Source organism: Rhyacophila brunnea, unplaced genomic scaffold, assembly GCF_057557595.1.
Source record: "Rhyacophila brunnea isolate RB1 unplaced genomic scaffold, BYU_Rbru_1.0 scaffold_7, whole genome shotgun sequence".
In the NCBI taxonomy this organism is placed as follows: domain Eukaryota; kingdom Metazoa; phylum Arthropoda; class Insecta; order Trichoptera; family Rhyacophilidae; genus Rhyacophila; species Rhyacophila brunnea.
Genome location: NW_028233339.1, coordinates 26,577,942 through 26,696,618, shown reverse-complemented (window position 1 = coordinate 26,696,618; position 118,677 = coordinate 26,577,942). Strand labels below are relative to the sequence as shown.

The 118,677-nt window shown below is 35.7% G+C and overlaps 1 protein-coding gene across 1 annotated transcript; it reads right to left on the bottom strand.

Moving 5' to 3' along the window:
* Window positions 1-5,985: 5,985 nt before the first annotated feature.
* Pc (chromodomain protein polycomb) lies at window positions 5,986-63,771 on the bottom strand. Its single transcript, XM_085958133.1, has 2 exons — window positions 63,463-63,771; window positions 5,986-7,310 (listed from the first exon to the last, which is right to left on the bottom strand). The coding sequence occupies exons 1-2, from the start codon at window positions 63,529-63,531 to the stop codon at window positions 6,333-6,335; spliced, it is 1,047 nt and encodes a 348-aa protein (XP_085814259.1). The 5' UTR covers window positions 63,532-63,771; the 3' UTR covers window positions 5,986-6,332.
* Window positions 63,772-118,677: the final 54,906 nt, after the last annotated feature.

Here is a 118,677-nt window from a genome sequence, read left to right as displayed (position 1 = left end):
GGTTGAAAATGGACTCTACCTGCAATGCATTATTGCAAAATATGCATTCATATCTTTACAGCTTTGTTCTATTCTGCATCAGCTCAGCAAATGTCCACATATTTATTAATTAAACTTGAATACAATTGCAATATTGGTGATTATCACAAATTTTCGTTATGTCTTTGACCTATTCTGCTGTGGTGGCCACTTTAATATTGAGATTTTGTATGCAAGAGTGTCCTGGTACTAGAGACTGACCGCCGTAAGAACGGGGAAAAGCGTGGCAGTGGTTGACTGGGAAGGTGCACGCCAAGTGGTGACCAACTGGATTGCATTGCTATACATGAATAGACCCTCTCCGCCTCCCCTGTACCCACCGCCACACTTCCTTTCAGAAACTCTCTTACGGCTTATGCGTTCTCTAGTTCAAGTGATATTTTCGAGAAACAGATATTATTGTGGATTTCTGTAATACACATTCAATCAATACACTCCCATGGTTCTAGATTTTTGACTTGAAATTTTTATTGCCATATTTAATGATTTTCCTTGTAGTTTTCAGTCATAGCTCACTTTTCTATCTTGTCGCATGTTTTATTTATGTTTTTACCTTGGGCATCACATATTAAGAATATTAAATTTCCATTTTGTGATGGATAGATAATGGCTAGTGAGAAATAATCTAACATCTGTTAAAACTGTTTTTCGACTGATAGAGGTTAGCAATATGTGTGTTTATGATGTGCTTACACCATAATGTAACCCAGTACAAACCTTTTTGGATTTGACCCTTAATTCTTTTTTATTTAAATATAATATTCCCTATCACATGAAGCACTATTTAGTAATGAATGATGTTCAAAAAAATATTTAATATTGATAAAACCATCTTTAAAATTTATTATTGTTATTATTTAGCTAAATTACAAGCAAATAATTTTAAAGAGCTTTAAAGTTTGATATTGCATTTATTAAGAAACAAAAATTTGTCTTAATACTTTTTTGAAACCAATTTGACATACTTAATGCATTTGTAATTAAAAGCTATTTTTGTGAGTATGAGTGAATTAGTTTGGTACCAAAATAAATTGTTTGTGCCATATTTCGAAAATAATTAGAAAGTAACTTATTGTGTTGGAATTTTTTAAAAAAATGGCACTTTTCTCAATGAATTTTAAATTCTGTATGTATATAATATAGATTCGTAATTGTACCTGTCACATTTTTAAAATATCTCGCTTACCTAATCAATTAATTAACAAGGCCGGAAAAAAAATAATTCAAAAATCAGCTTTTGCAGGGTGATATTGTGATGATGCCTTTCTCATTTTGATTTTGCATCTTTTGAGTAGTAAATATTCCTTTTATGTAAATAATATAAGCTAAAAATGTTATTTTTATCATTATGGAAACTATTATTTTAAATCTATAGTGTTCCTAGGCACTATATGTAAAGAAATATGTCTAGAAAATATTACTAATATATTATTTGAAAGATCTTTTAAACAACCATGATGAAAAAAATGTAACCAGTTAGTGATAAATACAAAACTATTTTACAGAACATTGTTTTATTAACTAATCTTTAAAGAGGTCATCGTAACAGAACATCAAATATCCCAAACAGCTCAACTCTTTGGGACATTTGGTGCCTTCATCATCAAGTGTTTTTTTTTTATGTATGTCAAGATCCTGAAATAAACTGCACTGGAACTATTGACAGAAAGTCCCATCTGTCCAATCGCTGATGGCCTATGGTAGGTTTGGCAAACCGTTTTATGTGTGCGTGCCAAAAATTCCCAAATATTATTTTTCAACTATCTGATGTGCTGAGCAATTTTTCATGCGGAGAATTAAAAATTTTATTGAAAAAGTTACAATCGAGTTCTTGAGATTCTATCTCTCACCGTGTTTCTAGTAGTTCCTTGTTATCAAAATTGTCAAAGAGATCGTGGGAGCATTTTAACCATGCTTCTTTCACATACATTAGGCGTTCACCAATCCGGCACGTCCGATAATCCAGCATTTTGCAACTCAACTGCTCTATAATCCGGCATGTTTCACATTAAACTGCCGGATTACAGAGCAGGGCCGTTGGCTCGGCAGTTCAGTGCCCAACCTTGACAGATAAACAAGTGTTATAGAATTATCTCCTATAGAAATCCAATAAGCTGGCATAGGTGAAAAAATATGGGTGCCGGATTACCGAGCACCTACTGTATTCCCAATCACTGAATTATTTTTCATTTTTAGCGAATATATTTGAGGCAAAATAACAAGCAGCTATTATATTTGAATGACTGCTGATAAATTCCATTAGGTTTCTTGAATGAATATTTTTATTTTAAATTGCTCTTGATTTCCTCAAGGAATGATTTATGGTTTGTCTCATAATGGCGTTTTACTGACTAGATTCTGCATACAATTGTCCCTGAATACAAAATACATAGTGCTTATATTGCCTTTGTCATGGCCATACTCCTCAGTCCACTGACTTGGAAAGACTCCGCCACTTGATTCTAATATTTTTTGTTTTTTCTATTTCCACTAGCCATGTTAAAAATAGGAAGGATCTTCCAGTTCCCGACATTAGTAATTAGCTTAACAAAGCGCAGAGTAGAGAGTGCTGGAGGAGTTTACTAGGGCTCATCCTGGGCAGCAGAGCTACAATGATAATAGTGATAGGTGAGTAAATTCAATAAAAATCAAAAATTTTCTACTTGTTTTACATTTTTTATTTATGTTAGGTTTATAATAATTTACATAGTGGAATAAATTGGTCTCAATAAAATCGTGAGATTTACAGCATATACGCAGATATTCCCTGACTTTATTAACATTACAGACTGCATAAAATATTACATTTATTATCATTCTTAAGTCAGGTAATACCCATGTACCTATACAAATTTAAATAATTGTGAATTATTATCGATTAGTTATTAAATAATAAACCTTATTAGGTACTCGCACAATTATTAGATCCACTCTAGAGATATAGACTATAAAAAAAACTAAGGTACAGAGGCTTTTTATTTTACTGACTGAGCCGCTCTAATGATTTGCTCACTCACAAAACACTGAACAGGTAAATTCTAGGAACAAAACAATTTATTATAATATTAAATACCTACTATTTACACTAACAATGATTATTCTGAGATATTTACAATTTTATAGAATCAATTCACAATAATAATACCTATAACTATTTCAATAAATAAAGATGGAACAGTTAAGAAATAAATAATACACTATCTTAACAACATCATAACAAATTATAATAAGTTTTTAAAAATGTACAAGTTTTGTTCACAATATTCTGTATTATAAACTCAATAGAGATAGCTATCTACAGACAAACAAAATATCAGTTTTATTTTACAGTTCTCGGTTCAAGTTTAAATAGGTACAAGAAACAAAAAAATATGTATAAACTGCAGTTGGGGCAAAGCAACATAATATGTAGTTTCAAAAGTAGGTAGGCATATCTTTATAATCAAGATGAAACTTTGATTTAGTATGAAGATTATTTTGAGCTGTTTTGAAAATAGAAAATATAATATGTTATCCAAACTGCCGCACTTGCGTAAGTAAGTATGCAAATGCGATAGCAACACTGATTTGCACTAACAATGCAAATGCAAAATTGAAGAAAAATCTTTACATTTCTGCTTTATACCTACTAGTCTAGTACTTTAACCATATTATGTATTATGACAATTAGATCTTATAACATGTAATATAATTTTCATTAATGTGGGTAAGTAGGTACCTACCTACATATTTTTTAAGCGTTACCCCATATTTGCCCCAAAATCAGACTGGCCCATCCCAAAAATTCTTGTAATAATAATTTCACTAAAACAATATTCAGATTACAGTGATAAAATTTTGCAACCTGATTCCATATTTTTATTAAAACATTATAATTAATCATTCTTTTTTTTTCCGAAATAACTAGCAAACCCCACTACATTACGCCACTGTACTGAGTAGAAATATTATCAGACATACTTTATTCCAAAAGATTCATTGATCATATTATAAAATATGAACAAATATCGATTTTTTCACATTTTACGCAGGCGTATTTTTGCATGAATGGTTATCAACACAAATCATAGTTATTCAAAGTATAATAACATCAATGGGTAACAACAAATTGAAAAAGATAACATTGAATCGAAGAACTAAGGACTTCACTTATTTAAAAAAAAAATTCAATCACATCACATGACCATACAAATATAAGTAATTAATATAAATAATATTAATAGTAATATTAAACATGTAATGTTATAGTAACAACTTTATAAATATTTTATGGTACAATATAGTACAAAGTAACAGCCTGACTGAATTCAACTGCTTGAGATTCTGATAAAGAAAATATCATCATTGTAGATTGTGCAATGATACCTAATACATTTCGTAACCTCGTTTCTATCTCCGAAGGTGTATTTTTTATTTAAATTTTGCGTAGGTAACCCAAGATTCAAGTCTAAGATAATCCGTAAGTTAAAATATAGGTATGCGATGTTATACAAGGGAGGTGGGGTCCTCGCTAAGTCCTAAATTATTTAGGCGAATTGAACATTACTTCAGTACCTATCTACCATGGTAATATTATTTTAATATATTACCATGCGACATGTCTAAAAGACGACACAGGCGGCCGCCAGAGCACCTTTTGTGGCTGCAAAAAGTCGTAGTGACTAATATGTGAGCATCCCACCAGTCGTTATGACTGTGAACTATGGTTCCTTGGTGAAAACAAATTACGGGTCTGGGTATGGGGAACGTAGGTAGGAAAGTGTCCACGATGAAAGGTGTGAACAAATTCCGTACTCCTATCCTATACAGTTTATATCTATATTATAAGCCCCGTCCTATAGGTATATTATATATTACGGACTTTTTTTAATGGACCCCCCCCCCCTCAACTAATGTTCTGTGTGCATGCCTGTTAGACGTACCTATCTACTGTAAGAGCAGGCAGAAAATGCAGCACATTCGAAGGGACGGAAAATTAAGGAAATAATTCGAATAATACTTTTAGTTTTGTGGGAATGAGAACTCAGAAGATAATAAATGATGTATGAATGCTCTAAACGTCAATGGATTCATGCGTTTTACAGAAATTTTCAATTCAAAGATCTGCATTGCATTTTTCTATACAGGATAGGCACCCAAGAAGAAATAATAAAATATCATCGGTAGGTAGGTACCTAAATGTAATACTAAATTAAAATAGCATCTTAGACAGAAGTGTAGTGGGGTCAGAGCTCACGGGACGGTGCTCCGGCACTACCCCAGACAGTTTTCAATGTTTTCATCAATATTAAATGTTATTTTTAACTGGGTGCAAAAATGCAAGGGGCGCGATTGGTCAGTCCAATTCCTACGGGAAAATATAAGTATGGATATTTAGTATCTTGTCGCTTCGATTTTTTTTACCCAAACGGTATGTCGGTACCTACGCTTAATCTTATGGTTTAGAAAAAGTGGAGAATTGGAGGAGGGTTTGGATGTATAAAACCTGCACCACTAATCATAGACTAAAATAGGTATGCTAGTGGGGGCATTTTACGTAGGTATATCATTGCAGTTTTACGTAGGTATGGCTGAGTTAAAATAGCAGTAGCGAAAATCTAAATGAACGCTGTAATTGTATATACCTAGGTAGGAATTGTAATAATGCCTATTGCAGAACATTCACAAAACTCTTGTTATTAATTGCCTTACGACAAGATAGAAATGAGGTGACGATTTATTATGAGTTTTAGACAGTATTTCGTATTACCGTATGTATGTATGTAAGTTTATTGAATTAATAATGCGATTTAAAATGAAATGTTTTGGCACGATTAGGTCAAATGCGCTAGATAAGCGAATGAAATCCACACAGGCAGAGTTGCGAGTGAAGTCATAGTGACGACACTCTCTGCACGCTAATAATAAAACTTTCACAGATTTTCTTTCTATTGTCTGTTTTTCTTTACATATTCACTGTTCATTCATACAACCAAACATCTTCTTTCTTGGCTTGCTACACCTATTTATATTTACACGCTGATGGGACAATTTTATTTTACACAATCCGTCGGCCACTGCATTTCAGACATTCTGGTCTAGAAGTTGAACGATTACTTTCTTCACTGACTTGTATTTTTTTTTGGTGATTATGCATCTACTATATTGATCAATATATTATGTAGATACGATACGAACAGTCGGTAAGTAAATTGCTCCGTTTAACGCAAGGCGTCAGAAAATTTGAAAACAGACTGCGAGGATTACCAGAGCGATGTAGGCGATGACGAAGGCGTGCCGGCGACGGAGAACGGTCACGAGATGTCGGCGAGCCTCTGCCGGTGATCCCGCGATCTGAAGAATCCTCGCTCCGTTTTGCACTCCCTGATGGTGACCGTCTCCAGGTTGACGGTGACGTCAGTGATGAAGATCTGACTGGCGAGGCCGCTGCGCGCTAACCAGAAAGCTGCCGGTCGGCGGATAGGCGCGGGCGGGAGATGTCGCGGGGGCGCGGGGGCGGGAGCGACCGCGGTTTGTGTGATCTGCGGCACGGCCGATATCGCGGAGGGCGCGGTGGTCGGGGGGGGAGCGGGCTGCAGCGCGGGTGGCGGGTCGGCGGGGGTGGAGGACTGCGGCCGCGACGCCGGCGTCTGCGTCTCGGTCTCGGGGGAATGGGGTGGACGGCGTCCGGGGGCACCCGACCGCGGGGCGGCCCCGCCCGGCGGACAGTCTGCTCCCCCGCGAGCGCCCCCCAGAGGTGAAGGATTGACGGAAACCGTCATCGGTGTCGTGTGATTGTTCAACTTTGACGACATAGAAGATTCGATTTCGATCTTGAGTATCGGGGCGTGAGGCAAGCCGTTCGTCTGCGTGGCTCCATTGGAGACGCTGACGGGCGTCTGCGGTAGATGATGTCTGCCGTTCACTTTGGGCGGGTAGTTGTTGTTAAGAGGCGGGGGGGTGGAGAGACGGGGTATCTTAGGCGCCGGAGTTGTCGGGCTGGTCGTGATGGTGACGCCGATCTTTCCGGACTCCTTGGAGAGCACTTCCGCTTTGCGCTTGGTGCCCACCGGCAAGATCGGCCTGTCCTCCGAAGACGAGCTGGAAGGGGAAGGCGGCGACCTCCTTCTCGGTCCTCGCCTCGGTCCTCCGGCGTTCGCCCCGGTTCCGTCACCGCGTGCGCTGTGCTCGAAGCTGTAAATGAGGCGAGCGTCCAGTATGTTCTCCTCCGGTTCCCAAGTATTGTGCTTCGGGCTCCATCCTTTCCACTTCACGAAGTACTCTACTTTATTCTGAAACAGAAATGAAAAAGAAATGGTCAGATTCACACGTCAAGAGTATACCTATACATCGGGGACAAATAAGAAAAAACGGACGATATCAATCTTCTCAATAAGTTGTTCAGAATAAAAAATACAACACAAGTTCCTACAGAGTAAAGTATCTACGTACTTGCTGTTTGTTGACTACATTAAATTGACAAACTGTCCTTGATAGACGAAGTCTGTCCGCATATAAAAAAATGCGAAAATATGATACTTGTCCACCAGTAAAAAAAACTACTCATTATTATTTGTTTGTTTATATTTTATAATAAATTCTATGTTTTAGGATAATAATTACTGATCCAATTATTGTGTTAAGCTTTATACGAAATTTGGCATTGTCAGTATCTAGCAAACAGCGATGAATAGTTTAAATTGAATCGTAGCCATGTACCTACCTACCTACCTACATACCTTCTACGCATGGGCCTACCCGCTACAATCTCCTTCAGAAAGAAAAAAACGTATTATTATTTTGTTATTGTGGGGAGACAATTTATGCCAGCGTATGCCAAGCCCGTCTCAACACCGCAACACGTCGAATTATGTGAATGTGATTTTGTTTCAATTTTGTAATTCAAGTATGAATGAAAAAGTGTGCACAAGTTATGGCGGATCTTAACAGCCTACCTCCACCCTTCGCCTCTGCTAGGCAGGTGTATCCCGGTCGTGACGATTTCAATGTGCACTTATTACCTTCCAACAACGTTTTCCCTAACGGTGGTTCGTACGATGTGAACACGTTACAAAAATATGTAAGAATAGATACCTAATACAATTTGAATTCCTCACCACCTTCCATTATGTTTAATTCATTATAAGTAGGTACATAGATATCAGTGGCGAAAGGTGGAGGTAGGTTGTGAAGATCTGACATAAATAGTGCACATTAAACTTTGTCAGTCAAATGTACCTACCTATTTTTTTCACCATAATGTAAAAACACCTACCTACTAACATGTAAGATATTTTATAGATATAAGAATATTTTTTATCGATTATCGTTTGATATAGGCAGAGCTTATTGAATTTAAAAAAAATGTGTAGGTACTATTTTTGTCGGATCACCATAGCATACCTACTTAAACTATTATGGTTTGGTTCAGGCAGGGTTTAATTGAATTTTAAAAACTAACTAATCATCTGCAAAAAGTAAATAGGTATCTACATATTCTTAGTTATATCTATATCAAATGGAAAAAAATTAAATCTTTTATTAGATAGTTATAAAAAAAATAGAATACGATATTTTTATTTGAATACCCCTGAGACGCACAATGCACTCACTGCTCGTTTGCGCGTTCCAATGCAGCTGTCGCTCAATAATATCCGACTACCGACCTAAAACTGACAAGGCTGCCGTTTCCTTGTTTTCTATAGGTACATAATAATTATGTAAAACTTCTTACAATATATAGGTAACTATGTACATCAGTGGCGAGGGCTGGAGGTAAGCTGTTAATATACGACATAAATATTGCACACTAAACTTTGTCGTACTTCATACTTCACTAGCCAACACCATCTATCTGTACCTAAATTGTAGTCTTATTTCAATGAAAACAAATACGTTTGACTGTCAAGTTTAGTGTACACTATTTATGTCGGATCTTAACAGCCTACCGTCACCCTTCGCCACTGATGTACGACGTACCTACTAGTTTCCATACTCAAACTTCCATAAAATAGGTAGGTATGTCATATTGATAGTTATAGCGACAGAACAGAGAAGGTAGGAAGCATAGATTTAATATAACTGTAGGAAGAGAGTTTTTTTCTATTCTGTTGATATATGTTTAATCTACATAGTTATATTCTATATTTAACGGCTTACGCCATTGTGAAATGACACATTTATAGGTACAGACCTACAAACTTATCTGTAGAATGGCCAAAAATGGAACTACGAATTACCATAGGACGCTATTTTGAAAATGTCATTCAAATGTCAGATTTTGTCCAGTTACGGGTCTTGATTGGGTAGTTTTTGACAGTTGCTCTCCCATCCCATTCTTCAGATAAGTTTGTAGGTCTGTTTTGGCTGTGTTCCCTGATCCCAAGACCGACTATGGACAGGCCGGGGTACTGAATTGCAAATTACGATTGTAGTGCTAGTTATCGAATGTACATAATGTGGTAACGTCATGTTCACAGTAAATGAGACTTTTATATTTAATTCAAAACAATGAACGTAGGTAGGTACATATTACCCTTTCTTTCGATATTAAACAATCATCATTTTCTACAAACAGTTTACCATATTATTATACCTACTTACCTTGGACTAGATCCTAGATCGAATAGTTACCTACCTATCATGACGGAATTAGCCATCTGTTAGTAGCTTACTAATTTGTTAGTCTGAGCTAACCAAGGAATACCAAATTTGTGCCCTTTGTTTCCATTTGTACCCCACCGAGTGGAAGCAGTTTTGAGGCAGGGTTGGCATTATAGACCCAAAAACCTGCGCGCCGACTGTCATAAAATAATGAATGCGCGTTTTGCTTACGTGAAAAACTTTAATGCATAGGTATTATGAGACATGCGTAACTATAGAAAATAACATATTCTATAACACGTGTTTATACCATATTTTTATACACCTACGTATAAGCAGGTTGGCAGGTACCACACCCGGTAAGTTAAGCCAGTTCCCATTAATTTTGTGTTCACTGTGTCGATGATCACTAAATGCAAGAAACGTAAGAAGTGAGTAAATAAAAAAAGCCTTTGGAAGGTAGGTACCTACCTACCAGTGGCGAAGGGTGGAGGTAGGCTGTTAAGATCCGCCATAAATAGTGGACACTAAACTTTTTCAGTCATTCGTATTTGTTTTCATTTAAATGATTACACTTTACAGATGGTGTTGGTTAGTTTTTAAAATGCAATTAAACCCTGCGAAAACCAAGCCATAAGACATAAGTAGTAGAGAATAATCAAAAAATACTGGTCGATCTATAAAATATCTAAAATTATGCAGTTAAATCATACATAACTTTGGATATTTTATAAATAGAATAATATATTTAATTTATTATAGTTTGGTGTAGGCAGGGCTTAATGAATTTTATAAAAATAACCAACAATATGTGTAATATATGTACTTACGTAATAAACAAATAAGTATGAATGAAAAAAATATACCAAAACTATTATGGTTTGGTTAGGCAGGATTTAATTGATTTTGTAAAAACTAACCAATACTTTCTGTAAATTGTAGTATATGTTCAATAAAAACAAATGCGTATGACTGACAAAGTTTAATCTGCACTATTTATGGCGGATCTTAACAGCCTACCTCCACCCTTCGATACTGTTACCTACCTAGTACCCAGATACTTAGATAAATCTGGAAAGTTTACGTCATTATACAATAGTTTACACGGAAAAAAATGTACACTTTGTAGGTTCCAACATATTAATAATAAGCTCTCAACCTTTGTAAAACATTGTACCTACATATAGATATCGAGCGACGGACGATAATCCATTCCCAGCCGATCCCATATCATAAATTAATATTAAAGTATTGCAAGAAGTAACAGGAATCAAGCACGTTGAAAGGATAAGCAATCCAGCGCAGAGACCGTCTGGTAAGGCCGGTAAGGGGAGATAGAATCGCTGGAGATGAAATTCCGCCGGAATTTATGCCACGGAGGGGAAGGGACCGAAAAAGCGTGATAATTGCCTTCGCGCTGGGGGCAGCGCTGTGTCACGGCAGGACCGCAATAAGTATTTCTTGAGCCACGCGTAAACAATAACTAAGAATAATGTAATACGAATAAAATACCCATCAAGCGTAAAACCACGACATGGCTTATACCAGGGGGGGGCAAACTTTTTGGATGGAGGGCCAAATTCAAGAATTCAAAATGAGCGGCGGGCCGCAAGTAAAATACCATTTTTAGATATACACTATTTATTAACACTACAAAAAAAATAATGAGAAGAATGAAACTGTTGTACATTTTTTTAATTTTTTTTAAAATTCAGGTGTTAATTTTGTAGTTGATATTCTCAAAACTGCTTGTAAATGGACATCGGAGATATTTGATCGTAAAGAATTTTTATTGAGGTTCATGATCGAATATGTTTGTTCACATAATAGAATATAGGTTGATCCAAAAATAACGAACATTTTTCTTGCATAATCTTTAAGTTGGTCGAATTTGACTGAATTAAGGGCATTGTAAAATTTGGAGATTTCTTCACGACGATGCAATTCTCTTAAATCAGTGTCACACTGCAGATCAATAATCTCAAGTTGTAGCTCTATCGGTACACTATCAATATCTATTGAAAATGGATCGCGTACTATTGCTAAACAAATTTTAATCTATGTCAATATGTTTTTTATAAAATTATAAAAAAGTTATTCGTAATCAGAAGTACAATTAATGATGGCGGGCCGCAAAAAATATCCGGCGGGCCGCAGTTTGCCCCCCTCTGGCTTATACGAATAAAGCCGGATAGTTTCTATATATTACTTAAAGGTACCTTTATAATTTTTTTAATGAAGTTGAAGGCAGCCAGATGCAGAGATATTCGCCGTTAAATTAACCAGATGCTTAGTCATACTTATTTTATTTTATTTATTTATTATTGTTATGCACATAAAGTGGGCTCGTCACTAAATAATGGCAGAATTGAGAAACACAAGTGATAGCTATCAAATTAATCAACAATAGCATACCAACATAGAATTTAAGCAAATGTAGGTAGGTATTACCTATATAGGTACCTAACTACTTATTTCATTTGTATTCAAACGAAATGTCGGTAGGTAGATACCTATTTTATTTCATTAAATTCTGTAATTGAAGATTATGACAGCCCAATTCTGGCACGATTTAGTAATGTAGCTAAGCAAAAATTGTATGAATGCTAAATCTTATAAAACAATAGACGGCAATTTTACTCGGGAAACACAAAATAATGAGAAGTGGATTGCCTTTTAGGTGAGACTGAAACAAGGTTTAATTTTCGAGTGAGGATAAGCATGTGTTGAAGAATATTGTATTATTTTCAATAAGTATTAGGTAGGTATGCATTAAAGTTTATCACGTAAACGAAACGCGCATTTAATATTAGTAATATTTGAGGAAATTCTAGAGGCTTCGTATATCATGGGTTTTGTGGCCTGACCTGACATTTCTTCGTCTATAGTGACTGGTCTCACATTTGCTTATATGTACCTACCTACCTAAGTATTATCTAATCTGTTGTGTGGTTGTGGGCTCAATCCCGGTGTTGTAGGTACAAATGTTTCTAAAAATCCTAAAAAGGTGGGTGTTTCGAATTGTTAAATAGGATGGTGCCGAAAGTAAAGTGCCTACTTACTTAAGGCTGGCTATACCTCAGCTGAGGCATGGTCTAAAAAGATCGTGACTAGGCGATGCGCGGAATGTGCAAATGACGCGAGCCGAACGAAATATAATTTGTCATAAAAATCCAACATGTGTCCATTTAATGTTACGTTTATTGTTATATTACTAATAATAATAGTAAGTATATTCATTGACATGTTTTTTTTTCAAGTACCTACATGCGGAACGTTTTTTAGTCATCTTTACACGATTTAAGAATATATTCCTCCGACACCATCACAAAACAAATTGACGTGCTTACAAGTCGCTCACTATCGCTCTCCGAACGGCAACGCGGCCGAAATTACGTCCCACATAGTGTTGAAAGTTAATTGGACACAGTTATGCAGAAAGTAGCCAGTCCACAAAAAATAAAAAATAAATGAGATATGATATAGATCAGATGCGAGGTTTTCTCTACATTCTGCTGAAAATAGCCAAGCCGCAAAAATATTATTCTCGAAATAAAATACTATTTACAATTTTACATTTTACATACATTTTAAACAATCATGTTGTTACTAAAGTGCCATTATCTCAGCTCGACATTATTGTGGACTGGCTACATTCTGCATAACTACGTGCAATTGCCGTTTCACTGATGTATGCTCTTAACGTTTGTCTGTTATCTTACGAAGACATGTTCCCACCCCACCCGCAGTGTGTAGAGAATAATTATTAATTAAAAAATATTTCTTTTTTGAATTTTGGTACCCAGATATAACACAAGCTGCCACACACGCCTAGGGTAGGGTGGTACAAGAGTGCGCAGTGTGCAAGAGTACGCATTCGATTTAAACTTATCGCATTTGACGTTAGCTGATAAATTCAATCGCTAGATGCTAGCGTGAACTTGTGACATGTCGCCGTCACGAGCTGTGTGTACCTAGGCGATTATTTACGATTTCAGGTAACAAAATCGTTTTTTTGCTTGTTCGTTATAATATTTAACTGTTCTGGAAACTCTCTCACATGGAGGTTCATTGCAATAGAGTGTTCTTGTATTATTATTTCTATTACAAATCTACTTAATTAGCAGTCACGAGAGAAAAGTTTGACAGTTTGCCCTAGATGGGGGTAGTAGTATGTTTTTGACGAAATGTTCACCTGCTGTGCAAGAGTGCGCTGGGACGAAATGTGCAAGAGTACGCGCGCGCTCTTGCACGATACGTTGTTATTGCTTACTGTTTTGAATTCAAAATGTCCAGAAGATCAAGCAATTAGAAATACTACACCGAAGAAGAACCCTGCATCTTTAAAAAGAATGTTTAAAAAATCTCAGCATGCTTCAAAGAAGAAGATCTGGATATGCCCAGCTTGCGGAAAAATATTTAAGGAGCCAATGGTGAAGGACTGGATTCAGTGCAAAATATGCCAAGAATTGTGGCACGAGAGATGCACTGGTTATTTGGGATCTGGAGATATTATATTTGTGATCTTTGCCTCTGATTATCCCATCATATAGTGTGCGCGCACTGGTGTACACCCTCCTGCGCACTCTTGGGCTGCAGGGTGCACACGAGTGCGCACATAAAGTTTTTCTACTTTTTTTATTATATGTTTTAATAGGTGAGAGTAAGACGGTTCATATTTTTTCTTGTAACAGCTAGATAAACAAGAGATAAAATAAATTTATTTTTGTTTTCCTAAAATGTATAGTTTTATTTGCACAAATTCTGAAACCCAAAACTGCGCGCTCTTGTACCACCCTACCCTACATATCAGAATGGAGATGCCTCCTATGAAATAAAACGTAGGTACTTTTAAAATTACTGAAAAAAATCTATTGAAATCAGAAAAAACACAATAGTGATACCAATACCATTGGAATAAATTAAGAAAATTAATACATTTCGTCTTCGCCTTTAGGCAATAAAATTAAGATTACCGCTTCTCATATTAAGTATCCTGTTATTTATATTTTACAAAATCAACAGATTTTTTCTGACAATCACTACGCCAATCCTTAATTCAGTTCTGTCAACCACCCCTTTCCCCTACCCGTGTAGTCCCAAGAGGGTGTTGGAGACGCCTTCTACTCCTCGCGGAAGCTGAGGAGCGGAGAGGGGTGCCGCAACATGATGCGCACGCGCTGGCACGAGTGTGCAACGGGGAGGGGGCGGGGGCGAGGGTGACTGCGGAGAATCACACGATCTCGCGCCTGGCAGGATCAAAAGCAGCAATATGAGCGCCAGCTTCGAGCTTGCAGAATACATAGCAGCTTATTTCGTTGACGAATGAATCATACTTTTCTACGTTCAAGGGGCAGTTGAGAATGTCCTAAGTACTAGGTTCACCTACCTAACTAAAAACGAATGACCCAATAAAAATGTAGGTAAAGTACCTACATGTAGGTTCACATTGGATATAAATGCGTGGTGACAAATCGTCGCTGTAGGATTGGTTTGTCGAATAGACCAAATGTTCAGGAGACGAAAAACAAATTTCATATTCCTATATTTAAATACATGGAGATATTTAAATTGTTATTTTTACAGCATATGAATGATGTATTCATTACCATTACAAAGTAATTTAAAGAAAATGATGGTTCTAGTCCATTTAGACACAAAAATACATTCTGCATTAAAAGGTCGATTTCGACAAAAACGGATATTCCACAAACCAATCTATAGCGACGAAATTATAATAAATACAATGTTAGTTTAGTTAGTTACAGTTTTACTAAGTTTTTTGTCCAGCGTTCAAAACTATTTAATAACGACACATTTTGATGGTGAGCCCTGTACTTAATACTTATAAGTATCTACTTAATTTATCAGTGCAGTTTATTTTCTCAATTTACATGGAGATGTCTAACTACCTAACTATCTATAAAAAATATCAGTTTTGCACTTGTTTATAATAAATTGAACAAATTTAATTTACCACATCCATAATTATAAGGCCAAGTATAAATATTTCGAATGGGGTAACTACTTTTTCAAAGGTCGCGTTTCATCGTGCCCAGATAAGTAGGTACCCACATGAAGTTATTTCTACAAATGGCATCGCTTGTTCCAAACTACAAACTCGATGCCTTCACAACTATCCCACAAAGTGGGACGTTATAGTTATATGTACCTAGATACATTCATAAGATAGATTGTGGCACAGCCTCAAGGGTTCCGTCGCCGTGGCCGGCCCTCCCTCACCCTGCAGCGGTGCTACAAAAGCGACCTACGTGCTGCATGTCTCACATGGCGGGAGGCGCAAAAGTTGGCAATGGACCGAGGGAAGTGGCGCGAACTTGTACTTGCCCTATGTCCCAATGCTGGGTCGTGACAGGGTGGAAGAAGAAGAGGAAAAAGATACATTAAAAAACATTAGGTACTTTCTTAAGTATAAGACAAGTAGGTACTTATACCTACTTACCTACATACTTTTACTTGACGTATCAAGTTGACACGTCTATTTTAGTATTCCGTAGATATCTGCAGATGCATAGGTTGCATCGTATGTGGAAAGTCAAAAGTGCCTTCATATCTACTTAATATGGACAGAGTTATGTAGATTACCTGAGTTGTGCAGGTACCGCAATAAAAAATATCCAACATCCAGTTTGATGATCTGCATCAAAAAACACGCTAGTAAAAATAAAGAAGTTTGTTGTCATCTTTTTAGAAGGACAGTTTCAAAAACATCATTAACCTATAATGAACCCCAATGAACGACAAAGACACGATAAAAGTAGAAAGAGGCTGGAAGTAGGTAGGTACTATATGAAATGTCGTGCTGGATGTTGAGTCTCGTGGTTGGCCAAACGATTCTATATCAGCGATTTACACTACATAGGTACACTGCATGTGTAAAAATATGTAACAACGTAGTTGATATTTAGCCAGATCGAACGACGGAGAAGACGAGAAAGACCTCCCTCCAGATGGTAGGACTTAATCAAGAATGTCACAGGTTATCCACTGACACAGGTCTTGCATACCGCTGAATGCCGAACGCGATGGAGCCAAGCCGCGGAGAACGCTGTCAGATGGCCAAATTATTCAGGTCACGATCATCAGTCACAAGACCGAAGAATTTGAAATATCCCATTAGGTGAAACAGTGGCGAAGGGTGGGAATAGGCTGTTAAATAGTGCACTCTAAACCTTGTCAGTCAAACGTAAGTATTTGTTTTCATAGAAATAAGACTACAATTAATTACATAATATGGTGTTGATTAGTTTTTAAAATTCAATTGAACCCTGCGAAACCAACCCAAACCTACCTAATAGATAACAGTCAAAAAATACTCGTAGGATATCAATAAAATATCTAGAATTGTGCAATTAAATCATACATAACTTTGGATATTTCATAGATATAAATATAATATTTTTATCTAAATATTAGATATACTTTTTTTGATTCAGGCAGGATTCATTTTAAAAAAATGAACCAACAATATGTGTACCTAATATTATGTAAGTATTCTTAATCCAACGAAAACAAATGAGAATTAATGAAAAAGTGTGCTCAATTTTGTCGTATCGCCCAATATATATCAAAGCTATTAGGTATGGTTTGGTTTAGGCAGAGTTTAATTGATTTTTAAAAACTAATAATTATCTTAGTTCAATAAAAACAAATTCGTATAACAAACAAATTTTAATGTGCACTATTTATGGCGGATCTTAACAGCCTGCCTCCACCCTTCGCTACTGGGGTGAAATCATATCCCACTATTAATTGTCAAAACACCAAAGTAAATTGAATAAATAATTATTTCGGTATTAGGTAGATGGTATGTTATACAACTACAATTTATACGAAACAAATTATTAGGTACTGAATAGTTAGTTAAATATGTAGGTAAGTAGGTAGGTCATGGCCCCCACATCCTGAAGCTGGCCCCCAGGTCAGAATCATTGGCGGCCCCCCTATCGCTAAGGTTCAAGGCAGTCTGATTATCTACAGTGGCGTTTTCCAAATGGTTTTCGAGGTCAAATAAAATTTAGTGCAGATTTTTTAACACACAACCAAAAATTGCGTCGCACAACCATATATTTTAAAATGTGAATAAACCTGAAGTAAAATAGCGCCGCAGGCGACTTTTTTACTACTTATTAGAGCAAATTTAAGATGTGTGTTTATCTTATTTATCTGGTCGACCGCCACGCCGGGCCCCTAGACTAGAGCCCTGTCAGCCCCCCCTTGTGTAGGTATATAGTTAACATCATAGTAACCATGGGTATGTATTATGGCGTGCACACTGGCAACAAGTTGATAGCAACCTCATTAAATTAATATTAATATACTTATAATAAAATAATAATTATCGTAAAATCTAACGAGGTTGCCAGTGTGGACCCGGCATAAGGTATATTAAATAGATAATCGATTGGCGGCAGACTAGAATGAAAATTAAAAAGAAGCACTGTGAAGTTAGTAAAGATCTTCGAAGATAAAAAAAAACCTGTTGAAAAAGAACGACAATAAAGAAACGGCGGATGAAACTCAACACTGAATGGACGGTGAAGTGCGCATAAAAGAATAAAAGGAGATACCTACCTATTTCAAGAACTGGAATAGGATGCCTGAATGAAAAAAACTAAGAAATGCTTAGTACAGGTTTGATAAAAACAGCGATACATGAATGACGAGGCATGATTGGACTTTAAAATTGTAGGCGCTCGGATTATTTTTTATATTTCATTCATAAATCATAACTAAAGAAATACCTACATAGGGAAAGGAGCAATAAGCAAATACAACAGATGTTTATTATAATGTTGAGTCCAGATCAACATACCTAACTACATCTGTCCGTAAACGGCGTAAACAAATATCTAAACATTGTGTAGGTACCTATAAGGATTTGCATAAGTAGGTAGGTACATCATAGATATAGTAATAAACATATGGAGCTCGAAGAAAGGACAATCGCTGGATAAATATAGTCATCCAGTGGTACCCAAGAGGAACAAAACGTCCGCAAGGTAACCTAGAGGCCGCTGGATTGATAAATCGTTCTGCAGAAGTACCTACGTGGCAACGCAACGCACAGGACCGAAAGAAGTGGAATCATCGTGCAAATAAGTCCTACCAAGAATCGATAGCGCTGAACACGCGGTGCCATATTCATTTATATTTTTTCATGAGGAACCAATCGTCGAATGGCGCATACTAAAAGTTAAGTACCTACATACCTACTTTTTAATCGATCTATACTTCGAAATACGTTTTAAAAAAATCCGTACAAATGACCGTTAGGTTTTTTTTTAATTCCCCAGCAGATGGAAAACACATGCAAATGCACTGACAAGCCAGGAATATAATTATTTGGTGATATATTTTTAATGTTTTATCGGAAGTAGTAACCCGATGTCTCGTTGATTTTTTTTTTTTTTGATTAAAGAATAAGTACAAATTTGTAGGATGTGGACTGTCTGCAATCTAAAACTAGGTACCTACATTCTATTTGAAAGCAATGTTTGCAGGTGCATTGGTATAGTGGCAAAAGTTTACAAACATTCTATATTTTGTATGCGGATATGTTTATTGGTCTACAGGTAGTAGGTACTACCTACTACGAATAAGAAATACATATTATTTGAAACCAATGTTTGCAGGTGCATTGGTATAGTGGCAAAAGTTTACAAACATTCTATATTTTGTATGCGGACATGTTTATTGGTCTACAGGTAGTAGGTACTACCTACTACGAATAAGAAATACATATAATTTGATACAAAAATGACAATACTTGACTGGACTTAAAAATTTTAGGCACTCAGATTATTATTGTCAACACTGGCGGCTCCCTGCTTAGGTCATTCGGTCATTGACCTGCCAAAATAAATACCTTACAATCGACATAATAATATTAATAATATGTGCAATGTCATATATAATAATATTAATAATAATCGGTGGATTTGAAATTATAGGGCGCGCGATATTGTGCCAACCCTGTCTATTGGGCTTTTTTTGTTTGGGCGATAATTCCCCGAACAAAAATATTGTGTTCGCCGGCAGTCTGAAAATTGACCCAAATTGAATATTTTTATAAAATTTTCTCTCTCGTTTCTCATACATAAGACAGAGATCAATATAACACAAAATACGAGATCGAAGCTTGTAACGGTGCGTGAATTACTGTAATATCGGCAATGCCCGAGTGTGAGACAAAAGATTTTTTCACCTAATTAAATGAAACAGAATGATAACACTGACTAGATAATTGGTCTCAAGACGCAACTGTGTATACCTCGGAGCCAGACCAAATCAATGAAGCGCTGATGGCGCTCAAGAATGCCATCGATATCGCCAACGAACTCATGAAAAGACTAACCAGCAAAAGGACCTAGATCCAGACCAAGATCCAGACCAAGATAGATAGAAACGAACGAGCGCCGACAAGAGTGAAGAAAGAAGAAAGAAGAAAAAGAAACACTATTTTAATTCAAACCAACAATCCATGATGCAGACATTACAGAAAAACCCGCAAGGGAGGAGACTTCCATCACACGCCATCATACAGATGAAAGGGATATGGGGCTTGCCCCGGTGCCCTACACGCCAAACATACCACAACAACAACAACTGTGTATGCGGTTCGGATTCGTTGACAGGTTTTGACGAATGCCTTTGGTTATTTTAATCATATGTAAGGAGTTTTTGGTGCAGTTATTGCATATACACACAACGTTTGGTTTTTAGTGATTTATAACATTTTTGTGAAGCAGTTAGTACGCACGCAGTAGCATTTGAAGTCTGTGATACAATTATAATGGAAATGGAAGCACGATTCGCATCCAACGATCATCTCATTATATCCGATTTGTTCAATAAAGACAATTACACTGATTTTAAAAATAATTTTCCCACACGTCAAGTAAATTTGGTAAAACTGTTAGAAGAAATAAACATAATCAAGTTAAAAAATGAATTATTGGTGTTTTATCAACGAGATGATTTGCATGGCGTTAATAGTGCAGTTTCTCTTCTACATTTTTTACTCAGCAATAATTTCAACGAAACATTTTCCGAGTCGATCAAAGTTCTCCAATTTATTTGCGTCATACCAATGACAACAGTTGAAAGTGAAAGATGTTTTTCCACTCTCAAAAGAATAAAAACCTTTCTACGCAATAGGGCCAGGATAGACTGACCGCTCTTGCAATGCTCAGTATTGAAAAAAAATATGTGGGAAAAATAGACAATTTTTATAATCGTGTGATTGATGATTTTTCAAAAAGCAAAGAAAGAAAAGTGGACCTAATTTACAAAAAATTATAACGCGTTGTGTGCAATTTCGGTTAACGATGGGTTGGCGTTATGAAAAACGGACATTTTTTGAAGGGTAAGTAGGTATCTACCTATAACAATTTCTAGCTCTTATTCTATAATGTATAAAAAGTCAATTTGCAATACGTCTTTTCAGTATATAACGAAAAGGAAAATTAAAATAATATATTCAAAAATGACCTGCTAGTTTTTTCCGGATTAAGCCGCCAATGATTGTCAATATTCATGACTAAAGAGATGCGTCGTAAAACGTACGTGGTGTCTACGTACTGACAACACTTTAGCAAATAAACCATAAGCAGCAAACTGACATTATAAGTACATAGGTATATTTTTTTGATCATGTCCGATCCGAAGAAGATCATATATGGGCCTCCAGAGTGAAGGTTTTGTATTAACAGATCGTTTTTTACGAAAAACGAATGTTAGCCACTTGCTCAACCTATAAGGTTCATACTCAGAGTCCAAACAATATGCGTATTTGCTAGACCCAGAATCATAACCTGGGACCCACGACATTATACGTCGACGCGTTAGCCACTCGGCCATCGAGTGCGTTTATTTATATATGTGGATAATAATAGTAATCTGCAATGGTATCTAGTTAGGCACCTACCTCTACTGTAAACCAATGTGGGTTTTTTTTATCGACACAAACAAAAATACGTTGTAATTCTTTTGAAAGGTTGTAAAGCTCTATTTATTCAAAGTTATAGAGGGTACTACAACTGAGTTCCATATTTTCAAATGTCATTTGTAGTGAAACACGGTGATTACTGATTAGTGATTATTGATGTTCTTCAATACCAGAATAGCTTATTATGAATCTAACTGTGCTTGTAATTAATAATAAATTCGTGTGGTAAATAAAATAATTGTCCGGCTACAATTTATTCGTGTGTAACGGCGAGATTTCAAGTTTAACTTATGAATGCTGTACCTACCAGCTTATGTAATCCGGCACCTATCTAATAGTTAGGTAGGTACCTACACATGCCCCCCATATCCTGACGTAGGCCCCCAGGCAATGATCTTTGACGCCCCCCCCCCTACCTATCGCTATGGGTAAAGTCACTGTGATACTCTATAGTAGTGTTTCCCAAATGATGTTCAAGGTAAAATTGAGGGTATTCTCTTTAGCGATTTTTGGTATTTTTAATACTTACTTATCCACTTAAATTATGGAGTTGTCGAGTATTGATATATAATAATCAAAAAATTGCATCACTTGACAAATTTTTAATGATTATAGTCTTGAAGGAAAATAGCACCACAGGCGAGTTTTTTTTTACTATTAGACCAAATTTAAGATGTGTGTTTATTGCACTTATCTGATCAACCCGCCTCACCGGGCCCCCAGGCCAGAGCCCTATCAGCCCCCCCCCCCCTTGTGGGGGCCATGATGTGCATATTGCATGATTGGTCTGAACTTACTGTTTCGAGGTCTCTTTTGAATTGATTGTGAGGCTCACACTTTGAAACCGCTGCATAAATGGAGACTTATTAGGTATATTGAAAACATACATACATATTCATTCAAGATTGTTTTACAATTTTTCATAGTAAAAAATATGATTCTATTAAATTATGGTTAGAAACATTTGCATTGAAAAGAAACGAAAATCGTGAGCAATAGAAATGAATCGCAGGCCTCGCTCGCTGATTACGAAATGAACTTTCACAAAAATAATAATATATATTGGCAGATTATCTATTCAACGGATCGTGTGATAGTTTTTGTTGATATTTACCGGAGTCTATAGTACCCACCTATATGTAGGTATGTATTCTATACATAGGTACCTATCCATACTTTTAGATTTATATGTAAGTAACTAATAATTACAAGATAAAAAGAACATTTTATATGCCACGTTTTTAAATTTTCTGTTGAATCATTTTTTTGCCATTTTGTAACAAACAAACAAATATAGAATACTGAAATGTCATTTTGATTTCGCCGATCGTCTTTCTAAACGAGACATGACAATTTGAAAATTAAAACACTTCAATGATGATGTTTGTACTAAGTTCGTGATTAGGTACCTACATACTTATCAGTATCACTAATCCTTATCCCACTAATTATTTGAAAAACAAAATTTTAATAGGTACAGTATAATCACTCTAATTGTCTCTGTTCTCTGATGAACAGGGAAATTATCAAATGTGTGTTAAATTTTCTTCCGGGTTAGCCGGTAGATCCTTCTGTGGTTTCTCTATAAAATCTTTAAATCAAATAAGTAAGCATAATATTATCATTGTATACAAATTAGTGGTCCCATTGCTTATTTTTTGCCATCACGTCCATGCATTCTTCAACATCTTTGGAAATTACGCTGTTTTTACCCAGCATAGTAGCGAAATAAAGGGAAAAGAATCTTGCTTGCCTGTAAGGAAAAAAACTTTCAGTATATCCATAATGCGTAGGCAGCTTTGGACGTTATGGTATTATTTTTAATCAATCTACCTTTCTTCTTGATTGTGCGACATCGGATTATTATTTGAACTAAAACACAGAGCATACGGGAGACTAATAACGACAACTTGCGGTAGGCGGAATTGAGTAGAGGATTGCCCGAAAATTTTCCAATTGAGGGTAAATAAATCTACATTCCCAGTTCAAACATAATATGCTGATTTTTTTATAAATTGTCACACACGCAAACCAAACATAATAAAAACCACTTTGATAATAGCGTAGTACGAAGTTCCCAAAATAATTTAGCGTTTTAACCCTTAGAATGCTACGCAACGATATACTTATCGTTGTTTTTGATAATGGCCAGAAATGCTAACAACTATCGTCGTTTTGCTTTTGATGCCTGAAATGTTAAGTTAATTTGGGAACATACTACTGCACCAGTGGTACGAAACATTGTTTTATCTATTTAGTTTAATTGTTGTGTAATATAACCCGATTCATATAATTATGTTTTGTGACTGGGTAGGTTTAGAACCTATAACTATTGTATATTTTTTTCATGGTCACCCTTTTTATAATAAAAACAATTCCAAATACAAATTTCAGTTTACAATATAAAAATTTGTTTACAGTCAAATTCTTGGTGGAAGGACAATGTTTTATTAATGTTCGAATAACAAACACCATAAAGACCTTTTTCACAAATCACGCATATTGTACGAGATCTTTTAACGAGGCCACCATGCAATTTTTTTTTTTCAGCCGGGTAGTTTCCTAATTCCACTACTTTGTACCTATTATCCCTCGTGTGGGATAACCGATTGTTTCCAATAACTGGTAAAAATCAAAACTCTGTGCGCGGATCGTGCATTTCGCTCGCTCTCGCGATCGCCCGTATGATGGAGCGAGAAAGAGATATGTCAATTACTTTTAATCAAAACTCTGTGCGCGGATCGTGCATTTCGCTCGCTCTCGCGATCGCCCGTATGATGGAGCGAGAAAGAGATATGTCAATTACTTTTAACAGTAGATGTAGCTCGGGATATCTAATCGCCTCATTATCTATTCAAAACGATAAATTAATTACGAAACGTGTTTTCATAATATTCCGATTTCGCAGATTCAATTAGAGTGGTAAGGTGTCTAAAAATAATACAATACTTTAATTTATCGACAATTATTGGTAGCAATCCTCGACCCGGATTTTGCACAACATCGTAGCAGCCAAAGGGTTATTAAGCATTGTGAAGTCAACAACGATCGTGGTTAGCATTTCTCACTGGTATTATGAATTGTTTATTTAGCTTTCAAATAGACAGGTACAGCGTTTCACATTTTTTACTGCATCCCATAGATGTACCTAGATATTTTTTTTTTTTAGAATTATTAATAACCATGTCCTTGCTTTTTCGTACAAGGTGGTTGTTAGTAATTTTGAACCATCACAAACACCCAGGCTTTGAGAAAAACACATTAATGTTTTTGTCATGACCGGGAATCGAACCCAGAACTCTCGGGTGGAAGGCCAGCGCCTTACCCACTGCACCACGAGAGCCGCCTGTACCTAGATATTATAATATTATGGTATTACGGGAAAGCTAACTAAAAATATTGGGGTAGGTATAAGTAGTACCTGAACTGTAGACAGCTTAGACTATAGATATATCCGGTAGACAGCCTTGTCTTTCTTGAAATTCAAAGAACATAAAAAGATGCACTATGATGGCAGGTTCCTACTAAGTTTAGTAATTGAATTAGCATAACTGCTAACGACGACCAGATAAATTGCCGATGGCGAATTGTTATTGTGTGAATAACAAATAGCTGAGATGTTCGTCGCTAGCGGCTAGCACCCCGCTGTGAAATGTGAACACGTGATGATCCAATTGCAACTTGGAACAAACATCGCGAAATAGGCAATATTTATTTTGAAACAGCTAGAACCAGCTACTTATTTTAAAGCGTTTCGGTAGATTGCTAGGTAGGTACTACTATTGGTCTATTTTCGATTTGATTATATCCTTACCAAATATAGTTTTGTGTCTAATTATCTGCCGATATGAGTGCTATTGATACAATATAAATATGTATCTACCTCTCGAATTTTTCTGAAAAAAACATAGTAGGTAGGTATATCTACCTATTAAGTACTGTGGTTAAATGTTAAATGCTTACTATATCTACTAGTATAAATATTATTATAATAGGCCTATATACCTAGCTTGTATATAAGTACGTGTTGGATTTAGAAAGATTCCAATATTCTATTATATTCAAATGTAGGTAGATAGGTAACAAGGTACGTATTGTTTATCGAAAAAGGCAAACTTGAATAACGCCGGACTAGCATAGACAGTTTTATGTAAATTTGCAAACAAAAACAGCGACACGTCGAACTGTGAGACGGGCACAAAATTCATACGAAATGCAAGTTGTTCACAAACAGATCAGTTCATTTTAGATGTCACTTCAGCACGAGATAAAATTTATTGAAAATAAAATTGTTCAAGTAAGATTTGTAAGTAAGTAGGTAGGTACCTACCTAATTACCTACTTTATTTTTTCATCACGGAATTGTAATAGGGAGCGGTATAAAATAGTATTTTATTATCAAATAAAATTCTTCTTACGTTCTGTCGATCCTATGATATAGACAGAATATGATAGGTATAGAATGTCAAAATGGGCGAAAGTTCACCCGGTCAAAACTTTGATCTCCTCCATCTTTCTGTATATTGGACATGGACCACCAAGGAAGGAAAACAAGTGGTAGTATGATCAGTGGTGAGTGGTTCGGAGCGCGCGGAGTGCCTAGATACCTACCTACGCAAATAAAGACAGTTATATGATAACTTATATCGCTGTTATTTATAACCAGATCGAAAACCAGTAAACCGGGCAAAAAAATGCGAGAAAATGATTAGGCAGTTGAATTCTTAAGGGATTAGGTAGGTACACCGCTTCGCTTTTTTGTATCTATAAGTATTACCTAATTACGAATTTTTTGGTATGTAGGTAGGTACCTACCTACCTAGGTAACAGTCAAAATATTAAAACATGTGCTTTAGAAAAAGTGACAGATGTAAGAAATAAGGGGTGGGGGAAGATGTTTAAAAACTGCATGACTTTGAGATATTCTGTACGTAGGAGGCGACTGACAAAAATTCGGTGGGCGGCAAAGAGGACCTGAAAGAAATTACCGAGAAACACCGACTTCCAATATGTCTCCCAAGATTTCTGGAGTTATTTAGCCACATACCCAGAAGGGAAGAAGACAGTTTGGAAGGGCTTCTTGTTAGCGGAAACTTCAAGAGTCGTAATAGAGAGCCCATCTAGACGTGATCCGACCATGTGAAGGATGGCTACAAACAGACCCGAATTTACTATATGGCTAAAGGGGCTATATCCGAGGGTACGTCAAATTGACAGGGACCCCGAGGTCCAAAAACTATTAAATATATTAAACATTTTAAGTAGATGGGTACCTACTTAATTTCAGCTATGCGAACAGCGGAATGCATGGATCATTGGAAAGACATAACTATAAAGAACATTTGAAAGGAATCATAGGTAGATATCCTTCTTAATAGTGAGGGAAACGATTTAAATAATTTAAAAATATGTATGGCAGTGAGTTGTAAAGGAAAGAAAACAACGTGGTGGATATCTTACGTATCGCAAGCCACATAATGGAAGCCCCTGATCTATTTGCTACACGTACGATGCAGACGTAAAAAATAATGGCTCAACTTTGCCAAAGAAGAAAGTTTCAAAGTTAGCGCGTCTATGTAAGTAGATACCTACTTGAAGAAACCTGCAGAATCTCGCTACCACCTACATACACACAGGTAGGAACCTATCTAACGAACCAGGCAGGTTGTGTCTAGTGCTCTGTGAAATGGGTAGGTGGTTCCTACATGTAAATTGTACGTAAACTCTTTACGTATACATTATGGCCGTGAACATTTCTTGAAAAATAACAAATGACAGAATATTAAATGTATTTTTAAATAAATCTTGAATTAACATAATATTATGGTTTAAATAATAATTTAATACAGAGTGTGCACCGGGAAGGTTTACTACTTTGTTTTTGTATAACTTTTTGGAAAATTAAAACAAAATGGTTTAATGCTAATAAACGTTTTATTGAATGTTGGGAATTACGTACCTATGAAAGACAATTTCAGCTAAATGTCCGCCTCTGTTAGCCTCATAAATGCGGGCTCTTTGTACAACATTTTTCATCATATTTTCATGCATTTCAACCGGTATTTCATTAATTTTCTAGTGGAAATCCTGTGGAAGATGCTCTTGTGTAAACAGAATTTTAAATGAATTCAGATGCAAACCTTTATGCATAATTTCCCTCAAATTTCTTCAGCACGGTGTCGAATTGAGCTTGATGGATTGTTTTAAACCCTTTCTAGGATAGCAGCAATGTTACTCTCTGTACATTGTAGCCCAGATCTGTAATCATGTGTTACAGAGCCTCTTTCTTCAAAATCATTCACTAATGACTAAACGATACATAGGCACATTAATTCTACTCAAATTTTCATGTAATTTTCTAGTAGTCACAATAATAATTGATGATTGATTTAGATAAAATGTTTTTACGACTAAAACACGTTGGTTTATCGAATATTTTTCCATAATAAATTTGCCACGTCTGTAATTATTACACGACTTCCAAATATGAATTGTCAAAATTCATGTTTACCAAAATGGCGACCAAACAAAGTAGTACTTAGGTAAACCTTTCCGGCGTACACTCTGTATAAATCCAACCTATAATATGGAAGAGCAACAATGTTGCCAAAGCGAGTAAAATGCATAGTAGGATCTCTGGACTTCCCAATCTGTAAAAGTACCTATGTACAAGTAGATACCACCTAGATACCTTCTGTGAAGGTTCATATGTTTCCAAATCTTCCAAATCAAGAGAAAGACAGAGATTCGATGCTTTTGACATGCGGTGTTGAGAGTTTCGTGGATGGATAGATAAAAGAATGAACAATTGCATCATCGAGTCAGACATTCGAGACGTACCTACTGCTTATCGATTCTCCATGCCGAACTCTAGTTTTTTGACCACGCAGTAGAAATAATCTAGATTCTAAAATAACGTGATAATCTGTCGACTTTCGTAGGGCGTGAGAAAGAGCTCCCACCTGATGAAGGATTTAGAATTTAGATATATCTATGTAGTCAGGCACGGGTTTATCACTGACAAAGGTCATATGCTGTTGTGGAGGCCAGTCGTGGAGAAGATTGGACAACGAACCAAATAATCATTATCACATCCACAGTTATAAGGTCTCGCCGAAGAAAAAGAATCCATATGTAATTCAAACTAGGTAATTATTATTTTACTCCTATAGAATATAACTAGGTATATACAAATCACGGCTAATTTAGACGATTAGGATGAATGCTCAGCCTATCCCAGAGGCACCTATCGGAAAAATACGAAGCTTCGATTTGAGACGATTTATAGATAATTTACATTTTAAAGTGTTGCAATCAATCAATAAGTAGGTATGTATCTAATCTCTTCTAATAATAGATAGGTATCTACGTAGGTATATATTATTGACTTTTAGTCCGAAAACCATTGCTTGGATAAACAATAAATATTATATTATCTACCATAGATTAAATAAAATAACTTGTAAACTCTACCTTGTAAAAGCAGAATAAATAGGTACTACCTATCCGCAATCCGCTATTTTATTACTTTGTCCTGAGCTCTCGAAATAAAAAAGGCTGTTGCTACTGAACTCGCGCCGCTAGATGGCAGCAGTAGTTCAACGGGAAGACGAAAACATCGGATTAACCGAAAACCACAAGCGCGGTGCGTCGAGACATTTGAATGAAACAAAATTACTGAAAGAGTGGACACGGAATATTCCTGAGTAAGTAGATTAGGTAACTGTTTCTACTCAAGCTGACGAAAAATATTTTGAATAATTAAATTTCTATTTAATAGAAATTGTGTTTTCGATACCTAGGTGGTAAGATAAATAATCCATTGGCAATCGTACTCACAATACGTGTGCTGTGCTGCATTGCATCCCGTCAATCCCGTAGATACAAGATACAATACGGACACGCAGCAATACATTATCGTTAATTGTTGTCGCTACCAAGTGCATAAGTGAGCTTAGGAGTTTCAGGTAACCTCACAGATAGATTAGCTACCTACATTTTACTAGGTGTTGACGAGGTCGTTTCAGTGGGTAAGGCTGGTACTAGACTAAGAATAAAAGATTTTTGACAAAGATCTATTATAGTATTTTTCAGAGATTTTTTGGTAGAACACTGTAGGTAACCAGACCAGAACAGCGACAATTTTCATAGCTGATTTAGGAAAAAATCATGAATTCAAGAACGATAACCAAACCTAATAAATAATCCAGCATATCGGCTATTTTTAAAATTTGCTTGCCGCTGGCTTCAAATAAATAGACAAGAACCGCATATTTTTTTTATAAAAGTCATATTTCAAAAATGGGCGACGAATGTCCTATCTACTAGGCTGGTTCACTTCTAATTTTGTAATCTGGATGGCGAGAATCATTCATGTTATTCGTGTTCGACAATCAACAATTTTGTTGGCTAATTTCATGCTGTCTCCCATTTTAAAAGGAGCTGTCAAATCAGTGACCCAGTGATGCCATGTTTACTGAAATGTCAGTCGATCTATTGGTATTTAATATTGGATTAAAGCTCACATTTACGTGATTTTATGAAGATATTATACCTACTTATGAGATTATAATTGAAAGACCTGAAATCCTTGATTTTTGTCACACACACACATTTTTGCCAATCACGCAGCACATTTTTTTAAATTTCATCTAGAAACACTGCATAATACGATAGGGATAGAGCAGTGTTTCCCAAAATGTGGTACGCGTACCCCCTGGGGTACGGGAAGAGTTTGGTGGGGGTACGCGCTGCACCGGGCTTTGGCTGCGCCTGGTGCAACAAGCATTAAAACGACATCAATACAACATCCATGCTAGAAGGTTTATCGCATGCGGAAGAAGAGCAATAATTGTTGTCTGTTCTGAACGAAAGTCGTGAGCTGTATGCTCTTTCGGTCAAAAAAATTACTCATAAATTTAAGAAATTCCGTTCGAGGCCATTGTTAGTGAGAAATCGAATTAAAAAAACGATTAAGTTTTTTAAATTCCGGTTGCGGTCGATATCTTAGTCTAGTGACAATATCTGGATCTCGAGATTCTCATGAATGATTTCTCGAGGAATGAGAATTCTTTAAATTTTGGAAAATTATTTTCTCGAAATTGGAGATTGGCTTTTTCTGGATATTTCTCGATCAAAACCTCTAGTTCTAGTTATTAGATTAGATTTAGAATTTTTAAGATACTCGTACGTAAGACTCCCAATAAGTTGATTTGTATTAATTAGCCCATAGTCCCTTCAAGCGTAAATCCAACCCTATGTCTAGGAATTAACGATTCATCATTATCTAATGATTAGATATTGACAATCAATACAATTAGGTATAATATAATATAGAAGGTATCATCTACTATCTTTGAAACCGCTGATTTGGCGCTGAAGAAAATATTATTTTCCACTAGGATCGCTCTCCTCGGGAAGCCAATATATTCTACTCGGTTTGAAAACTCTACTGGAAAAACTTTTACAGTTCGTAGGTAAGTAACGAAACTAATATCAGCTATTTATACAAGTAAACTAAATTACCAAAGCAAAGCATTAAAGACATCCTTCCGTACCTACTTTAGTGATTATAGTTGCGTAGTTTGAAAGTTTCCAGACATCCTCAATTTCCACCCCACCTTTTAGCTCTCATACCAGATTCAACCATCGTGATATTTATCGGTTATACCTATTTTACGGATAGGTACCTACTTAGTACCGTCATTTTGGAGAATAGAGTAGTAATTAGATTAGATATTCATGTAAAAAAAACATAATTAACACGAAAGTGTAATTTTAACATAATGAGTTTTGTATTTTACTATTTTTCCTAATATACCTATAGGTATCTAAGTAGATAAGTAGGTTTTATTAATTTCAATTATTTCAAATAAAAAAAATATTGAATTAGGTACCTACGTAGGTATGTAATGTTGATTTGAATGGGCGATTACTGAATGCGATTATAATTTTATCATTTTCTATCAATCAGTTATCATTTAATTATAATTTATAATTAATATTAAATTTAGGATAATCAATGAGTTATCAACCGTCTTTTGTTAACTGAACTTTTTTCACAGAAGTTAATGTAGGTAGATAAGTACACCGATGGTAAACCTTCATAATTTTGTATGGTTTTAAAAAAATGTGTAATAATGATCGACATGGCACGTCCGTAACCTTCAACATTCAGGAACATGTTGGACTACAATCCCAACTGCAGGTCAATTGGCATCCGGGGAAAAATAAATATAAGGAGTGTAGGTACCTATCTACTTTAACATCATTCAAAACATGAAAATACAATCAATATTAGATATTCTTTAAAATACATACTTAGGTACCTACTATAGGTAATATTTTATGCAGATTGTAGACAATTAACAAAAAGAATACGTTCAAAATTTAAAAAAAATCTCATCGATTTAAATACCTACTGGCTAAATCTCAATCTGAAGCTAACTTCAAGTCATAATCGAGTTTGGGGAAATGAAATGCCATGCAGTCAGTAATTCAAGCCGTGCGAAAACCGCCCGCTTCGAGAGTTTTGAGTGTTTTGACTAGGCCAATATCGCTAATAATAAATGATCATAATGAGATCAAAACTTCAAACAGAACATTCCGTTTAACAAAGGATAAACTTATGTTTGTTGGACCCATAAGGGCAATATTCGGAAGAGAATTTTTCTTAACTGTTTTCTCCCGAAAGACTTCTTTGAAAGGCGAAGGAAAATGTAAATTCAACAGCTCAGTGAGTAGGTATTTAGTTAAATCACGTGCTGGAAAATGCATTAATAGCATATTCCTACTTACAAGATCCAACCCTAGAAATATAATTAACCAGGAAACCGAGGTCTGCTACTCAGACCTCGCAAGGTTTCAGCTAGCAGGAAAAAAAGAGCTTTGACTTTTGAGATACAACAACGTATTTTAATTCAAAACATCGATCGAATTGTAGGGAGATTGATAGATTGTTGAAAATGGATTGTCGGCGGTGAATGATAAAAAAATACCTTATCAAATACATACTTAGATATATATAATTTAGAAAAAACACTTTCTGAGAGAGTATATTATAACCCAGGGGGGGGGGGCAAACTTTTTGGATGGAGGGCCAAATTCAAGAATTCAAAATGAGCGGCGGGCCACAAGTAAAATATCATTTTTAGATATACACTATTTATTATCACGAAAAATAAACATTACAAAAAAATTAATGAGAAGAATGAAACTGTTGTACATTTTTTTAAATTCAGGTGTTAATTTTGTAGTTGATATTCTCAAAACTGCTTGTAAATGGGCATCGGAGATATTTGATCGTAAAGAATTTTTATTGAGGTTCATGATCGAAAATGTTTGTTCTTATAGGTTGATCCAAAAATAACGAACATTTTTCTTGCATAATTTTTAAGTTGGTCGAATTTATCTGAATTAAGGGGATTGTAAAATTTGGAGATTTCTTCACGGCGATGCAATTCTCTTAAATCAGTATCACACTGCAGATCAATAATCTCAAGTTGTAGCTCTGTCGGACACTAATAATATCTATTGAACATGGATCGCGTACTATTGCTAAACAAATTTCAATCTATTGTCAATATATTTTTTTTTAAATACTTATAAAAAAGTTATTCGTAATCAGAAGTACAGTTAATGATGGCGGGCCGCAAAAAAATACCCGGCGGGCCGCAGTTTGCCCCCCTCTGTTATAACCAATAGAAAAAATCTTTTTGAAAAAAGTAAGCCACCTCTACATCTCTGTACCTCTACGGGTTTACGCTCCATTCCGTCGCATTTAACCTATATGCTACGGCGTGACATACTAATTGCGACAAATTTTAACTATTGGTCACTTTTAATACCTACTCATCAGCGCTCTTCGAAATCAAGTTACTTTGGCAATCGATTTTATCAACATACTTAGACATACTTAGATACCTAGCTGGTATGTAAACGAAGTATCATCTTATTGTGGAAACCATAATATGCTCCACCTGGAAGCGTACACAATATTTGACAACAATACCTACCTATTAAGTTGAAGATTAAACGTGTCAAGAAACATAGCGTTTTAAAATAATCACACAGTTAAATCGCACCGTCTCGGGTCCTAGGGCGTGTAAACAATGCGATCTTTCCCATGAGGCAACCCCACGCGAGAAACCCTGCGCCAAGACTCCCCTGCCGCCGCTCCCTACCCAATCCCCTCCCGCAAATGCATGAATCGAGTTACAAATCACGCTGGGGTGGCCGATAAAGGTGGAGAGAAGAAAGTGAAACGTAAAGCAGACAGATTTGCTCCAATTTTACTTTAACCCTTTTCAGACTGACACAACAAGCAACCACTGGAATACTAAATCGCACGGAAGTAAATCCGCAACTTTTGAAAGCATGTACCTAGGTACCAATCTACCTTATGGCACAGCTGGTAGTTGGGTACTTAGATCACGTGACCAATTCAGTGTGCAAGTCTAGTGATAACTATCGGCGTGCATTTTTGAAGCAAGTATTAATAGACAATTTTGAAAAGTTTTTAAATAACAACTGTCAGAATTTTAAATGAATGGTAAGTATTTATTTCAAAGTATCGGTATAAGTCCGCCAGTTTTAATGTTGAATGTAAAATATTAGTACAGCAAGAAATAATATTCAAAAATCAGTAGTAAAAATAAATAATCATTATTTAAATGACATGGGCCAATAGATAAAACCAACATCCATTATTATTTTGATAGTATGAAAAGTAAAAAACATTCAATGGGGCGTACGGTATTTTAGGGTTACCATTATCGCATATAAAGTATATTAGTCTATGCATTCATGAATATCGGTAAGAACAAACTATTTATGATTACATTATTATTAAAAGAAGATCAACTAAGAAGTCGCACAAGTGCAGAAAAAAGAGCTAGATAGACATTTCACACAATAAATGTGAATAACCTCAAAGCTTAAATTAATAATTGATCAAAAATATAGGTAATCTAGGTAGGTACTACAAATATTACAGAAATCATATTAATAATTGTTTTTAAACTAAGTACCTACATTTTTATTACATATTATTGTCTAATTTTATAAAAAAATGAATCTCAGTTTGGGAACAACAATAATTGATAGTATGATATTAAATTTATCTCAATTAAAATTGTATGCTAAATTAATTAGTTAGGGTTCGTGGATTTTTTATAATTTCACATGTTTTGGACTCATCACTACAAAAAAGGTTTTTTTGACGTCTTTTAAAATTACTAATTTTAAGTACCTAAGTATATTAATTATTTATATATGTATATTATTATTTTTACTATTAGTGTAAATGCAGAATCAGATAATATTTTAATATTGTCAATTTATTATAGTATGTAATGTAAACAAGACCATGAAATGTATTGCCAGCGCTCCATTAGCGAGCCAAAAGTCCGAGGACAATAAATCGTCCGATTTGTCTTTTCTCTGATACTGATCAACGAACGAATAAAAAAGTCGAGCTGTCAAAAGTCAAATGTTGCGATTATCGGAATGTCTTCCAATAATTCTAAAATTTTGTGTTATTTATATGTAGACTTGCATAAAATAATATAACAGTAAAAACAACACAAATGTTTTCTTTTATGAATTTCATTTTCTAATGTGTGAATTAACAAATTAATCAATAAAAATGTTTAAAACAATAACAATTTTTTTTTGTTCCGAATGATTGCGTATTAATGACAAATCGAATTTACGTAGTGATTGACGGACGAATTCTGGCAACTCGGAGAGTAAAATATCAAACATGTTTGAAATCCAACGAGAATTTTCAATAGCCTGGCGACACTGTTTGTTTGTTTACAAGCAAACCGTTCTTGTCCTGCGCACTCCTTTCAATTTCAAATTCTTTCTTTCTTTTACCATCCTGCTAGCGACGTGTCGTGTTGTCAATTATTTTGATTGCTGAGTAAAATACTTAGATATACTATTATATATATTCACATTGATCGATAGTGGTCGTTTTTAGTAATATGTTGTATGTAATTGATACGTAATTGAAGGAAACGTCTTATTCTGTCATATGTTTGTTAGGTACCATTGATTATTTTTGTGAATTTATGAACATAAGAAATGTATTTATTGTAAACAACTGAAGTCTGTCTTATTATTTAATTCTGGTATTAAAAATAATATGTAATAAACACTATACAAGTCTGAAGTATGTCTTGTTATTATTGCAAAGTTGAAAATATATATAATAGACACTACAATTATCTCACAAGGTAAGGTTACATATATCTTCTAAGTGCGATTTGATCAAGAACAGCTACCTACAACTGATGGTTCGGAATGTGCAGTTAAGTTACAGCTGATAGTTAAAATGAAATAGTATCTTAAAAGCACTAGAAGCTTGCTCAGGAGACTGACATTGCATCATTGAGCCATTTTATAGATACACAAATGCTGCTACACTGAATGGGCGTAAGGCATGAAATAATAGAGAAATACTATTCTAATAGTACAATCTGTTCTGGAGAGCCAGATAGAAAGAACAATACTATCCTGCTAAATTTATCATAATAAGGAAGCTACTAAATAAGTTATTTCAGTAAAAGAAAAAATCTGTCCAAAATAGATTTTATTCTGACAAATTGATATTAATACTTACCATTAATTATTTAAATAATTCCCTATAATAATTTAAATACTTCCATTGTTATATTATAATACTTACCAATAATCATTTTTTACTTGCTGTTCATATTAAATAGTTCCCACTTTTTTAATAAAATACTTGTTTGTTTTTTTATTAAAATACTTGCTCTTAATGCATATATATACTTACCCAATAATTTGAAGCCATAACTATCTTTTGAAACTTTAGTAATGTACTTACACAAACCACCTTTGTAGATCTGGTAGGTAGGTAGGTACAAACTATTGATACCTACCTATATTTAAGTTAAAAAGGTATAGGTATCAATGGTAGGTAGAAACTATGAAAAGTTAGCAACATAAAGAAACTTCTTCACATGCTCATATGTTGCAATATTAATAATAATTCGTATCTAGGGTTGGAATTAAAACACCGACGAAATATTGAAAGAAAGCCAATATTTTGTATGTACCTATTCAAAGAATAGACACTGGCTTCATCGAGCATGTTAGTTCATATAAGCACTTAGGTATTTTTGTTTGATCATTGTATTTTGGATTATCGATTAATTTAATAAAACGCAATTTTTATGTACTTATTCCACTTTTTTATTTGATACATTTGGACCGGTTTCGTCCGTCTCAAAGAGACATTTTCAAGTTGTAATCAATTTTGCGTTTTATTAAATTAATCAATAATACAATTCAGTTCCCCCACATACCTACCTAATTGACAGTTAACACAATAAAATAAATTGTATTTTGGGTTAAGTTCCAATAGATATAGGTACCTATCAGTAAGTCATTTACTTTATAAAACCAATAGTCAGGTAGGTAGGTAGGCCTACTTTGTCTCAAAGGTTCAAAACATTGTTTTTTTACTCTTTCAGCTCCAGTGGCGGTTTCCATGAGGCAGGTTCATCAGAAAGTATGAATATCTTGAAATGATGAAAAAATTTTAAAAAAATAGGTAGGTCCTGCCTATCTAAAAAGCAATCACTGACATTGTAAAAAAAAAACAAGGCACCATTTATTTAAGTATTTACCATACCCATTTGTAAGACGATGCTGATTTATCGCATAGGTACCTACCAACCTAGTTTTAAATTCTTAAATCATCGTAAGAGGGCTTGTAATTTCTTGAGAAATAAAATAATCGAATTTTAGAAAAAACAAATAACTAGGTATTCTTTGTTTCGAGAATTCTCAAGATACCAAGAAATCGACATTAGGTAGGTGCTATGAAATTACCCTTTCTTGTGGGATAGTTTTTTTTTTAAATTTTATTATTGTTTTCAGTCAATTTTTATTCTATTCCTGAAACTCCATACTGAACCAAGCTTGAAAAAACATAGAATCACTGCTTTTCTATAAACTGTTTTGCCATTGATTTTTAAAATTCCGGTTGCGATCGGATGAAGATTTTTCGAGATTGACATTTTCCAATTATTTTCAGAGAATTCTCGATTATAATCTCTACAGTCGTATCTAAACGATCAGTGTCCAGATCATAAACTAGGTAGGTAGGCACTTTCATGTTTAACTGCGATGAGTAGGTTCATACGTAGGTAAGTAGATTCTCTATAGGTAGTCTATAGAATAAACCACACCTGTATGGGCGATTATAAAGCGTTTCTTTCGCTTTCCTGAGTTCAAATTATATGTTAAGGTAGCGTCAATACAATGTGTGGCATACGCCTAATATAACTTAGGTATAGGATGATTTGATAATTTCCGACATTATTAAATTTAATAACTTTCTCGTAAGCAAGTTTGAAGTTAGGTAGGTAGGTATAATATGATAAAGTCGTGATAAGATTGTGATGTGTGCTGACTGCTGTAGAAGAAAAAAATTAGTGGATAACTGTGCTAACTACACGATATTAGATGAGCATCTAGTCTAGTACCTATTCGAAATTCGATCTCTTAAATTCCGTTCACACATCGGACGGTAGCAACGATACTGTCAAGTAAAGGGAACCCTTCGAGCGTGTCACCGCGTGAAATTACTTCACTAACATAACTCTGCGTTCCAACATTGGTAAGTAGTGTAGGTACCATAATATCAAACTTCTTTATTGACGGTTAGTAGGCATATCTATCTATAGGTACTTATAATTATTTTGGTATTTACCAACATAGGTACCCATACCTACCTATACCGCTATCACAGTAGGTACCTACCACTCTACCAGATAAGGTAAGTACCTACCTATCTAGTAGGTATACCTATATGCAATAGATAGGTACCTACTTACCACTTTCTCACTTTTTTATTTTAACATATGGACAAGTAAGTAGGTACTTAGGTAGGTAGTGGAGGCCTCCGACTTCCTGACTAGCTCAGGCACTTGGAAGTGGAGGTTCATTAATGTGGAGGAACAGGCAGGAATCTCATAGACGTGGAGTAACCAAGAAGTTACGGTAGAGAAAGAAAGTCGATAACTCAAGAAAACACTGGTTAAACTTCATAACTGGTATATTATCAATGTTGTTACACAATTTAACTTATGGTCACCCTTTATTCAAAAGTTTATAATCAAATGTCAGTGAAATAATGTTTATATGTAACTAAATTCTCGTTAAACAATCACGATAAGTCGAATGTCAAAATTATTTAACGTCTACAAGCCACAATTATCCAAAAGGAAAAGGTCTGAATTGTTCGCATCCGAAATTCACAAGTAAATTATGAAAAGTCATTTATTTAAATCTCGAAATTCAAAAAAAAACATTTGAAAACGTCTGATTTATTTATATCTCGAAGTCCACAAAAATAACCACATTTATTACTAATTAAGTAAAAATTAATTCGAATATTATTAATTAATTATTTTAAAATTAACTTGATTATTATTAACTAATTATTTAACATTAACTTAATTATTTCTAATTAGTTATGCAGACGAGATCGTGAGGGTCCCGGGGCAACAAAGCGTCGCCGAGGCGACCCCCGGAATCCACAAAACAGACTGATATCGGATTTTAGAATCTTGCCTTTTTATCCGTTAGGGGTGGTCGTATTTCTTACCCATTCACACCGATACCGCCATATGCTAAACATTTATATAAGGTTGACGGATGTCAGTCTATCAACCATACATATAGTGATATCGATGTACATAATATGATTAATATTAATATTACTTTAATTACATTAATTACCATATACTATTAACGCCCGTCCATATGTCCCACTTTATTATTTCGCTAACCCATTGCATATTACATTTCATTAACCATTATATTACAATTATACATTACCAATTATCTTACAACCAAATCATATTTTATATTTAATCTATCTTAATTAACCCTTTACCTAAGCATATTATATTTAGTCAAAATGTAATCCTATTATCTTATTACCTATATGTACATGGTCTGTGACCGACTTATCTCTTCCACAGTTCACCCTGAGAAGTGGTGGGACCTGCCAGAGCAAACTGCGGGACTTCTACATATATTAAATATTGTTCTGCTTTTTCGAGGGTCGTAATCATCTAACCGGTGGTACATTGACTACCAGGATCAGACCGAGCGGCTGGGAGGCACTACTCCTTATGGGAGCGCCCCCCACAGGGGCGGAAAATTAAGTGTGCGTCAGTAGGTATATGATAAATCGGTAGAGTTGCACTCGTAACTATTTATTTTTCTCCACGTGCCATCCCCTATCGGAGGTCGGCCACCATCAGGGCAATAACCTACTGCTGCATTCGTACAAATCACGGAAATTGTTAAGACATTATTTTATCATCCTGTCAGTCCTGGGAATTTTGAAGTTTCGTCTATACAGCTATGTAGGTAGGTACCTACATCTCGAAATACCTAAGGAGGCGTTTCATTTTCAGAAAGGCAATATACTTTCGCTCTCCCATTTCTTGTTTTTATTTCCGGAGACTGGTCCCATTTCTCATTGACTCGTGTTCCTAAAGTTCCACTAAACCCGATGTTACGTTTTCTCTATCAATGGTGCCATATATCGTCCAATACAGTGGTGATGGGTTTATCTCTCTGGCATTGCTGCACTATTGACCCCTGATCGTGCCAATGGATGTGTTGAACTAGATAACGGCTAGCATACCTATCTCTAAAATACTTACACAAAATAGTTGGACAAGGGTCTAACTAAACTTACACACCAAAGTTAATTTCGAAGCTAACTTTTCTAGGCTTTGAACTAAGTGGGTCTGGTGTTAAGAGTCTAGGTAGCTAATTACTATACTTAGTTAAAAGTGTTAAAACAATCTTCACTGTACGTACAACTCCATAGATTATGCCTAACTAATAAATACGTATAAAAATACCTAAAGACTATTCATAAAGTAGTTTAGATGGGGAAATTATTCTTAAAGGCATCAATAGCCACGCGGGGAACATCTCCCGAAGACCTGAAGTCTTCGAAGTAATATACCTACAAAGGGCCGCGAAGCTTACTTTAATAATATGTACCTAGGTAGTCCTACACAGATATACTTATCTAGCTAGTGGCAAAGGGTGGAGGTGTGCTATTAAGATCCTATATAACCAGTGCAAACTAAACTTTGTCAGTCAAACGTAGGTATTTGTTTTCATTGAACTAAGACTATATTATAATGTGTAGAAGTGTAGATAGTGCTGTTAGTTTTTAAATTCAATTAAATCCTGCCTTATCCAAGCCATAGTAGATAATAGTCAAGTAATATTATTGTATATATAAATTATGCCATAACTTTGGATATTTTATAGATAGAAGAATATTTATTATCGATTATGGTTCGCTATTAGAAAGGGATTAATGAATTAAAAAAAACTAACCACCACCATTTCGACTACTTAATCTGCAAACCGGCTTACTCCCTTGGGCAAGTTCAGGAAGGGGAAAATTGTTTACCTACCTAACTACATATCGAACGGAATTTAACAATTCCAAAAATACACTCGGAGTTTTTTTTACAAATAAGCTGCACTATGAATTAATACACTATTTTAGTTTCCCTTTTGGATATTATAAAGAAAGTTAATATAAAGTGCCGAGTTATTCCATTTAGGTACCTACCATGGAGCAATTTGGCACCTCCAAATGGCTGTTTTATGTGAAGGACGATAACGCATTCAGGTATAGGTATATAGATTTAGGAGTTTGATATTTTGTGTGAGTAGGTAGGTACCTCTACCTATAGAAAACATGCTTTATAACAAAATGCCATCACTATTTCATTTTTGGTCAAAAGTGCAGTTAGCTGGTTTGCAGATTAAGCAGTCGATTTGTAAATTGTATTCCTAGTTCAATGAAAACAGATAGATATATATACGTCGGACAAAGTTTAGCGTGCACTATTTATGTCGAATCCATACGGCCTACCTCACCGTCCTCACCCTTCGCCAGTGGTTGGTACCACAGCATCTATGCTGACTGATGTCTTCCATATAAAAGCGATAAAAGGACTGAATAGCCGGCACAATACCTAGGTATCATAAGACATAAGATACAAGAATTCACAAAAATACAGTTAAAGAAACCACATGTTCGTTTGACAAATAGATAGGTAGGTACCTACCATACAGAACAAAATGCACTACACAAGACGTCCACATCCTGGTAGTAAACATCTAGATAAGAAACGATCATAGAAGACACCAAAACAAAACATCACCTGAGGTCCCATCGCAAAAGGTTCAAGCTGAGAGACGGTGTACCTAGCAGTAACACCCCATAGTGTGGCATGTCATTATCGACTATCCAATACTGGAAGATGGGCGATGCCGATGGGAACTCGTAAGTATTTACTCACTACGACTTTATCGTAAAATAGTTTTCATCTGGCAACTTTGTGCGTCATGTAGGCCTTCCATTCACACAAAAAAGACGAGACTAACCAAAATTCCAGCCAGTATCTAGCTAATGAATTTCAATGGCAGCTCACTCAGTTTCAAAACGTTCGCGACTAAACTGAAGAGATGCGATACGCTAGTCTCTCGGACTCTCAGTTTCCAGTTCACCATCAAATAAACTACAAATTTATTACCAAAATTGGTAGCGCTGAACTGAACTGAACAAACAAGTCAAGACGTCAAAAGTTGAAGATGGGCGATTTTTAATTTAACATTTGTGGCAGAAGTTGAGAAACACCCCTGCCTGTATAATTTCAGGCTGCCAGAATATTCCCATTTGGAAATATTTTGTATATTTACCTACTTACTTATATCAGGTACCTACTTAAAATATTTTATACCTACCTATCTTATATTTTGACAGTTTGAGGTTATGATTATTATTATTTCAAGTGGTTTTCAGTAGCGCCGTGTGCGAAGCATCAGTCATTGGTAGAGTTGGGTTTCGGGAATTTCCCGACGGGAATTCTCGAGAAATTTTACAGATTTTCCATCCCGAACCTGGAGAATTGAAATTTTTAACATTTCGGGAAATCCCGGATCTCGAGAATCTTTTCTCGGGATTCGGGATTTCTTTATTATCAAATATTAATTGAAAACGATTTTTTTAAATTGAAATAAATAACAAAATTTGAGTTCGAGTGTGCGAACGTGTGATTTTAGTTCCTTAAATAGATATACGATTACGTCTTTTCTTATAAGACGATATTAAGAAGAAGATATAACGAAAGCAAGATACAAGCGAAACAACTTAAAAAATATGTCCAGCAATGCTCAAAACAGTCAAAACCAAACGCACACATTGCACAACATGCGACAAACGAACTTTTTTCGTCGTCTGAAAACGAACTAAATGTACCTACCTACCTATATGAAAAAAGTGGATAGAAAACACAAAACGTAGATTCAAAATCGATTGTCAGACGCAGTCAGTCTGTGTTTTTTAAAATTCTATTTTAATAAGTACTACCTATCTAATGTTTTGAATTATTTGTGTTTTTCTACTTGTATTTGTTTGTATTTTCTTTCTATTTTTTTGGAATTTGTCTGTTTTTACACTAATTTTAGGATTTTTTACTGGTTTTATTAAAATTTCCCGATATCTCGAGAATTTTTTCCTGGAAATCCCGAATCACGAGAATTCAAAATATCATTATTTCGGGAAATACCCAACTCTAGTCATTGGCCAGTTTATGAGTTCCATCAGCAACTAGTTCGTCGGATGTTAGTTTCTGCATGAGCGAAAGGCCTTAGTACTAACGTTCAAATTTAGCAGGGGACTGCGTTGTGCCCTAAGGCCCGATATAGGTAGGTATCCCGTGACGCCATGACTAGTTCTCGTCATTTTAAGACGAAATGTTAACTGTTTACCCGTTCAGCTAACAGGTAGGTACATACATATGTGGGTAGTAGGCACATAGGTACGTTATCGATCATTTTAAAAGTAAGTACCTAACTAATGATCCATAGGTGCACAATAATCACCATCGTCAACAAGTCGATGACTCATGAAACTAACGAGGATAGATGAGGTCCAAATAACAGAATAATATGATAGAAATATAAAAGCCAGTCGCCATGGACCAAGGTTTTGAATCAGGACTCAATTTATTGCGTTAAAACGGTCAGACAATACATCGCAAGAAACACAAAACGTGCAGTGTCCTAAAATATTATGAATATTGAATGCAAGTTTCTTTTACGTGACATAAATACTTACCTACGTGTTGAAGTTTGTCCATAATTTCTCCACACTCAAGATTTAAAACGTGTTAGGAACCTCACCCAGAAGGCAACCCATTATTTTTGGTTCCCAGGTACCTATGGCAATTTAGATAGGCACCTACTAGATACATACCTACAAGCTAATTTAGTAGGCGATTATAATAGTAGATAGATATAAAATTGGTAGGTACCTATCTAGGCTTAGGTAGGTACATATAACAGAAGAACAACTACTTAGGTACACTACTTTAGGAAACCCTATTGCTACATAAACCTAGATACCTTATACCTAGTTACAATTAAATAATGTACCTATAGGTTCCTACATACCTCGCTTTAGTTAAGTGCATATTAGAGGCAAGCTTTTATTGATACAAATTGAAGCAAACCACTGCACTGCAACGCCGATTATGCTCTTCAGTACCGCAGTTTGAGTGAATTTTCAGTGCCGTGCGGTTGGATATTGACTTGACATTTGAACGGAGAACTTTGGGAAGAAAATTCGTTATTGATACTTGTACCTACCTATTCATTTTTTTTTATTTTAGAAATATTTCACACCTGAATCTGAAAAAGGTTTAAACATTAAGTATTATTTTGTCCTTTTTGAAAAACATATAATATGGTTTAAGTTTAATATCTAAAAGATAAGGTTCCACGAGAGTTACAAAGTATTAATTACCTACTAGATATCCAATTGTTTGTGTTATATGTAATATATTGGTAGGTACCTAACTACCTAGTTTATAATAACATTTAGGCTCACTTATTGGTTGAAATAACCTATTAGGTATAAGGTGATGAAAGAGAAAGATCCAAAATACTGAATAATATGCTAAATCGATATAAATAAACCAAAGTATGTAGATAGTAAAAGACTTCAGTAATCCTTCAAAGAGTGGTGTAGCGAGGAGCAACGGGCGGGGGGAGGGACGAGGATGGGGCGGCCTTGCTTCGGAGCGGTCTCGCGGAGCACAAAGCCAGTAACACAGCGACACAAACGGCCGCGGCCCTTGCCCCCCGCGAGCCCCGCGGATCGTGATACGACACCGCTCGCACAACGACCGACCGATGCTCCGTGCGAAGCTATCAAAAACGGTTGTAGACTCGCATTTTGAGAGACGTATTACGTCATTACGGAAGCCGTGACTACTGAATTTGTCGAGAGATCTTCGAAGCTGGAGCGGCAAAGGGATGACTAGTAGTTTTATAAATTATAACTGAGTAAGGAAATAGAACAATTTTGTATCAAGACACCCCCCACTAGGTCCACTAAAAATGCACTAATAAGTAAGAGCGTACTTCAGTGAAACGGCAAATAATTTTCAACAGTACGCGGTGGGACGGCGTTCCGGCACATTTTTAACGTTTCAAAAGCAATTAGATGAAACAATGTTCGCGCTTAGATAATAGTAGGTAGGTAGGTACAAGTTAATTTTCCTGAATCATATCATATGAAAAAGCAAAGGTATCTGAAAAACTATCGCGTTTGATAAATGCACTGAATTCTATTACCATTTCTGCAAGTGAATGTGAACGCGAATTTTCGCAAATGAATCTAATTATTACTCCAATAAGAGCTTCGTCGAAGACCAAAACAGTTTCGGGAATTTTGTTCATCAAACTCGTCGGACCACCTTTGACACTTTCTGGTCGTTCAAAATACGTTGATCGGTGGTTACTCAGTGGAAGACATTCGGCCAAAAACTCTTACACTAAGAAAAGGACTCGAGACGATTTGCCAGACGAGAATTGGACAAAACTTTGGAGATTTGAATATATCACTATAAACTTTTATTCAACAAATAGGTAGGTACACTATGTTTCTACAATTTTATTTTCGACAACTTTAATTGCATACTATTTGAATTTCTTTGTTTGTTTAATTTTATATGCGCTTTGTGGCATAGGAAAAGCTGCCTGAAATTTCATTTAAATGATATTTGAATATATTAATTTTCTTTAGTAAAAAGCTTGACGAGGAGTGAGTTCCTGCACCTTTTTCCTTTAAAAAAAAGGCCTGCCTATACCTGCACCTCTTATACGTATAGGAAACTATATTATTTCTAACACTACATCATGCGGCGACCACACTTCGACGTCGCCCATACAGACTACAGCGCCATCGGGCCCTGCCCTAGGTTGTTTCGGGCGTCAAAAAAAACGTAAAATTAAGAAACTACAAGAACTAGGTACCTACCTACTTGCTTTTAAATGTTTATCAAACTTTTTATTAGAACGTTTAAAACGTGGGGGGCATGTGCAGTAGATTGTGCAATATAACCATGCACTTATTGATGTAAACAAAAACGTTGCAGTGAGTTATAAGTACCTACATACCTACTAATTTAAAAGTTAAGCTAATTACTCCACCTCTTCGTCCTTCGCGTATCAAACCGACCGGGCTCAAATTGTTTACATCTATCTATAGATCCACCAGTAGTCGCTGCGCAGTGAGGGCGCCACATGCTAACATTTAACATAGCATTCAATACTTTTTACCACGTTTTTATTAGCTCGTATTCTTGTTTGTCCGGTACAGATTTTTTCTTGTGTGTACAGTAAAAAAAAAATATTGTTTGTCCAAGATTTGTATTGGATAGATTGAAGATTTTTAACTACCTTCCCGACTAGCTAGACATTTGAAACTTTTAGAATATATTATCAGAACACGACGACAATGCATTCTTTTAATACTTTTGGCCATCTTTAAGGAGAATTGAATTCATTTTCAGTTAATTCTGTTTTGTATGTTTCGAAAAAAAATCGTTAAAAGTAAAACACTAGGTATTATTGGTTGCTAAGGGGTCCTAGCAACTAAATTATTAATATATACGTGTGTTACTATGGAAATCAATATGAAATGTCTAAATGACATTTCAGTATTCTATATTTAGATATTCAGTATTTTTATCACGTACAAAAAAAAGTATTTATTAATACCTACATAGAATTGTCAAGTATACATGATTCAACAGAAAATTTAAAACGTGGAAGGTATACCTATAAAAAGTTCTTTTTATCTTGTAATTATTATACTGTGATGTTAGATAGTTATACATTCGAACACCGGACGATTTATGATGGTCTTAGGTAGGTAGGTACACCTGCAATATATTTTAGCTCAGGGATATTTACAAACACGCGTAATAAATAGACTGAAAATTATTCAACGTATGTATTTATTGGGCTAATTCATATAGAAAGAAAAGTAGGAACCAGTCAATAATTTTTGACAACCCTAACTGTAAGTAATAAAGTCACACATATCTACACTAAGAATTAAAATATTGGTAGGTAGTATTTTTAACAACTTTACTGACTAGAGTAGGAATTGGAAAACATGCTAGGCATCAGTGGCGAAGGGTGGAGGTAGGCTATTAAAATTCGACATAAATAGTGCACATTAGACTTTGTCAGTCACACCTACTAATTAGGTATGTTGTTTTCTTTGAACTAATAATGCAATTAGCAGACAGTGATGGTTAATTTTCAAAATTAAATTAAACCCTTCCTCAACCAAACCATTGCACACCTTTTCAGTCATACTTAGGTATTTGTTTTCGTTGAATTAAGAATACAGATTACAGATGGTAGGTAGGCTACTTGGTCGGTTAGTTTTTTAAAATTCATTAAACTCGGCCTATTTCAAACCTTAATCGATAAAAAATATTAGGTATCTATAAATTATCTAAAATTACAATGTATGGTTCAATGGCATAATTTTAGGTGTTTTATAGATAAACAAATATTTTTTTTTACAATTACAGGTCTCTACTATGGCATGGATAGGCAGGGTTTAATTGAATTTTAAAAACTAACAAACAATATCTACACATTGTAGTATTAGTTCAATGAAAACAAATACGATTGGCTGACAAAGTTTAGTGTGCACAGCCCACCTCCACCCTTCGGCACTGCTAGGTATACATACCTATATTAATTTTGTGTTTCGCTACTGTGCATTATTATATGTTATTTGGTATAGTATATTCAGTCGCCGTAGTTGTCTTTGGATGCGTATTTTATTGTCTCTTGATATGGTCACAGATTAGAAGAGAAGTATGGAAACAAATTGTGACTAAAGATGGCAAGGATTCATATTTTTCGTGTTTTGAAATTTTACCACCTGTACCTACCAGCTAGTGGGGGGGGGGTTCGTGGGATCTTACAAAACGCTTCGAAGATTTCGACATACAAAAAAGGGGAATGGGGAAACTGTGCGCCACGACAATTGGGCGCCACACTGTCGAATGAAATAAATAGACGTTCCTTAGGATTTTATACAGAAAGTAGGCGAGTAATTTGAATCGGTTTCTATCTACTGCTTAGTAGTTTTAAGTAGGCTTTACAGAAAAATAAAAAAAACACTATTCTCGTCGTAACTTAAACATATGCACAATTATAATATTATTTACATGTGCATATATAAATTCTCACCAAGTATGTACTATTAAATAATAATTCCATAAATACATAAATAATAATATTAAAAATAGGTACTTAGGTATATTTCAAAAGTAGGTATAATTCACGAACGTCTGTCTATTCATTCGATTTCGTGGCGTCCAGTTGTCCTGGCGCAGATTCATCCTAGACCCCAAAAAAGGTTAGAAATCACTGTTGTAGATACGTCAAAATTACAATAGTGAGGAACCAGAACAGTAACATTAGTTCACACCCCACGCATCCACTGATCGTCCTGTAATATTGTTAGTAAGCACCAGTTGCGCACCCAGGATTTAATATTGGGGGGGGCCCAAGGAGGAGGATGTAAATTAGTCCCATAGACTCTTTCTTCTTCACAGCTTAATTTCTCGTGTATCGGTCTTTTGTCTATTGCACTCGGTGTACCTATACCATGGTCCCCACATCCTGAAACGGGCCCTCAGGCTAGGATATTTGGCGGGCCCCTTACCTACCGCTAAGATTAAACGCAGTGTGAAACACTACATTAACGTTTTTCAAATTGTATTTTAGTTCAAATAAAGGGTACTTTATTTGAAGCCAGTCCACTTCTACGGCGTCAGCCCATCTCCTTCTTGGACGGCCTCTGGGTCCCTTCCGTTGGGGTAGCCACTTCGTCATGATCCTTGGCGCTCTAACTTCAGGCATTCTCTCCACATGTCCCGCCCATCGTAGTCTTTGGGACTTACCGTATCTTATACCTATATTAATTGTGCAATAAAAAATATATTGCACAATTATATAAGTAATTGAAAATGTTCATGGTCATGAAGTGTAATGGCGCCGCAGGCGACTTTTTTACTATTAAATCAAATTTATGATGTGTGTTTATCTCACTTATCTGGTCAACCCGACAGCCCGGGCCCCCAGGCTAGAACCCTGTCAGCCCTCCCCAGCCATGACCTACACCACTCCAGAATTCGGGTGGATGTACAGGTATCTCACTTATCTGGTCAATCCGACACGCCGGGCCCCCCACAGCCCAGATTTTTTTGACAGTTCCATTAGGGATTGGGTTTCTAAAAAAACCTGACATCAGTGTTTTGAAATTTTTGTGTTAGAAATTAAAATCTAAGAAATTTTTCTAAAAAGGGTGCTGGAGAATTATTACAAATCATTTGTTTGCCGTGTTTTATCGGCTTTCGTTCTCAATTTGAAAAACGTTAATGTAGTGTGTCACACTGCCTTTAATCTTAGCGGTATGTAGGGAGACCGCCAAATATCCTAGCCTTAAGGCCCGTTTCAGGATGTGGGGACCGTGGTGTAGGCACTTGCTACCAAGTGCAATAGACAAAAGACCGATAAACGAGAAATTAGGCTGTGAAGAAAAAGAGCCTATTGGACTAATTTACATTCTCCTCCTTGCCCCCCCCCCCAATATTAAATCCTGGATGCGCCACAGTCTATCTATATATATATATATAAAAACAGAGTGAATTTCAGTACCTAGTAGCTATTGTCTGCCTGTCGAAAAAATGTACCCACCATTCCATTTTTGGCTATAAATGTACTTATAACGCTCCTACGCCCATGATGGCCGAGCGGCTTAAACGTCGGCCTATATTTCTATCGTCGGTTCCAAGTTCGAATCCTGGGTCTGGCAAATACCTACACATTGTTTTTCAATTTGTGTTTGAGTCAGAATATGGACCTAATAGGTAGGTTAAGCAAGTGGCTACCATTTCTCGTAAAAACAAAAATCTGTTAATACAAACCTCCACTCTGTGGAGGCCATATTATGATCCTATTAGAATGGGACAGTAGTAACGTACTTATTGACATCGAATTATGGAGTTGTCGAGTATCAACATACATCAACCATAAATAGCATTGCACAACCTTTTATTTAAAAATAATAACTCCGAAATAAAATAGGCGACTTTTTTACTATTAGAGTAAATTTAAGATGTGTGTTTATCTTATTTATCTGGTCGACCCGCTACGCCGGACCCCCCTCGGGCCCGGGCCCCTAGGCTAGAGCCCTGTCAGCCCCCGCTTGTGGGGGCCATGGTGCCATGCCAGAAAGTCCTTGTGGCTCTCATCCCACGCCTCCGTAACTTAGCAGATAGGTAATATTAAGTATGATATAGGTACATAATAAGTACGATATACCTACCTAGCTACGCGTTTTTTGTGATTCGTCTACCCGATACGAAAGTAAAATCATGGTGGCAGCGCCAGAAGATGTTGTGGATCCAACCCCTCAACCCTAAGCTTGGTATTAGGTACAATGGCACTGTGCGACCGCCTTAGTTTCTTAGGTAGATATAATATGAGAAACGTAGTATAACTTTGAATAAGTAGGTAGTTTAAAGTTGGCCATTGGTTTCAAGAATAATATGCATGATGCCAGGCAGTATATTGATTTCGTTGTCTTTTTTACCTTATCCTCACATCAGAAAGTCAGAATCAGAGGTAAATCAGAGGCAAATACTTAGGTGATCCTCGTGCCGTAGTTTTCAGATCACTGCCCGCAATAGGCAGACAGACACCAATAAGCAGATACCTGGTACCTACATCGAAAATGGGCGAAAACGTTACTCGAACTTGTACACTTCCGCTGACGCCGGCAGAATAGTAGACATCTTTTCACAAAAGACGTCCGGCAGTTATTCCAAAATTCCATCCACATTTAATGGATAAGTACCTGTACCTACTTATTATAAGTAGGTACCTATCAATAATAATATAAGTAGATACGTGCTCGTCGTAGGTCAAAATTGAGTTTTTATTGTATTTTCAAACCATGATCCTGGACACTCCTTAAACGTTGTAGATAATCTATTTATATAATTTTGAAGCCTTATTATCCTTTATAGTTATTTTAAACATTTGATGACTGCATAAAGTATTTTTGTTACATAAAATAGTATTCTTTTAAACCTCTCGCTCTAATGTTTTAGAATATAGTCATATTTCGGTACATAACTCTGCAGTGGTGTTAAGATTTTTTACGTTTATTAATTTTTAAACGCATTTATGAAACCATTAGTATAATTTATTACGAGATAATTTTTGTAAAATATTCACGATAAAAAATTATATTGATAATCTCTGTGATCCCAAATTTGACAAGAATTAGGCATTTTATTATTCAAAAAATCGGCAAGATTAACACATTTGAAGATGATTCTAAAGATACTTATTATAAGCTATGTCTTTGACCATTCAAGTGTGATAAACATCTTATGAATAATGATTGCTTTATAATAATTATTGACCTAAGAATAAGGTAGTGTTTTTTTGAAATACGCAATTTCTTTTGTCATTTCCCAGTGGTTAAGCTACAACATACGGCCGTAGCCATAAATTGACAAACTATATTTGAAGTAGGGAGTAAAATGATATTGACGCGCGTGTTTGAACATGTACCGTTTAAAAAAAAAAAAAAAATTCGGTTAGGTACATGTTCAAACACGCGCGTTAACATAATTTTACTCCCTACTTTAATTATAGTTTGTCAATTTATGGCTACGGCCGTATGTTCTAGCTTAACCACTAGGGAATGACAAAAGAAATGGCGTATTTCAAAAAAACACTACCTTATTCTTAGGTCAATAATTATTATAAAACAATCATTATTGATAAGATGTTTATCACACTTGAATGGTCAAAGACATAGCTTATAATGAGTATCTTTAGAATCATCTTGAAATGTGTTAATCTTGCCGATTTTTTGAATAATAAAATGCCTAATTCTTGTCAAATTTGGGATCACAGAGATTATCAATATAATTTTTTATCGTGAATATTTTACAAAAATTATCTCGTAATAAATTATGCTAATGGTTTTATAAATGCGTTTAAAAATTAATAAATGTAAAAAATCTTAACACCACTGCACAGTTATGTACCGAAATATGACTATATTCTAAAACATTAGAGCGAGAGGTTTAAAAGAATACTATTTTATGTAACAAAAATACTTTATGCAGTCATCAAATGTTTAAAATAACTATAAAGGATAATAAGGCTCCAAAATTATATAAATAGATTATCTACAACGTTTAAGGAGTGTCCAGGATTATGGTTTGAAAATACAATAAAAACTCAATTTTGACCATCGACGAGCATGTCCCCCCTTAAATACGATAACCATTATTAAATTTATCAACATAAAAATTAAATAGCTACTTATAATTATAACTGTCACCTGCCTCGTGTCAAGCTGATTAGAAAAAACGTTACCGAACATTATTTGGTTATTATAATGTCATGGATCCCAGGTTTGAATCTCCGGTCTGGCAAATACACATATTGTTTTTCAATTTGTATTTGGAGTCAAGAGTATGAACCTAATAGGTTGAGGCTAACATCCAGTTCTCATTAAAAAACTGTTAATACAACCTCCACACTATGGAAGCCCATATATTATGATTCTCTCAGGATCGAACATGGTGAAATAAGTAAATAATTTAGTTATTAGGTATATACCTACTACTTGGTTCATCTTCACCAAATTTATTATTTGACGAGTAAGTAGGAGTAGGCCTAGTGTTTATCTGAGGTGGTTAGTAGGTAATAATTTCAAGTTTATATATAAGTTAGTAGGTACTTACACAATTTTATTTAGGTACCTATTATAAAAATCGACGTTTAAGTAGATATTATCTAAAATTTAAACCGAATGGAAAATCCATTAAAACCACAAATTATTAAAAAATCAACTAGACACGTGAACTTCGAAAGATTTTGTAAACGAACGCATATTTTATAACGGATTTTTCTTAAGTTGGGAATTTATCTTTTAATTTAAAATAATTATTTTTGTTTGAATGTTTTTAGTTACCAGAAAGTTGGCAGAAAAAATGATGTTGCTAGATGCTTCCAGTAAGTCCACACTAGCATAACACTACCCCATAACTATAACACAATCCACATAAAAACCCAATATGTATTTGACCTGAATCTTTAGGTGGAACGATCTTTAACAAAATACATCGTCGACGGCTTTGATGAAAGAATTAGTGATTCAAATTACAGGTGAAAACGAAGCAGTGCGGCGGGCGCGTGCGCTAACAAATTTCTACGACCGGAGAAACACGTGAAGCACTCGCTGGCATTACTGCTGCACTGTACAACCAATTATTATAATGGTACGGGAAACATTAGGTTGGTTTTATGTTTGGATACAGAAAGTAATGTGCGTCTTCATATCCGGTGGTAGGTACCTACCTAGAGAGCAGATTGAAATTAAGACTGATATCAATGATAATAATTTTAATATCGTGAATAAATACTTACATATGTAGGTACCTATAGGTATACGGGTGTACCATAGGGCGGTGTCTAAAATAGCTTACTAAGTGATCATTATTTTAGAGCAAATCCAAAAAAAAAGTGTCGAAGGCAAAGGACTGTCACCTTGACTCGTAACGAAATGTACCTACCTACCTACTCTAATGCAAATCGACAGTATTTACTTATTTCTCAGCTGTCAGCATATTATTTAAGTTTCGCACCGTGACTAGATTGTGATCAAAATTTATCATCTCGAGAATTATTGAGAAATAATTTTCCATAAATTTCAAAATTTTCATTACAATAATCCTAATCATCTTCAAAACTTTACGGCTAAAATTAAACTCGAAAAAGCTTTAAAAAAATTTAAATAATCTAAAAATATTAAAAATCAACAAAATTTTTGGGACTAAAAATTGAAAAAAATCACTAAGTATATAAGTACCTACGATTCCAAACGGAATCGTTTAAATTCACCAATGAAAAAAAAATGGACAAGAAAGCTAAAACGAAAAGTTTTGACATTGATCTCTAACAAAATATGTGTCGGATGAGTTAAAAAGGAAATGCAGCGTAAGGACATGGGTAGGTATCTCTCGAGAATTCACGGCAGATCAATAAACCAATCTCGAATTATCAAGCAAAAAATTGTCATGATTAATTAATACTTAGGTACCTACCTACTAAGATTAATAAATTAATAACAACGATGTTTTTTCCGCGTGAATTTTGCGAAACAAAAACATTTTTTAACCCTACTACTAAGTAGGTACCTACTTTTACCTACGTTTTTATAAATTGTTCGTTCGAGTCCCCAATATGAATTAATGCAGGAGCCCTTTATACGTACCTACATCCGCCCCCGCCTAGGTCTTCCCTACTTCGCGAAGGGTTCTTACTACTAACTAGACAATATTTTTAGCGAGACAGTAAATGAGAACACAGTTTAGCTATGCTTAACCGGTCTCGAAATAGTCGATATTAAAAGTCGAAACGTCTCTAAAAATACCAATCTATTGTAACAGATAAGTACCTACCTATGTTTTGTCAACCAAATTGGTGCAAGTATATTTATCTAGTTCTAGAATCTAGTACTGACATCTATAGTATAATAATCTAACATCTAATTGCGTGTAAGTTTTTCAGTCCCGATGTATATCAGTACATTATTATTACCCGCATTTACGTTTTTCTTTCCCGCGATTTACGTCGGAAATATTCAAAATATGCGAGTTACGCGCGCTTCTGAAGAACTGTCTGATGAAGAAGAGGTTGATATTCCAACAAAAGAAGAAGCAATGAGTTTCACCGAGGGTTTAAAAACCTACTTTACAAGCTTTGCTGATATTCAAGATAACATTTTTAAATGTTTATAATAATATAGCCTTGAAAGAGAATCACATAACAAAAAACAAAAATGTAACAAACTAATATACATGATTTTTTCAATAAAAATTTTAATTGAATGTTGTTTTTTTAATAAAACGTTATTTTTTTAGAAACATAAAATTTAAATGTTCTTTTTTTCAATACCCCCCTTTTACATTTTCCTTCCAATTAGGTTTTTTTACCAGTCCCTTAAAAAACGTAAAATAGGGGTTATACTGTATATCATCATCAGCCGGGGTCAATTCACTGCTGGATGAAGGCCTCCCCAAGCTTTCTCCAATTCTCTCGGTCCTGTGTCGTTCGCTGCCACGTATTTCCGCCGAACTTTACCGCCCATCTCCATTTCAGCTGTTTGGCAACGTCTATTACATCGCGTACTCTTGTTTGCTTCCTAACCCATTCGTTCCTCTTACGGTCCTTTCGCGTGATGCCCAACATGCACCTCTCCATGCCTCGCTGTGTGACTCTTAGCCTTTGGACATCTCTCGTGTTGAGGGTCCACGTCTCGCAGCCATACGTGAGCACGGGTAGCACACATTGGTTGAACACCCTACGCTTAAGACATAATGGTAGGTCACTCTTGAAGATAATATTCAGACGTCCGAAAGCACTCCATCCCAGCTTTGTTCTTCGAGCAATTTCTTCGTACATGCTTCCGTCTATGGACACCTGCTGTCCGAGATAGACGTAACTGCTGACTTGCTCGAGTTGGGTGCCAGAAATACAGATAATCGCAGGGTCCGAAAAACAGTTCCTCATCACTTTTGTCTTTGAGACATTTATCTTTAGACCGACCGTTTGACTGACATCCGCGAGTTCTTGCATTCTACCTTGGAAGTCTTTCTGGTCTTGTGAGAGTATATAATCTTATATAAATAAGTATCTATAGCCAATAAAAATATCTGACGTTAGTTTCAAAATATGTTAAGAATATTGGGAAATAATAACATAATATTATTATGTACCTACCTAGAGCTTTCGATTTTATTGACAGGCGACGAGACATGGCACAATGGCAACGGGTGGAAATTTTCCGTGTTCAATTCGCCTGCACTGTCCGCGCATGCGTCGGGAAAATCCGAGAGATCAAGGGGACATGGGGGACACGAGGATGGGATGTGGGTAGCACAGGAACTGGGTAACTGGTAGAAAGCGTTATCAGTCGAATGTGGCGCTTACGGAGCGACGACGTTCGACCCCGGCTAGCGGACGACATCTGCGAGCGGGTTAATATTATTATTATCGCAGTCATTTCCCACAAATTGTAGGAGTCGAATAGGTAGGCCCGATATACCAGCGTTTACGAACCTTTTTATACCTGCGGACCGATAAAAATAGTAGAAATATTTCGCAGACCGCCAACACACAAATAAAAAATATTATTTAAATTAAGATTTAAAATACTATTTTGTTTCTTATCCTTATCATGTTTTAAAAACATATAGGTAGGTAGGTTACCTATTATTAGACATTAGTTGGGTTGCGAATATGACCCTACTATCAATAATCGAAAGACTGTGTAGGTAGCTGTAGATAACAGAGCGTTGGCGCGGAGCTCGGAGCAACGGGGTTCTTCCCGGAGCACCGAAAATTTGTATAGCTCCTCTGCTCCGGATGTTTTTTATTAAATTTTCGTCCTAAAATCCAATGAAAATATTATATTATTTTAGACATTGCAACACTGGAAATATTTAAAATACGGCAATACTTCCGAGTGATAAATTTAATAACCTCACGTTTTTTGACAGAAGAGGCAGATAAAGAAAGACGATTTGCTGTGGAATATTGTTAAATATAATTAGGTACCTAATAATAAAAAGGACGAACAATAAACCATATTTAATATTTCAGACGATGGTCGCACGGATAACGTCGTGGGTCCCAGGTTCGAACCCTGGGTCTGGCAAATACACATATTGTTTTTCAATTAATGTATGAGAGTATGGACCTAATAGGTTTAGCAAGTGGCTAACATATATTTCCCGTAAAAACAAAATTTGTTAATACAAAACCTACACTCCGCGGAGGCCCATATAATCTTATTAATAGGCCATCCATGGACCGAAACCGTATGCGGCTTCGGACCGTGTGCCATACTAAGCTTTTTTTTTTGTTCGTGGAAATATATACAATATATAAAAGCATCTGATCGTATTCGTTTATACCATATACTTACACATCCTAATGAAAATATATTTTCATGAACAAAAATCAAGTTTAGTATGTATGGCACAAGGATCTAAACCGCATACGGTTTCAGTCCATGGATGGCCTCTAGGTCTCGGAGCAGAGCTGGAGTGGAGCAACTCAAAAAAGGGTCCGCTCATAACCGCGTAGATATTATTTAATACGTATAGGCATGGCCTCCACACGGGGGGGCTGACATGGCTCTAGTCAGGAGGTCCGGGCTTAGGAGGGGCCCGACGTGACGGGTCGACCAGATAAATGAGATAAACACACACGACAAATTTGCTATAATAGTAAAAAAAGTCGCAACAGGGGCGCGATAATATAACGCAGAGTGACCGACAATTCAAGTGGATTTATTTAAAAATAACAAAATCGCTAAACCTACCCTTTATTTTACATGGAACCTGGAGTTCCACTTTGGGGAACACGACTGTGAAACATTACGCTGTCCTGAACCTAAGCGATAGGTTGGGCGGCCCGATTCAGGATGTGGGGACCATGCTTATAGGTGTCGGTATAATATCGGGTGCCTACGTTTATAAATACAAATAATATATTGTTTGAGACAATCATGGTTGGCTGTTACTGTGGTATTTAGTTTTTGGGCTCTCACAGTGTATTCTTCCCCATTCTTTCATCTGCGTATTGGGAGAAATAAGGGGGAATAATACACTGACAATTGAATTGACAACCCAACAACCAAATACCTATACCTAATGATTGCTATGATTATGCAAGTTGATAGGTACCTATAGTAGTTGATAACTGGTCGTTAATGTAATCTTTCATAGAGGAAAAATAATATAGATAGGTACATATTAGATCTGTAAATAAGGAGCGACGCGACGACGTCCCGAGTGGGCAGATTGCCAATATAAACGTGAAAGAATTTCTCCAATCCAAAACCAATAAAGTTATACCAAATCGATGCGGGCGATAAACTTCGTGTGTAAACGGCATTTACTGCGATAAAGAATCTAAGAACAATGGCGCATTTCTCTGAAATTGAATTGTAAATCCGCAATCGGCTATTGGTCACGCCGTTAATACAAATAAATGAAACGGCAAGACGATTAAATTAATGTTTGAATGCGAGATGCGTAATATATAATTTAGATTCTAAAAGTGCGGCCACACCGAAAACAAGTCGCGCGACAACTCGTTAAATTTTACGATAAGCATGATAATTATCGTAAAATTTCTTAAGCAATTATGATAATTATCGTAAAATTTAACGAGTTGTCGCGCGACTTGTTGCCGGTGTGGCCCCGGCATAAAATCTAAGTAGGTACTGCCAACAGAAAGGTGTATTTTCTTAAGGCTCGTTTCAGACGGGACACCGGTGTCGCGCTCGATATAATATAGGAGGCATTTGTATTATGTTTATGAACGCCTCAGAGTTAATGAGACAACGCATAGTTTCGCGTTATAAATTGGAACATAAAACTGGCTGCGGTAATAAAAACAAGTGTATCGGCGGCTTGAGAATGTAGCGGCCGACGGAAAAGTGTACCGGACACGCGTTGACTCATTAGCTCTAGGGCGTTCATAAACATAATACAAGAGCCCCTTTATTCGATTAGAATCCTCCTTATTATATACGAGTGCGACACCGGTGTCACGTCTGAAACAGGCTTTAAAGTTTAAACGTTCAGTTTTTTTGTCCGATCAGTCCCTCTTTCAGTCGAGCTGTCAACCTACTAAGAATTAAGAATATCTAGTAAGAATTTTTGGTTCGAAGAGGTAGGTAGGTAGGTACCCACTTACCTAAATAAAAAGGACTTTAGATTGCTCAAATTCTTAGTTATTTGTTTTCGACAGAATCACCGCGTACCTACTATAATTTTTGCCGAAATATCTACTATAATTTCTTGAACCGCGTACTATTATAGATATACCTACAAATACATAATTCGATGACAAAGAGATGTCAACACAGGACATATCCGCAAAGTCATTTATTTACTAACCAACGTATCGTTTCTCTCGACTTTAAAACTATTAAACGACCATTAAAATAATTATGAAACATAACTAAATTACCTAATAAACTTTTTTCAGATCCAAAAATAATAATATAAATTAATTTTCAATGCTGCTTTACCTGTCACGAGGAAAGCCGTTGATGAGCGAGACGGCAATACGCACGGGGAGAGGGATTGATAATGTGAACCGGGTGGAAGTGGGGCTGAGGGGGATAGCCGCATACGACTGCAATAAACATAACGGAGGCTTTCTATTCACTTCGCTGATTGTCGTCGGTGTGATCGAGGCTTGCGGTTATTTGCGGATTATTTAGAAACATGTTAGATATGACAAAATGCAAGTAAAGACAAGTAGATTTGTCTACCAAAAAGACTGCGTAGGTCTACGTTGAAAGGGTAAGTCGGGGGAAGATGTGAAAGCTCACATAATTTATTCGCCCATCGCTAGATGTCAGTGCATTGACCATTTTTAGGATCAGTCATTAGAACGGAGCACACATGCTAGGTGCTGGACCTGTCAAATTTGATATTGAAAAAATACATTATAAAAGTATTTAGGTAGGTACTTACCCACTTTATTTGGTGGTACTTTATTTACACATTTACTCAAAATATTCTTAGCATAAAGATTAGAGTTTATTCGTTAAGTTCAGTTTTATTGAATAATACACTATTTCTGCCATTACACTTGACTGTTTAAAGTTATGTTGCATACCTACCAGCATTATTTTATTTCTGGCCTTGGCATCGTCTCACAAGTGGGGGGTGATGTCATTTAGAATACTTTTTAGTATTTTGCAAAGCCTCATCTTAAATCATTATTGTAGGTAGGTATTAACATTAAAATGTATTTTTATTTCAAAATTTGTTAACACTTACTTTGGTTTATGTCATGTCGTGAACACTTCGAATTTATAATTGGTCATGCTCATTAGGTATCTATAAGTATTATGTAAAATAAATTTGAAATTTATTTCAAACAAATCGGGAAGTGCGAATGAAAATTTCTCCTACGAAAGGATGCAGATTTTAGATGGTCACTCATCACAAGTGAACGATATTAGATAGGTACCTACTTTAATATGCTAGATTAGTAATGATGATAAAATTTCTCTGTGCTTGCCATGTCATACAACACACTGGTTGCAACCACACGATCGCTCTTTTTTCAGGGCGTTGAAGGCATATTGGAATAAAGTTTATGTTTCTTGAATTCGTAACCATCCTGGTTTCTCACTCTCAATCAGTACCTACTGAATCTAATTCTGACATCAGCGTAATTAGTCTTTCTGGTGTGAGTGAAATGAGTGATGAAGAAAACCATTTTGCAAGGGGTCTTACTATGATAAAGGAGACCCCACAGTTGATTGGATTGGATGAGTAAGGTGCCAAAAAATGGCTACATGCAACATGCACGTCCAATCCGGACATTTGCGACCAGTAGGTACTTATCCGAAATCTTAATTTTCTATAGTTTGTAGCATCTTCCCCCGACAAAGTGGGGAAAGATGGCATTCTAAGTTTTTTTTTAGCTTTTATATATTTTTTATGTTGTTCCAGCGAAATTTTTAATACTATTGCCTACTTACTAAATATTATAATGCTTACTTAATGTGTTTTTCTAATACCTATAACGATGTTTCACAATCAGTAATCAGTAAAAATAAGGCATTATCCCCGCATGCCCCCCACAAGGGGGGCTGACAGGGCTCTAGCCTGGGGGCCCGGGCTCAGGAGGGGCCCAGCGTGGCGAGTCGACCAGATAAGTGAGATAAACACACACCACAAATTTGCTTTAATAGCAAAAAAAGGCGCCCGCGGCGCTATTCTCCTTCGATATCTACTATTATTATTTAAAGTTATGTGGTTATACGATACAATTTTAATTATGTATCGATGCTTGACAACTCCATAATTCAAATGGATGTATTAAAATATACAAAAAAAAACACCGAATATAGGTACACATTAATTTTACCGCGAACACCATTAGAAAAACACTACTGAAGAGCGTCACACTGCCTTTATTCTTAGTGATAGGGGGGTCGCTTCAGGATGTGGGGCCCATGATCCCCCGACTTACGTTAATACTTTATTTAATACTGCAGAGAAATGTAGAGATCAGCAAAGGTTAAGGCAGAAGATTCTCTTGGCAATACAACATTTGAAATTGGATCAAGCCAAAATACATAGAAAGTCACTAAATTTGTTAACACAAAATAACTCTAAAGCCTAATTCACATTATCATCGGCCTACTATGCAAACCTTCTGTGTCTTAGAGTTAAAACGTAGGTATCTATTAATACATATATTTTATAAATAAAAAAGTTTTTTCTACGATATTATTTAAAGTTCACTCTTTTTTTATATTACCTACCCACCTATTGTAAATTTAAAACTTTTTTATTTATAAAAGAAATGTAATAAATAATAGGTACGTTTTAACTCTATCCTGAACATTTCAATAAAACAGACATAGAATGTTTGCATAGTAGGCTGACGTTATGCTAGCAGCTAGTATTTTGGTCGAGTGACAGGTGATTTACTTACCATTAAATGTTTTAGAGACTGAAAAGTGTCTGGACACAGAACATTAGTGAGTGGCAGTAAAGATGACCGGAGTAGGTACAGCACACAATTAATTTTAATTAAGTAGGTACTCAATTACTATTTTATTAGCTTAGAAGAGTGGAGGAAGAAATCAGCGAGAGAAAAAATAGGTAGAAGAAATGCACTAGTAAAAACAGCTCTTGCAACACAATCAATGAAAGGCTTAATATTCATTTTAGATATTACCTATATAAACAGATGGTAGGGAAGAGTTGTGAAGATATGGCCATATTGATTAATCCACTTAGTTTTATGGAAATAATTTTTTTAAAGCCAGTTTAATCTGCGAGATTTGCCAGGCTATATTCTAGACTAGGTACCTACCTACGTGGACCAAAATGAAATAATTTTTAATTATTACGAAAAATAACAGAAATCATTTAAAAACATCCAATAAATAACCAGAGTATCAACCTCTGTGAATTTGTGTTTATTGGCAGGTACCTACCTACCTACTTCCTAATAACAAATGTCTCAGATACTGATACATAGAAACAAATCTCCTGAGAAAGGATGCGTAGGTACCTAGGTACCTACCTACATACTGGCAAAATTGTATATGAGCACATTAATGAATAATTACAAGATAAAAAGAACTTTTTATAGGTATACAACGTTTTTAAATTTTCTGTTCAATTATTATGCTGAATATGCTCAAACTTGTACTTAAAGACTTCTACTTAAAGATGACTAAAAGTATTAAAAGAATGCATTGGCATCGTGTTCTGATATATTCTAAAAGTTTCAAATGTCTAGCTAGTCGGGAAGTTAGTTAAAAATCGATTGCAAGATTTGTACCTACTGGACAAACAACCACCGGACAAACAAGAATACGAGCTAATAAAAACGTTGTAGTGTAATAAAAAGTAGATTAGTTATCATCTTAACAATGCTGAAAATGTATTTCGGATAAGTAGATATTAATTATTCCTTGAATTAATTTATAGATAATCAAATTAACCGAACCCTTGCCAAGAGTTGTTTACAAGGAAATTTCATAGAGCAGTTATATCAAAGAGGCATCAAAAAAGTTTCAACCTTTTTTACTTACCTACTTGCATGTTAGTTTGATGCGTTGAAATAATAGGTAGGTATGTACAACCTAAAATAAAAAAATATATAAACTAACATATTGATTAAACTTTGTCAGTCATACTTATTTGTTTTCATTGAACTAAGAATAAAATTTGTAGATGGTGCTGGTTGGATTTCAAAATTCAATTCAATTTCTGCCTAAATAAGAAAAGCATAAAGTTGAAACCCTAATAGGTATAGGTAGTTAAACCGTGTACCTAACTACATAATAGTAATTTTGATAAAAATATTGAATATGACGCAGGAGGTGTAGGTATAGGTACCTACATTTGTAATATCGTCCAAAATAAGTATAGGTAGGTAAGAAGTGTTAAAGTGTCGAATAGTGTCTATTACATACATATCATCTAAATTCTAAGTAATAAACAGTGTAGGTAAGTATGAACCAAATGGATTGAATTAAGAAATTTAAAAAAAAACTGGACAATTTAATCAATTTTATTATTGCTCTATTTATTGTTAAAAATTCTAACCTGGACGCTGCCTGATAAGATAAGTGTGTGATGGATGATAGTTGAAAAGTATAGATAGGTACTTGATATATTATTTATGTCCATGTCAAAACATCATTAAACTTACTCAGGTAGGTGTATAACCCAAAACATGAACATTTCCAAGACCCCCTTTAAATTTAATAGGCCTCATCCAAAGGGTCGCATAATAATGAGTTCAGTCCTTACCTTTCTAACTCGCTTCTTCATTATTCTTTCGGCGGCGTACACCCGGTCTCCTGCTATTCCCAATTCCATTTTTAAATAAAGAATCTTCCGGCCTTTATAAACACTGCAATCCCAAAGATGTATCCAAATGAGCACTGATATTCCAATTAAACACGATTCACCATTGTTGTGACGACCGAACTCGGAACGTCAAACGCGGACTTCAAAAAATCCCGCCTAAAAACTCGCGAAACAATGTTTTCCCGCTTTGCCGGTGAATAACGAAACTCGTGAAAACACGACCAGCACACAAAACCGTTTCACAACACTGAAGCAGAGGGGGAATGCGACGTCACACGAAAGTGCTCCCCTCCCTCAAGCTTTGTTAGTTCGTTTTACGACCACCAGAGCGCCTCGGCCCGACTGTCAAATAACCGGGTTTCGCTCGATATTATCTGGAAAAATATAAACATTTTCATCAAAGTCTACCGGCAACACTAATATTCCAGTAAAACTGAAGAAATCTCATTGTACAATCATTTCATGTAAAATAGATACAATAAACACCAAAACCAATAACGCCCTATAAGTAAATGTCAAACAGTTAAAATAATATTTGGTAAGGTTGTATAATGCGCATGTCTGTTTATAAAATATGTATTAAAAATGTGTATCATAGCTTCAACAAAGAAAACACAGAATAATTAAATTTATATTTATAGCATTGTTCAACACATTCACATAATCAGTTATATTGACAGAATATAAAACTTTTCTTAAATTATTTATATGTCTACGCAATACAACACCTCGACAAATGAACCATACATTTTGCTGCCTCACCTCAAAAGTGGACTCGTCCGCACAGTCAGCGTGCGAGAGAGCGCGAAAATGAAAGCTTTAAAGAGAGAAAGAGATGGAAGTCAACCCTACTATCTTTCTCCTACGTTGCCAAATGTACGTATATAATTACGAGATAGACACAATTTAAAATATATATAAAAACATGAAAGTTATAAAAAATAATAAAACTTAAAATTGGTTAGTATAACACCCCAGACACTGTCATGAAAAGGTTTATCGTCATAGGACCAAGTATAAAAATATTTTTGAAATACCTCGATATTCTTCGAATATTTATAAAATCCGATAATATTCGCTTCACAACACAACACTTTTTTTTTCATGAAAAAAAATATTACTGAAAATTTTTACGTGACGCATCCGCCAGACACCGCGGGCATACAGCAACTGAATCCAGGCAGTCGGCCGCCGTTGGAATAGAGCCGGCAACCCCACGGCCAGGCAAACAATTATCGTGCGTACCCTTCGCACTCATTGGCTGCCGAGGGGACCCGATTTCCCCCCACCACCATTTCTGCCAATTGGTGCTCGAGATTTGATTTTGTCCACGCCTCCACTCGGCCAAAGCGCGGCGGGATGCGCGAGGAGGTCACAAAATACAGAACTGTGAGAAAATAATATTGCTTTATTTTTGTCGTATGCGAGAACGAAAAAAAAACGTTAAACGCTCACGCTCGCCGCGGTGAGGCGTATGTCGTCAGCGAGGGGAAAGGGGTGCGCCGCAGGCTTCTCTTCTTTTTGTTCGACCATAGAGAGGAGAAGATTATATGTTATGGAAATAAGCGCTTCGAGCATGCCATGCCGTCTTCAGTTTGGTTTTTTTTTTTTGTTCGACCCGAAACATAATGTATTCGGAGGCCTGCTGCGTTTCAGACAATAAAATCGGATGAAGTGGACGACTACTCACAGAAACGCCTATTAAATTAGGTATCGCAGATCATTCCAATATAATGTCTACTTTTACAATACTTAAATGACATTAATTGGGTAGAATGGATAGGAATTAAGTATGTAGGTGGTTACTTACCTACTAGTTTCCTGGTAACATCAAAACCATACCTACCTAATAGGAACAACTAGGATACGGAGGGTGGTATTAATTGGTAAAAGAGGGAGTAATTTTCTATTATGGAGACAATGACATAGGTATGTTAGATATCTATGTCTAAGTATCTATTTGATTTTAAAGCTGAACACGCTAATAAATTGCGACATGCGTCATATGATAGGTACATACTTCTCTGCGTCAGCAATCCGTGAAATGTGAAACGAATCAGAATATTTTCTAAGTAACTGTAGCAAAAAAAAATATTTTTGCACGTACCTACCTCAGTAAAAGTAAGTAAGAATGTAGATACCTAGGTTGAACCTAGAATCTAGTGTTTCCCAACCTTATTTCTGCCAAGCCCCACTTCAACGCTTCCAAAAATTTCCATACCCCATCAAAATTTTATTGAAAATATATAGGCAATAAATATGTACTATTTTACAACGTTTTTCTTAGTTCGTATTCTTATTTGTCCAGTGGTTCTTTGTCCGCTACAAATCTTGCAAACGATTTTTAACTTCCCGACTAGCTAGACACTTGAAACTTTTAGAATATAGGTATCAGAACACGATGTCAATGCATTTTTTAATACTTTTAGCCATCTTTAATTAATTAGAAATATTAGAATTGAATTCATTTTCAGTTAATTCTGTTTTATAGGTATGAAAAGTTATTTCGACACCATTATTGGTTGCTAGGGGTCTGGGGTTCTAGCAACTAAATTATTAATATATAGATACGTGCGTTACTATAGAAATCAATATGACATGTCAAAATGACATTTCAGTATCTAGTATTTCTATCAAGTAGGTACCTACCTACAATTTTTTGTTGATCGTTTAATTAAGCTAATCAAGTCGAGTCAAATTTATATGATTCAACATAAAATTTAAAAACGTTGTATATAACGAGTTCTTTTTATCTTGCAATTATTTAATTTAACTTTCCTAAGTAGATATTATGTACCTACCTAAATGTACAAATCGATCGAAAATTAATGCGATCCTTGTGCTATGCTTAGTACTTCAAATGATTTTCAAGATGAAATTTTTGACCCCCAAAACATTCAAATTGCCCCCCGGTGGGGTCTAGATCATAGATACTTTTAAAACTAAAATTTGTGTTTAAAAAAGTGCGTCCGATTTTTGTACGGTGTCGAGTCATGGAACCTGAAGGCAATGAGGCGGAAGGCAATTGATGCTTTTTTTGAGCAAACATCCAAATATTCAAGATAAAGGAATGGCTCTCGACAATATGACTGAGACGCATTCTGCAGTTTTCTTGGGCATATTATTCACCACGAACCGGATAACCTGAAATGGGTAGCTACAGTAGCTAGTGGTTTTCGCTAATACGACCAAGTGAAGGAGATTACCGGGGATAGTCTTCAATCTGCCCTGAGAGAAGCAGAGGACCGTAAGGGGTGGAGAGTCTTCGTCGCCCAAATGATGACTGCATTTCAAGGTCACAGTCTTCAGTCAACAGGGAACGACCGATAAGATGATTTCCTTCAAATAACTTCGGGGGCTAAATAATATGGTAAGACTTTAACCTAAGTAGTAGGTGGATCAACAGGGCCGTATTTACACATGAAGGGCTGAAGCTCAAAGCTAAAGCCAGAGACAACCGACAAACGTAGAAAATCAAGAATATTTTTATAAGTAGGTACCGATTAGGTAGTTCATATTTCGGACACCAAGACCCCTGCCAATTCAGGGGCCTTTGGCTATAGTCATGTTAGCCTAATGGTCAATGCTGCTCTGGATAAACTAGTTGGTAGATACTAGCTACCTAAAATAGTAGTTTAGGCTTCTTGTAAGTAAAGAAATCTTGATAGGTAGGTACACAAGGAAAACATTTGCATTAGCTGCGTCTGTATCATTATAAACCTTTATTCGTTCACTGCTGGGCTGGGCCGGTATAAGGTAGATACTGAATGCACCCAGGAGAGGGGACCGCACCGAGAAGGACAAATGAAATAAAAAATGGCAACAAAGTTTTAAAATGCTGTCATTATGATATTATAAAAACATTTATTTTAGAGAAGAAAAACGCTGCAGTCAATTTCATAAACGGCTGTAGAATTTATTCATTAACATTCGAGTGTTGTCGACTTTAGCGAAGGCTTTTCGATTATTGAGACTGATCCAGTCTTTATAGATAATCTCCAGGTACCTATCTCCTAGGTAGGTACCCAAAATTCAAAGTTTAGCAAAGTATTAGGCACAGAACAGATTAATAAATAGGTAGGTAGGTATAATTCCGATAGGCGATACCCTAATTATAATGGGTTCACTCCATTTTGAATGTGTGAGTGTCCTACGAAATTAACCACACATTATAGTCGTGCAATGTGCAATAGTGTGTGTTGCAACCTTCAAATACAACCAATATTGAATGAGCGTCAGTGCATAAACCTAGAGCAGTTGTCAGAACGATAGACAAGCGTATTCTTTACACGTGTTTAAGTTTATCCAATACCTATTCTTCCACACTTGAGATCGGTTGCCTGTTAGGTACTCCACACCCGTTAGGTACATAGGTATTTCAGTTCGCATTATTTCTGAGTTCCCTGGTATTAGCCAGTAAGTAGGTAGATAAGTATAGGATACCTATTCAAATTCAATAGGTGATAGGTATATTACCATTAACTTGATCTTATTTATATAAGAAGGCTTTATTTGCAACACTTTTCCTCTACCAGCTACCCGGTGTAGCATATTATTTGTAAATTCCTTTTTATCAGCAGCGATTAGTGGAGTAGGTAGGTAGGTATCGTCTGCGAATCTCAATGTATTTATTTTCTGGCCACCGATTGTTTTCGCCGTGCCAATAATCTAGGGCCTAGGCCATAGGGCTTTTCGTATTAGGTACCTACATTATGCTCTCCATATTATATATATATTTTGAATAACTGAGGAAGTAAAACACACCCCTGTCGGGCACTTCTCCGGTATGGAAACTTTCGAAAAATGCGTTTCTTTTCTAAGTAGTTGAAGTTCCATCTTAGGTAGGTACATAATCAAATAAAATAATGGCTTATAGTCAAAAGGCAGTGATTTATACTTATATTAGCTCGTATTCTTGTTTGTCCGATGGTTTTTTGTCCAGTACAAATCATGCAATCGATTTTTAACTAACTTCCCGACAAGCTAGACATTTGAAACTTTTAGGATATATCATAACATGTTGCCAATGCATTATTTTAGCCATCTCTAAGCAGAATTAAATTCATTTTCAGCTAGCGTAAGGTTGCTATGATTTGACCAGTTAACTTCGTGATGTTGTAACTGATCAAGTAGGTATTATTGATAAAATAAAACAAATAGTTCATTTCAATGTATCATTTACTCTATTATTTATAGCCTTAGTATCAGTCCAATAAAATTAACCGTTTTCATGGATTTAACAGGAAAACCAAATTTTTGTTTGTTCCCTTCTTTGGACCTCATCCTCCTTGATTGGACCATTAAATTCCCATCATTGGACTTTGAAAAAATAATAACAATTTGCACGCGTGGTCCAATCAAGGTGATTTATAATAATAACATTTTATAAACAATAAACAACATTATTCCAATAATAGTAGGTATACTACTTATAGTATAATAGCATCGTTATTCATTTTAATAAGTAGATATTTATGTCATGCATGTGGGACAAATATCTAAATATATTTTTTTACATCTTTACTAATGCAAGCCCAATCTGTGTGGATCCAGGCTTCCTGAATACTGGACAGATTTTGCAAAACCATTCTTCAATATTTTTATTGGATTTTTGGTTTGAAGCCTTTTCGACGTTTAATGTTTTTTGTACATAACAGATAATAAATAGAATTCCGATAGGCAATATTCAATACGCCGCATGGTGAAGCACGCTTTTGAATGTGTGAGTGTCCTAAGAAAATGAAGCACGCATTATGCACGTGCAATAGTGTGTGTAATACACCAACATTAAATGAGCGTAAATGCATAAACCGAGAGCAGTTTTTAGTATTCGACGCAAAACGTATTCTTAACACGTGTGCAAGTTTAACCCGGATTCTTCCTTACTCGAGTCGGTTACCTGCTATCGCCTTATCCGTTGTGTATTTCAGTTCCCTGGTTTTTTGTTTCGGTATCTTGATACTTGCTTGGTCCAAAGTTATTTTATACGGATACGATATAAATTTTATTGTGTTTTATGATTTCTTTCTCGTATTTTTTAAACAATCATTTTGTATATCATTAACTCATTCGACGCGGATGACACGGCTGCCGTGTCCCCGTTAAGCAGCCGATCGAACCAATTAACATGTTATTTAAATACGGTCATTAAAAAGTAATTAAAAGGTCCGCAGAGATTGTGTTAATGTCATGCATGTATTGGCATGACTTCCATTGAGAAGTCTGAAATTTATCAAGGAATTCTTTAACTGTAGCTTGATTAAATCCGGTAGCCCAGTTAAATGAAGTAGCTGTCAGTTGTCGTAGTACCTAATACCTACTATTTCTTTCTCGCTATTCGATTTTCTTCGATGCTTTATATTAGGTATTTCGCTCACCTAATTGAAATGCCAAACGCCTGATATTATATACTGGAGTGATATCATACAAAAAAGTTTCCAGCTTGAGAATGTCCTGTTCGTAAAGCTCTATCTTTAATAAATTCTTATTGTAAGTATATCACATTCGGAACTAAAAATCATGAAATGATAATGACATTTCTGTTATAGAAGTAATTCCCTCTCTTCGCCATTCTGGAATGCAAAACCATACAATATGAAAAATGTTATAAAATCGTTTCCATGATTGGACCTGTCAAATGATAAGACATTGCCCCTAATTCTGTTTTGTATGAAAAGTTATTTCGGAAGAAATCCGTAATCCAATCCACTATTATTGATTGCTAAGGTTGCTTGGTGGTCCTAGCAACTAAATTATTAATATATACGTGCGTTACTATGGAAATCAAAATGAAATGTCAAAATTACATTCCAGTATACTATAGGTATTTGTTTGTTTGTTTGTATTTTATATACTTCACATCAAGTGGGTACAACTTTGAGCATATTGAGCATAATAATTCAACAGAAAATTTAAAAACGTTGTATATAAAAAGTTCTTTTTATCTTGTAATTATTTTCCGTAATGCGTTCGGGCCAATAGGTTGGTATAATTTCAAGCTACTGCTGGTGTTAAAGGTACCTAGGTACCTACCTAGAACATCATACACCAGGGAACTCAGAATTTTCTGTGTCATACACCCAGGTTACCAGACATGGTTAAGCTGGAATGCATAGGTAGATATGTATAGGGCGCAAGTAGAATTGTATGCCCTGTTAAAGGGTGATTAACTTCGGTACCTATTTATATTGTGTGAAGCATGATTCTTAAATAGTAAATACCTACCTTCCATCATTTCTATCCTACCTAACTGAATTCTATGAAAAGTTGTACGACTACCTACATATCTAAGCATTTTTATTCCTAACCAGTTTGGTCGCATAACATGATTCACGCAGAACCAAACTGGCATGGACATGGAATGCATTTCGGCGCCATTGTGTCTTAAGCGTAAAGTGTTCAACCAATATATCCTATCAGTGCTCACGTATGCATCATGTGAAACTTGGACTCTTAAGGTCTCACATTGAGGTGCATGTCGCGGACTATCGCGTGAACTCACGGCGATAAAAATGTCTATGGTTTCGTCATTTTGCAGAATATTTTGAACGAGCACCATCTCGTAAATTCACTGAATAATGAGACTGATGAAGAGTGCCTACTATAATATACCTATTAATAATTTGAAATATTATTAATTATTCATGCTAATTTCAATTAATTTTAATAGTTTATACGTGTGCACAACCTGCAGACCATAGATAATAGACAACATTCTCATAGAAAATACATAGTGCCAACTGCTAAAAACAAAAAAGAACGTCAGTTTGATAGTTTGACGTGACAGACGAAAAGTGTTGGCATGTGGAATATGGAATATGATAGAAACGTTCAATTATTGTCGTTCACTGAATCATGCAGGTGCCGATGCAGTGCAGTTCAACGTGAAGTGCGCTCATTCTTGTTTTAATGATTACGGCAGATTTTGCCAACTGACAATGTTCGTTTAAAGGTTCAAAATGTGCTACGGAATGGGAGCATCAGTCTGATAACATTTTAAACACCAAGAACAACGACATTACACACTTTTTCCCCCATAGCGGCAGCCCGTGACAGCAGGCGACAAGCGCCGTGAGATGCACCTCAATGTGGGTGGCCCTTTATGCCTCGAACAAATCATTACTATCAAGTTACGTGCTGACACGGACAGTATTGTAAGGGAAATCCAAAAATTACGAGCAACGCAACGTGGCATGGAAAGGTGCACGTTGGGTACCTATAACGTAGAAAGACGACAAAATAAACCAATGGATAAGAAATCGGACAAGAGTAGTTAACCTAGGTATCTACGCGAGGAAGGTAAGTAGGTACCTAGATAGGTATTAGGTATATGGGTAGGTAGGTAAGTATCTGATACAGGGTCGCATTTAGGTACCATACGGTTAAATAACCCCCGAATTGGTTCAAAGTCGGAGACTTAGACTATAGATACATGGTCGGAGACCAAAAAATGGTTTGATAAACAAATTCTTGAGGCAAACGAAGTGATCATATGCGTTTGCCGTATTATACAATGTACCTACTTATAAGCATGGCCCCCACAAAGGGGGGGGGGGCTGACAAGCCTCTAGCCTGGGGGCCCGGGCTCAGAAGGGCCCGGCGTGGCGAGTCGACCAGATAAGTGATATAAATACACACCAAAAATTCTCTCTAATAGTAAAAAAAAAAGGCGCCTGCGGCTTTATTTTCCTCCAATAATGTTATTAATTAAAATTATTTGTTTGTACGGTACAATTTTTATTTGTGTATTGATACTCGACAAATCCATATTTCAAATGGATGTAGCTATTAATTACAATTTACAATAAGTATAAAAAAAACACTAAAAATATATGTACCTACCTACTTACCTACCAATTAATTAATTTTACCGCGTTTGGAAAACGCTACTGTGGAGCGCCACACTGCCTTTATCCTTAGCGATAGGTAGGGGGGACCGCCAAAGATCCTAGCCTGGGGGCCCGCTTCAGGATGTGGGGGCCATGCTTATAAGAATAGTAAGTAAGTATCTATTGAAATTGTTTTTTGAATCAATTAAACGACAGAGTTAGTGGACAAGTTTGTAGAATTACCTAGGTATATGAATTAATAAAAGTCGAAGTTACCATAAGAAACTCTCTGATAAGACGAAAAATCATCAAGAATTTTGGCTAAAATATTATGCTTTGTGTACCTATTGTACAACGATCGCTTGACATAGCTTTTCTTTCACAAAGAGTGTTGATATAGCTACCGACGTCGACAACAATATAAGGTAGGTATATATAATTATAGGTTAGTTCCCCGCTCGCTACTTTTGTGAGTGTGCTCGGCTGTTGGCAATACGGCGCGACGTTGCCGGACTGACTCTGTATTCGATTTTATACAAAACGACCTACACACGCTTCGCTGCCATACACCGAAATATAAGCAGGGCTGTATTCACCAAACTTGCATTATGGTATTTTATAATCTGTAATGTTAATTTGTAACTTTATTTTCAGTTGCGATTCTAGCATTTAGGTCGATAAGTAGGTAATACTGGTAAGGTACATAGTTATTTATATAACCTACATGTAAGGGCTCTAGAAACAAAAACGGCAGTTTCCATTTATGAAATATGTTGTCAAGCAATAAAAGTCTTTTAAAAAATATTAAGTAAGTACCTACCTATAAATTGTTCTAATTATTATACTTAGTTAGGTAGGTACTTTACTTACAATTAATAATATATTTTTCAGAAATTATACACGCAATGAACACAGAATCCATGCGAACTGAAATATCTAACGGGTGTGGAGTAACATGCAACGGATCTCGAGTGTGCAAGAATATGGGATAAACTTAAACACGTGTCAAGAATACGTCATTCTAAACTTATCCTTCGTTCTGAAAACTGCTTATTCAATATTGGTGTAGGTATTTGAAGGTTGTGACACACTATTGCACGTCTATAATATGTGTTTCATGTTCTTAGGACACTCACGCATTCAAAACCCTGCTTCAAAATGTAGTGTATTGGGGTCGGTATAGCCTATGTATCTGAATTATATTTATTAATCTGTTTTGTAGATATAAGTACTTATAAGTAGGTACATTTATCATATTAGTAAGTAGGTACCTATATTAAGTATATGTAGGTAGGTACTTATAAGTAGGTAGGTACATTTTAATTCACTCACATTTTACGAAAATAGAAGCGGCTGTTTTTGTTTCTAAGCCTTTCATATACCTACAGACATGTAGCATGTATGCAACTCGTTAGCATAAGCAACTGTCCATAGTACATAGGTATGTAGATACCTAGGTAGATACTAATATAAAATAATATTTTTATAATTGATTCTTGAGATTCTTGTTTCCTGAGATATCTTTGAGATTCCAGATATTTCAATGTTTTACCGCATCTGTAGAAGTAGAACAGTACCTACTTAAGTATTGATAGGTAGGTATACATAATATTAATACCTACTAAGTACCTATCTACAGTATCTACTTAGTTTCAAGTTTTTGATTTTCGATATTAAGACAAAATACCTAGCTGTTCTACTTATAATAGTTTAGAACTGCTTTCTCCAATATTTTTTTCTATAAAAAAATGTTGAGGATATTGTGAGGTCCAGAAAACACTATCGTTGTCTAATACCTACTCTAATAAATGTTTTAATATTTAGTAACCTTGCGATTCCGACATTCATATTCTGTGTCACCTTTTTGGAAGTTGTTAAGTTTGCCCCACTGGTCAAATCATTCAATTCTCGCAATCTTGGAAAAGTTCATTAGACTGACATGTTTTTGTCTTCGAGTGAGTAACGACCGTTGTAAAACGTTTTAAATAAGTGAATAGAACGTCACCTAACTTGGACTGCCATTTTATGAATTGAGGTATGTAGGACCTACACAGTTGGCATTAAGGTAGGTATAACTAGGCTACTTGTTAGATTTATTCCATTTTACAAAATATTTTATTGCTTTCGCCCAGTTACTACCAGTAACTACGAAATGAGGTAAAATTGATAGGGTGGGGTTACGACCGTAGATCCATATTTCAATCGTGAACAATGTCTGACAATCATTAATAATTATCTCTCCAGTTTGATTAGGTACTAATGCTCAATAATTTACCCTTTACCATTGACACCTTGCGATTGAAACAAAAGGGAGCATTTTTTTAGTTTCGACAAAAGAAATATAGGTAAGAATGTTATCATTTAATTTAAGTTTAAGTCTTTTTGGAGTTACGTAGTTATTCGTAGGTATCATTTTATGGTGGTTACCCGACTGTAATAATTATGTAAAGAGCTTGTCATCAAAGAACGTCTCTCATTTTCCTGCAAAAGACGTCTTGAAGTCATCAAGTTACATAGTTAGAAGAGGAGGGTGATTACAGGTGGCGTAGAAGGGCGGTGGTGGCCAGTGCGAGCTCCTTCCGTTCAGATAGAGTGACTTCAAGGAAACGATTGAATTTCTATATATTTTATTCTTTGAATAATTTTTCCATGCCCAAAGAGATCGTGGAAGCATTTTAACCAGGCTTCCTTCATAATATATTCTTCTTTACTTCTTGCATTTTTAGCGATTATGTTTGAGGCAAAATAACAATCAGCTGTTTATATTTGAATGACTGCCGATAAATTTCATTAGGTTTGTTGATTGAATATTTTTATTTGTAATTGCCTGATTGGTCTCAAACATTGTACCTAAATCGATCAAAATCAGAGAGGTTGATGACGCGGCTTCTTCCGCCGCCTGATAGTGATATATTCAATAGTGTGACCCACAAAATCTAAGGACCGACCTATACAATTATATATTTACATTCTTAAATCTTATGAATTATTCGTTGAATAAAAAAAGTAATGCTTTCTCTTGATGTTTTAGTATTTTTGTCTGCTATTTTTATAGGTACAATGCGATCTGTCATTTATGCATTTCATCATTTCCGTTTGCTGATCGATTGGTAAATATCTTTCGTAAACATAATATTAAAAACCGAAGAAAATACGCATGGCTATATCGTCATTATTTTTTTTAATTATGTATTATGTAGGTATAAGTAGATATTTATTTGTAAAACTCTTTTGTATTTTTTAAAAGGTATTTTTTTTCTTTTAAAAATAAAAAAATTCGCGTGCCATGCAAAATCATATCGCATGCCATAGGTTCGCCATCCCTGCTAGATAATAAAATATCCTAGGCAGATAGTAGCGTATGTGTCGCTTTAAATAGCTACATTACGTTCATAGAATACTTACTCAATACGTCCCTGAAAACACACACATCAAAAAAATGAATATAGAGAAAAACAATGCGTGTGATAAATTATTGCAATACGAACACAATAATAAATATGCCGACGCGGCGTCGACTGCGTTGCATACTTTTGCTTCAAAAACTTCACAAAGGCACTGTGAGCGGAGACCGGATTAATTCGTAATAGAAAGCGGGGTTAACTTGTTCCTATGAGCGGTTGATAAAGTAGTATTTTCCCACAGTTGGCAGTGTGTGTGTGCTTGCTGTGAGCGTTTTTTTGTTGCAAAAATGGCTGAGCATGATTTATTGCTCGCTCAGAAGGTTGGATTTTGTACGGACGCCTTTCAACGACTTGTTTTATTGGATACGAATATTTGAATGAGCATCTTGGAATGTTTTTTTCAGTGATCTTTTGTTGTTTGTTGGATGTTATTTTTAAAAAGTCTTCTGAGAAGGGACGCTTCGTTGGCCAGAAATTTAGTAAATATTAAAAAATAGTTCTGGTAGTAGGTAGGTAGGTATCTCGGAGAAAAAGAGCTTTTATCTTTTAGTTTATTTATGCTCTTTATGAAGATAACCAAAAAGGTACTTATGCAGGAAGGTCTCACACTCTACCAGCTACACTGCTACATGAAGAGATTCGCAAAACAAGTACAGGAGCGAAATTTATAAATGTCTGGAATCTGGATAACAGAACAGATTAGGTACCTATTAGGTACCTAATAAGATATAAAAAACCCCAGACGCTATAGATAGAATGTAGACAGACCAAAACTTTGAATGCAGTTTTGGTTTATGACTAGGTATAATTGAGGGTCAGCATGACCCCCACATCTTGAAGCGGGCCCCCAGACCGGGATCTTTGGCACCCCCCCTACCTATCGCTAGGGTTTAAAGGCAGTGGGACTTTTTACAGAATCGTTTCCTAAATGTTGTTTCAGGTAAAATTAAAGGTAGGTATTCCGTGTATTTTTAGCGATTTTTTGTATTGTTGAATAAATCCATTTGAATTATGGAGTTGTCGAATATCGACACACAATAATCAAAAATTGCACCACACAACTAGACATTTTAAAATGTTAAAACTTTATAAATCCAATAGCGCCGCAGGCGGCTTTTATCCGCATTAAGGCAAATTTGGGATGTGTGTTTATCTCAATTATCAGGTCATCCCACCATGCCGGACCCCCCCCAGAGCCCGGGCCCCCAAGTTAGAGCCCTGTTAGCCCCCCCTTTGTCCATGGGTCAGACTATTAAACCCAAGAAACATAATTAAGGTCCATTGAATGTCTTAAAATATAGGGTACCAAAATTGAATTTAGGTTCCTACCTACCTACATAGGTACGTTTCGTAACAAATTGTCATGAAAATTGAAAACAACATAAGTAGGTAGGTAGGTATTCTTTATTCCATATTTTTCAACACTCGAGAATCGTAATTTAGTCACACCCAGAATGAACCAACTTCCCATATTTTGGTGTTTTGGTTGGAGAAATGCCTCACAATGTTTCGAAGGTAACGGACGTCAGTGGAGAGACTGAGACTCGATGTCGAGACTCGAGACTGGTGTCAGATTCTTGTAGCAGTGCAGGCGATTCATTTAGGTGACGGTATGTAGGTACCTATCGTTAGGTACTTCCAAATGACACTAACACCATTCCAAAGTGATGTCGTCGTGGCCACAATGCCAGAAAAATCTGTCTTTCCTCTACCTACTAGCGATTATTTAACTTTAAAACTTTCTTTGACTCGTAGGTACCTAAGTACCTACCTATAAATTATTTATGTACCTAATTACCAGCATTTTTAAGCATTTAAGAAGGTAAGTATCAGTGGCGTACGGTCCATTCGCAGCTAGACTACCTAACATGTTGAGTATAGCTGTGGACTAGATGGAGCGAATACCTTAATACCTACTTAGGTATCTATGTCATTAAAATTAGGTACCTATCTAGTATCCATCCTAACACTAAAATTACCGATAAATTACTCCCTATGAGATCAAGTGTGATGAGGTGTGGGACATGCTATTTGGTAGGGTAACAGTGTGGCAAACGGACACCGTAGTGGGGTTTTTTGACATTTAAAACAAAGAAAATGGATAAAAATATTTTACTTTATTCTGTAGCACAATCATTAGTTCACAGAATCTAGATAGAAACATGTAGGTAAAATAATTAACAACCTCTTAGTAAAATTAAGCGAAAACTACACTCAGGTCGAAGTGTCCATCTTCCCAAGGTGCGGGGCAGGCGGCCATTCTCACAAATGAAATAAGGATCATCGTTGTTAATATCGCAATAATCAAAATAAGGAACCATTTAATACAGGAACCTATGTTCCATTGAAACTTGAAACTGAATCAAACAAATCCAACCAACGGTTGGATCTCGGACCATTTGGCATAATTTCTACGGGAACGCGACTACTACCTAATTAGTGTTGTCAATACTTAAAATTAATTCAATAACTTATTTGTGTCTAACACAGCAACACATTTATTGAAATGTCAACTTGTTATGAAATTCTAACCTCCAATAGCTCGTCGTCCACAATACCTAACACCAATTTAACTGTCGTACATATTCATTTAGGTACCTACTTACTCTAAACTACTAAACTAGTTATTCTAAATGTACAAAATATAAATAATGCTTCATGAATAGATATGACAAAGGTTTTTAAAAATTACTTTTTCCCAAAGTTTTTCATAATCGCTCACTTGTTTGATTGATTTAATGTCGTCGACAATATGATATTGTGACTTGACAATCGAACATAAATTATTGATAAAATGCATTAGATAATAGGTACCTATAAAACCTGATCATTCCGGGTTGATTTAACACAGTTTATAGTTTAGGGTTTCATGACAAAATAGAACATAACAAAACAGAACATGACAAAACAGAACAGCCAGGGGAAAAATAATATCTGCATTCATTTTTGTGGAATCAATTATTTATTAATTAATAAATATCTACTTATAAAACTTAAAAAAAGCGAAGTATAGGTAGGTACCTACCTACTTATAGATACTTATAATTATTTAATATGAGATTAAGGCTGTTGAGATCCGCCATAAATAGTGCACACTAAACTTTGTCAGTCATACGTATTTGTTTTCATTGAAATAAAATAAAATAGTATGACTGACAAAGTTTAGTCTGCACTATTTATGGCGGATCTTAACAGCCTACCTCCACCCTTAGCAACTGGTACCTAAATACCTACCTACATGTCTAAAACACTCGATAAATTTGGAAATGTCCATTAAATGAGAATGTTGAGAAAAATTATTATAGAGGTAGGTACCTAGGTACTTACCTACCTATTTTAATATTTCACAAGATGTGCAAATATCAATTTTAAATTGCATTCGCTTGTTTAGCAAAACGTCCTCTAGCGCGTTGCGAATTCACAATAATATATTATCAGCATTGCGAAATAATAATGCCACGCTCTTTGAAAATCGAGCGAGCAAGCAAACATAGAAATGTACGAAAGCCCAGATAAGCTGAGCCCCCCTAATGTAAAAGCTTCCCCAAGCCTAACAACCGGGGGGTCGGAGTGGTCGGTCGCTCTCCCACCCTTTACGGGGGCGACGCTAAAATGGAGGGCCGATCGGTCGCCCTCCGAAATGCCAGCGATGCCTATTTCAAGGGGACCCCCCTCTTGTACAGGATGCGAGGGGGGTGATTTCCACCCTCCCGGGTACCGTTTATTAGATTCGTTACTGTAATGTGCCATCTCGGCAGGCCACATTTTTTTACGATGCGCGATTGTAAAGCCTCCAGGCTGTGAGGGTGAGTTGGTAAATGGAAAATTTAAATCAAGCAAGATATGAGTTTATCTTGTCATTAGGATTTACTCTAGGAAGGTATTCAATACGTAAACAAAAACGCTACTGATTTCATTACAAAATGCACAAAATAAAAAATCATTTTCTTACCATTCATCGATTTCACTGTTTTCCAAACTTATTTCAATGGTGACACACCTACCAGGTGATGAAGACATAACTTTTCTTTAAGAGTTTAAGACTTAGGTAAGTAGGTACCTACCTATAGTATATTTGGGCATTTTTTTGTAAAATAATAATTTAGGTAGGTATACGCCCATGATGGTCGAGCGGCTTACGCGTCGGCTTATAGGTAGGTACATAGGTAATGTCGTATATCCCAGGTTTGAATCATATGTATGACAAATACACATCTTACCTATTGTTTTACAATAATTTGTGTTTGGAGTCAAGAGTATGGACCAAATAGGTTGAGCAAATGGCTAACATCCATAACATTACTAACACTTCTAAAATCCGGCATCAAATTTTAACATTTGGCTTAGGCATGGCCCCCACAAGGGGGGGCTGACAGGGCTCGGGCTTAGGAGGGGCCCGGCGAGCCCAGTCGACCAGATAAGTGAGATAAACACACAACAAAAATTTGCTTTAATAGTAAAAAAAAGTCCTTCTTCTTTTCTTCTTCAATTCTTCTTCAATGGTATTATTACATACTTAAAATTATATAGTTTGACATTGTTAGGTAATTGTGTATCGACACTCCACAACTCCTTAATTCAAATGGATGCACCTATTAAAATATATAACTACAACAAAAAACACTAAATATAGGTACCTACACCCCATTCGCTACGGACCTTTTAATTAATATTTAATTACTACATTTAAATACCATGCTAATTTACCGCATACACCATTTCGAAAACGCTACTGTAAAGCATCACACTGCCTTTATCCTTGAGAGAGGTAGTGGGGGGCAAAGATTCTAGCATGGGGGCCCGGTTCAGGATGTGGGGGCCATGGGCTTAATTATTGGGGATGAGAATTCTATTTAGGTATTATCTGTTCTGTGGTCGACACTCGGCACCATATTATCTTCAAGCACTGATTACGACGCCTTTTTGTGGTAGCCAAGTAACGTAATTTGATAAATAGTCAGGAAACATAGTAAAAATAATTATAAAATAAAATTCATTTCATTATACCAATTATCAAATCACATCAAATTCCATCGCACAGATATTTTATCTCACTTAACTAGTAAACCCACCACACCGGGACACAAAGCTAGAGCCCTGTCTGCCCCTCTTTGTGGGTGCCACGGCCTCATGTAAAAAAAACCTCAAAAATTTATTTTTAACCCACTCCACAGTTTCCACCATTTCGACAGACCCACGCTGAAGCTTTGTTTTCTAACTAAACAATCATAAATAGTGTTGCATGCCAAATAATATGTTAGTATCGATTTATAAGATATAGGACCTACGTATCTATTCTACATACAATTTAATAATAAAGTTTTATTCTAACAAGTATTAGCTAGGAACGAAGTTTGGTATGAACAAGCAAAATATCGTCCAGTAGGTATTATAATGACAGTGTTGCTTGAACAAATATAGAAAGCGCAGTAGGTAAGTACCTAAGTACCTACCTACCAAGCAACATAAATATTTCACGGCTGGTTCCTGGCTATCGTCCAACACTCAAAATAGGAGCCCGTGGAGATCGCATGCAACTCTGCTTTATTATTTTGCTGTTCAATACTCTTGTATGCAGAGATATTATGAATAGGTAGGTGTAGGTATCAACACCAACCTAGGTAGGTACTTCCGTATCTATGTATGGGTAGGCATGTACCTACTATGTACGTACCTAAGTACCTAATCAGGTAGTAGCTTGAATTATTTTCTGTAAACAAGAAAAGTGCATCGCCCGTTCCCGAAACTGGTGTTTCCCAACATCTTTGTTTAATGTTAATGGAACCTTTGAAGAATGTTGCAATGTTATGGCGGAGAACCTCCACCTGACTGACACCTCTCTACAAACTCTGCAGGGAATTTACCAAATAGACCAGTCGTATTCAAATTGCCTACGTACCTACCTACATGCCTTGTGGCACAGCCTTAAGGGTTGCAGGTATGGCAGGAACTTGTGCTTGCCCTATGCCCCAATGCTGAAAGAAGAAGAATTTTCAAGGGCACTATGGGCTATTTGAAAAAAAAATACAGACAATCAACAAAAAATACAGACATACAGACAATGCGTAATTCAATGCACATGTGCACAATGCAATCACAATGATAGATTCGTAATATGCACTATTTTTTAAATTGTTTTTCTCTTTTCCCAGACGTTACGGGCACATTCGAAATTGGATTATGACTTCACATCCGAACGGGTAATCACCGATCGACACATCATTTTAGAAAACTAGAAAAAATGTTGAGACTGATTGTGAAGTGTCTACCGACCTACATTATGTTAAATAGAAAGCTCAGATAACCTAAGTATAGGTAATGCATTCTACAGTCATTGTTGTACGCTAAAAACGATTTGCAGTTGGGTTGGTGTTCTTTGGTAGTATTGACACAGGGTGTGCATGAAGTATTACGGTAAATAAGCATATTTTTATAACTTATTGTTTTAATAAAATATGCAATAAAAATGCTACGCAATTATAATATACCGGAAATACATAATTTTGTTGGCACTGTCATTTAATTATACATAATAATAATCATTAAGACTTCGGAGAATAATTAAACTTGACATTTATTAGAATAAAAAAATACCTATAGGTACCTACGTAAACACTGGAATAAACTAGCACAGTGATGGCGACCTTGTGGCACGCGTATGTTTTATTTTGAAGAGAAAAAAATACCCATAAACGACAGATCGCATTGTATAAAAAAATAACAGGCACATAAGACACTCTTCAAGAATAAGCATTACGTTTAAGAGGACGCTCTACAGAATCGGCCTTGAGAATTGAAAATATGATTTTTTTACATGTGGTCCATAATAACTGGTCTACTAGTTAATATAAAAAGGTTGCCGCCAATGTTTGTCTCAATAAACTCCCTACAAGTGAAGCTTGTGAAGTGAAGCTATGGGGTGACCAAAAAATAGTACTTTCTAATAAAATTTATTTTCTAATAAATTTACTAATAACATTTAATGTTACTAAATTCAATATGTTTATCAGTTCTTTGGTGGGAAGTATTGCAACTGATATGATGGATATGATAACTTTTTTGATTATGTGTTGGCCACGATATAAACTTAATAATATATTAATAACTTTTTAACCTGAAATTGTCCGAGAACTAAACATACGAAGGATGTTGACATACATATCAACCTACATTTTTATTTCATGTGCTATCCAAAAAACATTACTAATGAATAGTGCTTATTTGTAATGTTTAGGACCTACATATTAAAAATAATAGGTATTGTTTAATTCTAATGCATATTTTTTAAAACGTAGAATTTACTGTCTGCCTATAAAAAGAAAGTGACTTTTTATTGCCTGCGCAACTTCACTTTTATACTAGTGAAACAAGTGGTAGGTAAAGCCAATGGGCGAAATTATATATTATATTAAGAGTGCCTAAAAATAATTATTAACATACAGTCACTAGACACATTATTTTTTTATTAATCCATCGGACTGGCGGGCATATAAAAAATGACTATAAAAAATGACTGTCGCTAGAAAAAGTGTCTGACAGGGCTGCCGACGCAATTAATTATATTATACTTTTTAAATTTAATTTATAATATATTTTATTTAAGTTTTGTGCATCTAATGCCGGGTCCACACTGGCGCAAAACAATGTCGCGCGACAACCTCGATAAATTTTACGATAATTATCATAATGGCTTAAAAATTTTTACGATATTTATCATACTTATCGTAAAATTTAACGAGGTTGCCGGCAACATGTTGCCAATTTGGACCCGGCATAATATCCACTGTGGTTCACGTAGTGGCATGTACCTGTTTTTCTGGGGTCAACTAATTCAAAAAGTAAACACCCATAATAGAATTTTTCCAGTTTTGGTTGCATTATATTCCAACTCATTTCCGATATTATTAATGGAAATTTCTCGGTGTACATAGTAAACAAACCTACGAATAAAAAAAGACAGTAAGGAACACAGTGATTCATCGCAGTAAAAACTGGCAACCAAAATGGATTATATAATATATTCCATCGTATTATTTTCTCGAAATCATAAAGATACCATAATAGTATTTGAGTATCAACCTATGTTCAATTTGAATTGGGTTATAATAATAATATACCCGTAGATATATCAATAGTATGTTTGCCACGATATCCACCCAAGTTATCAGTATGTACTTGCACAGGTTTGATTAAAAACTATGATGAAATTAACATTTTACAAATATTATATTATTTTGACAGCCCTGTTTTCTGATCAGCGGACACGTGCAGGTGGTGTTTATCAAATAATAATGTAAGATTGTCCACAATAATAATAATGTAGAAGGTCGACAATAGTAATAATACTAATAATAATTTTTTTAAATAAAATCTCCGATGATTAGTGATTTTTGCCAAAAGATCGATTTAAATTAACGTGCGTACGACGCCGAGGTCGATTTCATACTAAATTATATTTGAATACCGAGCTCTTCAGCCACCCCTTAAGAGGACGTTCTACAGAATTGGCCTTGAGAATTGAAAATATGATTTTTTAACATGTGGTCCATAATATCTGGTCTACTAGTTAATATAAAAAGGTCGTGTCAAAGTTCTCTGTGACTGATCCGACTCATATTTCACATTTATTTCATCAGGGCTGTCGAAGACATAAATCATAATATATATTTATAATTTTAAATTTTTATTTATAATATATGTTATTTAAGTTTTGTGCATCTAATGCCGGGTCCAAACTGGCAACAAGTTAATTTGCTGGCAACATCGTTAGATTTTACGATAATTATTGTAAAATTTCTTAAGCAATTATGGTAAGTATCGTAAAATTTAATGAGGTTGCCAGCAACTTGTTGCCAGTGTGGAAATGGCTTAATATCCACTGTGGTTCACGTAGTGGCATGGACCTGGGGTTAGCTAATTCAGGAAGTCAACACCCATGATAGAATTTTTTTCCAGTTTTGGTTGCATTATATTCCAAAACTCTTCTGTAAAAATCGTTTCCGAGTTTATAAATGGAAATTTCTCGGTGTACATAGTAAACAAACCTACGAATAAAAAAAGACAAAAAGGAACATACTAATTCATCGCAGTAAAATCTGGTAATCAAATTCGCCATTTTGAAAAGCGACGATTTTGCGTAAACAAATATCACGTGGTCTGTACGTGTGCGGCAAACTTCGATGTAATTTTGTGCAAAGTGCGAATGTAATGTTTTCAAATAATTGATGTGGATTAATTATACCATCGTATTATTTTCTCGAAATCATAAACATACTATAAAAGTATTTGACTATCAACCTATGTTCAATTTGAATTGGGTTATAATAATAATATACCCGTATATATATCAATAGTATGTTTGCTACAAAATCCACCCAAGTTATCAGTACGTACTTGCACAGGTTTGATTAAAAACCATGATGAAATTAACATTTAAAAAATATGAATGCTTAATATTATTTTGACAGCCCTGTTTTCTGATCGGCTTCATCTCGCAGGTGTTCATAAAATAATAATAATTCTCCGCGCGGCAGAAATTATCAGTAATAAAAATAATATTTCTTGAAATAAAATCTCCGATGATTAGTGATTTTTGCGAAAAGATCGATTTAAATTGACGTAGTTACGACGCCGAGGTTCTTTTTATATTGAATTATATTTGAACGGCGGGCTCTTCAGCGGGCCCTTAATGTAACTAGGTAACTACCTATATACCTAATTGTATTGGTCGGTTCTTAAGCTTTATGCGTCACATATAGATAATGTTACCATACTTACCTCATCAGGCTCTGAACCTCTGATTTTGATCAATTTGAAATGCTTGAGACCACTGTAGTGAGAGAATGCCTCATCTGATCGAAACATTTCTGGTGTCAATTTGAGCTTAAATAACCAAACTAAGTAACACAATACTAACAAAAAAAAACATTTCTACCCACAAAAATGGCTGTACCAACTAAGAAACAAAAACTCGGTGGAGTAGTAGGTACTTAATTCTGTCAGTTTCAAAATTGGCGATGTTACTTACCGTAATGTATGGCGTAATTTAAAAAAGTGATAAAGCTATAGGTATTTGTGGTATGTTCTGTGAGTGGTATCTAGATCTCATTTTCCATTTTTTCATTTTCATTTAGGTACCTACCTAAGTACTTCCCTACTTAGTCATTTTTAATAGGATTTTTAAAAACTACTTTTTCCTCATGGAAAACTGCTTGGCATGTCAAACAGTTGAAAAATAATAAGACTTGGGAAATTTTGGCAACCCTGAACTATTTATTAGGTTTAAATCATTGGTAAGTAATTGATGGAAAATATATCAAAAAACTGCAGAATTCGTCTCAGACATATTGTCGAGAGCCGTTCCTTTATTTGCAGTCTCTGGATGATCGACTGGTTCGTCCTGTGCTCCGTCCATTAAATACGAAGCATTCGGCGCCAACACCACATCTCAAAAGCATCAATTGACTTCAGGGTCCACGACTCGACTCCGTATAAAAATATCAAGAACATTAATCTTTGCACACGCATCATTTTTGTGGCGATTCATACATACCTAATACGAACTGGGTAGGTAGGTAGGTATGTTAGGTTAACTAGTTATCTACCTACATCCTTACATATGTAGGTAGGTACTTAAATTGTCAATGACACGCAATTGCTTCGTTATTGAGTAAGTATTATTATTGTCGTTGCGGAACATTGAAGGCTACTAACCTCTTGGCCACATTAAAAATGGAATTAAAAAATGAGGTAGGCATTTAGCTATGTACCTATTATGAACCTAAGTGCCTACGTCAATACTTGGTACCTTTTGACAGTGAGATTATCAAGATTTCTCCGCTATCGATGGGAAATCACTAATGACACGACAACGATCCCAATTATTTCCTTTCCTACATTCTTAGGGTAAGGTTGCTATGATTGGACCACTTAACTTTATGATGGTGTAACTCATCAAGTATTATTGATAATATAAAATAAAAAGGTAAGTAGTTCGATTTAATCAATTATTTACTTTATTATTTATAGCCTTAGCATCAGTCCAATAAAATTAAACGTTTTCGAGATTTAACAGGAAAACCAAATTTTTGTTTGTTCCCTTTTTTTGGACATCATTCTGCTTGATTGGACCACTAAGTTTACATCATGGGACTTTAGAAAAATAATAATTAACAATTTGCAGGCGCGGTCCAATCAAGGTGATTTATAATAATAACATTTTATAAACAAGAAACCACATTACCTATTCGTCCTATTCCAATAATAGTAGGTATATTACTTATAGTATAATAGCATCATTATTCATTTTAATAATTTTTTTAATTTTAAAGTACCTAGGTGTTTATGTTATGCACGTGGGGAAAATAAATATATTGTTTTTACACCTTAAATAATGCAAGCGCAATCTTTGTGGATCCAGGCTTCCTGAATACTGGATAGATTTTGCAAAACCATTCTTCAATATCCTTATTGGTTTTTTGGCTTGAAGCCTTTTTCGACTTTTAATGTTTTTTGTTTCGGTATCTTGATACTTACTTGCTTATCGAAAGTTTTTTATACGGATATGATATACATTTTGTTGTGTTTTATGACTTCATTCTCGTATTTTTCATTTTGTATATCATTAATGTCATGCATGTATTGACATGAGTTCTATTGAGAAGTCTGAAATTTACCAAGGAACTCTTTAAATGTAGCTTGATTAAATCCGGTAGCCCAGGTAAATCCATTCAGTTGTCGTCAGTGGCGTACTCAGGATTTAATATTGGGGGAGCCCAAGGAGGAGAATGTACCTGCATTAGTCCCACAGGCTCTTTTTCTTCTTCATATAATTATTTTTACATATTTTCATAATACACAGCGGCATATTTGTACAGTTTCTCCTAGTTTTTATTAAATTGAAGGCATAGTGGCGGTAACCGTTGAACCGTCCAGCGACCATGTTGGACATGTGCGCCTAGTAGGTACCTATGCTAAAACATCACTCAAATAATATCGGCTGTGCTACCCGCTTGGTCTAGACCAGTGATCGGAAAACTTATTTGTCAACAGAGCCAAATATCAACAGTACCTACAACGATCGAGATTTCTTTTGAGAGCCAAATTTCTTAAACTGAAAGAATATAATATGTACATACACCATGGCCCCACATCCTGAACCGGGCCCCCATGATAGGATCTTTGGCGGGCCCCCCTACCTATCTCTACGGATAAAGGCAGTGTGATGCTATACATTAGCCATTTCCAAATGGTGTAGGTACGCGGTAAAATTAATGTGTATATTCAGTGTTTTTGTTGTATATTTTAATACATCCATTTGAATTAAGGAGTTGTCGAGTGTCGATACACAATTAAAATTTTTATCGTACAACCATATAGTATTAAGTATTAATATTATTGAAGGAAAATAGACTTTACTATTAAAGCAAATTTGTGTTGAGTGTTTATCTCACTTATCTGGTCGACTGGCATCGCCGGGCCCCTCCTGAGACTGGGCCCACAGGCTAGAGCCCTGTGTGCCCTTATGGGGGCCATGACCTACACTGTTTATTAACTTAATAAACTTTAGTAAAAGATTTAAGTCTTAGTTAAACTATAGGTACTTACACTGAATAAAACTTGATACCATGCTTAATAATGATCTTATTTATTGATAAAAATTAAATTGTAAGTAAGGTATCGATAGAATTAAATCATGACAATGACTGACAAATACTCAATGTGAATAATGGCCTTGCATCTCCTTGAAAAGTTTGGGTAAGTCAGGTTCATATGTTGATGTTTTCAATTTTAAGCACGATTCCAGGTTCTCATCAATAAGACGACTTCTCAGTTTACCCTCGATTTCTTCTCTTAGAAATCACTTTATTAACCACAAAACATGCAATATTAACATTGTTGGAAGATTGTATTCAGTAATTAAATACAGAACTTGATTTTTCTTGACTCTTATAAAATTCCTCAGCTGCTTTCTTCCCTGCATCACCGACAGGATATTTAGTGCTAAATGACGCGTGTTTAGTTGTAAAGTGTCCCTACAAATTGGACTTCGTGTTATGCGTCATTTTTTCCTGACAAATAATACAGGTCGGTAGGCAATTTACGTTTTGAATAAATGCGAAAGTCTTGGTCCATTCAATTTTAAATTCACGGTTTTATGAATATGTTTATCTTTGTAGCCATGTCAAATAGGGCAGAGGGCATTTGTGGCAGCCGCACTCAAGGGACCAAAGAGCAGCATGTAGCTCACGAGCCGCGGTTTGCCAACCATTGGTCTAGACTAGATCTAGCTACAATATTTATGCCGAATTCCACTGGAGAAAAATTCTTTTGATTTACACCACCACCGACTGTAGTGAGTGGGTGTAGTCGTTCTTTTCGCCGAATGTTTATCGTTGATTTTTACCTACACCCTACACCACTTCGGAATTCGGATGGAAACCGAGAATTTTTTGACAGTTCCATTAGGGATTGGGTTTCTAAAAAACCCCAACATTAGTGTTTCGAAATTTTTGTGTTAGAAATTAAAATCTAAGAATTTTTTTTATATGGTGCTGGAGAATTAATTACAAATCATTTTTTTGCACATAATTTTTTATAGTTTATTGGCTTTCAATTTCAATGTTTAAAATCATTCTGATAATTTTTATGTTTGGGGGGTGCCAGGGCCCCTTGCCCCCCCACCCCCCTCCCCTGGGTGCCCCACTGGTTGTCTTAGGGTTAATTTCGGATGCCTTTTTATAAATCCATAATACTATTTATTTCTACTGCTACTGGAGCTACTGGACAGATATCATACAAAAAAGTTTCCAGCTCGAGAATGTTCTGTTCGTAAAAGCTCAAATCTCTAATTATAATTGTATCTAGGTAGGTATATCAAATTCGGAACCAAAAATCATGTAATGCTAATGACATTCCTGTTATAGTACCTAATTCCCTCTCTTCACCATTCTGGAATGCAAAACCATACAATATGAAAAATGTTATAAAATCGGTCCCATGATTGGACCGGTCCAATGATGGACATTACCTACCCATGGTCCAATGATATCAGCTACGGGTGCTCTCACTTTCACAAAAAAACGAATTATTATCCCAACAACTGTTATCACAGTTGCAAATAGAATCTAATAAATTTCCTTATATTGTTGATATAAATTCAATCAAATGTATTTAATAGAATCATACTTACATTCGTTTTAGTTTTCCTTGACTATTAGGTATAGGTACCTACGTACTGTAAGCACGATCAACACATCGATGGATATCACTCGCATACCGTGCCCACGGCGAGACTGAAATAAGAGGGGTACAGGGAGGCATGCAAAGCTTGCTTCATGATGTCAATAATGATTCCTAACCTTAGACTATAGATACATCTAGACGCCACCCGTTGCATTGCTAAATGAAGCCGCGTGCCTTGCGTTTGGTTTGTGGGCGAGCGAACGCATTCACCCACAAATTTTTGAGACCATAGACTATTTCGCTAGTGCTAGCCCAAAGTGCTCGCACTAGACGCTCAGAATTAAAATATAATGTTCTATTTTTTTTACGTTATATAGTATTTTTAAGCGGTCACAATGCAACCATTAGGTAAAGATATCCATAATTTAAGTTATTTTAAAGAAACACTATGTCACTGATATTAAAATATATAATAAAATACAAATAAATTATCACGAACATGTATCAACTTACCTATGAAACGTAATACCATCTTCTTGCTTATCAGTACGGCTACCAAATTTTAAGACAACACACAGAACCATCTTTTCTACTTAATTAACTAAAAATATTTACCATTGACTTTATGTTTAACACTAAAATATCAATTTTAGCAACTCGAGCTCGCAAGTTATCGACGCTATGTGAAGCGTTTCGCCCCAATTTGATGGTGATAGTTTTGGAAACTAGCTCACAGATATGTAGACCTTTTATCTTACTCTACCGCGTGTCGCAGAGATTGTAAGGGTGCCGAATACTTTCTTACTCGCACTCATGCATCGTTTTTGTTCAGGCCTTGTTCCTAACGTATTTTGTTTCTGATATACTTGAGTGGTCCAATGAAAGCACTATTCCAATGACCTTCCCTTAAATCGTTTTTCAAGCCGTATTTGGCTCTTCGTTCTCAAAAGTTTGGCAATTTCTGACCTAGACTCACGATAGTTATTAGTCAGATAGGTACCTAGTTACATATGTGTAATGTGTAATTACTAATGTTACCGTTTTACGATTTAACTGGACACTATCAAATTCGACGCTTGGTTTGGTGAATGTCGAATTACTCAGAACTTTTCCTATGTAGGTACACAGATGTAGAAAATAAACAGATGGAATCTCTTTATATCGAAATAGAATTAAATAGTTTGGCTGGGAATTTATCTCAATTCCAAGAATCTACAGTTCTGAACACATGTTGGGTAAGTAATAGGCACTTAGGTAGGTAGGTACCTAAGTACCTATATTTTTTTTCTAAAGGGACGAACGGTCCCACGACCGTGCCATACTAAAAGTTACCGCATTTTCAATCGATCTATGTATGCATCGGACTTGCTTATGAATAAATCTTTTTCGCGCCGCCTCATCGACCTCCCCTGCACCAACAAGTCATGTATGAATGCTAAAAACTGACAACATCTTCCAAGATTTCAGCATTTAATTAAGTGAAGAAAAAGTGACCATGTCTTATTTCTAGCAAATAATTAGGTATGGTAGTACCTACCTATACTAAGGTAGGTACATCTATAAACAGTATTAACAGAATGGTGTAGGCAGGACCATTAGGTACCTACCTATAAGAGTTTCGTAGGTCCTGGGTACTTTTATTTCTATAGGCCTTGATATACTTAAAATATTTTCTTTTTTTAATTAAAGTTTTATCGTTTGCACCTACATACGTAAGTATTAAATACATTTGATTAATTATAAAAAAAAAATAAAAAAACACATCTCAACTTCTTCCGATACCTATAGTTTAGCTTTATATCGAACACATCGAAAATGCAACAATATGTAGGTAGGTACCTACCTACTTACCAACAGCCCACAAACTGTGTCTGTCTTTGTATCAGTGAAGATATATCTTAGTGAAGGCCTCCGACTTCCTGACTAGCTCAGGTACTTGGAAGTGGAGGTTCATTAATGTGGAGGAACAGGCAGGAACCTCATGGACGTGGAGTAACCCAGAAGTCACGGAGCACAAAGTCAATTAAACACCAGATGAAATCTTCAGAACTCGTATTTTATTGTTATTAGAATATGTTTGGCCTTATGGCATTCCTTCATCAAGGATTATAGTCCAAAGGTATCATTCACATTGGTATCGAAAGTCCCAAAGTTTATAATAATTAAAAGAAACTCGATTTATTGTTATTATCCATACACCACAATTAGTAAGGGGAAAAAAAAAGTCAAATCAATTAATATTCGAAGTTCACAGTTCGAAGTCTCAATAAACAAGAGTCAACTAATATCCGAAGTCACAAAAATAACCACATTTATTACTGATTAATTAAAAATTAATTCGAATATTATTATTTAATTATTTTAAAATTAACTTGATTATTATTAACTAATTATTTAACATTAACTTAATTATTTCTAATTAGTTATGCAGACGAGATCGTGAGGGTCCCGGGGATACAAGCCGTCGCAGAAGCGACTCCCGGAACCCACAAGTGACAAAACAGACTGCCTTTGGATTTAATAATCTTGCCTTTTTATCCGTTAGGGGTGGTTGTATTTCTTACAAATTCACACCGATCACCGATACCGCCATATGCTACACATTTATATAAGGTTGACGGATGTCAGACTATCAACCAAACATATAGCGATATCGATGTACATAATATGATTAATATTACTTTAATTACATTAATTCCTTAATTATCTTAATTATTTTAACTACTACATATTACTAACGCCCGTCCATACGTCCTACTTTATTATTTCTCTAACCCATTGCCTATTACATTTTATTAACCATTATATTACAATTTACATTACATATTATCTTACATCCAAATCATATTTTATATCTAATTTAATTTAATTACCCTTTACCTAAGCATATTATATTTGATCAAAATTTTAACCCTATTACCTTATTACCTATATGTACATGGTCTGCGACCGACTTATCTCCTCCACAGTTCACCCTGGGAAGTGGTGGGACCTGCCAGAGCAAACTGCGGGACTTCTACATATATGAAATATTGTTAATTTTGTTCAGCTTTGTCGAGGGTCGTAATCATTCCACCGGTGGCACATTGACTACCAGGGTCAGACCGAGCGGCTGGGGGGCACTACTCCTTATGGGAGCGCCCCCCACAGGGGCAGAAAATTCAGTGTGTGACATTAGCTTAAGGCGATACTTCAGTGAAACGGCAAATAATTTTCAACTATAGTCGCGACGAAATTTTGGATTCGCTGGCACTCGGAGAGCGAACGTCGAGGTGTGAATACGTCAATTTGTTTCGTGATGGCGACGGGGGTATTAATTCTTAAATCGTGTAAAGATGACTAAAAACGTTACCCATTTACTTTAAAAAGAAAACATGTCAATGAATATATTATCATTGTTACTAATAGAACATACGTTAATATCTTCTATTAGTAACAATGATAATATATTCATTGATAAACAGAACATTAAATGGACGCATGTTGGATTTATATGACAAATTACATTTCGTTCGGCATGCGTCATTTGCACGCGCGACCCGCAATCCGCGCGTCGCCTAGCCACGATATTTTTAGACCATGCCTCAACTGAGGTATAGCCTTAATATAGGTACCAATAAGCGTTTTAAATTAAAGTTGTCAAGAATTGATTATACCTGGCTATTAGATTGATTAGGAATCGAGATTCCGCAACAGGTCACAGGGGTGGAGGCTGTTTTTTGGGAGTTGGACGTATGGAAAGGTTATGGACCGATCGTTTTCATGTTTGGAGACTCTTTGGGTAAAACTAACCTGTAACAGAGTGACTACGTATGTTTGTGTCGTGTACCTATTTTCCATCAGCGAGTGAATTTGAGACGCATCTAGGTACTTACCTATAAACTATTTCTTGGAAACATATTGTCTAACAGCATCTTAATTAGGAATAGAAAGATTATTGTAATGGGAGATTTTAACCTGAGTTCAGCGCGCTGCAGTGAACGGGTCAAGCGCGAACTCGAATTTCTGTGTGCTCTTTTTGGATTCTCCCAAAGCAAGGATGTTCCTAAGTCTGTTAATGGATTTCTAGACAAAATTTTAATATCAATTTAGCGAAGCGCCTATGTCACCAATCCATGGCCCCCACATCCTGAAGCGGGCCCCCAGGCTAGGTCCTTTGACGGCCCCCTACCTACCGCTAAAGATAAACGCAGTGAGACGCTCTACAGTAGCGTTTTCCAAAAAATGGTGTACGCGGTAAAATTAATGTGTTTTAGTGTATTTCGTATATTTGAATTAGGGAGTTGTCAAGTATCGATACACAATTAAACATTGTATCGTACAACCACATAATTTTAAATAATAATAATATTGAAGATAAATAGCGCCGATAAATAACGAATAGATAATTTTTTTTACTATTCGAGAGAATTTGTAATGTGTGTTTAAATCACTTATCTGGTCGATTCGCCACGCCAGGCCCTTCCTGAGCCCGGGCCCCCAGGCTAGAGCCCTGTCAGCCCCACCTTTGTGGAGGCCATGCACCAATCGTATGAGAAGATGCGGATCACCTAACTTTATTTTTTTTACACGAGTTTCGTCCAATTCGCCTTCAAATGAGTGACATTCCTTCACACAGAACAAATCTGCAGAGGGGGTAGAAGTTTAGACTTCATATACCTAGGTACTTTATTCATTAATGGGTGATGGTGGAGTGAGTTGTATGAATTATTTTGTGACGTACCTAAATGACGCGGTAGGTACTGACACGTCCTCATAATTCCGGTTTTATACCGGAAGTATCTACTTATTAATCTTTTAAGAGGCCTAATCATGCCCATTATTCATGTAGTCCAGTGGTCGGCAAACAGCGGCCCGTGAGCCACATGTGGCTCTTTGGCCCCTTAAGTGTATCTCTGCCACAAATGACCACGTACGGGCTAAAATAGTGATAAATAGAACATTCAAAATGTCTTCGAATATAACCAACCAGCAAGTCGAAGATCTTAAATTGGTTTCAGCTTTATCAATAGCAGTTAACGAGTCTTGTGACATAAATGATACAGCACAAGTTTCACGTTTTGTACGATTTATTCCATCTACAGGTCCTAAAGAAGAACTTGTAGGATTATTGCCACTCAAGTGTCAAACACGTAGAGAGGATATTGCAAATGCTATAATTGAGTGTATGGAAAAACAAAAACATCATATTCCACTCGATAAAATTGTGTCAATTTCAACAAATAACAACAGCAACAGTTAAGTATGACCGGCGTAAGAAAAGGGGTTGTTGCTATTTTGAAAGAAAAAAAAATCACGAGATACTTGCTTACCATGGCATCATTTGTCAAGAAGAGCTTTGTGCGCAGACATTTGCAAAGTTATGGAATTGGTGATTAAGATTATCAACACTATTATAGATAAAGCTTATGGATAACGAATTATGGAGCTCTAAATTTGAACATCTCTGTGCTGATATGGACATATTGGAGAAAAACAAATGTTAACATGTTTCACAGCACAAGTTTAGTAGTCTACTTTGAAAGACCTGGAGAAGGAAGACATGATGATTTTTAATACCTGGAATAGTATTCCTGACTCATATTATCAGTTGAAAAAACTAGTGTCTGCTGTTCTTTCCCTTTCCGGTTCTACATATTCATGTGAACTATCTTTTTCAAGCATGAACCTTATCAAGAGTAAATTGAGCAGTCGTCTTATTGATGAGAAGCTGGAATAGTGCCTAAAATTAAAAACAACAACATACAATCCTGACTTACCCAAACTTTTCAAGGAGATGCAAGGCCATTGCTCACATTAAGTGTTTGTCAGTCATTGTCATGATTTAATTTTATGGATACCTTACTTACAATTTCATTTTCATCAATAAATAAGATCGTTAAATGATATCACGTTAACAGTGTACCTACCTATATAGTTTAAGTTTAAGAAATTTGGCTCTCAAAAGAAATCTCAATCGTTGTAGGTACCTACTGTTGATATTTGGCTCTGTTCACTAATGAGTTTGCCGACCACTGATGTAGTCAATAAAAAAAGGTTTAGCAAAACACTCGATCTTACCTATTCATTTGGTTAACCAGCAGGATTTTATGACAGATGTAAATTTTCAAACCAATAGCTTTAAGTATAATATTAACTTTTTGTAAGTAGGTAGGTACTTAACATTGTAGGGTAAATATTATGTAGTAGTCATAGCACGTAAGAATTGTAATTATAATGATAGTATGTTAGTGAAGAATGTGGTTGTGCCGAATAAAAGAGACGAAAGCCAAAGGATTTTACTATTAAGGAGTGTAAAAAAAGATGACAACACTGCTCGAGAAAAAAATCAGTCTGGGTCCGCCATCTAAAAAGTAAACATCGACCGCACGACTCTCATTAAGGGCCCACATGCGCCAAGTAGGTCAAAATAGAGATTTCATGGTATTTTCAGAGCATAATCCTGGACATTCCTTAAACGTTGTAGATAATCTATATTTATATAATTTTGAAGCCTTATTATCCTTTATATTTATTTTAAACATTTGATGACTGCATAAAGTATTTTTATTACTTAGGTACATAAAATAGTATTCTTTTAAACCTCTCGATTTAATGTTTAGAATATAGTAATATTTCAGTACTACATCCATGTGCAGTGGTGTTAAGATTTTTTAGGTTTATTAATTTTTTAACGCATTTATAAAACCATTAGTAAAATTGTTGTTAACTATATAAGTAAGTACCTATAGTGAAATATTTACCATAAAAAATTATAGGTAGGTATTTATAATCTTTGTGACCCCAAATTTGACAAGAATTAGACATTTAATTATTCAACAAATGGGCACGATTAACACATTTGAAGATAATTCTAAAGATATTGATAATAAATTATGTTTTTGACCATTCAAATGTAATAAAACATCCTACGAATAGGTACCTAATGATGGTTTTATAATAATTATTGATCTAAGAATTAGGTAGTATTTTTTCACGCAGGTAGATACCTATCTACCTAATAAGTAGATACCTCATACTACTCAGATACTCAGGTTCTACATACTTCCCGAAATAAAGTTTTTGGGTTCATATCAACGTAGAGCGCTACCAGTGGCGAGCGATCCATATATTTAGATGTGTTTCTACATGCCCAGAGATGGGTAGGTACTCGATAACATGGTAGGTAGGTACTTATGCAATAATAGGTAGGTATAATACCTATAAGTACCTTTGTAAGTAGGTAGTACATCCCTATATTTAGAAGATTTCCTTCCAGATATTGCCTCAAAATTTTCGCCGTGAATCTATTCTATTTTGTTTCAATCTTAGTTAGGCACGTGAGATATCTATCTAGGTATTAGGAAGGTCTGGGTATAAGTAATATATACAAAGTTCTAAATATCTACTTTATATCTAAGTAGGTAGCTACATACCCACCTATAGGTACCTTCTTAGGAATCCTAGAATTTAGCCAAATTTTATTTGCAACAAACACTCAGCCTCACACTGCGCACGCCACTGTCTGGATTATATTATTGATTATATTAGCTCGAGATAATTTTGACTGTCTTATGATTGATGATCCGTAATTCGCATAGTGGAAATAAGAAGAAAAAAAAGACGTTTAGGATTAAATTTAGATCCATACTTATAGGTCTACGTTTATCAAAAATCAAACCTAAGTGTGTTTTTATAATTATCTGGTAAGTAATCTAATAAACATGACATTGTCATCAAATAGACTAAAAATTCGAAACCCTCTTGTCGACATACAAAACTTCAATGTTCGCCCCTGGCATAGACGAAAAAGATTGTAAACTCAAAATCATCAAAATAAAACAATGTAAAAATAACACAATATCTCTGCCGAAAGCGCCTGCTGCACGTGACGTATTTTGATTGACGGCGTGTTGGCGAGGGGAGGCAGACAGTCAGGGGTAAGACGGAGGGGGTGAAGGCGAGGGCGGACACCGGCTGTCTGCGCGTCAACAAAACAGCTAATGGCTGCAGCCCTTCGGAAACATTAACGCGATAATTATTAATTGGAAAATGGCTTAATCAATAATTAAAATATTAGAGGTAGGTACCCATTGTCCTAGTAACACCTATCAATATTTATGGAATAATGCCAAATTATTATAAATATCATTTTTCTTCTTTCCGTGTCATCTCTTAACCCTAACCTAACGAATGACGGCCACCATCAAGGTGATCTTTGCTTTATCTTATGATACCCGGGACAGTTTGGTGGAACTGCGCTCATACCAATCACGGAGGTTTTTAACCCACGAAATGCTGCGTCGCAATTTTCTCCTCTCATAATGTGGCCAATGTGTGTATCTTTCTTTTTTCTGATTTTGATACCTACCTAATATGCAGAACTTCTCAGTCGTATCCAATTCGATTGAGAAACAGCGGTGGGCTTAGGGATGTGTAGGCCCAATGCACTGACTGATTCTGGGACCCCCGCTATAAAAAATGAAAACCTCAGATTCGAACTTCTTAGCTATTAGGTAGGTTAGATACCTGTATCTAACTAAAAATAATGATTTTAAAGATGATTATGAAAGATATTAGTAGATATATTTAACTGATGACAGATTACCTAGGTAGGTACCTGCCTAGGTACCTACTTAGCTATATGTACCTATAATATGTAATATAATACCAATATTGAATTTTTTGAGCAGTAGGTTCTTATCTACCTACGTACCTATCTGTTTGATTGTTCATTTTATCGGCCACTTTGATTTTTTAGTTAGGTACAGAGATTTTGTTATCCTACTTATATTATAGTACCTACTCAAATTATGAGAATAATGCATATTTTTATAAATTAGGTAATAATTGTAGGCAGGTACCTACCTACCTACGTCTAGTTTGAACCACTGTTTCGAGGGTTCTTTTTAAATCCTCTAACAAATCGATCGCGTCATCTGCGTTAAAAAAAAGTTGAGAACGTCAAGATTACATTTACCGGTCGGTCCAAAGAACTTTGAGGATACGTATATGCAGCCACATCTTGAAAGGCTCAACTCTCCGTGTCATCTTATGGTTTAGCGTCCATACCATAGAAAAGTATTGAGAGAACGTAACAGCGAACCATACGTAGTCTCAGATCTGTCTCGATTGCTAAGGAGGCGTCTCATATTGAGAAAGGCAATCCTTGCTATCTCATTTCCTGTTTATCGTTAGCCCAGCTACAAATTGGTACAGGTAGGTAGAGGCAGTGGCGCACCCAGGGGGGGCAGGGGGCCCTGGCACCCCCCAAGATATGAAAATCATCAGAATGATTTTACCCATTGAAATATAAAGCCATTAAACTATACATTGGGCTTAGACAAATAACACGCCAAAAAATGATTTGTAATTCTCCAGCACCCTTTTTAGAAAAATGTCTTAGATTTTAATTTCGAGACACTAATGTCGGGTTTTTTTAGAAACCCGTTCCCTAATGAACTGTCAAAAAATTCTCGGTGTCCACCCGAATTCCAGAGTGGTGTATGTCATGGCTGGAGAGGGCTGACAGAGCTCTAGCCTGGGGGCCCGGCGTGTCGCGTTGACCAGGTAAGTGAGATAGACACACATCATAAATTAGCTTTAATAGTAAAAAAAGTCGCCTGTGGCGCTATTATACTTCATGACCATGAACATTTTAAATTACTTATATAATTGTCCAATATATTTTCTGATTATTATGTGTCGACAGCCCCAGTAGATGCTTAAAGTAGATGTATTGAAAATCGCCAATAATTCACTGTACCCTCAATTTGACCTAAAACACAATTTGAAAAACGTTAATGTAGTGTTTCACACTGCCTTTAATCTAAGCGGTGGATAGCGGGCCCGTCAAATACCCTAGCCTGAGGGCCCGTTTCAGGATGTGAGGGCCATGGTGTAGGTACACCGAGTGCTATAGACAAAAGACCGATAAACGAGATATTAGGCTGTGTTGTGTTGAGTAGGTTGTGTATAAGTTAAATGCAATAATACTTTTTTTTGTCCATTTTCAATTAATATTTTGGAACCTCAATATTACAAAACCAAAAATCTACGATAAACATTCGGCGAAAAGAACGACTACACCCACTACAGTCAGTCGGTGGTGGTGTAAATCAAAAAAACATTTTTTTTCGGTGGAATTCGGCATACATATTGTAGCTCTCTAGACCAGTGTTCCCCAAACTTTCTACATCTGTGTACCCCTTCTATAATTCTCGTAACACTGAGTACCCCTCGTCAAAGAAAAATGCATATAAGTACTTTAATAACAATCAAAATATATTTATATTTTCCTTTTATAGTACATAAATAAAATAATAATAAATGAAAAATAAATTCATTCATAATAAATTATAAATAAAAGTTATATTATAAAGAATAACATTCATTATAATCAATGAGAAGGATGAAATTGTTTATGTTGATACGACAGATCATCGTAATTTGGTTCCCTGGTTATTAATTTTAATCTGAGATGCGGCTCCACACCATGAAGTTGGAAAAGGCAAGATGTATTTCAGGAATTTCTCTGTTAAAACTGGATAAGTACACATGTTGCATTTGCAACCTAAATGATGTTTAAGTACACTCCTTATATTTATTTTGCAAGAATCCGTCTGAAGCTAATAATTCCAACAATTGCTCTTTTTCAGCATGCAATAAACCATGGCATGGGATGTTGTATTAATGCTTGTTGCACCAAGCGCAGCCATAGCCCGATGCAGCGCGTATCCCCACCAAACTCTTCCCGTAGGGCAGAGCGGGGTCACTTGATCGTGATTTTGCTCAAAGCAGTATAGCTTCTAATTAATGAAGAAATAAGAAATGATATCTTTTAAACCAGTTAAGTTGTTTATTTGGTCATGTAACTTCATCAAAAAACTGTAACAAAGACGATGTTTACAAGACTAAATTTACATTAATGTCACAAATGTCAGATGGCTCAGTTGACCCCACTAGGTGGGGTCAACTGAGCCACCCAATGGGGTCAGTTGAGCCAGTGGGCGTAGAAAGGTTTTTTTCATCAGAGCAATATAAAATACAAACAAAAAAAATCTTTCTTAAATCCTTAATCCAAGTTATTAGAAAACAATAGGAACATATAGTTATACTTGTCTGTACTTTTTTCTTCTTTTGGAGATTTTTAGTTTTCTTAACAGGTCGTGTCTCTTCATCAGATTCAGAGGAACTCTTCAAAATAGCTTTCTTCACTGTCAGTTTCTTCGACTTTACTATCTTCTTGCTACCCTCACTTTTCCGTTTACTTTGTTCTGCAGCAAGCTGGTCCTTCTCAGGTGTATCTGTTACTTTCAGGTGTACGTTTGTTATGGCTCAAATGACCCCTTCCCCAAATTATTACTAATTGGATTGAGCCACCCAAAGACTATTGAAAATATATTATTTTTGATACTGTCATCGCATAAACACATTATTTTTAAATCAAAATACATTTACTTGATTGCCGTAACACCACAGACATGTGCTTGAGAGTCTTGAGACCAAAAAGTATGAGGAACTGCTTTCTTTACTTTTGGCGTGAAAATAGTAACATCGCACGTTCACAGTCACATCGAACACCGGACGGTGACTGATGCAATTGCGGATTGGCTGTCTTCCCCTCCCGCTTTGTTCGGAATCCACCGCTTGTATTTATAATGCAGCATAAGAGTGATACTAGGGGTGGCTCAGGTGACCCCGTGGCTCAAATGACCCCGCTCTGCCCTACCCCAGGGGTACGCGTACCACACTTTGGGAAACACTGCTCTAGACCAAGCGGGTAGCACAGCCGATATTATTTGAGTAATGTTTTAGCATACTAGGTGCACATGTCCAACATGGTCGCTGTTAGTCACTTCCAATCCGCCAGTCGCTGATGACACGCTCATCGGTTACCGCCACTATGCCTCCATTTTAATAAAAACTAGAAGAAACTGTACAAATATATCGCCATGTATTGTGAAAATATGTAAAAATAATTATATGATAAGATGAAAAATAGCCTATGGAACTAATTTATATTCTCCTCCTTGCCCCCCCCCAATATTAAATCCTGGGTGCGCCACTGGGTAGAGGTACCTATCACCGTGGGTTTCGATAGTTTTACCATGAAACAAGGCATAGTCAGAAGGATGCCGAACGAGAAAATATGATGCAGTAGGCGCGATATTACCTTCCTATCTACATAAGACAGTTTTTTACATACTTTGGATGATATTTTATTCTTTTTAATATGTTCATACACAGGTAGGTAGGTCGCCTCATCTATTTCCTGGAAAATAACCACTGAACCTGTAGCACTCTTGATTTGGTCCGCCAATTAAGATAGACAGAACAGATGAAAATGCGAAAGCCAGTCGCAATACTTATAGGTACCTACCAAGATGTCGATGGCATTTTTGGTTTATAGGTAATTAATGATGGGCAAGCCATTGGTCGTAAAGCCTCCCTAAATATCCTCAAATATTACCACAAGCTTTAATCTTTAATTTAATGCATATTGTCATATTGCGCATCTATTCTATACACAAGATTGCTTTCGGCCAGCTACGGCAGCTAACTAGGGTAGGATACAGGGAACTCAGAAATAATGGGAATTGAAATACATAACGGGTAAGGCGATAACAGGTAACCGACTCGAGTAAGGAAGAATCCGGGTTAAACTTACACACGTGTCAAGAATACGTTTTACGTCTAATACTGAAAACTGCTCTCGGTTTATGCATTTACGTTCATTTAATGTTGGTGTATTACACACACTATTGCACGTGCATAATGCGTGTTTCATTTTCGTAGGACACTCACACATTCAAAACCCTGCATCAAGATGCGGCGTATTGAATATAGCCTATCGGTATTCTATTTATTACCTGTTCTGTGGTAGGAAAGTATCGAAATATTAACACTTATTGTAACAATTACACTAAGTTAGCCGTCTAAACAGTCAAAACTGACTACCTCGCTCTGAAATTTATCATAGCCAAGAGGGGTGCTGTTAAAACATAGCACTTATTGTAACAATTAAACAATTACAACTAACGTATTGTAATTATTTACATACATTGTATTCTAATACTTTCCTACCTTATATCTAGCGGTTTTAGCGGCCGAAAGTAGTCTTGTGTATAGAATAGATGCGCAAGTGTAGGTAAATATTGAAAATGACATAGGTATGTTACCTAGGATGTTTGATCGTTAGCTTATAACTTATAACAACATTATGTTAGGCCCCTTACGCACTGTCAACCAGTCGATGGCAACCACAAACCATAAGAAAGGAAAATATCTAGCATTTACGCACGTGGTTGCGGCAACCACCCAAAGTTTCTGGTTGTTGGCAACCATGATTGCAGGAGACCAGTCGACGGTACGTACAAGGCCTTAGTGAAAGCAGATAGATACTTTGTAGATAATACTTTGTAGCTATTCAATTTGATTTTAGACTTGATTTACCATAGGGCTAAAGTGGCTAAAGCCAGAGTCCAAAATGGCACTCGTTTTGCTTGTGCGATGATCGTATAGCTGACAGCTGTTTCCTACATGTAGGTAGGTATTGTAATCTAACTGCTCAGCGAATGGTTTTGATTTTTTTTAAATTTTTGAATTTAGCGGCAACATGAAGTTCTATAATGTCGTACATAACGGGTTCAAATCCCGGGTTTATAAAGATATCACATGTTATTTTTCAGTGTATGTTTGGCCTCAGAGTATGGACCTAATAGGTTAAACAGTGACTATCACCCATTTTTCGTAAAAAAGGCTTTTTCAAAACCTCTTCGTGATGTGGCAAACATTCACTTTGGATTGTAAGGCCAATGGAAAAAGCTGCATTAAAAATAGTCTTCATTCTCGTCAAATGATGACCCGTCAATAAAAATGTCTTATTTTTTTCTACTATGCATAATTTCTGATAAAATTATTCAAGGACCAATGTTATATTATTACAACGTTTTTATTAGCTCGTATTTTTATTTGTCCGGTGGTTGTTTATCCGGTACAAATCTTGCAATCGATTTTTAACTAACTTCCCGACTAGCTAGACATTTCAAACTTTTAGAATATATCAGAACACGATGACAATGCATTCTTTCAATACTTTTAGCCATCTTTAAGTAGAATTGAATTCATTTTCAGTTAATCCTGTTTTGTATGAAAATTTATTTCGGAAGAAATCCGTAATCCAATCCACTATTATTGGTTGCTAGGGATCTGGGGTCCTAGCAACTAAATTATTAATATACCTATACGCGCGTTACTATGTAAATCAATATAAAATGACATTTCATTTAGAATATGTAGGCACCTAATTGAGTCGAACATTTCCAAAGTTCACCTTGTCCATTTTGTTTGGTTTAGAGATATTCACGAAAAACGTTAATGGAACCTCTATATGAAAAATTTTTTTTTAATGAAATTGAAATAAATACCTATCTAAAAATATGTACTTATGCTTGCGAAAAACACATCGTTTTATAAAATATTATACACAGTTTTTTAAATATTTAAAGATTTGTCATAGACAGATGACTTTTGACACAAGTTTTATGGACTTGTTGCATTTTGGAAATGTTTCTATGGACAAGGTGAGTTATGGTGAATCGTGTATGGAACCTCTACATGAATAAAAATAATTTCTCCTTTTTTAATCAAATTGAAATAAATATAATGAAAAGATATGCTTGCGAAAAAGACATCGTTTTTTAAAATATCATACACAGTTTTTGAAATATGTAAAGATTTGTCATGGACAAGATGACTTTTGACACAGTTTTATGGACAGAACGAATTTGGAAATTGGACGCTATTTTTCAACCGTTATACTGGCTGCAAAAGACTAGATATTATTGGAAATTATAGACGTGAAATAGTGTGTTGCAACCTTCAAATACACCAATATTGAATGGGCGTCAGTGCATAAACCTTGAGCAGTTGTCAGAGTCTAGAGCAGGGATGGCGAACCTTTTTATGTTAGTATGCGTGGCAAAATTTCCTAAATATTATTTTTCGACTTTTGACGTGCCGAGCAGTTTTTCATGGATAAAAAAGTAGTTTTTAAGAATGATGATGTTCTAGATATCACTCACAGAACATAGCATATCTAGATGTAGCTTTATTACATTTTTTTAATTACGTCATAGGAGGATACATTTCGGTCCACCAATTTTGAAACTGTACCAGAATTAACTAAAAGCTTCACCATTTTTTTTTGTTTTTTATTTTGGTAACTACAGCTATTTTTGTGGGTATAAAGATTAAAGTGTTCGGCACGTCAGACTGTCGTAAAATAATATTTGGGAAATTTTGGCACGCCTACGTAAAAAGGTTCCCCAACCCTGATGTAGGATGAAGTAATCACCACTTTACCTACAAGTTGGATTTGATTTCAATACAAACGTCTAATGAATAGAGTAACAAAATTAAATGATTAATACATGCACAATATGCATATACCTACCTACCAACAAAATATTCGCATTTTTGCTGATCATGACTATGGAATGCGAAATTGCTTTGCAAATAAAATTTGTATAAATATGCAGCTAATTCTGTTTTGGTTGCAGTTTTTTTTATTTAAATTCTCAAAATATTTGTTTGACTTTGAATACATTGAAAAATGTCAAAGGAGTGACGTCATCCCTGTTTTTGTTCAGACGGTTGTAGGTAACTATACCTACATACATAATATATTTTAAGAAGCGTACCTACCTACGTCAAAATATCATTTAAGTAAATTATTTTTACGATTTTTAAGACTATGGGCAATAAAATAATTAATAATAATCTACAATAATTTAAAATAAAAAAATGAAATGGGTACCTACCTAATTATTTGCAGCTAAATATAACATGTTAGGTAATTACGTAACCTACCTACGTGTACCTACTTAGGTATCTACCTATAAGAGTATTTAAATTTCAAAACAGCTATAGGTATCTAGGTATGTACCATGTAAAATGGTTTAGGATTAGATTTTAGATCAATGATACCTTATGAGGTTCCGCAGATCGCTATGATTCGCAGAGATTGTAGGTATAAATTGTTGTGGCGAACCTACTGTAAAGGTAGAATATTATACTGTACTTATCAATATATAGGTACCTACCTACCCATATAATACATATTATATTTATATTGATACGATGGCCGCGTGGCTTACGCTCCGGTCTATAGCGTCGAGGGTCCCAGGTTCGAATCTTGGGTCTGACAAGTACCTACACATATTATTTTTCAATTTGTGTATGAGTCAGAGTACTGACCTACCAGGTTGAGCAAGTGGCTGACATCCATTTCTCGTAAAAATAAAATCTGTTAATACAAAACCTCCACCCTGTGGAGGCCCATAATATGATCCTATTTTAGGATGTCGGACATGGTCGAAAGAAATAAGAAAAGAAATATATATCTACTTAGACAAACTTTTCAATTTTTAAAAAATTGAACTAGGTAGGTAGAGAGAGGAGCTACGTTTAGTTTTGGTACTTCTAGAACCATGGCCCCCACATCCTGAAGCGGGCCACCAGGCCACGACGTTTGAAACCCCCCCCCCCAACCTATCGCTAAGATTAAGGACAGAGTAATGTTCTACAGTAGTGTTCCCCAAATGATATTCCGCTATATTATTAACTCCAGGATTACGTAAAAAATGTATTCCGTGTTCAAATTCACTTGAATTGTCGGCTCACAAGGACTTATCGCGACCCCCTTTTGTGAAACACGCTAAAAATAATTATCTAATAATTAGCTAATAATAAAATCATATTCGCAAAATAGACCGCAGGCGACTTTTTTACTATTAGAGAAAATTTGTGGTGTGTGTTTATCTCACTTAAATGTTCAACCCGCCACTCGGGCCCCCCCTAAGCCTCGTCCCCTAGGCTCGAGCCCTGTCAGCCCCCCATTGTGGGGGCCATGTCTAGAACTCATGTGTTTTCGGAAAACACGCGAGCTTTTGGCAATCTTTGACCTCGGCTGTTGAACGAGATTTGATGAAGTGTAAATACACTGATTCACGTAATTTTCTTTGTAACCCGCTCACCCCGAAGACGAGGATTGCTCAACACTTCCGTGTTTACGAAAAAACTCATAGGTACCTAAGTACCTATGCCAGGATCAAAAATTTAGTTCGTCTGTATACCTACTCTATAATTAATAGGCACCTACAAACGTAGATGCTTGCCTCATCACGTTTATTATTATCTACCATTATCAATATTGTGTATATGAAACCTGCTTTAAAAGATGAGCGGATTCCAGGCGCGCACACCGGGCGTAAAATGTTATGGTAGGGGGTCCATTTGGAAAAATATCTATAATAATTGACAGGAGGTGACGGTGTTAATAAAATCTACGGGTGCCACTGATTTCCGCATTTACCCCGCCTCCTACTTATAAATAGCTCGTCATTGCTTCTACCGTTGACCCCCGAACTTTTCCGGGTACCTAGACACTCCGCACTTTGGGTAATTGACACGTGGCCTGCAGTGACAACTACGGGTGCTCACGTACCTACCTACTATACTATAGATAGGTGCGAGTTATTGTGACCTGTCGCATCCACGAGTTGATTTCGAATGCCGAATTCGTAGACTAACGATCATACCTAATTGCCTATTAGGATCGTTAGTTTTCGTTTGTGTCATCCTCGCTTTTAGACATCCTTCGTCAGAATATTTAAGCAAACATCGGAATATTGCATGATTCCACCAATTCATGAGATCCACTTGCGTGTCATAGAATGCCGAAAAAAAGGGGCCAACTCATTGAGGAGGTTGTTCGGCTGCCAAATCATTATATTTATGGGGTGATTTGTAAAGCTATTGCATATAGGCAGGTAGGTAGGTACATTAAATACCTACTTGGGTATACCTAAGTATTAGGTATTGTAGTTTGATAAATATTTATTTTAACGTAAATATAGGTAGGTACTTGCTTACCTAATAAAATGAGTTTTTTAACTACAGTCGCACTCGGTTATTACGATCACGAATATAGCGTGATCTCGGATGTAACGAGGAAACATTCGTTGACATTTTAGTTTAGGATTTTCTCTATAAGTACATATTTTACTGTTATACCGAGCTAAAATATGGTCAAAATTTTTCTTAAAACTGTTAATGTGTCGATCGTTTAAAAACATTTTGACCCTAAAAGCAATAAAATCCTACCGGACAGGATGCCGCCGGAATCAGATTACGTTTATATGACACTAGTTAAGTGTCTAAGTACCTATCTACCTAATTGGTGTTTTCGCCGACAATATTGAAAAAGTATAATTAGGTAGGTAGGTACTTTGACATTGCATGTAAAAAATCTAAAAATCCAAGGTTTGTGAAGTCACTGGGTAGGTAGGTAGGTAGGTACCTACCAGCGTTCATTACAATAAACAACTTCTTTTGTATGAATGCCATGCTTGTTTCGGGGAAAAATTCTAATTGTGTATTTTTGTTTGAATTGCGACTTTTTGTGTTATGTGACCGCTTATTTAAAAATACAAATTCTCTGATATAACGAGTAACGCTTATACGAGCAAATTCAGTCGGTCCCATCTTCCTCTTAATAGCCAAGTTCCACTGTAGGTATGTAGGACGTAGGTAGGTATTGGAAGAACGTTTTGTTGGAAACTTGTTGGTGTGGAAATGAAATCACTGCGGGTAGGGGGCAATGTTCCCTGTAAGGTGTGCGCGTTTGCGCGCGCACACCTACCAAAATGTGTCCGCACACATGTTATCATCCCCCGCACAGTCCTCAGACAAAAATATTGTAAAAGAAAGTTTCCTTTGCCAGATTTTAGGTGTGTTAGGTGTACGTAACAAACAATAATTCAAGTGAACAATACGATTGGTTGCATAGTTTACATAATATAACATGGTAGATAGGTACAATTATATATTTATTAATTAAGTAAGATAGAAAATTTACCCCCTAAAAATGTCAAAAAGGAGTGGATATGACATTTTAAATGCGATCATTAAGAAGAAATCATGCGATAAATTTAAATTTGGAATGGCTCTCTGAAATCATCGAAACAGAAATGCCATCTTCAATCCATTCGCAAAAAGTGAAAATTGGTGATATATTTTATTTATTCGGAAACAGATGATTGTCTCAAATGCATCATATGCTCCGCAGCAAATATGCAAGGAGAATTCACGTCTGGAAAGAAGTGGATTGAGAGATTGTATCTTTTAAAAAGGCATTTAAGTCAAAAAGTAGGTACACCGGGATGCTGTTACGAAATTGAAAAATTTAAAAAAGGTTTACTTTTGAAAATAATGACGGAAACACCCGAAGAACGAACGAATAGGATTGAGATCGCTGAGCGCAAAAAATCTGGTTGCGATCTAGTTAAAGTATTAATTGATAATGTACTATTGGCTATAAAAATAAATGCTTCTATGGTTTATGCACAAGATATTCATATTCATGTATCTAAATACACGTCATACCTATATTCCCGAAAGTTAAAAAAGCGAAAAGTAAAAATTGTGCGTTCGAATTTGTCGAATGCATTGATGCAGTCATTCAAAAATATTTTTTTGACGAATTACGGAAATCTCGGTTTCATACATTAATTATTGTTGATGAAAGTACGGATATATCTGTGCAACAAAATGCTAATTTTGTACGTTAATTAGGAAATTAATAAATACTTTAAAATAAAAGTTTTAATGACAAATTGTATGTGTGTGTTTGTGGGAGTGACGGGTGATAGATACTGCTCAGATGCGTTGATGATCCGCACACACGATAGAAAAATTAGAGGGAACGTTGGTAGGGGGGTATTAAAATATTAATACTTATAGTTAATCAGCGCTCCCAGACTTTTAATTTAGCACTAGGTACCTACACCTCTGTTTACACCACCTTCCCACCTACCTACTTGTGTAAAATATGTGTGCCATATACCTACCTATAACTTACTTGGGTACCAACCAACACAATGGCAAGTGAAAACGGAACTCTTTTCTTACGAGTGATAGTTCCATTTGGCCAAGATGTTGATAATCACAACTCAATTAAAAAACTAATGCGAATAACACATTTTTTTTCTTTCGGCAAACAGATGTTCAATTTCTCAGTGTTGAAAAGAAAGAAAAATATCCCAGGTCCGCACTCGGAATAAGGCCGATGAAAAGGGTGCGGCTTAAATCAGCACTCAAAAGAATTCTGGATAAAGCCGCGCGGGCTGTTTTTTTCTTTTTCATTTTTTTCTCTCTCTTGTGTTGTGTGCGTCGCTGTTCCAGTGAGCTGATTGTATCAGGCGCCTTAAGGAGGTAGAAGGAATCGCTGGATCTCAACATTTCAGTAAATAAAAAAAATCTTAATTAAAAGTTTAGATCCAAAATAGTGTGTAGGTACCTATTAGAAGTGGGTACTTCGGCAATTGATTAATATTATTTTTTCCATGTTTCCCATGAGTTGGCCGTTGTATGAGGCATTGGTACACATCTTATTCAGCATGAAAAGAATGTTGGCTGTATCTATCCAATATTTGATATCTTTTTAAATTGAGTGGTGAGTTTAGACCAGAGTAACATTCATAATTATGCTCGTATGTGGCCTTTAGGTGCGTCATTCAATGTGATCTTAATGTTAATTTTGCAAAATAAACCGTTTTATCTACCTTATGTACCTACCTAAGTACCTACGTCCTATTAGGTAAGTGTGTTTTCGTTCGATTTTTAAATGTTTTTATTTTCATCCTAAAATTAAATAATTACCTATTGCACCTATTTATACGTATAGAATGCTATTTATACGTATAGAATGTTGTCGCAACAGAGGTTGGTTAGCTGTAGCAATCTTTTTTCTTCATTTCTTTTATTTTACGACTAAAAATATATTTACATAAGTAGGTAGGTATATTGAGGCGACAATTTCGCGTTGGCAACTAAGATTGGCGAGGCCCTGTGTGTACCTACCTACCTACATAATTAATATGTTCTTAAGTGTTTTCAAATATTTAGACTAAATACAAAATATAAATATCTATTTATCAATTACTGGCTTAGAAAACAGGACCTGGTAATTGAGCGACGATTATAAGCACAAAACAGATTATTACCTAAGAAAGAAATGCGAAGGCCAGTCGTCATAAACCGAGTATTTGAATTGAAGCCAGTTTTGGTTTAGGAAAACGCAATATATCTATACAAATCCCCTAAATGCCCTCAAATATTACCAATATTGAATGCGCTTTCCATATCCACCTACGTGACACTTTAAAATACATACGTATGTAGGTAGGTGTAATACAGATGTGTAAGTACCTATTAGGTAAATAACTATTGAAATTAACAAGGGTAAGTAGGTACTTATTATTTTCTTCTTTCTTTCGACCATCTTCGATCCTAATATGATCATAATATGAGCTCCACAGAGTGGAGGTTTGTATTAACAGAATTTTATTTTTACAAGAAATGATGTCAGCGACTTGCTGACCAAATGATGACAGCTCAACCTATTTGGTCCATACTCTGACTGGAAACACAAATTGAAAAATAATCTGTGTATTTACCAGACCCAGGATTCGAACCTGGAAGCCACGGCATTATAAGCCGACGCATAAGCCGTTCGGCCATCGTGGGCGTATTATAATTTAACATGTTTATGTTTATTCCATATCTCTCCAAACTCGATAATCGTACCTTCGTACAGCCACACCCATAAGTCAACCCACTACCCTTATTGCTGTGTTCCCTAGTTGTAAGTAATGCATAGGTCTGCGGCCGGTTGCACGGAGTAGGTTCATTTAATTTACAAATGGTTGTCATTCATAATTACTTTTATGTAATCCTGTTATGTTGCTTATTCCACAAATGCACAAAGCGATTCAATTAAGAATTTTGTACCATTTTTTAAATGTTGGAAAGCGTTGAGAGAGAGCGGTATAGCTGACGTGACCGTCTCTACGGAACGACTCATTTATCAGAGTGAAGGAATTTCGAGATGCTTCAAGCGATTCTAGCATCTATAGCAGTATACAACAAAGCACAATATTGGTAAGCAGCGGACGCCAGCATTCCCCTTGAATAATAGTCGAGAGTTTGGTCGCGATGTGAATGTAAATAAATGAATGCCCCCGGCCGGCGAACGACTCGGTTTGTTTCGTGTGTCTCATTTCACAATAGCTGAGGTATGAATGTCGATATGACATTATTTTCCAGTACAAGAGTGATTGTTTAATTTAATGCCTTTCCAACTTGATTGTTAATTTTAATAATATGCACCATCGATGTTTTTGTTTTTAATACAAGTAAATTATTTAGTCAAGACTAAAAATAAATCAATTTTTGAACATTTTTAATATTATGTATTTTTCAACACTTAATTCAGTATGATCAAATTTTGCACATCTTTTACCAATGTCCTGATATAAGAATTATATAATACCTACTTATAAATAAATTTTCTGCCTACAGCTATCGATTTATTAAGACTTATTAAAATATGACTGAGTTGTCGAAAGTAACGGTTTAAGATAGGTAGAGGCCGCGTTGATAGAATCACTTGGTGAGACTTCTTATAGTAGGAATTAAACGAATTAACTTTGTTTGTGTTATGTCTTATTTGAACGAATTTCATGAAAAGTTTGGGGTCACCATATAAAAAAAAAATGCCTATATTAAAAATAGAGAACTTACTATAGCTGTTCTGCACAGATTTATTGCAATCGAAAACAACTGATTTTAATAAAAATATGATCTGTTTCAAGTTTGTGTAGCTTTAAATCGGCGCCATTTGCACGGAAAACCGGTACTAGACACAGAGATTCACAATATTGCTTAATAAACATGCTCTGCTTATACATTTGGTATGTACCTAGATATTAAAAAATAACTAAGATTAATACTACTATACTTAGTTATAAGATGAGTTGATGGACGGACACTGAAATTATTATACTTATACTTATAGATACCCACCTACATATTGTTCGACTTTATATATTGACATCTACGTTATGGCGCTGTATGCGATGACAACGTTGTGGGATTTTTACATGCTGGCGGTATTGCAATGGTTTTAGTTCCAGAAATGGCGCCAGTGATGTGTACGTCTCGATATAGAAGTCGAAGTCGAGGTAGGTACCTACTGAATAAATCATAGATAACTGAAAATACCAACCCAATAATATGAACAAATTTAATATTACTTAATTAATTAAGTGCCCATGTAGGGTATTCTATTTTATTCTGCAACGTTAAATGCCCTGTTTTTACGTTATTTTCAGTTTTCATATTATGTTTATTCTTTCAAAATTTAGGCGATGTGTGATCATTAATAATTTAGATTAGAGCTCTCCCAACATTGCTTGTAGTATAACCTTTGAAATGCATTATTTATTTCAGTTGCCGCTCAACTTTTTGTAACTAATCGATCGATATGTTGAATAAATACAGAAAGTAAAAAAAATGTTTTTTCTTATGTTCGTTACAACCCTCTTACAATGACGTCACGGGCTCAAAGGATAAGGGTGCCGTGCGCAGAGGGGTTAGGTGGCAAGACTCCCATTCATGCCCTAATAGAAAATCACGTCATAGGAATACGCCAGCTCATCAGAATACTTGCGTATTCTATTTTCCACTGTAAGTAAAAGTAAACCTACCTACCAAATAATTTACTTATTGAATTTTGCAAACACATTTTTTGCAAGGTTGATATTTTCTAAAAACACTATTTTATGAAATATCAACCTTTATTTGGTATCTATGTAGGTAGTACTTATACCACTCAGTACTAAATTAGTGACACACTTTAATAATTATAATATTATTTAGGTTTTGTTATTAAAAGAAAACTTTACACCAACAATAATTGTGAGCGTTTCCTTAATCATAACTAAATCAGTAGGATCTTTTTTGATTGGTAGGTAATTACGACAATATCTCTTGTAATATATGTACTGCATAAGTATAAATAAGAAGGAGAATCTACGAATCCTCACTCAAATCATTGAGTCCGTCACGAGACGTACCTACTACTATTGTCACGACTTCTTCATTCGACATAGTACCTACATCTGTTATTCCACACGATTTTTTTTCAGTTCATTAATAGAATTATTCTCGTAGTCATATCGGTCTCACCAGAACATCATCCGAGATTATAATCTCACGTTATCACCTTATTATTGTATTCCGTGTATTCTTGTATCAACCAATAAACTCTCATCTCAACAAACAAGCAACAACGACCTTCTATCACCTCCACATCATCATACCTTCAAAGGTAGTTTAATATTCAAGTAGTTATAGCGTTCACCTCGCATGCGATATATTAATTTGTATTCGAATCAGACGGTTCCAAGATTTTCACAAGGATATTTTAACTAACACCTAGGTAGGTATATTTTTAAGGCCGTTACCAAATTTTTCTAATAAGTATCTACCTATTCCTATATCAAGCTCTTGGCAGCCTGACTGCAGCGACGTAGCTAGAAGACAGCATATCATATTTGCAGATAGTAGCAACAAATTATTGAGAAGAGTTTCTTCAAGAGATTCAGCTGCACTACAGTAGCGTATTCAACTACGTTGAAGTGATCAGACCTGCCTGCAGGCAAGTGATGGTATTATTGGTTCAACAGAATAATTTTCTGCCCTAAACTTATATTTAAAATATATTTTCTATATCGACTTCCAATACTTATAGTTTTTTTTTCGATTTTTGCCCAACATAAATCTAAGAATAGCTCATATTATACCTACATAACAACCTGGCGTGTGGAGTGTACAAGGAAGACATTATTAATTTATTTACAAATTACTTATTAATAGTGCTATCTATACTTATGATACATATATATTAATATTTCACTCTTATTTTGGCAATATAAAAACGATTCCACTTTACAGTTTTGGTTCACGATCGAAAAATCGGTGAAATCGTAGCCATGGCGTCGTTTTGGTTCTAGAATAGTAAAGTTCTTTAATCGTAATTTTGCAATCATAAATTAGTGCTGGAATATCACATTGGTTAGGTACCTACACAATTTATGTTTTAGATTCAGCAGTCAAATTGCTTTAATTCACCCATGTTTACATCTTTGAACAATTTCATTTGAAGTTCCTTTATCTGAGCCCATTATATTATATAAAGTGTCAGCTTTTGAAGTCGTGAGTCGTTGGGTCGAATCCTGGGACTGGCGAATGCACATTATTTCTCAATGTGTCGTGTGTTTGAAAGCAAAGCATGAACCAAATGTCCAAATATATTGAGCAAGTAATGGTTAGCATTCATTTCTTGTTAATAATCTGTTAAAAAAAACTTCTTCGGGAAGCAGCCAAGATTCACATCGGATTGTAGTGTCAATGACAAAAAATATCGTCTTCTTGGTAAATGGTATAATACTCGTTTTATAGTAAGTACCTATACGTTTTATAACTTTGCACTTTTTACTACACTAATACGCCTCGTTGCCTGATTACCTCGCATACAATTATTAGATAAAATGATATTTATTCTACTTTTTTAATACGAATGTAAACTCCATATTATTTTGTATAAATTAACTAACGTGTTCGGCAAATTGAAAAAAAACTTTTTTACGACGTGTCTTCAAAATAATTCTAATTTTCCCATACGGTTAACGTTAAATTTTCCAGATTCCCCTCATTCCGTTCAAGGTGATCCCACGTGGCAAGTACTTTATAGTATTAATAAAATACGAGAGTTGTCAGTACGCATGCCCGAGATTGGCCTCCTGCGATTCATTCGGTTCGCCGTTTATCGACCGGCGCGGGCGTGTGGTCCCACTCTCAATCTACATAGCGCCGTCTCTTTTTCTCTCGAACTTATCCACGGCGTGTTTTGAATAGTCAGTAGACTTTGTCCAGTGTCGTCTTTCATGAATGAGCGCTGCTATTATTTTTATAATATCAACATTACACAGAAAAAAATACGACACAAACTGGATACAATGAACTGTCAACACATTGATGACCAGAGACGTTTTAATTTATTGTATTAAAGAAAAAATCGTATTGCCAATGTTAAATAAGGATTTAATAAGAGCTATCTTTTTATCGTAGCGCTCAATTGAAGTATGTCGTTGTATTTACCACGGTGTTCGTATGCTCGCCTGATACAAAGCTGGCTCCACTTTTGTGGCTTCCATTCTCTCCTAACTACTTACTAACCGTGGTATTTTTCAAATGGTGGATAATAAAACCGAGGAAATTAACAGTCTGTTATGAGTTTTATGACATACGCAAATTCAACCAAAATATTGGCTGTCCTTGGATTTATTTCAAGGTTGTTTGGAAGCGCTTAGTCTTTCTCACTTTTTTGTTTTTCAAAATCCAGGGAACAAAAACATAATGTGTGACAGTTCCGTTCGTTAGATACCTTTTGGGTGTGGTTGTAAAAGAGTACGATTTTCGAGTGCTGAGTAGGTACCTAATATGGAATAGGTAAACGGCAAATAATTTTCAACAATAGGTGGGACGAAATTTCGTATTCGTCACCAATCACCGAGCGGCATTCGAGGTGAGAGCACGTCGATTTTTTTTTGTGATGTCGTAAGAATAGGTATTATTATTCTTATATCGTGGAAAGATGACTAAAAAATGTTATCCTGGACTCGAAAAAGAAAACGTGTCAATGAATATATTATTATTATTATTACTTACTAATATAATAAACATAACACTATTATAGATAGACGCATGTTGAATTTTTATGACAAATTATGTTTCGTTCGGCACGCGTCATTAGCACAATCCGCGCATCGTAGATATAGTTATGATCTTTTTAGACCATGCCTCAGCTGCGGTGTAATAGCCTTAAAGAATATGTTATTTAAAATTTTGTTTGTATGTTTCATAGCTAATAGGAAGGTAGGTAGGTATCTACACACTAAAGCTACACAAACAACGCATTATTTTTATCTCGATGCTATACGGCTATCTTTGCCCCCGAAATGCTCACGGTGAACTGCGCGACGGCGAAATGTAATAATATCTACAAATTTTCGGACACGATATCCATTATCGGATATCGATGATGATTTTGAGTATTTTGACTTATATTTTACTTTTCTATCACTCGGACTCTTCAACCACGACGTACTTTTCTACCAAAGTCTCGTTTACCGGAAAGTTACCTTTGAACCTTGAACGATAAGTTGCAGCAGTTTATACCCTTCGCGATGCCGCATGATGTGGCCAAGTAGGTTATGCTAACTTTTTGGTTGTGACTTTATCCTTCCAGCTGACACCTACCTATGTAGCAGGCATCAGTAGACGGACATTTCGAAAGCTTAGAGAGTGTTGTTTCATCATTTCGAAAATACAACTAATCACATTCTAATTTCCATGGTGTAGGACGTGGCTACCCGCTAGGTACCTATCTGTATACTACCTACCTATATTCCTCGACATCGGAAGGCAGTCGATCAACTCGGCGTGTTGCTTCTCAGTGGTATGGTTACAGTCAGTGGCGAAGGATTCCTGTTGAAAGAAGGTAGGCTGTGGAATGTGGTAGGTGTGTAATTTAAGGACAGCCATATTTACGAACTTGAATTTGAATTTTGTTTCATCTTCAGTGTTTTACTTTACTTTTACTAGGTACCTACCTACCTACACGTTTCACAAAAAATAGATAACATGCACTAAATTAGATTTACTAAAAAAATGATGCTTAATGAGGTTTCGAATTTTCACTTGAAAATTTTACAGCCTCATTAGTTGGCCTTCTTATCCATAGGCCACTAGAACTGAGTTCACTGTGCATACAATAACATAATATGTAGGTACCTAAGTAGTAAGGTACCTACATGGCCCCCACATCTTTAAGCGGGCCCTCAGGCTAGGTTTTTTAGCGGCCCCCCTACATATCGCTATGGTTAAAGGCAGTGTGACGCTCTACAGTGGTATTTTGTAAATGGTGTTTACCTAAGTTAAAAAAAAAATAAGAGTAGGTATTTAGTGTATCTATTATTAGCGATTTTTGTATTTTTAATGCATTATCTTGAATTGTGGAGTTGTCGAGCATCAACACACAATAATCAAAAATTATACCGCACCGTCACGTAATTATTTGAAAAATTTATTGGTCAAGAAGTAAAGTAGCGCTAAGAAAGTAGACTTTTTCTATCAGAGCAAATTTGTGATGTACCTACCTATGTTTATCTCAGTTATCTGGTCTACCCGCCACGCCAGGCCCTTCTTGATCCCGGCCCCCCAGGCTAGACCCCTTTCAGCCCCCCCTTGTGGGGGCCACGAGTAACTACCTATAAACAATAAAGTAAGCCAAAGGTAGGTGGTAGGCGCTGTCTTTTGAATTTGGAAGCATGAGTCGTTTCATAGAATGAAGCAGACAATGATGAGATCTCAAGGACAAAATAAATAACATAACGTCCTACTGCGAAAGAGAGCAACCTTGACGTGTTGGACATTTTTAGTGCAAAGAGTAACTATTTGTGGTAAGTACCTATACTTTGAACCCGCATTATAGGTAAGTAGGTATAGTTAGGTAAGTCATCTCTACCTTTATTTATACCTACCTACGTCATTATTATTTAAGACAAGAATATCATTACAGCTTCTCTTAAAGCTAGCGGCACCGCTTTTAAATAGTCTCTATGTTAAAAAAATCAAATCATATTAATTCAGTCTAACCAAAAATCACGTGATTCCTTGAATGGGACACGCATAGTGACTATGATTGGAGTCCCATTCAAGGGCCACTGTCTCACTCACGGATTATACATATTCTAATATGGATGGAAACTGTTAATTTCCAAAATGTAAAA

Excerpts from the sequence above, each read along its gene's own strand:
- Pc (XM_085958133.1), bottom strand. The coding sequence starts at position 63,531 with ATGGAATTGGGAATAGCAGGAGACCGGGTGTACGCCGCCGAAAGAATA. Across the intron at positions 7,311-63,462 it reads TGAAGAAGCGAGTTAGAAAG|AATAAAGTAGAGTACTTCGT; the intron begins GTAAGGACTGAA and ends TTTCTGTTTCAG.